The sequence below is a fragment of the Panicum virgatum genome, chromosome 9N (assembly GCF_016808335.1).
Source record: "Panicum virgatum strain AP13 chromosome 9N, P.virgatum_v5, whole genome shotgun sequence".
Taxonomy (NCBI): domain Eukaryota; kingdom Viridiplantae; phylum Streptophyta; class Magnoliopsida; order Poales; family Poaceae; genus Panicum; species Panicum virgatum.
Genome location: NC_053153.1, coordinates 54,548,762 through 54,670,657, shown reverse-complemented (window position 1 = coordinate 54,670,657; position 121,896 = coordinate 54,548,762). Strand labels below are relative to the sequence as shown.

Genomic DNA, 121,896 nt, shown 5'->3' with positions numbered 1-121,896 from the left:
CGGTCTCTCCCAAACCCCTCCTCCTCTCACAAACCCTTCCTCCCATTCTACCTTCTCTGCCACACCATTATCGTCCGACCTAAAGCATTGGCCAAGGCGGGGCCTTGAGCATGTCCAAACTGAACCATGGTTGACGTAGCCGCTGACATCTGCACCAGCCATGACACAAAGGGTGCCTCGTCGAGCGGATTTCACGATGCTTCGGTGCGCAAGGTGGACGCGCGGCCACGCCTGCTTTCTACCTCGCCGCGACCCGCTCCGACAATCACCGGTCTACAATGGCACGACTCTAGCACCATCCACGACCTTGGAGCCTTCATCGTCATTCGCTGCACCAGGCCTAGGCTGACGCGCAAGAGCCGGCAACCTCGGCACAACATCCACCTCACCAAGACGTCGGAGTCGGAGCTGCCACCTACACCGGCGTCGTTTCCCGACCGGATCCATGAGGAGGAGCCATCGCCCTAGGCACAGGCGTGGTGGTGTCGCGACGGCACACGACGCACCTTGACGGCATCACCCCGATTTGCATCAGGTGCTCTGCTTTCTGCTGCGTGCGCACAGGTAAGCCACCACACTGCCCAATGCTCTACATGTATCGCCCAATCTCACCTCCACGGACATGAGCACGACATCACGCACGCATGCACGCACGGATGAGCTCCAAGGCTCCCTCAGGCTGAAAGCCCTGGCCTTTGGTGGCAGGCAGGCACATTCGAAGGCGCCTCCATGACCGTCTATCTGCTAAAGCCACCAAGGGCACGCCTTACCTTCACAGTACCTAGCCTCGCCACCACGACGCACTGTGCACATGCCCTGCTGCCATTCTGGAATCCGCCCATGGCCACAACCCCGCACACGCGCGGCTAATGCCACCCTATACACTTAGGTGTTCCTGCACGGGCACCTGAACCCTTCATGTTGAATCACATCAATAGGACATCCGTTGATTGGGTTTTATTGCTTTTGATTGCAAGATGTCATAGACACATCCCAGTGGCACTACAGTTCAAGGCTAAGAAGGCAAGGGAGTGCGTTCTTCACATTCTTGTGGAAGAAGTAACCATAAGGAATCTATTGTCTTGACTGCGGCTCATGTCATAGAGCATACCAAGGGAGACCCACAGAGCAAGATCTACGTTCGACAGATGAAGCCTAGGGGTAGAGTCCAGCAGTTCGAGGCTACTGTGTTTCATGCCAACTACAAGGTAGCTGTAGTTGTAGCGGTTCTTAGAGCATAGGCACTCGGATCCCACGCGTTGAAGTTCTCATTGTCAAATTTCATGATAAATCAACTTGCAATTGTCATCGACTGCTATAAGCCTCACAATCTTTTCAAGATGATAGCACTAACAAGGCTCATTGTCATGTCACCTGGGCACCTTCTACGAGTTATCCTATTCTTTCTAAACATCATAACAAATTTCATAGCTACCATTGAAACAATAACATAAAAGAGCAGTTGTTGCAGCTGCAGCAAGCGCATAAACCATATTGGCTTTGTTGAAAAATCGGTGCACCTAACCTTGACATTGACTTTCGAGAAGTGGTACCAAAATAGGGTGATACCACTTCTTCTGCGGACCTTATACCCACACTACACCAAAGAGACCTTCACCTAGACACCAGTACGGAAGACCAAGTCTATATGGGGACTCAACTCTTTATTCACCCTAACTTAGTACAACACAACAACTCTTCCATTTTTTATGTGACTACCCTACAACACTCTACTCATGCCATCCAATGGTATGTCACTCAACTCTCCATAGTGTCTACCTATGCCATCTCCAAATGGGTTCTACTTAAGCATGGGTTGAGGGAGGAGAGTCCACCTATATATATGACTCTATGGCTCATATGGTGTTGCCATATGTCTACCTTCTACACTCTTCTACATACTCTAAAATATATATTTATCATTATTTAGTTATAATAGATTTTATTTTGCATCACACCTCCATATGTATTCGATATATATTTTTGTTGAACTTTTGTTTGTGAATTGGTATTCTTATCTCTTCCATCATACATAAATATATGGTGACATATATCATGGATGGTATTTTTATATAAATAGTAATATAAAATATATTAATAATAATAGAAATAGTAATTTATAATTTTATATTGGTGCACTTTAATATTTTATTATAATTATATAATTTAGGTTCAGATTTAGGTGTAATTTAACTTGTAATAATAATAATATAATTGGATAATTTATATACAAATTTAGGGGGCTATTTGTACTATTTTTATAATGGCATAGGTGAGTAATCTACACAAAGATAGGGGTTACTTTAGATTTTTTTTATAGTGGCAAGGATGAGTAATTTAGATACATGTTTAGGGAGTTCCTTTAGTCTATTTTTATAATGGCATAGATGGATAATTTATTAGGAAATATAACAAATCCGATGATTATTATAACTAGCGGAGATGTACATGCCACATGCACGTATTTAATTTTCCTTCCATCAAGCAACGATGTCATTTATTTTGTTTCTAAAAATAATACACATCTTTCTTTTCCTTCCATAAAATAATGATGTCAATTATTATCCTTACTGACGCGAATTACGGGTAAATGCATGTGCAAAGGAAAGTATAGTGATCAAGCAAGATGCCATTTTTTTCCAAAAATAATACACGTATTTCTTCCATAAAATAATGATGCCAATTATTATCCTTCCAAAACAAATAATGACACGAATTATGGGTGAATGCATATGCAAAGCAAAGCAAAGTGTGTGCTAAAGGAAAGTAATATGTGAGTACAAGAGGTGGGTATGTAAAAGGCTTTAGTAAAAAAATTTAGCTTTTGGTGGTTTCTGGTAGACAAAACCAATCCCCCTCCCTTTCGTCAAACCTTTTGGCCTGACAAGTGGGGCCTTCGTGAGGGGTACAGTTGGCCTAATTTTGGTGAGAAAGAGTTTCAATTGTTTCAATTTTTTATAGAAAGATTAGAGTCGCTGGATTGATGGCTTGATGTTTCTTACTTTTGTGAGGATTTATAGGATTTCTCTGTTTTTTAGAATGTCCACCTAGAATTCTAGGTGGCTCCATGTGGAGACTCTAAATGAGCCTCCAATTAGTAATAGCAAGATTTTATCAGTTGGATTGATCTCTTTACAAAAGGGAACTTGTTTCAATATGGTTCAAGATTTCAATCGGCTGTTCAAAGATTTCAATCGGCTACTTTTAGAGACTTTAAAATATGCCTCAAAATTAACTACCCTCAAGATTTGGAAATTTAATAGATGATTAGCTTTGCATAGAACCTAATGGTCGACATCACTTTAGAACTCTTCGGAATCTCAGCCGATGTGTTCGTTTTAATTATTAATATAATTTTCCTTATCAATTACAGATTAGATTTACTAGCACGCCGTGAATCTTGAGATCATGAGCTGCACTGGACCTAAGCAGATCTCTTAGGCCTTAGCATGTCTCGTTCCGTGAAGACCACCGTCCGATTTTCACGGCAACAAGCCAACAAGTACAAACTGAAATTATGTAACACAAAGAACTAAAATACATAAAGTTATAAAAGAACACGGATAAAGTTAGGCAATTGTAAAAGAACTAGACAATTGTCTCATGCGTTGCTACGGATAAAGTTAGTATAAGTATTGGATACGTATTGGCACGTTAATTTGTAGGGATCTACGTGGTCGACTCGTGGAGGAAAGGTTTAGTTTAACTCGTATACATGATGGACTAAGGCCCACCTGTCAACAATAAAAGATGACCAAACCAAACGGATCTAACCGAAAATTTAGGTAAAAACCGTTGAAACGGATTTAACTATTTTTCGTTAAAATTGTATAAGAACAACAGTTGAAATATATAATAGAAATAATTAAATTAATCTATTAGAATTAAATAAGCAAGTAAAAAATAATAGCACACGAAAATTTTATAAAATGTAAATTGTATAAATTGAAATCATGTAAGAAGAAAATCATTAAACTACACAATAGGAATAATTTTTAAATGTTGGAGGAACAGTTAAATCATGTTATTGGACCAATGAATTTTCACGACAAGAACAATCCATGATATACCATGGAACCCTTAAGCACTAGCATGTGAAAAATCTAGTTGCTTTATATCAATAAAAATTGATATTAAAAAATTAACTAAATAATAAAAACACCACAAAAGACCTTGAAACATAAAAAAATCGAAAATACATCAGATAGGAGATAGTAAAAGAAAAAATAACAACAAAGGACCAAAACACTGAAGTGGTCGATCGAATAACATTACATGCATGATGAAATAATGAAAGAGACAAATTTTAGTTCAGTCCAAAACAATGGTGAATACATGGCTGAAAAAAAGAAGAGAAATTACAGATAAATCCTCCAAGACGTGGGAAGACAAATGTCTTCTTTTGTGATCAGCGTCTCCCTAAATGTTGTTTCAGTTACTGTTACCTGTTGATCTAAAAAAAGCTATTGTTACCTATTGAGTTTGTCGTTGTGTGATTGTACATGAACATTGCAAAATGCTAACTTTTCACAAAGACCTTCAAAATGTCTTGAGACTTATGTAAAAAAATGTAATAACTTTATCATAGTGTGGTGTTTAAATTTAAAATTTTGATCCAGATGGAGACAATTTAATTGATAGCAGTACATACACCGACAACATATACCCAGAAGAGCCCTGTAAACATTAAGTACAACAATCTGTGCATCACTTGTTCAGATATGCACTTGATCAGGAAGACACTGTCTGCAAGCTGAACTGCCATAGCTTCTTGGCCAACTCAGGATCAGAAGCTTGCGAGCTTGGGCTGCCTATATTGCAGTTGGCAAAGTATTTCCCACTTAAGCCCTTGATTTGAGGATGCATTGCCACATAGCATGTCGTTGCAGCACCCTTTAACAAATATAAGACGAAGTTGGTTAGGTTCAATGCATATTCCACCACTGAGATGTTAATATAAACTCCATGTAAATGTTCCACAAGAGGTGAGTATACCTGTTCTACACTTCTGCAGATGATTTTTCCAATGGAGTTCAATAGAACTGCAAAAGCAGAGGGAACACTTATAAATGCCAGCAAAAATAGGGCTCCATATAAATTTTTTCAAGGTAGAAGCCAGAAACTATTTGACATAATTGGATGGATCAGAAGCCCTTTCCTTTTTAAATAACATGTAAAATCAAAGGTAAGATTTGAGAAAATACCAGAGACAATAGTCCTGTCCCTAAAAAGGTTCGTCGTGATGACACCAGGATGAACTGCATTAGCAGAAGTATTCATTCCTTCCTCCTGTTTATAATGAATATATAGCTTATTCGGTTACTGGCCAGTTCATACATTCGCTTTTAGTGACCTTACTCCGTGGCAAAGAGCTAAGATACCTTGAGGATTCGGGACAGTTCATTACAATGAAGAATGTTGGCAAGCTTTGATTGACCATAAGCAATAAAGTCGTTCAAACTGCGTAAGGTTAAGATAAAACAAACTTGTTGGCATTATTTCTACAGGCAGCAACATGCCCCAATTTTCCAAGAGAATTCCAATTGACCTCTGCATGGATTGCCCTGAAGGATCATGAATTTTATCGAAACATATCCCTTCAGGATAGGTCATGAAATGACCCGAAGATGTCAGATTGACGATCCTCCCCTCAACACCACTGTCCCTGCAGCTGTTCTTCATGTTCTCGAGTAAGAGGTTTGTTAGAAGAAAATGGCCTGCCATCCAAGTCAAACGCTACTGCATTCTCAGAATCAGTATGCTGATAACTTATAAAACAAGCCTAAATAGACATACAGAACATTCAGATATCCAAGCCACACTATTCTATTTTGCAGTTAAACTAGAGAAGCACTAGAACAATTCACGCAATTGGGGATGTAGTGCTAATATAGAAGACGCACCAATGTGATTAGTGGCGAAATGCAATTCCAGGCCGTCACAGGAAAGCTTGCAGTACCTCGTCATCACTCCAGCGTTGTTGCTGCCGAAATGTACATCAAGTCAACCAAACAGATCCAAAGCAACGGCCAAATTCAGGCCGCCTTCATTTCAACTTCTTTGTGATCTCTTGTGGTACTGTATGAAGTAGGAGGAATTGTTCGTTCGTACATGAGAATGTTGAGGGGAAGGTTCAGAGACTCGAACTCGGAGGCGAATCTCCTCACTGAAGCCATGGAGCTGAGGTCCAGCTCCAGCACGTCCATTCTCGCGCCGGGGATCTTCGCCGCGATGGCCTCCTGGGCCGCGAGGCCGGCGGAGACGTTGCGCACGGCCATGACAACGTGCACGCCGCGCATCGCCAGGACGCGCGCAGTCTCCAGCCCGATGCCGCTGGACGCACCTGCGCCGAACAACGGGTTCAGAATCAGCTCAAGTCATGAGTTCCCTCCGATGCGAACGGGCGAAACAATTTCGAACTCCGGCCAGTCCGGTCGGTCGCCATTATGAATGTCGGCATCCAAGGCAGCACCTCGACTTCGGAGTTTTGATCGGCACGGATCCAGCGACAGAGATTGAGGTCGGAGGGGACGCGCGAGCTAGCTGAATGGAACAGCTTAAGAGTAACTGGAGCAGAGCGGAAGTACTTACCGGTGATGACGGCGACCAGGCCGCGGCCGTCGACGCCGGCGGTGACCTCCTCGGCCGTGGAGGCGCCGGAGAAGCCCGAGGGCCCTTTGCGGTAGAACCACCACATCAGGCAGCAGATTCGGACGGCACACTGCACTATGGGACTAGCCGCTACTACATGCCTATGTAAATGTAAGCGCATCATAAACAATGCAGCAAGTGACAGAACCAGTCCAGATTAGCTTCTCAGTACTCGGCATTCAACAAGGGCGATTAGTTTTGTCAGCAACGCAATTTTTAAGAGAGAGAGAGAGAGAGAGAGAGAGAGAGAGAGAGAGAGAGAGAGAGAGAGAGAGAGAGAGCAACATGAGCGAATGCATTTGTTCGAGTGATTGCTACCATTCAGAAGTCACAAGCCCATAACTGGTACAGGCCCTCTATCGATGGTAGTAGAAGCTGATCTGCAACTGCAAGCGTTGCTGGTAGCATCAAGCAAAAAGAAAACAAGGAACCTTTTTTGTTGGGCATGATTGAAATAAAATAACTAGTGTCGATTGATGAAGGCGCATACACACACACAGGTGACATGCACTAGTCGGAAACATCTCCAGCTAGCTAATCCGGACCTACGAATCTTTCTTCTCTTCACCCTCCTGCAGCTGCTTCTGCTGCTGCTCCTTGGCGCGCGAGCGATGGTCACCATCATCCTCATGGTCGGTGCCGAGGTAGTACCTCCGGAGCGCCTTGGGCAGGTAGAACGGCAGCAGGAAGGCGAACAGGTTGAACCCCCAGAAGGCCAGGTTGGCGGCCGCGAGCGCCCTGCCGGCCGCCACCCGCCGCGGCGCCGCGGGCGGGCCACGCCCGAGCTCGTCGCGCTCCTGCAGCTCCTCCCGCAGCCACTCGGACGCCGCGAACATCCTGCGCGCGCTGTACATCACGGGCACCGCGGCCCTGACGGGGAGCGAGAACGTGCCCGGCCACGCCGCCGCGATGCCCTCGGTGAAGACCTGCGCGGAGAGGAGGAACGCGTGCGGCGCCGCGGCGGCGACGCCGGCCGTGTCCCCGGCCCGGAGCCCGTCGAGGATGTAGAGCGCCGGGAGCGCGGCGCCGACGACGAACCCCGCCGCGGTGTGCACGGCGAGGCGGAGCCGCCCGCCGAGGCCCGGGAAGACGGGCGCGGCCGGGTCGGGCTTGCCGGGGCGCTGCGGGAAGGCGACCCAGGCGAGGACGAGGAGGTAGGGGAGGAGGAGCACCGCGAAGGCGATCTCCGCGAGCGGGACCGTGGTGGAGAAGGCGAGCACGGCGGCCGCGCCCAGCGTGTTGAGCTGCTTGATGGAGAAGAGGTAGTAGTGGTGGTGCGGGCGCGCCGTCGGGGAGGTGGGCGTCGGGTGCAGCGGCGGCGGGGGCGCGCCCATGGACGGCAGCGTGATGCCGCCCCCCGCCGTCGGGCCGACGCCGCCTGACATGGCGTGGCGTGCGCGCGAGCGAGCGAGCGAGGCGGCCGGGGAGAGCGCGCGGGCGGCCGGAGAGAGCGCGCGGGTGATACTTCCCCTGCGTCGCGAGGGGCGCGCGCGTCGGCTTCGGCTGATGCTTGAAGCGGGACAAGCGGTGGCGAGCGACGGAGGCGTTCGGGGGCTCGACGAGAGCGGCGGCGAAGTTAAGACGACGCAGCCTGGCGCGGGAGCGGAGGACGCGTGGCGCGCCTCGGTGCCCCGGCAAGCGGCGGCGTGACGCGTGGGCCGAAGGGGGATTTGGATAGGGTTATTTTACTGGGCCTGGGAGAACAGCGCAGCGAGGGTCGAGCTGCTGCGGCGTGACGTGGGCACGTCCTTTGGATTTGGTTACACTTGTTGACGGACTTGGGACCTGCTCAAGCTCAGCTCAGCTCTACACTGCCGGACCGACAGGAACAATGGATGAGGGCTACGTGTACTCGGAGTGTTTTGCTGTGGTTGGGCTTGGAACTTCAGCAGGTTCTTGCTTCTAGACAAAGTGCTTAAAGCTGAAGAAAAAGGCAGACGAGTTAAATATATCTCCATGGTAGAATCTCGGGCTCGTATGTCTGCATGCATGTCAAAAGATGTAAATAGACTGACTGTCGTAGCTAGTTCTAGTTTTCCTGCCACAAACAAAATCAAAATGCTATTGAGCTGAGTTCACTTTTTGAGATACCTTTCTGTTGGCTCTGTATTTCTGCAAACTAATGCTAGCAGTATCATTTCGAAAAAATGCTCCCGCAAACTGTAGGTTACAGCACGGGGAACAAAAACAACGGTCCGATCCTACAAGCTGCAGTACTAGTATCCAAGCATCCCAAAGCAACATGCACGTGCACATTGGTCGTCATCAATCCAAGCCAATCTATGGGCTACATGATTACATCTTACAACAACAACAAGAAGCCGGCGGCACGATTGTGCAAGGGCCAAAACACTTTCAGAGACAAAAGGTTACGCGTCCATAAGCTGCAGCAGAGCCTTCCAATACCGGCAGCATGACGGGTTCAGGTGAATCGCCCGAAGCAGCCAGCTCTCCGGGCTCTGCATCGTCTCCACCAGCTGGTTCTGCTGGGAAGCCGCCGCGGCCGACTGCCTCGCCAGTAGGTGCATTTGGAAGTACACTTCCGCAGGCCGCAGTTCTGCGCAAAAAAAAAAACCTTTAAGCAACTGGGATCACATGCCAGAAACCAAACAGATGACTGGAAACCCAGGAGTGTTCTGTCTGAAGCTTTGCTTCAGTTTCCTACCTGGGGGCCATGAGAACCATTCCAGGCGAAGGTTCTTCTCCCACTTTGTTTTGGAGCCAAGGCTGCCCTCGGCTTGTGCCAGTAGAAGTGACACCAGAGGTAAAGATGCATGTGATTTCTGCTGGGCCTTTCTGAGGCTGGGAGCTGCACGGTATATAAACTGAGGAGCCGCAAACCTCCGGGCAATTTCCATACAGGTTGCACCTATCATGGTGATGTTTCATTCAGTACATAATAAAAAACATAAAACAGAACTAACAAGCAATTACTCAGGCCATATTCTGGACTAGCATCGACCATACAGGAAAAAATAAGAACAAATTTAGAACAATGAACTTCACATCCCTACAGATTGGGTCCACTCGATTCCAGAATTAATTGCCAAGAAATGTAACAACTAAGCACATTTTTTTCATTAATCATTATCAGCATAACCTAACAGTTTGTACCAGTCAATGGGCAGTGCATAAATCGCCAGGTAAAGGGCATACTTATCAACACAGTATAAGATTAGCAGAGAGTTTGTTGACTAAATAGAAAGCTAGACAACATAACCAAGTTCACAGTGCAACTGCACATGATAAACAACAAGAGATCTTGGAGAACCAGTTACAATTCAAATGAGCTACATGAGAAGAAAGTAGATTACCATTGAGGAATAGGATGCAGCTATCCGGATCTCCTTCAGCGCATGCCTGAGCAAGAGCTTCTTCAGCGCTTGCAAAGTTTTCATCCACTATAGAGCACTGAGCACAGACTAGATTGTAAAGAGACATCCATTTCGTCAGGTCACTGCCATTCCTTTTAATGCACTCACGAAGATTTTTATATATTTCATCAGAAGAGGCCTCCAATGAACATGCAGATTCAAGGTGCTTCAGCATTACCCAACCCATCTCAGTATTCGTATGTTTTTTCAAGCAGTTCATGTACTCATTCCTGGAGTTCAAAAGATCCCCTTGCACTGCATAGGCCCGACACAGTTGCAAGTGTGCAAAGAACGTATCAACACAGCTAGAGGCAGTCATTCTTAGAGCTTCTTTAGCTTGAGCAATGCAATTTTCATAGTCTAAATATTGCAAACAGATCTCTGAAGATAAAAGAAGCAGCAGGAACACCTCATACTGCACAACTTTGTTCTCATGTAAATTGCTAATGTTGGATAGCACTTGCATAATAAGCCTTTTCAAAATGATACAAATATGTCTGGGGTACTTCTCTTCACGTGCTTTTTGGAAAATAGCAAGGACAAGCAGGTAGCGTGCATCTTGATTCCATGGTTCACGATGAACCCACCTTCAGAGAAAAAAAAAACACACAATTAGCTTGCCTACCAAAGACATACCTTGTTATCAATGTAGCAAGGAGAGGATATACCTTTGCAAGTGGTGTATTTCATCACGTCCACTTAAGTACTGGTGTTCACATGTTGGGAAAGAGAACTTTGGATAAGAGGTGCAAGTAGCATAGCAACAAGCCATTGCAGATGCTTGAATTTGATGTGCAGATCTTAGGCCCATACTGGATGTGTGACCATGTGTCACAGAAATAACCCTTATTGCTTTATGAGAAGCCATCCAATCTCCACTCCACAGGAGCAGAGATCCAAGTTGGTTTCTGCAGCATGTAGCAAAAAAGAACATCAAGTTTAGTACATTTTTGAACACCTGATATGACCAGTCCTAGAAAGAACATTACCTCACTAAACTGCAATCAGGATACATGTGCAGAACCTTTTTCAGGTAAGACAAGCTAGCATCAACCCTCAATGGCTTGTCCATTTCCCCCTCAATCTGCAAGGACATTTTTTATTTATATTAATATGCCTTGCATAGATCCAAAATAAACTAATTTTTCCATAGAAATATATAATGACAGAATTTAGGATACGTACTGCCTTCCCAAGAGCAATATTCGAGTGGACTTCAGTCATCACTTCATTGGATGTAAGCCTAGGAGGCATACTCAACTGAGGCAACTGGAAACGCTTGTTTGGATGCAAAGCATCCAATGCAGAAATAATAAATTTCAACTGGGAGCTGTAATTGAGTTGACCAGGAAGCTTGTGAATGACTGCAGCTGCAGAGTCCTTCCCAGAAATTGCATACGTCAATGTGCATATGAATCCCAAAGCCACAGCTGCACTCTCTGGTTTCATGCCAGATAAATTTTCAGCCAAGTTTCTAGATACAGAAAGAGCTTCCTCACTCCGTCCAGTTTTCCACAATGCAAGAGCATATATCTGCAATCCATCCATGCTCAGCAGTCCTAGAAAGTTTGGGACTACTTGTTAGTTTATACATTGTGTACCATGAAAATATCTTACAAGGATATATTGTTCATGCTACAAGGCCAACTCAGAGAAATTAGGGATGGCATCCTTCCATCGCTGGAAGGAAAATAAAAGCAATACCTAGGGATCTCAACTCTTCACACTCCCGCACTGCATCAGTTGCAAGACCAGCCTGTAGTTAGTGCTATGGTTAGAGTACATATGAACAATAAAAAGGCATACCCAATCAATCAGCATCCAGAAGTACTATACAAAACACCATGGTTTTAGCTCCTTGGTATGTTTAACTTCATCAGACCAGGTGCGACAGTATTAGCGTAGCACAGTTACCTTGTATAGTGACCGGGCAAGGTTCACTGAAACATCAGCAAAAGCATCTTTATTGTCTGACTTGGAATTGTTCATCATGCCTAAAGCAGATCTCGCTTGTTGATAAAATCTGATTGCAGACTGAAAATCTGATCGCACTTCAGAAACCAAGCCATTTATATTGTGAGACTCTGGGTAATGAGGTGCTCGATGAACAGCCTGCCTTACAGCCATCAACACCTACATAATGGCACCAGGCATAAAGAGTTTAATTTAATATGTTAACCACATTGTTGTTCGATAAGTACCCAAACACCACTAATGTATCACATAACTCAGTGAATCAACATGTAGCTCTAGTGTCAAGAGGCTAAATAATGTAGAATTTACGAATGAAGATCAAGTAGGAACTGCCATTGGGATGAATCAATTGTTGCCATAAACAGAATTAGCTTCAAGCATAGCATGCTCAGTATTTAGTTTGGAAGCTTCAAAGCACAAACAAATTTGGATGCATACCTGAGGTGAAAGAAGATTACCAGTATGGGCAGCAATTGTTCCAAGGCCAATCTGGAACTCTGGCAGCTGGTGCAATAACATAAAAGAATGAAATCAAATACTAGCTTGAAGGGAAGAAAATAGAAAATCGTTTTGCTGTGAAGTGAAGACATTCGTGATGGTAAACTTTACTTACAGGTAGGATCTGTGCAGCCCTCAAGCAGCTTTCAAAGGATTCATTTACTGTACTGCCCCTTTAAAATCACACAAAATAGAAAATTCATCTTTGAGATAATAATTATGGAGAGCAAAGTATAAAATCTTTTCATAAATGAGAGGGGAAGGGTACCCAGATTGGTGATAATTTTCTGCCGACATTCCAGCCCACGGCAAGGCCAACGAAGGATCAATGCTTCGAGCTCGATCAAATGCTTCTTTAGCCAATTGTTTATCACCTGATTGCCTGTAAATCTGAATGTCAAACTATTAGTCATCACCTGCTAGTAGCAGAATCAATCAGCTGTTGCTTTAACAGCAATACCTTTCCAAGGTATGCCCAAGCTTCAGAAAAAGACATATCAAGATGAAGTGCCCTAATGAAAGAATGCTGCTTCAAAGCCAGATCACTTGACATGGAACCCAATGTAACCCAGAAATCCTTATTGACTGGTTCCAGTATCAAGGCACCAAGTGACATTTTCTCTGACAGCTCCCTGTTGCATCAGACAGCTCTTATAAGACCATCTGTAAAGTAACATGGTATTAGCATGAGCAACAAAGAAGTTTACCAAACATTGGGGTTGTGTCTGTTATTGTCATCCATGGAATATATCAGATCAAGACAAATAGAAGTATCATTGTGAACATTAGCTTCCCAGGGTGTAAGATGCAAAGCCCGTTGATATGAGAGTTTTGCACCATTTGCTGCTGACAGAATTGCATTTCTCCACTCCTGAACAGAATCTTTGAACATCTGCGCATCTACACCCCTCTTGATCTTCCCATCCACCCATGGAAAGCATCTCGCAAGTGCAAGCTGACAAAAGTAGGCAAGGTATACAGTAGAATAAATTAATTAGAATATGAGATGCCAAGCAAACTTAACCGATGAGTTAATGATGAGAAGTCAAGTACCTGAACATCTCCATGCAATTTCCAAACACATGAAAGGGTTCCAGTCAATGAAGCACAAATTTTGGCAGCTTCAGATGCTTCCTATAAAAAATAATTAAAAACCAATATGATTAAACTATACAGCTGTGGTCTACTTAATACTATTTAAAAAACTAGTATCACATCGACATACCTTCAACAGGGTAGCAGCCCAGCCAAAGGCCCCAGTAGTTGCACAAATCCTTGACCATGCAAGCAATGCAGAAGCAAGTCCAAAGTATGCTGAATGGTTATGTGGAGCCATTTCCAAAGCAGAACGAAACTGTTCAACTCCCTGGTGTTGTGTATTTTGCATGAAATTAAATTTAAGGATGCATAGATTTTGAATGGATACATTGCTATAGCATTTGCGAATAAATCACGTATAGCAGCTGAACAATAGCCATTTAAAAAAACAGACACAAAACTTCCTACCTTTCTGAAATAGCCTAGCATTAGCTGGATGTTTCCACTTTCTATCAACGCAAAGACCCTGGAACTATCAAGTTCAATAGCTCGTCCGTATGACTGCCGGCAAAAACTGAATTAAGCACATTCAGAAGGCTCAATACAGCACACTGCAACATTTATTAATGATGATCAAAACTGAAAACAGCAAACCTTTACTGCTGCAGTGAACATGCCCAAACGGTGGTATGCCAGACCAAGCGCCTGTTGCCATAATATGGAATGTTTTAATTTGACAAGTAATAACTTGAAAACACACGACACAACAATTGGAGCTAAGAATTTTGACAAGAGCGAACTGAAAGAGGAAAACAACACCCACCTCCCATAAATCTGCAGATGTTGGGTAACCTCGTATTGCATGCTGAAGATTTTGTATGGCATCTGACCATTTCCTCTGATGAACCTAACCTTTCACCAAGTCATGTCAATACATCTTACATGTAAATTTTCTGATGCTACAAGCAAATCCCACGTCTAAAAATCAATCAAAATAACAATATTACCAAAAAAAATATTCACACTAGTAGTATTATGGAAAACCTTTATCGCATTTTAAAGAAATTCAAAGGTGGATAGTGTTAGGTTTCATGCACCAACCAGATGAACCCAAAAGCTTAAGCTCTTGGAAAGAGGTGGGCAATCCACTAATACTTCACAACACTCCCACTCACATGCAGCCGGAACAAGGCGCAAATGTGGAAATAAAGAAGAGAGCGGAGGACTTAAAAGATGCCTCTACCAAGACTCGAACTCGAGACCTCTGGCTTTGATACCATGTTAGGTTTCATGCACCAACCAGATGAACCTAAAAGCTTAAGCTCTTGGAAAGAGGTGGGCAATCCACTAATACTTCACAACAGATAGAACAAATTGAATATCCTAAGAGATATTACTGCCAGCACTTTTTCAAAAAAGAATATTACTGCCAGTCTAGAGTCTAGACCAATACAGCATGATCAAAACTCAATAAAGATATACTGATGGCAATTGATCAACTGACTCCTTTTATCCTGCATTGGCACAGAATTTAGCGATTAATGCCCACTAGCATTAGAGTAAAGGTGTTGTGGTGTGATCATATCAATGCATAGTAGATAGGATATGAACACACTGTCTCTGTATGAATTGCAGGAAACATCACTGAGGAATCGATGAAATTGCTATGGGTAAGTACTGAAGGGGCTGGATTCAGATGAATTTCAACTATTTTCATCAGTTTCTTCCTAAGAACCATCAATCTAACTGATTACTGCAAGCCATAGTTCACCTTAACCATCAATCTTTAGTTTAGCTTGGACGGATTTGGAATGGCAGGATTCCAACTCAATCCAGAATGAAACCTTAATATTTGTAAACATACCCCCTAGCTGGGACCTCTTTAATTATACATTCTATTGGCATGCTTACTTCAATCGATAGTCGTTCAAGTAAATTGTCATCCAAGTTACCTGCAAGTAGCCAAGCCTCCGAAAGGCCCAGAATGCGCGAGGTGACTTGTCAGCTGCCTCCTTGCACACAGCAAGCTCCAAGCTCTCCTTCCCCTCGACATCTAGCAAGTCACAGAGAGCCTCCTGCACCATACCCCAGAAATAAAGGGGGAAAACCCATGAGAACCCCATCACAAGCAAGGATGAACACCCCCATTCAGAGGTATACGACAATACGAGTACTAAGCATTCCCACACACACCCCAGCCTCTGCATCGTCAGCGTTGAGTGCCACCGCGCGCTGGTAGCACTTAACCGCCCGCTGCGTGTCGCCGCCACGCGCATAGTGGTGGCCGAGGAAGCGGAAGGGGATGCCATCGTTGGGGTTCAGCTTGGCTGCGGCGACGAAATGCTCCGCCGCAGCGGCGCGGAGCCGCCGCGCTTCGTCCCCATCGGCCTCCTGCTCCGCCTCCGCGCGGCCCCATAGGAAGACGCCCTGCACGGACGGACGCAACCAACGGGTGATTAGGCGCCACGAAGAGCGTGCACAACCACGGCAAGATTTATACAATGGAGGACGAAGCGCACGAGGTTGTAGTGGTGGAGCGGGATGGAGGGGTCGGCGGCGAGGGTTTGCTCTAGTTGCCTGCGGAGGTTGGCCTCCGCCGCCTGCGAGGGGGTGAAGATAGGGTCAGTAAGAGGCGAGTTGAGGGCTGATGGAAGAGGGAGAGTACGAGAGCGAAAGAGTAGAGTACAGTTTCGGGCATATCGCCGATGAGATGGCACGGCCGGAGACGGCGGCGGTGAGCCGGAGCGCGGAGGAAGAGGGGGAGTAGCGAAATTTTTGCACTTTAGCCCTTGGGAGAAGAAGAAATTAGCTCAGCGCCACGCGGGCAAAGGCTTGCAAATTAGGATCTGAGATAATAGAATACTAGTAAAATAGGATGACACAGGAACAAGAATTAGGAGGTGATTGGATGCCTGCAGCTTCGTGCCAGGCCCGTTTCTAAGAACCAGGCTCTCGATAGCCAGCTAAAGACATGCAAGAGCTCTATGGGCGCGTTTAGTTCCCAAAAATTTTCATCTCGAAATTTGTGTCTCTCCTTTTGGACACGTGTATAGAGTATTAAATGTAGTTAAACAACAAAACTAATTGCACAGTTTGGATGTACACGGCGAAATGAATCTTTTGAGCCTAATTAGTGTATGATTAACCATAAGTGCTATAGTAACCCACTTGTGTTAATGATGCGGTCAAAGGCCTCAAAAAATTCTTCTCGCGGTTTCCAGATAAGTTCTGAAATTAGTTTTTTAATTAGTGTTCGAAAAATCCTCCCGATATCTGGTCAAACTGTTGATTTGACAACCAAAATTTTTTGGTTTGGCAACTAAACACGCCCTATGTTTGGTTGAATATGCATGGATGCTTGCATCTCCCATCTCTATTGCGTGCAGCCAAAGTGCCCCGGATACACTGTGCTAGCCAGGCTAGGAATAACCCAGGCCAGATGTAACCAGGCTAACCCAATGCAAATTGTTCATGTTTGGTTTGAGTGGTTTAAGGTAGCCTGCATTGCGAAGTTTCTGTATGGTTGGGTGCATAGCATGATGTGGTGACCTTGTATTAGTTGGAGGTGAAGTTACCAGTTGCCATCGATCTCTCTCCTCCGCGCCTGCTCTGCAACTCCTGCTTCAGCGACCATGGCGGTTGGCCTGCCCGATGCCTCCGTGACCTTGCACCAACGCTCCAGTACTTGAGCCGCGACAGCTATGGGTCCACCGCGCCGCCCTTGTCGCCACCGGCAGTAGTTGAGAGTTCATCAAAGAGCACGACAGGGGGGGGGGGGGGGGGGGCACACCACCGTCATGCTCCTCAAGACGTTGTAGAAATCAGGAGCTTCTGAATCGAGTACTTCCATGACCGAGTCGAGCTCGAGCACGGCCAAATCGAGCTTCGAAGAGGTTGAATCCAGCTCAAGCATGACCAAACTGAGCTCCGGTGGGACACAACGGCCCAATCTTTCCGTGGAGGGATGCTGTAGCTTGTCGTGGGGAAAGGCAAAATTTCCTTGCTTTGCTTGAGCTCCGCATCCACAAAATCAAAAGCTCCGTCGAATCCGTCCATTTGATCTAGAAGTAGCATCTTCAACCGCAAGCGCAGCTTCGCAGTAGAACATGTTGGAAATATTTCAGTTAGATATTTTGTGATCTTCACTATTAAGGAAGCGTTTAAACCATCTAAACACGATTAAGGAAACCTAATAATAAAACCCTAATGGGCTGTGATCAGCAGGCCCATTAGGCCCGTTTCCAGAGGCTGGCCCCCAGCCCCACAGTGCCTATAAATATAAGGTCGTGGTTAGCACCTTAATAACACATTCACGTCATTCTAAAACCCTAGCCACCGCTAGTCTGATCGCTAAAGGCACTGGAGGGGTTTGGAAGACCAAGCACTCCTGTTTGGCGCCCGAAGGACGCCGATTCGCTGCTGCATCCCCTACACCGACAAGAACGTCTACTTCCTCTACGGATCAGGCGTAAATGGCTGCTGCAACTGCTAACGCTGGTATAATATTTACCAATTTATTCCGTATTAGATTGATTTGTCATGAACTAGGTTATGTTAAGATCGTGAAGTAATGTGCCACTGATTTAAGTTTTGGCAATTCTAACAATCGATATCATGAGCCATCTTAACCTAGTCATGCACGGTCAATTTTGAGCCATGTTCATGCCTCTGTTTTCGTCGGTTTTAAGATGCAAAACGTGCTGTGCATATTAGATCTTATTGCACAATTAAGTTTGATTCACAGTTTAGATGCAATTAGATCCTGCAGAATGGCTTTTATGTGTTAATCATGCGTGATTAGATCTAAATTATGGTTAATTAAGTTTCTGATCACGAGATTAGATCTAATCTATTTCGGTTTAAGTCAAGTTTTAATTAAATTTTGATCTGTTTATGAGTTAAATACCGGATTAGATGCAATCATACTTAAGTAATGCATCAGATTAAGTTAATGTCATGATTAAGTTATGTGATTAGGGTCTAGGGTTTCGGCTACTGTTATTTCCCCATTTTTTAGCCCACTGTAAATGTTTATTCCGCAAATTAAAGCACTAATCCATGTGATTAGATGCATCAGTCAGCAATTAGAAGAAGGGGAATTACAAATTTTAGATCGCATAAGAAAAATCCCAAATTTCATGAACCCTAACCCTAGGTGAGTATCAGTGGCTTACCTGTTACTCACAATGAGCTGCGCGTGGTCGCCGAAAGAGGCACCCAGTGGAGCCCCTCGACGGCATGTCGCGCGACTAGCTCGCACGACACACCAGCGAGAGGGCCCACAGAGTGTCATGGCGGCCGAGCTCTCCAGGTGGCGCATGAGGTCGCGGCTCGCAGCAAGGCACCGCGCTTGCGTGTGCCATGAGGAGGCGATGCCGGGCACACGCCGCCCACCGCGCAAGGCGCGGGCCCTCACATGGCGCATCAGGCGTCGGTCTGCTGGCCCTGCCCCAGCGGCACGCGGCCGACGGTGGCCGAGCGCTGCCTGTCCAGCGCCCTTGCGGTGCGTGGACGGGCAGGCCCGTTGCAGCGCGCGGCACGCGGCTGCTCCCGCCGGCACCCACCGCCCGGTGCGCGGCAGCCGGGAGCACGCGAGCACGCGATGCAGAGGCTCCCGCGCGCATCAGGCGGGGCCGCGGTGCACAGCTGGCGCGCTAGCTGCCGGACCCTGGGCGGCGGCGCTGGCCTCTGAGCGGCGGCGGCTGGGCATGAGCTGCCCGTGGAGAAAAGAAAGGAGTGAGGCTGCTGGATTAGGTTTTCAGACAGCAGCTCATCCATTTATACGGCACCAAATTAGTTCCTGGCCGCCGGATCTTGATGAACGGTCCAGATTTCTCCGCATTAGGGTTTCGCGGGATGGGCCGGACTGGGCCGCGCAGCAGCTTAACGGGCCGCGCAAAGAGGGGAATTTTTGGGCCGTTTTTTGTTTTTGGTTCTGGTTTATAAGCTTTTAACCCAGTTTAATGTTAAAGCCTTTTCTATTACTATTTCTTATGATTTAAGCACAATTTAATTGATGTTATGTTTAAAGGCTTTAATTATTTCTGTTGCACTTATTATTACCAGCATTATGTTAATTAATTTCCATGAGTTATGTAAATGCTTTTAATCATGTTTTAATTGCATTTATTCACTGAAAATTATGTTCATCCACCATAAGCAATTAAGATGCACTATATTTAAATGGAACCATCGGGAAATTTATTTAGAGCACTTGTAATTAATTCTGACCATCGTTGATTTAATTATGAGTTTTAATGATAAATTTCGTTTGTTTTCCCCATCGGTGATGCAAATTGAAATTTATGTATGATTTTAATCAGACCATCGTAGGGTTAATTTCATACTTCTTATGCGCATCTTAATTGTGAGTTTAATTAAGTTATTGTTCTCATGATTTTCAGTGAACACTATGACGGGCTACCTGAAGTCCATTGAGCCCCTAAATGGCACCAACTACCCCAGCTGGTATAAAGATGTTCAGGTGGCTATTGCTGTGTGCGAGTATGATCTCGCCTTACGTCAAGATAAGCCAGCAGAGCCCGCTGATCCCAATGGTGATCGTACTGCCATTGAGAAGTGGGAGTGATCAGACAGGATGGCCAACATGATCATTAAGAACACGATCACTCCGGCCATCTGTGGTGCTATTCCTGATAAGGATAAGGATGGTAATGATCTGAGCGCCAAGGCATACCTTGCCAAGGTGGAGGAGAACTTTAAGAGTTCTTCCAAGACTTATGCTAGCACCCTGATCATGAAGATGCTGACTTCACAGTATGATGGGCAAAGTGGAATCAGGGAGCACATTATGAGCATGTGTGACATAGCAAATAAGCTGAAGACACTGGATATGGCTATCTCTGATGGTTTTCTGGTGCACTTCATCATGACTTCTCTGCCAGTACAGTACAGTCCCTTCAAAATAAGCTACAACACTCAGAAGTCGACTTGAAGCATGGCTGAGCTCATTAGCTACTGTGTTGAGGAAGAAGAAAGGCAGAAAGCTGAGAGGATGAAGGATGCTGTCAACATGGTCAGCGAGCGCTTTGGGCGTGTTAGCATGAGCAACACTCCTAAGCATCAGGCTGAGTCTGGCAGCAGCAGTCAGCATAAGAGAAAGTTTAAGGGCCATAAGAGCAAGGCCGTGTCACATTAGAAGACCTCTAATGAGAGGCTGTGCAAGTTCTGCAAGTCACCTAAACATGAGCAGAAGGATTGCCATGGATTTTAAGGAGTGGCTGAAGAACAAAGGTACAATTACTGATTATGTATCTTTTATTGATGAATCATTCTTAGTGAATTTTTCTCCTAATACTTGGTGGATTGACTCAGGTGCCACTGTGCACATTTCCAATTCACTACAGGTATTCAGTTCGATCCGAACTATAAGAGAGGGGGAGCGAAATCTAAGAGTGGCTGATGGCAATGAAGTGAAGGTTGAAGGCATTGGGAGCTTCAATTTGGAGTTACCAGGCGGCTTCAACCTTAGTTTGCATGATGTTCTTTATGTTCCCAGTTTGAAGAGAAACCTTATTTCTGTTTCGCGTTTAGATAAGTCGGGACATATTTGTGAGTTTGGCAACTCTGTGTGCAACATTAAATTTCATAATTTAAGTGTGGGCCTTGGTCATTTGCAAGGCGATCTTTATTTGCTCTCTCTTGATAAAGTTTATTCTGCAATGAATGTGGATGATGTATCGCATAAGCGTAAGCGTGATGATGAGACTTTTTCGAAATTGTGGCATTGTCGTTTGGGCCACATTTCGAGGGGGAGAATTGAGCGTCTCATAAGAGAAGAGATACTCCATTCATTAGATCTCTCAGACTTAGATCAACAATGCGTTGATTGTATTAAGGGGAAATTCGCTAAGACAATTAAGAAAGGAGCTACTCGGAGTTCGGGCCTGTTAGAAATAATTCATACTGATATTTGTGGCCCGTTCCCAGTAAAGTCTGTTGATGGTTTTGACTCGTTCATTACTTTCACAGATGACTTCTCTCGTTATGGTTATATTTACCCCATTCGTGATCGATTCGAGTCATTAGATAAATTCAAAATATTCAAGGCTGAAGTGGAAAATCAGCATAATGTCTCTATTAAATTGGTGAGATCGGATCGAGGTGGTGAATATTATGGGAGACATGCTCCATTCGGCCAAGTATCTGGACCATTCGCTAAGTATCTTGAAGAGAATGGTATAAAGACCCAGTACAGTATGCCGGGCGAACCACAGCAAAACGGAGTTGCTGAGCGTCGTAATCGTACACTGATGGACATGGTACGTAGCATGCTTAGTTATTCTACTTTGTCTATGGAGCTGTGGATGGAAGCATTAAAAACAGTTGCACACATACTTAATCGTGTTCCTTCCAAATCCGTGTCAAAAACACCTTATGAGTTGTGGTTTGGGAAGAAACCATCGCTTAATTATTTGCGTGTGTGGGGCTGTCCAGCCGAAGCTAAGTTATTTAATCCACAGCAAAAAAAATTAGATGATAAAACGGTGAGCTGCTATTTCATCGGATACCCTGATAAGTCTAAGGGATACCGATTCTACTGTCCTGATCGTTTCACTAAGTTCGTTGAGACCAGGCAGGCTGTATTCCTAGAGGATGCAGGAATCAGTGGGAGCTTTCCGAGGAGGGAAATTAATCTTGAAGAAATACGGGCTGAGCTTCCCATCCCGATGATTCAAGAAATAGTAACACCTCAGTTAGTGCCGCTATTTGTTCCTTCCGTTCAGAGTACACCATCTGTTCAGATTACGCCTCCTGTTCAGAGTACTAGCGCTGCTCCACCTGTTGAAGTAGCTCCTGAGGCTGCGAGCGAACAACAAGCTGAGCAAATGGCGCCTAATGCTGAAGTTGAGAACCCTGTCGAGGTGCCTCAGACTGCACCTCAACCAGCACCTCAGCCTGTTGAACCATTAAGAAGATCACAGCGGGCTAGGAAACAGACAATTTTCCCTGATTATGAGACATACTTAAGTGAATACATGTATGATATTGGGAAAGCTGATGATCCTAACTCGTTTAGAGAGGCAGTATCATGTGAGAACTCTACCAAATGGGTTGAGGCCATGGAAGAAGAGCTTAAGTCCATGAGTTCCAATGATGTTTGGGATCTGGTAGATATTCCTAATGGAGTCAAACCAATAGGCTGTAAATGGGTCTACAAGACTAAACGTGATTCTAAAGGGAATGTCGAACGATTCAAAGCAAGGCTTGTAGCCAAAGGTTTTACACAAAAGGAAGGGGTTGATTATAATGAAACTTTCTCCCCTGTGTCTAAGAAAGATTCATTCAGAATCGTTATGGCGCTAGTGGCTCATTATGACTTAGAGCTACATCAGATGGATGTCAAAACTGCGTTCCTTAATGGTGACTTGGATGAGACCATCTTCATGGCACAACCGGAAGGTTTTGTTGTGAAGGGCAAGTAACATTTAGGATGCAGACTTAAGAAATCCATTTACGGGCTTAAGCAAGCGTCAAGACAGTGGAACCTTAAATTCGATCAAGTGATTAAGAAATTCGGATTTAAGGAGAATGATGTGGATAATTATATCTACACTAAGATAAAGGGTGGTAAATTTATAATTCTAGTGCTTTATGTGGATGATATCCTATTAGCGAGCAGCGATAAGCGTATGCTGCATGAAACAAAGGGATTTCTTTTATCCAATTTTGATATGAAAGATCTTGGTGAAGCCTCTTATGTTCTGGGCATTGAGATATACCGAGATAGGACCAAAGGAGTACTAGGATTGTCTCAAAAAGCATATATTGAGAAAATGCTTAAGAGATTTAATATGGATAAGAGTAAGGCCACACCTGTTCCATTAGCGAAGGGCGATAAGTTTAGTGAAGCCCAATGTCCTAAGAACCAATTGGAATCAGATGAGATGAAGGATATACCTTATGCTTCAGCTGTCGGAAGCCTGATGTATGCACAAGTCTGTACGCGTCCTGACTTGGCATTTGCTACCGGAATGTTTGGAAGATATCAGAAAAATCCCGGAAAGGTCCACTGGGTTGGTGTCAAGAAGCCATTACGTTACTGCCAAGGCACTAAATACTTCATGCTCACATACAGAAGATCAGATAACCTTTAAGTTGTGGGTTATACTGATGCTGACTTTGCTGGATGTGTGGATAGTAGGAAATCTACATCAGGATATATCTACACGTTAGCTGGTGGAGCTATATCATGGAAAAGCTCTAAGCAAAGTTTAGTTGCAGCGTCGACGATGCAAGCTGAATTTGTGGCATGCTATGAAGCAACTGGACAGGCTGTTTGGCTTAAGAATTTTATTCCGAGGCTCAAGGTAATTGACAGCATTACGGAACCTATAACGTTATACTGCGATAATCAGTCTGCAGTATTCTTTTCGAGTAACAACAAGTCAAGTGGTGCTTCCAAACACATTGACCTTAAGTATCGTGTTGTGAAAGAAAGATGCCAGGATCGAACCATTAAGATTGAGCACATAAGAACTAATTCTATGTTAGCGGATACGCTCACTAAAGGCTTACCACCGAACGTGTTTAAGCAGCACGTTACTAATATGGGTTTGGTGGATAGTCTTTAGGTCCCGGTTTAGGGCCATTATGACTCCTAACTAACGAATAAGCGTTCTACCGAGGTGTTTCAGTGAGACTGTGGGTAATGGGGTCCTAGTAGTGCATCAAACTACTGACGACGCATTGGTCCGGTACTTTCTGTTACTACTAAGGGTGAACATTAGTATGATACGAACATTAGCCTTAACCGTTCGATCAAGTGGGAGAATGTTGGAAATATTTCAGTTAAGATATTTTGTGATCTTCACTATTAAGGAAGCGTTTAAACCATCTAAACGCGATTAAGGAAACCTAATGATAAAACCCTAATGGGCTGTGATCAGCAGGCTCATTAGACCCGTTTCCAGAGGCTGGCCCCCAGCCCCACAGTGCCTATAAATATAAGGTCGTGGTTAGCACTTTAATAACCCATTCACGTCATTCTAAAACTCTAGCCACCGCTAGTCTGATCGCTAAAGGCACTGGAGGGGTTTGGAAAACCAAACACTCTCGTTTGGCGCCCGAAGGACGCCGATTCGCTGCTGCATCCCCTACACTGACAAGAACGCCTACTTCCTCTACGGATCAGGCGTAAATGGCTGCTGCAACTGTTAACGCTGGTATAATATTTACCAATTTATTCCGCATTAGATTGATTTGTCATGAATTAAGTTATGTTAAGATGCTAAAATAATGTGCCACTTATTTAAGTTTTGGCAATTCTAACAGAACATGGTTGGCGCCCGATCGAGGCGGAGGCATCTCCGGACGACCGCGCCGTCATCATGGCGTCCACTTCATCACCGATAAACACAACACATCAAGGCGCACGGCGGGTGTCCAACAGTTGAAGTGGAACTTGGTCTCCAGCAAGAAGAAGAGCTTGCCTGCTGTGGTCGTCCTTTCCCTGCAGCACTGACGCCGGTGGACGCGGTGGGAGGTGAGCCGAATCGGTCCTCCGAGCCGCCAATGTCTTATGCAGCCTGCATAGCGCGGAAACGGATCTCATTTTCGTTTCCAGGAAGCCACCCAAGCTAGCTACTTTTGCATTGCTGGAGCGGTGGAGCCTGGCTGGTGGGCTGTTCAGGTATCCAAACAAAACTAAGTTGCATTGCATAGCTCGAAGCCACCCAAGCTAGCTACTTTTGCGTTGCGAAGCCTGGATAGAGGTTATCCAGCCTACCAATCACCTCTGACTCTGACGCAGGTATCCAATCAGCTTGGCTAGTGGGCTGTTCACGCTCATTTTCTCCGCAGCACGGGAGCCTGGCCGGGAGGTCACTTTTGCATCCGGAGAGCTTGGCTCTGACTCTGACGCAGGTATCCAAACAAGCGTGTCTTGCATCTCCGGAGCCAGGACGGAGGGCATCCGGGCAACCAATCAGCTCCTTAAGGGTGGTGGAGAGCCGGCTAAAAATCTACGTGAATAAAAAGAGCAGGCGTTTGTCGATGTACCCGCTTAAGCCGGTGTAGAGGTTGTGCGTCCGCTGCTATTGGTTGAGCTAGTGGGATCCACAACCATCACGACATGCATCCCAGCCAGCAGCAGATGCTGCTATTAACCATGCTCTAAGCGTATCGTGATTTTTTGTAACTAAAACTAATATTTTACTTATGTCTGAACTCCAACGTCTTCTTGGAGATCGGTCCCCTGCGTCTTGTATACATGGTGGAGAGAGCCCGTCTCCATCCACTGCCTTCAACCTAATTGCATCCTCAGAGAGGAACACGACTACTCTCGACGACTCCTACCATCCTACGACAACAATATCACCGCCTCCACGCACTACAAGTATATGATGATGGAGGGTACAACTATTTAGCTCCACTATTAACTGTTTAAAGTCCAGCGAAACCTTTCAACTGGAGCAACAAAGGGTATCCGATTGCTTAGATGACTGGCACACGAATAGCGGGCCAGTGCTAACGAAAAACATCAACTTCAACAAGCAGATGGGAATACGGGATGTTAAGATGGGGTTTTTTTGGCGACCAGAAATGAGTAATTTTGAATCGACAACGGTTACTGACAGGGATTTGTGCTGCCACGTTGAAGTATGGATTTGCCATCGTTAGTAACCCCACAGACAGCAAAGAAAAGTTATCTTTCACTAATCTCAGAATAGCTCGAGGTCTGGCTTAACGGCTTTGTTGTTACTTCTGCTCTTCTTTGTGTTCCTTTCCCTTTTGCTTGTCAACTTTTCCAAAAACACCACGATTAAATTCCTTTGATCAAAAAAATGATTTCAGTCGCTTGGTATGTTGAGACATAATCAGACCAGTGTACCGCTCTTACCTTCCATAGCGACAGGGCAAGGTTCTGAAGCATCAACAAAAGTACATCTATTGATTGGCTTGAAGAAATAATATTTCAGACAAAACGTAGCACAGCAGGCCAATATGGAAAACGTATTTGTCAGAGAATACAAAAGTTAGGTTGTTAATTATACAACACAGAACATTCACTAGCCATCCGGAGCCTCCAATAGTCGGGTCCGGACCAGGTTACTCCTGAGTCCTGAGTGGTCGATCTGGACACGATGACACCCAAGGGACACTTCTCTTCGAAGGCATCGTAATGGGGCCTTGGCAACATTCTCCGTTCAGGATCTACTCCCTCCGTTCGAAATTACAAGGCGCGATTCTTTCCGTTAGGCAAAAAGATGTCAACAAGGATTCTAACTTCAGCAAGGCACTCAGCCTTTTCCCTGCAGAAAGTAATGCAAGATCTGTGCAGCCAAGATGTCGACCCATGTGTCTGTCACGCCAGCCAGGCACCAATGCATGCAGTCCTGTCCGTAGACAGCCACAGCATCCTTCTTGCCGAGCCAGATAGCTGGATGGGCGTCAGCACGGAACTCACTCATGTAAGTCAGGTTGAGCAATTGAATATCAGTGCCAGCTAGGGCTTCCTGGATTGCTGAATTCACCATTCTCGCATCTTTGTTCACTCCCCCAAACCGGGGATCAAACCAAGAATCGAGCTGCACAAAATTTTGTATGAAGGAATAAACAATTCGCAAGTTTGAAATGTGTAACCTGAATCAGAACAGTTTGACTGTCAGAATCGCACCTCATGCTCTTCAAGGAGTCTATCAGATACACAGCTGCCATTGTGATCCCACTCACCTCCATAGAAGTGCCTAGGTGATTGTGTGCGCCACAGCTTCAGTGTTTTCCTGGGAACCTCCCTTTCAATATAAGAGGCCATAGTTTTCAGAACTACTTTCAGTCCGTCATGCATGCCAAGTGGAGGCTCAATCGGCTTGCCTCCTTCGTAGAAAACCAGGGGAGTCTCTTTTGGGAATTTATATGTATTCCACCTGATAGGAAGTAATGTGTAAAGCATTACAACAGGAATAGTAATGATGAAGTTATGCCTAGAGGACATAGACCTTCATGGGTGAAATCTGGGAAATGCACAGAATGTTGACTTCCAGAGACGTTGTCAGCAAGAGAAAAATAAAATGCTCTGCGAACAAACTGACACTAAAACTGAAAGTTTCCATAGTAGCCATTTCAGAACAAACTTCAAACTGGGGTTGCCTTGAGAAAGAACAATGGAAAGAATGTAAGAATTGTATTACAATGGAAAGAATGTAAGAATTGTATTCTTTGTGGGGTTCCTGAAAATGTGGATTGTGTCTTTTGTTTCCAGTGTGCCATGGCCAGATTTATTTGGGCTAGCTTCAAGGAAGCACTAGGTGGGGCAGAGTGTCATCTAACATGCAAGACTTCTATGAACATTGGCTCGCATCGGGGGCAACGTATTAGCTTCTGAAACGTTTCTTATTCGCCCCATTAGTTTGGTCCCTCTGGACACCACAAGGAAAAAATGGCCATAGAAAAAGCTTTTCTGCACTTACCGAATGAAGTGTTGTACAAAATCCTATCTTGTTTGCAGAAGTAGGGTGTGCTGTCGAGAGCTGCTGAGCAGGGAAAAATCGAGGAAAAGAGCTACCCAAGTGGGAAGATGGCTAGAAAATACAAAAAGGGAAGGTCTGCAAGAAGACAATATGTAGTTCAGCTAGCCTGGCTAGTGTGTGGTGTGGCTGTGTTAGGCCAGTAGCAGTTCGTGTGCTTGCACAGCTTTTGTTCAGCTTGATCGCTGCTTGATCTCTTTTGTAAGCTGGAAACCCCAACAAAGTCAGTTGTAAGAGAACTTATATGCTTCCTATAAACTTTCTCTAAAATAATAGTAATGATGAGATAGTATTGTTCACTGTAGGAGAGAATAATGTGATGTATTCCTCCAAATCATAGAAGGATGGGTAATATAGTTCCTATACAATGGCCACTAGATGGGCCCCTATACATATGGGCTCACATATACACCAACACCCCCCCGCAGTCTGAGCTACCGGCGCAGCGGTGTTCAAGACTGGACATCAAGAAAGTACATGCAGGGCAAATACCCCTCCCCCCCGCAGCCACAACTAGCCACCCGCTATGTTGAGACTGGAGCGAAACTCCGAGAAGGTCGAGGAGGGTAGTCCCTTGATGAAGATGTCGGTAAACTGGGAGGTGGTCGGGACATGGAGTACCCGAACATCGCCGATGGCGACCCTGTCGCGCACGAAGTGCAAGTCGATCTCCACATGCTTCGTCCGCTGATGCTGAACGGGGTTGGTGGAGAGATACACGGCGCTGATGTTGACGCCTCCGCCACGCCGTTAGCGACAGCCCAGTACTCCGCCTCGGCACTGGAGCGGGAGACAACCGGCTGCCGCTTGGACGACCAGGAGACCAGGTTGCCGCCTAAGAAGATGGCGTAGCCGGAAGTGGAGCGACGAGTGTCCGGACAGCCAGCCCAGTCAGTGTCAGTGTAGACAATCAGCTCAGCAGAGGACGAGCGATGAAGGACCAGGCCGAGGTCCACAGTGCCACGGACGTAGCGGAGGAGACGCTTCAGCGCAGTAAGGTGTGACTCCCGGGGATCATGCATATGGAGACAGACCTGCTGAACAGCGTAGGTGAGATCCGGCCGGGTGCAGGTGAGGTACTGTAAGGCACCGGCCAGACTCCGGTAGGCAGTAGGATCAGCCACAGGATCACCCAAATCAGCAGACAGCTTCGTCTTAGTGTCGACAGGAGTGGAGCAGGGCTTGCAATCAGTCATCCCAGCCCGCTCCAGAATATCAAGTGCGTACTGCCGCTGATGAAAGAGGAGACCAGACGGGCGAGGCTCAACAGTGACGCCCAAGAAGTGGTGGAGCTGACCAAAATCCTTCATAGCAAACTCCTGCTGCAGAGAGGAGATGATGCGCTGAAGCAACTGTTGAATGGAGGCTGTGAGCACAATGTCATCGACATAGAGCAGCAGGTAGGCAGTCTCATCCCCACGGCGGTAGATGAAGAGAGACGTATCAGACTTGGCCTCGGTGAACCCCAATGTCAGCAAGACCGTGGCGAACCGAGAATACCAAGCCCGAGGAGTCTGCTTCAGACCATAGAGAGACTTGTTGAGCCGGCAGACCATGTCCGGACGACTGGAGTCCACAAATCCCGCTGGCTGAGAGCAGTAGACAGTCTCTGACAGAGTGCCATGAAGAAACGCATTCTTCACGTACAGCTGGTGCACAGGCCAAGAGCGAGAGAGCGCAACCGAGAGGACCGTGCGCACCGTAGCGGGCTTCACCATTGGACTGAAGGTCTCATCATAGTCCACACCAGGCCGCTGGGTGAAACCCCGGAGAACCCAGCGAGCCTTGTAGCGCTCCAGTGTGCCATCAGCCCGATGCTTGTGCGTCCAGATCCACTTGCCGGTGACCACATTGCAACCAGACGGACGCGGCACGAGGTCCCACGTCTGGTTGGCAAGAAGAGCCGCGTACTCCTCTTCCATCACGCGACGCCAGTGAGGATGCGCCAAGGCATCGCAGATAGAGGAGGGTACCGGAGAGACCTGCGGCTCCCCCTCGGTTGCGGAGAGAGTCGCGGCCTGAGACGCCATCCGCCGAGTCACCATGGGATGGATATGTCGAGGATCCCGATGGACGACTGGCGGGTGGTACACCGCCGGCACCGGCTCCGGTGTAGGCGTCGCAGGAGCCTCCGGAGCCGGAGGCGGCGCCGGTGTCGGCGCCGACCGACGCCGGTACACCTGCACCGGCTGAGCGTACCGCGGCGGCGCCGGTGCCGGCGCCGAACGACGCAGGTACACCTGCACAGGCTGAGCGTACCGCGCAGGTGCAGGAGGAGACACCGGAGCCGCGCACGGCACGACAGGAGGTCCTGGGGCCGCGCGTGGCGCGACAGCGGGCACCGGGGCCGCACGTGGCGTAGCAGGGATCACCGGAAGCGGTGCCCGTGTGTCGGGAAAACCTGCAGGGAAAGGGCAGACAGGTAAAGGTGGCTGAACCACCGGGTTAGTCGGAAACAGGGACTCCAACTTGGGGTCAGGAGAAGGTGTGGAGGAGGTGGAGTAGGGGAAATCCTACTCGTCAAACACGACGTGTCAGGAGATCAGGACGCGGCGAGAGGCGAGGTCAAAGCATCGGTACCCCTTATGGTTAGGGGAGTAACCAAGAAACACACAACGAGTCGAGCGGGGCGCCAGCTTGTGAGGAGCAGTGGCGGAGATGTTAGGGTAACATGCACACCCGACGACCCGAAGGTGGTCGTAGTGAGGAGGGGTACCGAAGAGAGCGTGGTGTGGAGTGAGAGCAGGAGAAGCAGTGAACGGAAGGCGGTTAAGCAAGTAGGTGGCGGTGAGGAGACTCTCGACCCAGAAGCGCGGGGGCAGAGAGGCCTGGATCAGAAGGGTGCGCATGACGTCGTTCGTCGTGCGAATCATCCGCTCAGCCTTGCCGTTCTGGGGAGAGGTATACGGACAAGACATACGTAGCTGAATACCCCGAGAGAGGAAGAAGGAACGGAAGGTGGAGTTATCGAACTCACGCCCGTTGTCACACTGGACGGCCTTAATGGTGAGACCGAACTGAGTGGATACCAAGGCAAAGAAGTGGAGGAGGGTGGGGAAGGTCTCAGACTTGGCGCGCAAGGGAAAAGTCCAAGAGTAGTGTGAGAAATCATAGGCCACCACCAGATGGTATTTGTAGCCAGAAAGGCTGAGAACAGGAGAGGTCCACAGGTCACAGTGAACAAGATTAAAGACATTTGTCGCATGCGAAGAAGAAGAGGAAAAAGGAAGCCGAACATGGCGACCAAGCTGGCACGCATGGCAGAGGTGCTCAGCAGGAGCCCTAGTACAAGGAACATTGGTACTATGACCGAGCTGAGCCAGAACGTCGCGGCCAGGGTGACCAACACGGCGGTGTCAGGTGGTGGAAGACGGCGTCGCGGCAAAAGCGGCAGACGAAGGAGGCGAGAGCGGTGCAGCGGAAGACGGAAGGTGAAGGGTGTAAAAGGGCCCCGTGCTGTCACACAGGAGGAGTGGACGCCGGGAGGCCGAATCCTTTACAGTGAGGCCAGAAGAGTCAAATTCGATGGAACAAGAGTTGTCAGTTGTAAACTGACGAATAGAAAGAAGGTTATGAACCATCTGAGGAGCAACAAGGACATTGGGAAGATGAAAAGAACAAGGAGCAGAACCCACGACGGTGACAAGAAGGCAAGATCCATCACCAACCATAATGGAAGAAGGACAAGAGGGGTGTGGGGGTTGGACAGAAGAGAGGATACCGGCATCGGGGGTGGTGTGGAAGGAGGCACCCGAGTCGGCGATCCACTCGGTGCTGACCGGCGGCGTCCGCCCCATGGCGCTGAGGGACTGCGCCAGTGCGGCCTGATTCCATCCCCAGACCAGGTCGGCTGCTGGCTGGGCTGAGCGGGCGGGGTCCAGAACTGCGCGAACAGGGGAGCAGCACCGGTGAACATGGCCGCCGGCTAGGGCTGAGGAGGACCCTAAAACGGCCACAGCGGGATGCGCCCTGACCATGGGGCGATGAAGGATGGCCAGGGCGAACCTCCAGGGGCAGGAGCAGGTGTGCGAGCCGGAGTCGGGTCCAGAGTGCCCCGACGGCCTCCACCAACACAACCCGGAGCCGGAGTAGTGCAGTCAGCACCACTACCGCGACGCCCCCCCCCCCCCCCCCCCCCCGCCGACGCCCGCGGCCTCCCCCACCCCCGGTCTGGCCGGTGAGAGGAGCACCAAGGAGGGGGTCGGACGGGTTGATCCGGGGTCCTGAGCCAGAGGGCGGAGACTGGTAGGAGGGCAGAGCCCTGTGCTCGGTGAAAGGGACGACGGGCTGAAGACGCCCCCAAGCGAAGGCAGTCGCACGGATGCGCTCCTGAGCCGCCGAAGCCTCGGACTTGGCGGCGAGGATGGCCGCGACGAGAGCAGCTTCGGCCGTAGCAGCATCGGCGGCGATCTGTTGCCCGCGGAAGGCAGCGGCGGCGAACGGCGCGTCCGCGGGGGGCATGCCGAAGGCAGGCCATGGAGGAGGAGCAGCGGCGGCATCGGCGCGCGTGGCACCCTTGGGGGCTGCGGCGGCGTTCGCAGCCCCCGCGGCGACGGCGTCCGCGAGGACGGCCGAAGTGGGCTCGGCCAGGGCGTCGACGGCGGTGCCCACAGTGCGCGTGGCGCCCGCGGCGTCCGCGGCCTGGCCAGGCGGCGCGCCGGGCGGTGGGGTCGTGGCCCCTGCGGCCCACGCGGTGGCACCCGCGATGCCCGCGGCGGCCCACGCGACGGCAGCGCCCACGACGGCGGCTGCGGCGCCCGCGACCCCCGTGCCCCCCACGGGGTCAGGCAGGGCCGGCAGCGGCGGGGGCTGGGCGCGGAGGAGGAGGAGCGCCGGGAGGGGGTCCGCCCGCGGCGTCGGCCAGCGCGACGGCGGCGTGGGGCTGGGCGTCAGGAGGGCCGTGCACGGATGCAGCAAACGCGGCGGCGGCCGGCGCGGGCGGCAGCTGCAGCCCTTCCTGCAGGGGAGAGTGCAGGGGGTCCTGCTGCAGGGGCGACTGCAAGGGCCCCGCGGCTACAGCACCCGCGGGCTGCAAGGGGTGCGGCTGCAGCACCTGCAAGGGACCCGTGGCGGCGGCGCCCGCGGGCTGCAGGGTGCACAGCTACAGAGCCTGCAGGGGACCCGCGGCGGCAGCGCTCGTGGGCTGCAGGGGGCACGGCGACGGCGCCCGCGGCAGCGGCGCCCATGGCCAGGGCGGCGGCCGGGCCGCGCCAGGCCGGTGGAGCGCCAGGGGCGGATCCAGCGCCAGCAGCAGAGGAGAGGAGAGGGAAGGAGGAGAGGGCCGGTGGCCGGCCGGCCATGGCGGCAGCGGCAGCGACAGCGGCTGGAGAGGGAAGAGGAAGCCTAAGCAAATGATACCATGTATGAGAGAATAATGTGATGTATTCCTCCAAACCATAGAAGGGTGGGTAATATAGTTCCTAAACAAGGGCCACTAGATGGGCCTCTATACAAATGGGCTCACATATACACTAACATTCACGACCAAATTTATTCTTCAAGAAAACTGACAATAGCAAGTGGAAAATAACTGAAGGCTGTTCTTGTTAAAGAAAGAGCCTTTTATGACTAACATGACATCATGTGAAGCTGTGGGCCAGTACCGCACTACTGTAAGTAACATTTGAACAATCCCATTACTCCGGCTAATAAGAAATGGTATTTTCACTTTAATAGTACGCAAAAAAGAAAACTTTCAAGTTTGGGAATGACAAACTCACCAGTGTCCGGTGTTGAAAATTAGCACATCATAGAACTATGTAACATTCACCCAATCATCAGCGGGGATGTCAACATCCACTCTGTAAGTTCCATTTATTCCATCCTTCTGAAGTGAGTTGGACTTCTCCACAGGCTGCCACCTTTGTATCATTAGTTAACACCAAGTGAGATTAGTTAACACCAAGTGAGATTAGTTAACACCAAGTGAGCTTCATGATTTATTATATTTAATTTACAAAATTATAATCCTATTTTTCTCAGAAAGAAAAAAAACGCAGGCGCAAAAAATAGAAATATCCGGGTCACAGAGGTTTAACAAATACAAACATGACATCCTAATTTAGTCATCCAACCATGAGATGGATAAAAATTCTTTATGCAACAAAGTTCACTTCATGTCAATTTGCATATGTTGCAATATCAAATGTACAGCACAGAAATAGAATAGTTAATCACAATTACTACAGAGATGACATCACTGTAGACACTAACTATTCGGCATAGAACAATAGTTGCAACATATCATCCTAGTTTCTTCAAAGGAAGAAAACCACCATAGGAGCTCAGTCCCTTACACATCATATCATATAGAAATATATATGGAAACCAAGAAAAAAAAGTTCCTCCAGACTAACGACAAATGCAACTTATCTGCATTTCTATTTATCATGATCAGAACTCTCTCTGGAATACTACCAACTCCTATCATCACAACCTCGAGTAATGGCACTACACTGCAGTCTTGACCTTTTACTTGTTCAATGATTCTTCAAGATTTCTCAGATCTCTCCTCAGTTGCATGTTTGTATCCTAAAAAGCCAAGCTAACAGAAATGTCTCATCTCAAATATAAACTACCACATCAATGTAGATAAATAATACCAGTATTGCAAAAGTAGATAAATAACCTCAAATTCTCAATGTGTCCTCTTATTCACAAATTCGTGATCGCATTCTCTGTATCCTAGGCAATGCATTAATGTAAGTATGTATGCTACCACCTCTTATCTACATGGCGATCTCATTAAAAAGATTGATCGTTTGCCTATGTTGAAAACTATCAACCGCTATCAGCAGCAGAGAGCAGGACTCTGACGTGTACTTGGAGAGCAGGACTGCACGGTGGTAGGCGACGACGACGTCCTCCCTGGGAAAGTACCCTCCGCGCCAAGCGCCTCGCCGCTTCCACTTGCGCGCGCCGTCGTCCGCCGAGCGGAGCGCGCAGAGCAGCGCGACAACGAGGTTCTCAGACAGCGAGTCCCCCACGAGGCAGACACGTCGGCCCCTGGCCGCGGCCAGGAACCCCGCGGCGTCGATCCTCGGGACGACGGCGCCGCCGCAGCGGGTGGGTGTCCAGGAGAGCGCCGCGAGCTGGGGGCGGCCGTTGCGGAGGCAGTTCCAAGCGTTGCAGTGGAAGGGGCAAGATGGGGAGTAGAGCGGTGGTGGCGCGGGGAACGGGGTCGGCACCCACCGGCCGTCAGCCGCGTCGGAGAGCGCGGCGCCGCAGGGGAGCGGCTGCGGCGTGGGCGGGCGTGGGCGGGCGTGGGCGTGGGGAAGACGTGAAGAGGAAGAGGAGGAGGATGGTGAGGGTTATGGGTAGGAGGAGGACCAGAGGGAGGCGGAGGCGCGGCATTGTGCCCGCCTCCGGCGACAACGCGCAGACGTCGCCCTCTTCCTCTTGGATCTAACAGTTTTCTTGCCGTTGCCCCTGTTTCTCGGCTGCGTTGCAAATGATGGTGCGATGGGCGTAAAGCACTGATGCTGAGTTCATAGATCACCAATTCACCATGTACGCCGAAAAAGACTCAGGACACAGACTCCGACGAATTCAAGGATGGACACAAATGCAGCTTTGAGCAATCCACTGGCATCAAACTACACGAATTCAGCAATGGCCAATCTTGAAGCTGCAGCTTCAGAAGTACAGTACTTGTATCGATTAAAAACTTACAAGAGAGTGAGAGACCGATAGTTGTTCATTGTAATTAAGGTCAGAAGAATAACTTGCAAGCATGAATTAGCAGTTTCAGGATTTCAGCTTAAGCTCATTGTAGCTATCCACTCATCGTTGTCATGACATCGTAGATTACTACTGCAAGATAAGGAGACAGAATAGTACACTTCTTTCCTTCTTATTGTGACAAACAGGCTAAAGAAGTAGGGTTGGACATTTCCTTCATTATTGTAGACCATCATGTGTGCCCAAAAGATAAAACAATCTTACCTGTTGAAGTTAGGATTCACGAGACTTATCTGGATTATGCGATGAGCACAAACATACCACTAAGTAATCTTGAAGTAGTTTAGTGACAGTAGTAATATCTGTTCATGTGTCACTAGGAAGTCTGCTGCAAAAGCGGCTTGCAAGTACGTGCATCCACAGATTCAGATTTAACCCACTGCACTGCAGTCCAATCACCAATTGTATTTTGTCAATAACATTGACCAGTGAAAACTACACGAGGGACTTAACACCACAGAAACGTAATTGCTTGACCCCTTTCTTGTACTACAAAGATTATACTCCAGATGATAATTCATCTGAAAACAAGGTTTACACAAAAGAGCAATTACACAGAAGTGTGTGTATTTTTGTTCCTGTTCTACTCTGTCTGTGAGATGACAACAACACTCGGAGAGTCAACAAGAATGGACATCTCCAGTTTCAGACAAGCGTGCGAGCAGCCTCCTGTCCAGTTTCAAACCGACCGACTCGGCCTCCCTGATCAGCTGCCAGCACTTGGCCAACCTCCCCTCAGCCACATAACCTTCTATCAGATCATTGTACATGTCGCCCATTGGGACAAACCCAGCCTCCTTCATCCTTGATAAATACCGGAGGCCTCTCTCTGGGTCATGCAACGCCACACACAACTTGATAATGACCCGGTAGGCTGGCAGGTCAAGCAGACAACCAATCTGCTCCATTTCCCACACCAGGGACAGAGCCTCGCGGTGCATACCGTCACGGTAGCGGCTGTGGATCACTGTTGTGTACATAACCAAGGTGGGGCTCCCACCAGATCCCCTGAACCAACTGAACAGGCTCTCCACGGCTGCGTACCGTCGAAGCTTTATGCAGACTTTCATGACAGCCGTACAGTCCTGCGGGCGAAGCTCCAAGTCCGACCTATCACCAAGATCATCAACCAATGCTGAGGCAAGCCCATAACCTTCAGGTGTCCGGATGGCTTCCAGCATCAGCTTCACATAGATGCTGGGGTGCAGTGTCCTGTTATTGATCCTTGCAAGTTCCAGGAGTTTGCGCGCAAGGTCTACTTTCCCTGCCCTGATGAACCCGCTAACCATGGCTTCAAGAACAGCACGGCTCGCCGTGGGGGCGCATTGCTCCAATGCAGACTCCACTTTAAGCTGGTCAAAACGAGCCAAAACTTCAATGGTGGAAGCAAGAACCCGGTCGTCGGGGAACAATGGCACAACTTTCTGCCTCTGAGCCCAGCACAATGTTTGCAGTGCGCGCTCGGGGAATCCCATGTGCCCCAGCTCACGGATGGTCAGTGACAAGGAACCTTTTCGGAGAAACCTCGCCCACCGGTTGAGCACCATGGAGACACCATGCTCTGGAGGAAGCCCAGCGATCTCCCGAGCAATCCCAAGTAGGAATTCCGGGTTTTTGCACACCTGATAGCTGAAGGAAGCGCGAGATGACAGCGCAGCTCTTGCAGCAAGCCGGACATGCTGCTTGGGCGCCGGACCGATAGGCAGCCTCGTCTTGTGCGGTAGTGGCAATGGGAGCGCCCGCTGCCTCATGGGGTTTGGCGGCTTCAGGGGCTTCTGACGCATTGGCCGGTCGAAGAGTGCAGAAATGGCATCAATTTCTTCTTTGCTCCATCCTAAACACTCCCCTTCTTCATCCCTGTCAGCAGCATTCTCAGCATATGTATCGTCAGTGTACTCAGATGCTTCCAACTCCTTGGCAGAACATCTATCTGAGAACTCTGATGAGCAGGAAATACGAGATGTTGAGGGGAAATGGCTATGACTGTAGAGTCTACGGGCTCTGAGCTCCAACAATGAAGGTGCGGGCACCGGCCGGTTCACCAGCGCAGAGGCGGCCTTCACTTGGGGCATCGAGTCAGATGAATACCCAGTTATCTTGAGGGAAAAAACTGTGCCTTGGATACCGTATCCTGCGTGTCAAAGAAGAATAACCTAATCAAGAATTGGTTGGTGATCCTATCTATGATTAAAATCCACCTATGGTGAACCTACTACTACTATGTATAATGCAATAAAAAAGTGCACACGATTTTTTTCCATTGTGGACTATGCCTGAATTTTTTTCTGAATAAATAAATAACAATACATAATAAAATTCAGGACAATGAGAAATAGAATTCAACATAGTAGTGGGGAATCTGGGATTTGAGGTTAGGGTGGTCCATCAAGACAAATTTTTGAATATCATAAATAATTAATAAAGCATCTTACAAACATCTTCAAATCCACAATTAAGTACAAAATTTGCATGAAATGAAGCTTACACACTCATGTTTTGACAATGCTACAATACAATGATGCAAAAAGTTACAAATTGCAATATGAAATCCTACCATTGTTAGAACTAGAAACCTACAATATGCAGTACAACATCCCTTACTCCTACCAGGGCTAATTGGCTCCCAATCCAGAATAAGAAGCTTCTAATTGCAAATTCGTAGTCATGTAGTGCGAGGCTGCAAGCTAATTACCTTGCTGGTTTGTTCTAGCTTGTCGTTTGGTGTCTTGATTCTTGCAATTTGCAAATGGCAGCGGGAATGGTGCCTTCCGGTTCTTCTAGGTGGCCTTCACGCTACGAAGGGTCAACTGCGCCGCAGCTCACAGGCCCGCAGCGCCGGCCAAGCCACCGAGAGCGCGAGCGTGCCGCGCCGCCGCACCGCTGGCCGAGCCCACGCCGCAGCGTCAGAACCAATCCGCCGCCGTCGAAGCTCGCGGCAGCGCCTCCGGTTTCCCTCCCTAGCTAGCTCGCCGTTTTTGCCTCTTTGATTTCATCCTTCCCAATCGGACACCGGACGGCTGCCAGCGGCGCTCGTGCTGCTGCGTGCAGAGTGTCCACGCTCGTCCTGTCCGGCGGCTCGTCGCGGACAGTGGCGCTCCGCGCAGCGCGGCGACCGACGCCGGCACGCCCTCGCCCTCCCCGCACGACGGGTTCAAGTCCGCGCAAGCCTCGGCGGAGCTGCTCAAGCACCCGATGGAACTGCGCTAACGTCTAAGGTAGAGGATTAGGTTGGGACCTTCCTTCCTTAGGCTATCTCCAACGGTGGAGGAGACCCAAAAGCCAAATTGAGTCCTAGTGGGGCTGAAAGGGCACCACCCAAAAACGTTGGTCTCCGACGGGAGATCCAAAATGCGTCCAGGCGGGGAGCTCAAGGCAGCGGTGCGCGGTGGCGGGACGGAGCTGCGGGGGAGCAGGGGAGGGGAGGGGCCGATGCGGCGGCGGCGGGGCAGAGCTGCGAAGGAGCAGGGGGGCGCGCGGCAGGCAGAAGAAGGGGCGATGCGGCGGCAGAGCGCCGACGAGGGTGGATCTCGGGCGGGGGCGGGGGCGGGGGCGCGCGGCAGCGGGGCGGGGCGGCGGATTATAACACTCGGATACTCCGGCAATTGGCGCGGATACTTCGGGCGTGGAGTTTCTCCTTCTATAATTTGGTTTTCTGGACCCCATAATTATTTAAATAAAAAATATTACTATCTCTCCCTCACTCTCACTCCCTCCCGTTAGCTCTCTCTCTCCCTCACTTCCCTCACTTCCCTCACCCTCTCCCTCGTGAGCCCTCTCTCTCCATGATGTCCTAGACGTGATTTCAAAGCCAAGGAAGCTTCAAATCGGGTGGGGAACCTTCCTCCCCACGAGCTCCTCCCAAGGGTGACTTGGATTTCAAGTTCTTCGCGCACGAAAAGCTCATCCTAGGTATTCAAACTTGTGTCGCCCCGATCTACGTTTCTAGGAGGTTCTAAGTGATTTCTTTTGGTCAATCAACTCTATATGCATCCCTCAACTAGGATCTAAAAGGGTTTTGATTTTGGTGGGTTGGTTTTTGTCAAAATCAAGATTCCAGTTTTTGGGGCGAAAATGCTGTCGGGTCCGGAGACTCCGGGTATAAGCCCGGATACTCCGGGTTTTGAACACTCCGGGCGAAACTCCGGGTATAAGCCCGGATACTCCGGGTTTGGGACTCTCCGGGGGAAACTCCGGGTATAGGCCCGGAAACTCCGAACTTCGGAGTCTAGATACTCCGGATATGAATCCGGATATTCCAGGTTTTATTAGAACTGTTAGGTGTAGAATTAGGTAAATTTATAATGTTTCTATTTAGGCATTTCAAAGATTGTTGTTGCATATCGTAATTGCATACATTCTCATGTCATATGCATACGTGTAGCAGCCGCGGCGGAGGAGGTCGTATACGAGGTGGTTGCGGAGCCACAGGAGCCGCGGGGCAGCCCCGCAGGAGGAGATTCGCGGGGAGTCGGCCCAAGGCCCAACTCACCCTAGTGCTGAGCAGCAGACGCAAGGCAAGCCCCGGAGCACAACCTATTAATTTAAATTATGACATCTATATATATATATATATTACTCGTGCATTACGTATAGATATTGGTTGAAACCCTAGTTGCATGATCTATAGGTTTCCTTGAGTTTATACTAGTATGATAGGACGATAGTAATGCTATGTTTAAGAGTTCGCGGTAGAAGTCGAGTGACTTCTTGTCACTCGCGAGAGATAGAATATATAGAAGCCGAGTAATTTCCAGTTACTCACGAGACATAGGTTATGTCTACTTATGTTACAGTACTTGAGTATTGAAATGGATATGGAGATGTGAGACCGGGCGGGGATGATGAATAGGTATGGCCACAGGACAGGGTTCCTGGGTGCCTTAGCCCCGTCTGAGACGATTAAGGACCGGTCGTTGTCGACAGTGCTGATCGGAGATTGAATTGTACTAACCGCATGCCAGGAGTAGGAGGTAGTCGAAACTAGTAAGCCGAGTACTGCTTTGCTTCGAAAGTACAAAACTTCTACCCACCCCTTAGGGCGAGTCGAGTGGCCGTGGGGAATCGGGATGCATATGTTTACTTTTGGTGGTCTCTCGTAGGGCTCGGCTGACTATATGCAGGTGGGGCGTGTGGCGGAACCACCCAAAACTACTGGGCCCGGGTGCACTGATCTTTGTTGCTAAGCAACTCTGACCCAAATTGACACTCACCGGTAGTTCCTCGAGTGAAGCCTCGATAAAAGCCACGCTCTTCCAGGATCAGCAGACAACACTCACACGAAGGTGAGCCCAGAGATACAACTCAGAACATTTCATACATCTCAGAGTTTGCAGCGGAAAGGAAAATTATTACAACCATGTTCAGAGTAGCGAAGTACTACAGAGTTCCATCTACTCAAATTATTCAAGTGTCATAGTTCAGCGGAAGCAATAAAACATCTAACGGAAGGAATTGACGTATCGATAAAGCCCGTACGAAAGCGTCACTCAGTAGGAGGGAGGTCAGCACCAGCTGAAGGGCCATCCCACTCAACCGACCAACCCGGAGGCAAAGTACACAGCCAAGTAAGGCTTGCAAACAGATCTTCAAAGTTAGTACCTAAAAAACAGTGCCACAAACAAGGCTGAGTATACTAATACTCAGCAAGACTGACCCGTCACCGGATATAACATAGTCCGATAACTAGACATGCAAGGCCTTTTGGTTGGTGGGGTTTATTTTGCCAAAAATGCCACTAAGAGTTGATCCTTATTTTCAGATTTTATTTAGCCATCTTCCAGTTGGATTAACCATTCTAAGTTTGCATCTAACTCTACACAAACATGGTAGAGCGACCATTTAATCAACCAGCAGTATTATCATCATCATGTTCCACTTGTTACTCTGTGTGACCGAAAACATTAAGCAATCTCATGCCGTGAGAGGCGGACGATTCTGAATCGGATTTCAACCTGGCCAGGGGAACCTAGACCACACGTATGGGAATCAAGTCACCCACACAACATTTCCCCTTTCTTTCCATTCTGTGGATCCGGGGCACCCTCCCCGACTACAGAGCCCGACGTCTCTGCACCCGTACGTCCGGACAAAAATAAACCTACTTCTACCAAGAGGGTGCAAGGTCGTTCCACTCGCCGGTCCAATCAGGTACTTCAGCTTACCGATTACCATATTTCTCGGCATGTGGCTAGTACTTTCAAACGCTTAACGAAATGAGCCACACACCACGACCTTAACCATTTTTGACTACACCAGCGGGGTATCATAACTACACAACCCCGCCCGTTGTCCTGATATTTCAGCAGGAATTAAAGTCAGTCAACTCCTATAATCTCGCGAAAGGCAGGAAACCTCTCGACTTTTACCGTACCTAGTTAGCGGGGCAACTAGTCGAGAAAAAGATCCGGATAACAAGCATAGGTACCTAGGGATCATGCATCTAAAGTTTTCGATCAACTCCTAGAAAACGTAAATGCGCAATAAAATTATTACAACATATACACATAGTAAGATGAATATAAGGCGTAAAATAATGGGATTATGCACCGGGGCTTGCCTTCTTGGGTACTGTTCAAAAGTAGCCTTGGGCTCTTCCGAACATTGGTTCGGGTCTTGATTCAAGTCAATACAAATAAGAGAGACACTCTCCGGAGTGGTAGTATTCGCGGGCACCAACTCGTAATCACCGTCGAGTAGATTTACCGTTTCTATATGCATGCAGAAATGATATTGTTACAACATGATATAAACATATTTCTTTCCTTCACTATAAAGTTGTAGACCAGTATAGCATGTGTTTATTGTAGTGGTCTTAGTTAACTTTATTTTCTGGGCAATCGTTTATAGAGTAGTTCTTAATTTCACTTTACTTCATAAAAGAGGTGTGTGGTTTGGTTTTCATTTTTATCATTAAAACATAGCATGCTTTCACTATTTCATAGCAACCAATTTACTCATGAGCTAGTGATGAAAAACTAAAGTAACTCAAATCATATAATCTAGGATCTATGGTATAGTTTTCAGCATCTAATCATAAAGCAATTATCCATAACAAAGCATGTAAGTAGATTACTCTAGTTGCTTCACCTTTTTGCACAGAAAGTTTGACATGAGTTCTGGTGCTACAAATTTTATAGGAGCATCTACCAAGCATCTACTCAGTATTGTAATTTTTCCAGATTTTATTCACTTATGTAGCTGAGGTAATAAAAAGAACAAAAACAACAAACCATTAACTAAGATTAATTCTCCAGAGAGTTGTACTAGGTATATGGTTCTAAAATTTTTACCAGAGCCTATTCATGAGCTAAACATACTCCAGAAAAGTTTTCAAGATTTATCTCAATATGATAAATTAGTTTTGCAGTTAACTTATCATGAGTTAGCATAAATTTCTCAAGGTGCATTTAACCAGTACTGCATATGAACTTTTTATTACAAATAGAACATACTCTAAACAAGATCATACCCAAAAATCATGATCAGAAACGTTGTAGATTACTCAGAACAAAAATAGTAAATATAGCCCTAAGATGCTAAGCATGATTATTCATCAAAGCAAAACTCAGTAACTGCAGCTCAAAATTTTTAGACAGGAACATAGAGCTAAAAAGAGACTTCAGAAATAAATATAGATTTTTCTGAGCATAAGAACTATATATGAAGAATTAAGTTGATTAAACAAGCATAAATCATGGTATATAGCAAATGAACTCTAATAAATCTAAAATTTAGGGATTAACAGGGTTTCAGTTGCACATGCATGCATTAAAAATTCCAGAGCAAGTTCATGTGCATATTTTCCAGTATTAATTCGAGAAAGTCAATAACAGATTAGAGAATCTTGATTGTTCCAACATGATAACTGTTTTGGTTGGGTGTCATATTTTTATTGTGATCTTAATATTCCATTATTGATAACATATCCAAAAATCAAGGTCATTTGCTGAGTAGAACTTCATGAACATATATAAGGTGATTTTCTTATTCTTTTTCTCAGATTAAAATAAAAGCAAAATATGAACATGTGAATGTAACAAAAGTTGTAGTTCTTGTTCTAAGGATTCCATAACATTTTAGTTTGCTTTTTTCTGATTTTTATACGATTTTCTAGGCATTTTTGAAGTTTGCTGTTTTGAGTTTAGGCACATTTTGCAGTTTGACCCCTGGAAGTTTTGTTTCTTCTCAAACAAGGTCCCTGGCGAAAGTACAGAACAGGGGAGGGGTAAGGGCGACCGGATTCCGGCGATGTCCGGCCCTGGCGACGTGGGCTAGGGTGGGGAAACGGTAGAGGAGCTCGAGAGCTACCTGAGGGTACCTTGGGTTGGGGCTGGGGCGACTCGAGGCGGCGGCTCCACAGGAGCAGGCGGCCGACGGTGGTTGGTGGCGGCGGTGGCGCCACTCCGGCGAGGGAAAGGCGGCGGGGCTAGGCCGGTGAGGTGCAGGGCGGTGAGAGGAACCCGTTCAGGGGCTCTATTGGAGCCGAGGAGGGGCGGAGGGTGTGGTTCCACGGTGAGCCGAGCTTGCCGGTGGCAATGGCATGGGCGGCCTTCCTGCGCGCGAGCAGGGAGGGCGATGGCCCTTTTTATAGGCGCGCGATGGAGGGGAGGCGGGTCTGGGCGAGCTGGAAAGCGGTCTACTGGGGTAGGCGCGGCCGGGGAGGGCGCAGCCAGGCGCGGCGTGTGGCTCGGCCATGGCAACATCGTGGCGAGCAGGAGAGGAACGGGGGCGCGTGTCGAGCTCGGGGGAACGCCAGGAGAGCTGGTTTGGGGCAAACCCAGGGGCGCAGGAGCGGTTTTGGGCGGAGGCGCGACGCGTGGGGCGGCCAGGTGGCTTCGCCGGCGTACGGCGCCGCCGTGGGCGTGGTGCAGGGAGACGGAGGTGGAAGAAACTGTCAGTGGCAATTTCGTAATTAGACCAAAGTTCCAAAACTCAGTTCTGAAATTTCAATTTTTCTCCCTCATCTTGGCCTCAAATGAAAAAATGTTGAATACCACTTTTGCTCAGTTTTTCGAGATCTACAACTTTCGTGTTATGCACTTTTTCATTAGAGTAATGGTTTGAGAGTTATTTAATTATTTCAAAAACTGCCATTTAAAGTACTTATCATTTCATGTGAATTTTGGCACTTTTACTCCTAGGCTTCAACTAGGTTTTTGTTTAACATGACATGGTGAATATGCTTATTCATTTTCATAGGCTTCCTTGCATTGGTTTGAAGTTATTTTAACTTCCTTAACACTAGAAATAGAAATCCTATTTATTTGATTTGTTTAAATTAGTAGCTCTTCACGAATCAAAGAATGGTTCCGTTAATCATTTCATGTGATGGTTTTCCAGTTTGAATTTGATTTGCATAGAAAGTCTATCGATCATTATGAAAGGTGTATTTTATTGCCTTATTACCACACATGTCAAGTCAAGTTTAAAAGGGTACCAATTATTGTTTTTCAAACACATTGCACTCAAACACATGCACACATACATTTACACACAAGTTTGCAAGAACTAGACATATGATTCTTATCTAAGTTTTCCTAGCTCATTTGTGTGTGAAGTTATGTTAATTGACTGGCTTTGGTTAAACTGACACCAGAGGTGTCACAGCCTACCCCCCTTAAAAAGAATCTCGTCCCGAGATTCAGGTGAATAAACTAAGGGTGGCAAGTGTGTGTACCTTTGGTTGGTGAAACCAGAAGGTAGACATTATTACTGACTTCGAGTTTCAAAGATTTTCTTCTTTTTATCCATATAACTCCTTTGATTAAAGTGTGTGGCTCGAAGATTTGCTTGTATTATCCATATTGCTTACTCTGCCTTGATTACCAAGTCTGGTCCAATATGTTATGGTCTTTGGTTTGTGACCAACTCAAAGGAGTTGATGCCTTTGATCATACAAGGCCTTGATTAGTGCTATTTTTAGACTTGCTTAATAGCTGGGCGAGAACTCTGCTAAAAACAGGCATTTGTCTTCATGGTTGTCATAATGAATGATGTAAGATATTAGCATGTCTTTTAAGATTCGGTCCACTTTTCAGTTTGGCCGTCGGTTCGAGGATGATAAGCTGAACTTCTGATCAGTTTGGTGACAGGAGAAGATTGCAAGGAATTTCCCAAAAAGTGTGCTAGGAGTTGAGCATTATTATTGAATTTAATTGTATGTGGTATGATATGTAGACCACAATATGATCAAGAGGAATACCGGTACACTTCTTGGTAGTATGAATAGTGTGTAATTGAAGAAAAGGTCGGTTGTCGATAATGATCCATATGGAATCAGGCCTTGGAGAGGTGCTTGGCAAAGCAATCATGAAATCCATAATCGGCAAAAGTTGGAGTGTAACGGGTATTTATAAGTGGTCTCGGTATAGCATTATGAGATATACTTAACGAGAAATTTGCCTAGGGTCTTGATATACTTCGTTAATACCCATGTGATTGGAAAGCTTTGGAAAGAGGTGACCTATCAAGAATTGGTTTTCAGAGATCACGATTCATTTGATCCACTATGGAGATTCAAACCATACAACTCTATCCTTGTCGCAGTAAGCTTCTCCACTCTTTAAGAGAGCTTGTACTTGATGATTTTCGCAGGACAGATTCTGGGTAGCTGATAACATTTAGCATAACTGATGAATCCAAGGTCGAAAAATTCTCAAATTTTTACTGGGGGTTCCTAAGATAATTGTGATCATTTACTCTAGTCAACTCCAACTCAGAAACAGAGCTTAAGATAGTCAAATACTTATGTGTTTGCAGGAAGGTTGACCCAGATTTCAGACTGAACAGAGGGCTAGTATTTTGACTGTAAGTACCAAACCACTTGAAACAAAATTCTAAAAAATTTTCAGTAGCTTCTAGACTCAGTTATCTACAACATTCATGTTGAACGTTTTCTCATAAAAAGCTTTTAAGTGTGTAGAAAAATTCATGTGGCCAGACTGCTACAAGTTGATAGAATTATAGGGGTTTACCAAAAGACTGAATTTTGTGGGTTACACTTCTCCAAAATTTCTCAAAATTTTACAGCAGTAAGGAGATTTGTTTTACTATATTTGGTTCCACAGGCTCAACTTATTTTGAGGTAGTTGATCAGGTCTAAAAATTTGGGTTTCTCTTCTGTACCTGCTGGTCCGCTTATATCTGACAGCTTTCTAGTATGGAGATCTTATTCTTCGGCAGAAGCAAACTTTTCTCAAGACATTCTTGTGCAAGGTGGATTTTATTCGATTGAGTTGGTACTTGATTTGAGAGAGGTGTAATGTGGCAATGCAGATATGTGGTTAAATGAGTTAAAGCACCCATGGGAGATAAGTTTGTGTCGATGTAATATACGGATACAACGACCCATACTCCTAAGAAATATGCACATGGATTGGTGCATTTGTCCTAAGGTAAGCTAGTGGATGTGCGGTTCATGGTGTGATGGTACACATGGTTTATGCACTTAATGTGGTACACACAAGTGTGCTGAGTATGTGCGTGGGCATGCGTTGCACATGTTGCAATGCAGTGTATTGACCAAGAAAGTTATGCAAGTTCTTTATATTTCTATTGACCTGAATTTAGAAATCAAATCAACACATTGCTCATCCTTGATATGCTAACTAGAGAGCCAGGTGAGTTGGAAATAGGGAAGGTATGACGGGTACCATCATGAATTTCTTCAAGAGTGGTGAAATTGATCCTTCCTTGTTCGACTTGATCAGCCTGTTTCTTGCGCCAATCCCGCATTCTTTTGCGCATGCTTTTAGTTGTTTGGCTAGAACCTTGGTCCTGATTTTTGCTGTGTGGCTTGAGGGCATCTTCGAGCGAAGTGGGTAGGACTTCTACAGATGAAACAACGGTTCGTCTCACTCGGACCACTGTGCTGTTTGCATCGTAAGGATGTCATCACTGGCATATCTACTGAACCATTCTCGGGTATAGTGCACCTAGCTGGGTCACAGGGCGGTTCTGTAGTTCGAGGCAGGGAGGGGAATGATTGGCATGTATAGTCCGACGGGGCAAATGCGTGCCGTGTTGGTTAGGTCCACCTTGCAAGGTTAAATCGGATCGATTCGCCATGTCTCGCGGTTATGAGGGCCTTGATCTCTTTGGTGCATGGTAGCAAAATGTTAGAATGTGAGTTATGTATATTTATATAAAATATTGAGTACATTGAATTATTTTTGCTTGCACCACCATGATTGTTATAGTGGGTCTATGCAAATATTAGATGAGAGTTCATTTATATAGAATCTGGAGCTAAAATAATGAAAGTAAGGAAACTACTTTAGTCGCTCTTTCTGCAAAAATAACCACCAGCCAAAAGCCTTGCATGTCTAGTTATGTGGGCTAAGTTATACCCACTGGTCAGGTAAGCCTTGCTGAGTATTAGAATACTCAGGGTTTGTTGCCATATTTATTATTACAGGACACCCAGACGTCGACTTCTGCCCCTGTTGTGTCAAGTTCATCCGCCGGGATGCAGAGGGGTGGCAGGTCGAGGAGCGGGACCCTTAGGTTAGGGCGCTGTCGAGTTGTACACTTGTGGGCTGAGTGTGCAGCCCTTCTGTTTTGCGTAGACCGGTCTGACCGGTGGAGTTGGCAGCGTGGTGCTGACCGGTTCGGGCGGTTGGGTGGACCGGTCCGACCGGTCGGGGTGGATCAGAACTGATGTAAACTAGAGTAGTTGTAGAATCTTTGTTTTCGACTTCAGTCATGTCTATGTAAGTGTTAATCTTGTAAATTATTTATGTATTTGAACTCGGTTTGTAACACTAAATATTTCGTGTCGTGATCACTTTTGTATTTTCAAGTAATGAGTCGTGCTTGTACCATCTGCGCCCATCTTCGCGCGGGATTACCGGTGTTGTTTCGATCGGGCCGTGGGTTGAGAAAGGATCGCCAAATTAAGCCGTTAAGCTAATGTGCCCGATGTGTTCAAATGACGGCCATTACGCTTAATTAGAGTTTTAATTTGGCGGTTCTGTCACAGCTGGTATCAGAGGCGAAACGCACTGGGGGTGGTATGAGCATGACTAATTTGGAGGTTTTTACGATTTAAAAACAAATTTCAGCTTAAGACAAAGGTTATTTAGTAGCGTGGGCGGGGGTTAATTGAAATTGCCATGTATAGTTAATGTTAGAGTCGCAGCTAGATTATTGGGATGGAGATGAGAGGTCACCGTAGGACGGTCATGCATTGTGCATCATGTCATTCATTGATTTAAAAAGATTCTTGCATTTTGAGGGTGGGGACGAACTGAAACACTACGAGTGTATCCAGAGACTCTTGACATAGGTCCGGATAGTCCGGGTGGGGATATCCGGATATTCCGGGTGAGAATCCGGATAGTCCGGATTTAGTTGCAAAAAGAATTCCGGCTTTTGATTTAATTTACGTTTTCTGCATTCTTCCAGGGTTGATTGTTTTGTAAAAAAAATTTTTGGGACTGACTCAACCATGGCTGAATGCAGAATGGGCGAACCACCGAACCCTCCTGATTTGGCCCAAGCCATTGCGGCCATGCTCACCAGACGCGATGAGCAGACGGCATTCCTCCGGGAGATTGTGGCGCAGGGCAGGGCACAGCGGCACGAACATCATCCCCAGCCCCAGCTCCTGGATATCCGGAGTTTCTGGCTACTCAGCCACCACTCTTCCATAAGGCGGATGAACCATTGGAGGCGGACAGCTGGCTTCGGACTAGTGAGTCCAAGTTCACCCTGCACCCCTACAATGACAACGACAAGGCAGGGTTTGCAGCTCAGCAGCTCCGGGGTCCCTCACGCACATGGTGGGACAATCATGTGGCAATGTTCCCCGCGGACACCCGGTTCACTTGGGCATAGTTCAAGGAAGCCTTCAGGGCACATCACATTCCAGCGGGGGTGATTAGAATGAAGCTCACAGAGTTCTTGGCCCTGAAGCAGGGCAATAACAGTGTGCTACAATATTCCAGGCCTTCAACACTCTATCACAGTATGCCGGGTACCATGTGGACACTGATGAGAAGAAGCAGGCCTGTTTCAGGTAGGGGCTCAGTAGCAAGCTCCAGTATCGCTTGGCAATGGTCAGATTCGATAGTTTCAGTGAGCTAGTCAACGGGGCATTCAGGAGGACGCCCATCTAGCTCACAAGGCGGAGAAAAAGAGAAAGGCACCAGCTGTGGGATCTTCTGGCAGCGCTCCTCAGAGGTTCCGCCTAGTACAGTCGGGCCCACAGAGAGCCCCTTTTCAGCACCAGCCATAGCAGCAGTGGGGATACAAGCCCCCTCAGTACACATCGTCACAGGGGATAGCCAGACCTCCTGTTCCTCAGCAGGGTGAGCAGAAAGTATGGGTGCAGCAGTCGGGGATGCGCCCCAATTTATTCCCGTGCTACAACTGTGGCCAGCCTGGACATTTCGCACGCAACTGTCCGATGCCACCGAAGCAGGGCCAGCAGTCCGGCCAGCAGAGTCAGAAGCAGCAAGTGGCTCATTTCAAACCAGGACAAGTGCACTATACCACCTTCGAGGCCATCCCTGAGGGAGCACCAGTGATGTCGGGTACGTTCTCTATTAACCGACACCCCGTTACTGTGCTATTTGATTCTGGGGCATCTCACACATTTATTAGCAAAGAATGTATAAGCAGGCTAGGGTTAGAAGTGGAGAGCATATCCAGGCCATATAATATTCACTCACCAGGGGGGCACTTGATTACTAATCAATTCGTTAGACAAGTTCCCTTGCAGTTACAGGGGAAATTTTTTGCCACCCAGCTTATAGTGTTGCCAACCCAGAAGATGGATATTATTCTCGGCATGAATTGGATGGGAGTTCACGGAGCTATTCTTGACACTGTTTCTTCATCTGTGCACATTAATTCTCCTGTCCATGGTTTGATGACTTTGTCTCTCGCGAGCTCCACCCCGTTGGTCCATACGGTGAACCACGCCGAGGACAAGAAGCTATCAGATATACCCGTGGTATGAGAATATCCGGACGTCTTCCCAGAGGATTTGCCTGGAATGCCACCTAATCGTGATGTGGAGTTTGCCATTGAGTTGCAACCGGGAATGGCACCAATTTCCCGAAGACCTTATCGGATGCCACCCAATGAGTTGGCGGAGTTAAACAAACAATTACAAGAACTGCTTGAAAAAGGCTATATCCATCCTAGCACGTCACCTTGGGGCTGTCCTACACTCTTTGTGAAAAAGAAAGATGAAAGCCTCAGGTTGTGTGTGGATTATAGACTTTTGAATGCCATCACAATCAAGAATAAATACCCACTTCCCCGGATTGACATCCTGTTTGATTAGCTATTCGGGGCCCGGGTATTCTCAAAAATTGATCTCCGCTCGGGTTATTATCAGATAAAGATCAGAGTTGAAGATTTTTCCAAGACAGCTTTCTCCACCAGATACGGGCTTTATGAATATCTGGTCATGTCTTTCGGGCTAACCAATGCCCCTGCTCATTTTATGTATCTCATGAACTCGGTATTCATGCCTGAGCTAGATAAGTTCGTCGTGATTTTCATTGACGACATTCTGATATTTTCCAAGAATGAGGAAGAGCATACAGAGCATCTCCGCATTGTGCTTCAGCGCCTGCGGGAGCACAAGCTGTATGCCAAATTTAGGAAATGTGATTTCTGGCTCAAGGAAGTCCAGTTCTTGGGCCACATCATCTCCGACAAGGGGATTTCTGTTGATCCTAGCAAGATTCAGGATGTCCTGAATTGGAAGACTCCAGAGTCTGTTTTAGAGATCCGGAGTTTCCTTGGGCTAGCAGGCTATTATCGCCGGTTTGTACCGGAGTTCTCAAAAATTGCTAGGCGCATGACTGAGTTACTCAAGAAAGGGGTGAGATTTAGTTGGGATGACAAATGTGAGCAGGCCTTTCAGACTTTGAGAGAGCTTCTGACGTCTGCCCCTGTCCTCGCTCAGCCAGATATTACTCGGCCTTTTGATGTGTATTGTGATGCATCAGGTACGGATCTTGGCTACATTCTCATCCCTGTTTGTCTTCGCTGGATATTATTCGGCCGTTAATACTTGTTGTGATGCATCAGGTATAGGCCTAGGCTGCGTCCTTATGCAGGATCAGCGGGTGATTGCCCATGCCTCCCGAGCCCTCAGACGGCATGAAGAAAATTATGCTACTCATGATCTGGAGCTGGCAGCAGTCGTGCATGCATTAAAAATCTGGCGCCATTATCTTCTGGGCAATCCTGTTCATATATACTCAAACCACAAGAGTCTCAAGTATATTTTTACCCAGAGCGAGTTGAATCTGCGCCAGAGAAGGTGGTTGGAGCTAATTAAGGATTATGATCTGGAAATTCATTATCACCCGGGCAAGGCTAACGTTGTAGCCGATGCATTGAGCCACAAGGCCAGTTGCAGTTGCATTTCCGCCACAGTGGTGCATACGACTTTATGTCAGGAGATGGAAAAATTAAATCTGGTCATTGTGTCTGAAGGCACCCTAGCCAACGTCACTCTCACACCTACACTTCGGGATCAAATTGTGGATGCTCAGAAAAATAATGCTGGCATGGAGAAGATTAGGCAGAGGCTTATGGAAAATGATCCTAAGGCTGCATGTTTTCACCAGAATGGTGAGGGTGTGTTATGGTTTAATAGTCGCCTGGTGGTACCTAAGGACTTGGGGTTACGGAAGCAGATTCTTGATGAAGCCCATCTCTCTAGGTATTCCATCCACCCAGGCAGTAACAAGATGTATCAAGATTTGAAGCAACGATTTTGGTGGACACGGATGAAGTAGGAAATTGCTAAATATGTATCCGAGTGTGACACCTGCCAGAGGGTTAAAGTGAGCCATTTGAGATCAGCCGGCCCTTTACAGCCCTTAAGTATTCCATCCTAGAAGTAGGAAGACATCAGTATGGATTTCATTGTGGGCTTACCCAAAACTTCCAAGGGACATGATTCCATATGGGTTATTGTGGATCGCCTTACCAAGTCAGCTCATTTTTTGCCGGTAAAGACAACACATACGGCAAAACAATATGCACAATTATATATGGACCTTATTTTGAGTCTCCATGGAATTCCAAAGACAATCATTTCGGACTGGGGTACTCAATTTATAGCCTGGTTTTGGGATCATTTTCATGCCGCTCTTGGTACACAACTGATCCGCAGTTCAGCCTATCATCCTCAGACAGATGGCCTGTTGACGCGCCTTAGCGCCCCCGATTTATATACTGCAAGCGCACGGTTTCGTGTAGCTTTTCCCTTAGAATATTCCCCCAAGGTTTATCAATCCACGGAACCAAAGAGACAAGAAACAATCTACTAGCATAGAAATTCCTTTGTGTGAGATGGTGAAAACGAATCTAATCTACTAAAAACGCGACAAATACCGAAGGTAGCAAGAGAAAGTTAGAGATAACCAATCTAGATCACCTAGATCATGCATATGTTGTAATTCTAGCTAGATGAAGTGAAGTAAGGTAGATGTGAATCTCAATGAAAAGCCTCTTTAAACCCAAAATCTCCAATCCGATCCCTCGATACTCCGCCTACTCTGTGGAGACGGCCTATCACGACGCCCCCCCTTTTGAACGAAATACCTTGAAGCAAGTCGAACCCCCTTTGGTAGTTCCGTCATGAACCTCTAGCCACCATGACTACAAGATCATGCTAAGCAATCTATCTCGATAATAGATCTAGGATGAAGCAAACCCAAAGAAAAGAACAAAATCGAAAGAGAGAACATGGTCGCTAAACATTCGGAATCACAAATAACTTCACCATGAATGATTGTACATCACAAGATCACAACCGGGGCCCTACCTTGATCTTGATGATCCTAGCTCCAGAACTCCGACTTGGTCTTCCTTGCAAGGTTCCCACGTCGACTAGGGCGAACCCTAGACAACTAGCACGACCCTCGGCTCTCCGAGAGGTATCCCTATATCTTCTCTGCTCCTTGGCGTCGTCTCCCGAATTGATCTCTGCGTGAACCTTGGGGAGGGGTCTTTAAATAGCCTCAGGGAACCCTCGGTCAAAGGGGAGGTCGAACCGACCTAAAAAAGGGCTGGGCCAGCCAGCCCAATGAGCCTAGGTCGGCCGGCCTGGCACTTTCCTTCGCCGGCTCGTGTTCATCTTTTTCCCCAAGTCTCCTGGAATCTTCTAGAGTTTTTGTCTTTCACGATTGCACCCCATTAGACGTCGTTATCTTCGAGATTTCTTCGAGGAGAAGGATATGATGGAAAATCCTTCCTTAAATATCTCTTTACTTTGCTTAGCCCCGAAGTATCTTGATCTTATCTTATGGGCTTTGTCTTTTGGGCTTCATTGGAGGGTGGATGTGCATGAACGGGCCTCTAATCATCATGGCCTTCGATCCTTTGTTCGGGCTTTGGCCTTCGTCTTTCTTCATGTCATCGCGTGATCGTGGGCCTCGCCATTTCATGCTCCAAAATTGGTCAAAAACCTGCAAAAATGAAGTACCTCCAAAATATATGTGCAAACGCGAAAATGACCAATAATTGGGCCGAGGTTAAGATGGTTAGTGATTCTGATATTAAATTCATGCCATTATCAAAGTTAAACAGGGGATAAAATGGATACTTAAGGAGCGCCAACATTCCCCTATGCTTAAACCTTGCTCGTCCTCGAGTAAGTCTTTGATAAAAATCAGCGCTGTCTTTCAGTGTCCAACCCCTGCACTTGATCATACACGAGAAAACACAATGCTCCCAAAAAATATTTTGCAATTAATAGTTCAAGTTATAACCAGCTTTTCCAATGTGGAAGGTAGATACAAGTTAAATGCTTCCCTACAATTATCAAGCACATGCTCTCAAAATTAAACAAGTCTCAGAATTAAGAAAGTAAGTTCCATAAGTAATGCTAAACCAAGATCAATAATTCAAACATCATTGCAATTTGCTCATGGAAACTCTCAGCTCATCTTGTCTCTCAATCTTGCTAGAACTCTCTCCTTTCTTTCTCTCATATGTATGTGTGAGGCTTTATCTGGAGCTCTGGAAAGATTAGTCCTAACAAAAGATATTATAATCAAGATATTATCAAAACAAGAAATACTTCTTATGGATTTACCGAGACTCGTCAAAAAGACCATTGGAAAATAATTTCTTTGTGGAGAGGGAGAGAATGGAACACGCACTTTAGATGGTGGACATGTGCAAATGGCAACGGTTGATCCCAAGGCACGACTGAAGTCCTTGTTATCGGATTGCACATGGTTGGAATAATTGAGTATAGAATAATCTTCAAAGTACCTGGAGTTTAATGAAGCTAAAGGAACCGAGGAGCTTTTCATCATCATTCATTTTTTTTCTTTTCTCTCTTCCTCTTTTTTTTCTTTCTTTCTTTTTGCTCCTCAGAACCATTGGCAACACTTACTCCACCTCCCCCCATGCTTGAACGTTTGCTTGTCCTCAAGCAATGAAGTGATGATAACTTGATGGAGTGAGTGCACAAAACCTTTATCAATTCTCTGGACTCAACTTTGGAATTCAATGGAGCATCTCCTCGTGAAAGATTGAAGCCAACAGAGGAGGAAAAGGGGCAGGCCGGCCAGCCTAGGGGTGTTCAGCCGGCCGGCCTACTGCCTATAGGCCTCCACTTCTTCGGATTTTTCGTCTGCGAACTCTTTGATGCTTCCCAAGCTTATGTTTTACTGAATTTTGCTCTTGATTCCACTGTTTTGCCATCGAAATAAATATATACTCAATATATAGGTTGTGGTCAAGGAGGTGTTTCACAAAAAGATGTTTTTGGTTAGGGGTGGATATCCAGCGAGGTTTGCGATGTTCCCGGTATAGAAACTCACAATGCATGGATAGAATGGCTAGCAAAAGAGAGGTACGCAAAAATACGGAATGGTCAGCTTCTTAGTCTCGTACCAAAGAAGATAAATCCTGAATTAATTCACCTGAAAATAATTCTTGCTCTATGGTTTGTTATGATATATCATTTAGGCTTGTAGAAGGGTAGAGCAATTGCAAAAGGTATCATTGACAAGGTTAGCTCAGAATTAAATCCAAATTAAATTTTCCTTGACAAGCTTAAGTAAGAGAGCAAGAATAAAAGATATGGGTCTTAATTTATCATAACCTCCACAATTGAATTAGGCTGTATTTAATTAATTTTTAGATCATGTTAGAGAGAGCATTAGTTTAATCATACATAAACCAAGCACAAGAAATTAGACAAAGCGGCAATGATCATCATATTTTATCATGGCACAAACTTTCTATCATAATTACTAACCATAACATTAAAGCGTGGGTGATGCATTTATTTTATCATGGTGATGAAAACAAAATAAAACAATTTGCACACATGCTGAAAAATAAAAACAGAAAATTGCTACGCACACACAAGCTTGCACACATGATGAAAATAAATGAAAAGAAATAGAAAAATCCAAACCACACGTGCGAGCATTTTATTCATGATCTTGCCGTCGATCAATCTCCTTGATTGGCTCTTGCGTTGTATCCTTGGTCATAATACTGCTGAAATGCTCCTCCATTAAATTGTTCCGGTGGCGCCAGGACTAGAAGTCCCATTTGATATGCAATTCCCGCGGTTCCATCTTCTAGTTGGGTTGTGTGCCTCCGGATGGCGTCTATATCTTCCATGTTTCTTCTTGCTTAGGCACCCATGATTCTCATTCCTTGTTCCGGTTGAGGGAGGTCAAAATATTGTGCTCCAAATGACGGGTCGGGCATCTCTCCTTGATATGACGAGGGTGGGTAGCCGTAGTTGCTAAATGGTGGGGGTGCCGCCGCAGCGTGCCCCCATGCTTGTTCTTGGCTTTCTTCCCATTGACTCGTCCATCCTTGCGGGTATCCTTGTCCACTTGATGCACCTTGAAATTTATTCCTCCAATAAGCGGAACTTGGCGGTGGAAGGTTTACTTCCAAGTCTTCTTGTTGTGCCGATGCCGATGTCCCTTCAATTAACCTTCCTCTTTTTGATTTCTTCACCTTTTTTCCAATATTTTCAACTCGCCAATCAGTCCTCCCTCTTGCAAATAATTTCAGCCTTTGATCGGGGAGGGAAATATCCATCTCAGAAATAGTGAATCCTTTCTTTTCATCCCCTCCGATATAATGACCTTGCCTCAAATGATCAATCCCAATATCTCTTCCCGGGACATAAAATTTTTGGATCACTCATAACCTTGGATTCATGGCTCGGGCTATCATTGTGAGATAACATCCCGAACCAACTTCTCCCGTGCCGGATGATGCTTCACAAAGCCACCTTTCAACCATGATGTAGGTGGGATTAATTACTTGCTTATTCACCAATGCAGCATACATCCAATTTAATTCTTGGTCGGTGACCTTCGATTCTCTCATCCTCCCGTGAATTCTCTTGCTCAACCAAGAGTGGAATATTTGGAGGGTCACATTACTTATATTTTTCCTTTGGCGGTTGACATCTTTTGCTATCTTTCTCCAAAATTCATCAAGCTCTCCATCTTCAACTTGCACCATTTCATATGCATTACTTTTGAATCCGAGCAAGCTTCCTATTTCTCCATAGGTGATTACTTTCTCTTCATTCTTGAGCCTAAATTTCAGACATGGAACTTCTTCATCATCCACCACTTCTGTTGATTTTTCTATTGTCATGAACATCTCAAGAGCCACTTATTCTTGCATATCAACCGTGACACCGTCGGAAAATAACTTACAACCGATGTTCTCCAAAAGCTCATAGATGTCATGATGAAATCCTAGCTTCACCAATGCTTCATCATCAAAATCATAATTTGCTCGTAGTCTTCCCTTCATGAACTTGAGCCTTTCTTCTTCTTCCTTCGACAAGATAATAAACCCATATTCTGAATTCTTGGGCTTGTATGATGGTGGTGCGGATGACCTTGTAGAACGCCGTGGAGGAGGTGGCATCCCTTCGGTGAATCTCATGGAGGAGCTTCTCGGGTCTCTCATCCCACCAAGGAGCAGCATGTCGCTCCTCGGTGCGGGGTTGTCTTCCTCCAAGCTCCACGGAGACTCGGAGACCGAGTGCCTCCGCGAAGAACTTGCCGATGCGTCGGATGTTGATGAACGCGTCCTTCTCCTCCCGGCGATGAACTTCATGAGGCCACTCATGGTGACTCCTTGCTGCACACACTCAAAAACAAACACACCGGGGGTTTCTTGCCGGCAAGAGAACAATATATCGAAGAGTGGAACAAACTAGGAATTGTGGTGAATTTTCTGAGATTTTTGGAGTAGATTTTGGTGGACGAATTTTTCAGGGCTCTAACTGATGTTTCTGGGCGAAAAACTTGAAGAACATAAGCAAAGAACTGAGTGAGGAGTATACCTGCCAAAGGGGAGCACCAGAGGGGTTAAATAGGGGCCAGGCTGGCCGGGCTAGGGCCTTGGGGCCGGCCGGCCTAGGGGATTCCTGGCTCCTCTCCACTTCAATTTTCTCTGGTGGCTTCCTGGTGCAATTATTCCCTTCTGTCCAGTACATCTTGCATGCTTTGCACCGTCCAAATCCTGTGAACCACTCCTTCTTTGCTTTTGATGTCCACTTGCAACATTATTTCTCCACTTTGTGTCATTCACCTTGTCCCATGCTTAATCATGCATCACATGGTGCCATCTTTGCTAAAAATCATATGTCCTTCCATGCATGGCTGCTCCCTCCTTTGAATTATTTGCATGTGGTGGTAGGTAGAGAGCACTACTCTTTCCCGTGAACTCACTTTGATCAATGGATGTTAATCAAGCACATAAACCCTTTCCAAATCATGCTTAGATGTTTAATCCTCCTCTAACTTCGAAATTTCAGAATTAACTCAAAGCATGCAATGAGTTTAAATGAATAATTAGAGGGGAATTGAAACATCTTTACATTTATAAGTCGAAAAATATTTCCCGACTACATTAATTTTGGTTGCACCGGAACCGTTCACTTTCATGAATTGATAGCGAACAATCTCGAATTCAACCGTGGGTCTTGGGTTTAGGTTCTAATTTTTGCCAAAATGAGGGAGAAAATTTTGAAAAAGAGAATAATTAAGGTTAGGAAAATTCTAATCCTATGGTGATGAAACTGAAAATTCTCTTATATGCTTGTGCGAACCTACGCATCAAGAATTCAAATGATATAAACATAGCGCGGCTCTATTCGTGTGTTTTATCTCAACTTGGTCTGGCCGTCATGGAGAGGACGGTCGCCAAAAATAGTATGGAATTTTGTATGTGGCTTTCTCAAGAAGAGGCGAATAAATCATAGGATGGCTCATGTCATTGGTTTAGAATAAGAGATAACATCGGAATGACCGAGCGAATAAAATCCAAATCGAATTGTTCGACCGAACGACCAATTGTTCAAAAGTGTATCATGTTCTTGCGTAGCAAAATTCTCGACTCACTTACCTAAACCTTTCGCGGGTTGTCCTCCCGGTAGCTTATTCTTGAATCGACGAACGGGTTGAACTCCCGGCCGCTTTATTCTTGACTCGACGAACGGGTTGCCTCCCGCAAAGCGCTTCGTTTATAGTCTATAGCTAGACTTTCTTCTTCTTCACTTCGGACCAATGCTCGGTGATGGCGCTGCAGTCTTGGGTACCCACTTCCGAACAATCCTTGGTGCGGGTTTGTCTTCTACGTTAGTCGTCTTTTTGGTCTTCACAGGCGGGCTTTTAGCTTTCTTCTTGACGAGTGCAACGATCTTCTTTGTCGCGATGGACGCGACGACTTCTATCTCCTTCTTCGCTTCCTTCTTGTTCGGCTCCTCTTCTTTCTTTGGCTTCTCCTTTGTGACACGGCGGTGAGGCGGAACATATTTGACATTGATCATATTGCATACCTCGAGACGTGGACGAAACTTGAATTCGCTTGTGGTGCCATTGATGTCGAACTTTATCTCCCCCTTGCCAACGTCGATGTTTGCCCTTGCGGTCTTGAGGAAATGCCTCCCAAGTATGAGAGGCGCCTTGCTCCCTTCTCCCATATCGAGAATCACAAAGTCAACGGGGACTAAGTGTTCTCCAATCTTCACGGGCACGTCTTCGGCGATTCCCAAAGGATAACGAACGGAATTATCCGCTAACTCTAGGCACATGGCGGTGGGTTCTGGCTCCGGTAAGCGTAGCTTCTCGAACACATTCTTGGGCATGACGCTCACACTTGCACCGAGATCACAAAGTGCTCTTTCGAACATAAGAGATCCAATGGAACATGGGATGGTAGGACATCCGGGGTCCCTCTTCTTTTCAGGAGCTTCATTAGCGATTGCCGCGCTACATTCCTCGGTTAGCATGACAGTGCTTGGCGGTATCTCGCGCTTGTTTCCCATGATGTCTTTGAAGTAGCGAGAATACGTCGGAACTTGTAGAGCGTCCAAGAGCGGCATATTGATGCTCAACCTGCGTACCATGTCAACAAATTTATTGAATTGCTCATCTTCATGTTTACCTTTGCGGTATCGTGGCCTTGGCGGTAGAATCTTGGTGGCTATATGTAAGGATCGATGGACCAAGAGGGGGGGGTGAATTGGGCCTTTTTCAAAATTCTAAGATAGATAAAACAACCTTAACCTATGCAATGCTAGTAAGGCTCAATTCACCAACCGGCTAAAGAAAGCAAACTACACAAGCTAACAAAGATATGAAACTAAGCAAGGTAGAGCTAAGCTATGATCTCTAAGGTCAAGCACATGAAAGAATGCATGAAAGTAAGTGCTTGAAATTAAAGAGAGTGCAAGAGACAACTGGATTTTTTCCCGTGGTGTCGATGTGTTGGCACACACCCCTAATCCATGTTGTGACACTCACTAAGAGTCTTGTCACCTCCTATGTCACCGAGACTTGGGCGCTCACTAAGAGTCTCCGTTCACCATCCCGGCGTGGTGGAGCTCAAGCCACGTACAATCTTCTTCTCCGGGCTCCCACAATCCTTGGCAAGCTCCGTGAGAAGCACTTCTATCACCAAGATCGTCTAGGTGCTGCCAAACACCAAGAGTAACAAGCTCCTAAGCCTTCACTTGACCTACACTCAGTTGGCCCTAGCTCAAGCACACTTGCTACACTTGCAAAGGATGAAATCTTCAAGGTTGAAGCACAAACAAAGCACTAGATCTTCTCTCTTTTGCTCAAAGCTCTTTCTCTTCTTCTCAAGGGTGGCCTCAGGTTTTCAAGGTGTCAAAGGCAATTGAAATGAGCCAGGGGGTACCCTTATATAGAGTGGAGGAGGTCACATAGCCGTTGGAAGTTTTCTGCAGAAAAACCGTGACCACCGGAAGAACCGACGGGATAGAAAGTATAAGCATCGGTTCAACCGGTCTCTCTGTGTCCAATAAGTAGCCGTTGGAGTTCTGACACAGTATCCACGCTTGTGTCATTGCACCGGTGCATGCTCCGTAGGGGCATCGGTTCAACCGGTGCTGAAGAGGTTCACTGATCAACTCAAACAAGCGTTCTGGAACAAAGTACATCCAATGCACCGGTGCTTTGATTCTGAAGCGTTGGTTCAACCGGTGCTGAAGAGAAGTTGAAATCCACCAAAACATGCTCTCTGGAACAAAGTACATCTAATGCATCGGTGCTTTTCTTGGGACTATCGGTTCAACCGGTGCTATAGAGTTTTTGACTTGATCCCTGCCTGCTTCCAGAGAAGATAGACCGACAGGGCATCGGTCCTTCCGCCATTCATCGGATGCTCCGATGCTGGGGCACCAGTTCAACCGGTGCTGCTGTTTTTCTTTGTTTTCAGCTGAATTGACTTGGATTCAAATGTGACTTTGATTGTTTCTTCTTCCAAGAGTTGTGTTAACTTCTATTGACCATATTTTGCTGTTTTTGAGTGAGTGTGCAAGATTTCTAAGGCCAACTCAATTTTGATCAAGCTACTAACTCATGAACCCCTCTTAATAGTATGATCAAGAACTAGAAACTATAAAACCTAACTAAATCAAGTGTCCTTCATCTCCTTGTGACACTTGAGACTAGAAAGGTCCTTAATCTTTGAAATTGAGTCCTTGGTACGCATGATTGTTTCGAATTGAGGGGTCACCTTTCTTATTTCATATGAGACTAATCCAGTCAAAGAGATTTCCTTTAAAACACACGTTAGTCGCATACGGTTGTCATTAATCACCGAAACTTACCATTAGCATCTATCGGCCTAGATGCGCTACACTATATCATCTAGCTCAAACTCCGGTTCTTCGGTGACTATCTCTAGCATAGGAGTAGGTGCCTTCTCCTTGATGATGGTCTCCACTTCAACTCTTGGCTTAGGCTTCCTTGCTCCCGCTGCATGTTTGGGTTCTTCGGTCTCCTTTCCCGAGCGAGTTTGAATTGCCTTAGCCGTCTCCGGACTTTAAGGTTGCCCGGGCAATTTTCCTTTGTTGCTAGATAGGCGTCCGGTGTAACACCCCTGTGTTAATCAAGGTGTTAATTGCGGGTTAACTCGCTAATTACGGACTTAAGTTCATCATTAGCGTTCCTCGAGATCGCGCGGTAAGAATTGATTTAGCCGTGTTCGACGATGTTTTTCTCGTTGATCCGAGCTCCAAATCAATTTTCACCCAAAAGTAAAGTTGTAGACCTTCTATCCCTCTACAACTTTTATTTTGGCCAAATTTCATGTTCCCATATGAAGTTTGGAGTTTTGGGTGGTCAAACTTTGCTCAAAATCATTCAAACGAATTCAACTCGTTTACTGTGCTCTCGACGCCGTATGCGCGCGCCGACGGCAACAGCACCGGCGACGCCACGCGTCGGACGTCGGCGAACCTCGCCTGTCGTGCTCGCGCGTCGTCCTTATCTCCCCAGGAGCCGTGTCCGTTTTTCCTCTCCTTCTCCTTCCTCACGCGCGTGGGTTGAGACGAGCTCGAACAGAGCTATCGCCGGCCGCCGTGCCGACCATCCTCGCTGCTCCGCTTCGATTGCTCACACCCCAAGCCGATTTACCTCGCCCCGAAGCTCCACCACCCCTTCTCGAGCTCGATTGAGCCGCTCCCCGGCCGGAATTGGCGTCCAGACCACCGCGGCCGCCATTGTTGCCGCCCGAAGCTTCGCCCCTCCCGTCGAACTCCCTCTCCCGGCCCTCCTCAGCTCGATTCGAGTGCGCGGTGAGAATCCTCGTGAACTCCTCCTCCTCACTGACCTTTTCCCCCGCGGAAATCGCCGCCACCGTCGCCGGCTCACCGCCGCGCCGCCGCGGGCGCTCTGCGCCGCCGTGCGCGCCGCCGTGGAGCTGCCCTGCGCGGGGCCGCAAGGCGCTGCCGCGCGCCCCTAGGCCGCCGGGCTCCCCTGGCCATGGCGCTGCTCCGCCCGCCGCCGACCGGCCTCGCCGCCTGCGAGGAACGCCGCGCGCGCCCCTGCGCAGCCGCCGCCGTCGCCCTGCCTTGCCGTCGCCGCCCGCGTGCGTCCTGGGCCGCCCCCGCGTTTGCCTCTGCTCGGCCGCGCCCGCACTGTCCCCTGGGCGTGGGCCCGCTCGCGCCGCCCCGCTGGCCGGCCGGCCCAAGCCGCCGCCGCGCGCGCTCGGCGCACCGCCGGCGGGCGTGGCCGGGCAAGCGGCAGAGCAGAGCAGGGGAGAGCGCCCCCCTCCCCTCTCTCTCTCTGTTTCTATGGCGAGTGGGACCCGCGGGTCAGAAAATTTTAGGGTAGATTTATTTCTTTTGTTGATTTTGGCTGAAATCTTCCAATATTTGTAGGAATTCGTAGAAAAATGCTTTAAAGGCAAAACTAGTTGCTTTAGCTTTGTAATTTCATGCTCTATTTGATAGAACCATGAAATGGGTAGTTTCATCACTTTTGATAGATGGTTTTGATTGCACTTGTTTAATGGTAATTGAGACCGAGAGCACCTCCTTCCGGACCTAAAGTTGAACTGGATCTGATCAATGCACCCTCTCGTCTTCTTTGATGGAGACACTTCAGGCTAAAAAGAAACTTAGAACCAAACCCTGTCGCCGCTTTCCACCATCCCGTTAAACCCTAGTTGTAGCGGCTGTTGGTAAATTTTTGTCCATGCAGCCTTTTGTGAGTTTTGCATTGTATTGCGTTGCATCATTTCATGAGTTTCGTGCATGGCATATTTTATTCGTGTAGACGCAGAAACCGAAGTCGTCTACGAGCTGATTGCCGAGCCGGTCCAGAAGCCTTTCGCAGGAGAACCGCAGCCAGGAGAAGTCGTTAATCAAGCTCCTGGAGAAACCACTAACCCTGTTGACCTGCAAGGCAAGCCCCGGTGCATAACCCTTAATTTCAGTATTCAATAATTGTTATATAATTATTGTGCAATTAAGTTCTAGGAGTTGATTGGAACCTTAGATGCATGATCCCTAGGTTTCCTCAGTCGCTCTACTAGTATACAGGTCGTTAGTACTGCAATGCTTAATTAGGATTCGGTAGAAGACGAGTGATTCCTGTCACTCGCGAGATATAGGTCTTGTTACTTATGAGAAAGTTGCTGGAGAATGAATCTTTGAGAAAAAGAAAGGAAAAATGGAGACCGGGCGGAGATGGATTGGTTATGGATATGGAAGTTATGGAAAGTAAGCCTCCGCCTGTGTCGATTGAGGACCGTACCGTTGTTGGCACTACTGATCGAGGATTGAACAGTACTAACCGCATGCCGGGAGTAGGAGGTAGTCGAAACCGGTAAGCTCAGTACCATATGTGCACTGGTAGGCGGACTTGATACTGTCTTCACCAGTGGAGCTAGTATCCAAACTCATGGCTGACCCTTCGTTGGTATCGGTGGGGCTAGCAGTCCCGGGTCGCAGGGCAGTTCACCTATTCGGTGTGCATATGTGAAGGATTGGTGTGTATAGCCCGACGGGGCATATACGTGCCGTGTTGGTTAGGTCCACCTTGCAAGGTTAAATCGAATCGATTCGCCGTGACTCGCGGATATGAGAACCTTGATCTCTCTGTCACATCGTAGTAAAGAAGTGGAATGAGTTGAACTGAGAATGTTGGCTGTGGTGCTCTGAAAAGATAATGTGATCAACCATGTATGCTCTAGAGTACTAGGCAAACCTAAGTTATAGCGGTCAACTCAATTGGCGCTAAAATATTGAAAGTAAGGGTTCAGTGCTAGCTGCTTTTCAGCAAAATAACTCCAGAGCCAAAAAGCCTTTCATGTCTAGTTAATGGGCTAAGTATATCCATGGACGGGTAAGTATTGCTGAGTATTAGAATACTCAGGCTTGTTGTTGCCATATCTTTTAGCAGGTTACGTTCCGGAGGACTCCGAGGAGTTCTGCGCCTCGTGGATCGGTCAACCACTTCCTCCGGGTTGGACGGTCGAGTGGGTCCCGTCTTCTCCGTGAAGTGAAGGCAGGTGAGCCTCACATCAGTGGGCAAGATGTGAAGTTCGTCTTCTGTCGTCGACGTTATCTATCGTATTGTTTTAAAGCTTGTTTTTAACTCTAAATTGCTTTCCGCTGCTTTTGAACTCTGAGATTTGAATTGTAAAACTGACTTGTAAACACTTGTTGTAGTTTAAGTTGGTGCTTCTGTTAAACTCAGGTTGTAAATGACTTTAAACATTTTTGTTGCCGGTAATCATCTGTGCTCGTCTTTTGGCGAGAGATCCTGTGTAATCGATCCTGGTTATAGCAGGCGGTCCGAGTGTACTGATTGAGTGCAGTAATTCTAGTTTGAGTTTAAGCGTTAATTATTGCACTTGATTGGTATTATTTGGACCGTCCTGTGATATCCGGCGAGCTGGGCTACTTGTGTTTCTAGCATCTTCATCATGTTGAGTACTTGGAGGTTAGAGCTCCCGACCTCCATCACCTTGCCATCAATGTTCTCCAAGATCTTGTCCATAGCCTTGAACTTGGTGACGGTGTCCTTGTTGATCTTGCCTTGCTCCTCCATGAACTCCTTCAATTGTATACGAAGAGGCACCGAGTTTTGAATGGAAGAGCTTGCATTAAATTGGGGTCTACCTTGCCCGTAGCGGAAGTTGTTTGGCGGAATCCATTATCCCTTCATGTAGTCGAGCATCTTGGCTTCCTCCGGACAATTCTTTTGGACATGGCCGTACTCTCCACATTCTTCACATATAGACCTTGCTTCGGCCGCCTTTAAATCAATAGCTTGGGCTTCACTCTTTTCCACTTCCATCTTCTCCAACCTTCTCATGAGCGAGTCGATCTTCCCTTCTAGCACTTCTTCGCATTCCACTTGTAATACACTCTTCGCGGCGCCCACGACTTGGAGTGGTTGTAGGCGCCCTGATGATGCCCATGCGTCATTGTCCGCCACCTTCTTGAATAGCTTGAAAACTTGAGTAGGCGTGAGCTCAATGATAGAACCTCCGGCCGATGCGTCAATGATCCCCCTTGATGCAGTAGTGAGGCCTTGATAGAACTTCTGGACCACATCCTCCCTTGAAAACTTGTGATGAGGTACGGTGCGGATGTAGTCGTTGAAGCGCTCATAGGCTTCCGCAATAGTCTCTGTCGGGGCTTGCGCGAATGTTGCAATCTTGTTGCGCAGAATCTGGGTCTTGCCCGGCGAGTAGAACTCCGTCATGAATTCTTTCATCAAGGACTCCCAATTTTGCACCGTGCGCGGTGGTAGAGAATGAAACCATTGCAGCACTCTCCAAGTAGAGAGAACGAAAAGAGCCTCGCTCTTATTTGAACTTGAGTCATCCCTTGCATGTCGAAGGTGCGGCATAGTTGGAGGAACGCTTGAAGATGTAGATTAGCGTCTTCTTTTCCAGTGAAGGGCGAGCTTTGCACCATCCTTATGATTGAAGTCTTGATCTCGAACGGAACTCCGATGTTGTCGAGATTTTGGATCGGCAAGTCCCGAACGCCCGGAGTGCATAGCTCTCCGATCGTACGCTCCGGCTCCGGTAGCGCCATCCCTTGGTGAAGTGGCGCCTCCTTTGGACTTGTCGGTGGAGTTGCTTGAGGTGAAGACGATGAATCGTTGGCTTCAACTTTTGGATCTACTAGTTCCGGCTTCCTTGATCGTGCTTCTCGTCTCCTTTGCCTGTAAATTTTTTCTGGATCATCCACAAAATTTTCGGGTTTGTTGGAGAGGCTCCCGTCCATCTCCTGTTAGGGGTTACTAAAAAAGAAAAAAAATACGAGATCTAAAATATGAATATACAAGATCTAAAAGAAAAATAAAGCAAAATAAAGAAAACTCTAGATTAGATTGATTTTCGTGGAATAGATCCATTTTTTTAGTTAGCTCAGAAAAATAAGAGATCTAAAAAGGTCAAAAAGAAAAATCAAGAAATATTTATGAATGCAAGTAAGATTGGATCTTAAATCGATGGTTCTCCGGCAATGGTGCCAGAAAAGCTTGTTGACGCTCCTTAGCGCCCTCGATTTATATACCGCAAGCGCACGGTTTCGTGTAGCTTTTCCCTTAGAGTATTCCCCCAGGGTTTATCAATCCACGGAACCAAAGAGACAAGAAACAATCTACTAGCATAGAAATTCCTTTGTGTGAGATGGTGAAAACGAATCTAATCAACTAAAAACACGACAAACACCGAAGGTAGCAAGAGAAAGTTAGAGATAACCAATCTAGATCACCTAGATCATGCATATGTTGTAATTCCAGCTAGATGAAGTGAAGTAAGGTAGATGTGAATCTCAATGAAAAGCCTCTTTAAACCCAAAATCTCCAATCCGATCCCTCGATACTCCGCCTACTCTGTGGAGACGGCCTGTCACGACGCCCCCCTTTTGAACGAAATACCCTGAAGCAAGTCGAACCCCCTTTGGTAGTTCCGTCATGAACCTCTAGCCACCATGACTACAAAATCATGCTAAGCGATCTATCTCGATAATAGATCTAGGATGAAGCAAACCCAAAGAAAAGAACGAAATCGAAAGAGAGAACATGGTCGCTAAACATTCGGAATCACAAATAACTTCACCATGAATGATTGTACATCACAAGATCACAACCGGAGCCCTACCTTGATCTTGATGATCCTAGCTCCAGAACTCCGACGTGGTCTTCCTTGCAAGGTTCCCACGTCGGCTAGGGCGAACCCTAGACAACTAGCACGACCCTCGGCTCTCCGAGAGGTGTCCCTCTATCTTCTCTGCTCCTTGGCGTCGTCTCCCGAATTGATCTCTGCGTGAACCTTGGGGAGGGGTCTTTAAATTGCCTCAGGGAACCCTCGGTCAAAGGGGAGGTCGAACCGACCCAAAAAAGGGCCGGGCCGGCCGGCCCAATGAGCCTAGGCCGGCCGGCCTGGCACTTTCCTTCGCCGGCTCGTGTTCATCTTTTTCCCCAAGTCTCCTGGAATCTTCTAGAGTTTATGTCTTTCACGATTGCACCCCATTAGACGTCGTTATCTTCGAGATTTCTTCGAGGAGAAGGATAGGATGGAAAATCCTTCCTTAAATATCTTTTTGCTTTGCTTAGCCCTGAAGTATCTTGATCTTATCTTGTGGGCTTTGTCTTTTAGGCTTCATTGGAGGGTGGATGTGCATGAATGGGCCTCTAATCATCATGGCCTTCGATCCTTTGTTCGGGCTTTGGCCTTCGTCTTTCTTCGTGTCATCGCGTGATCGTGGGACTCGCCATTTCATGCTCCAAAATTGGTCAAAAACCTGCAAAAACGAAGTACCTCCAAAATATATGTGCAAACGCGAAAACGACCAATAATTGGGCCGAGGTTAAGATGGTTAGTGATTCTGATATTAAATTCATGCCATTATCAAAGTTAAACAGGGGATAAAATGGATACTTAAGGAGCGCCAACATGGCCACACAGAGAGAGTCAATCAGATTCTGGAGGATATGCTCAGGGCGTGTGCACTCACTTACAGTCAAAAATGGGATGAATGCCTACCTTTAGCCGAGTTCTCCTATAACAATAGCTATCAAGAGAGCATCAGAATGGCTCCATTTGAGGCATTGTATGGACGAAGGTGTAGGACCCCACTGAATTGGTCGGAAGCCGGAGAAAGGAACTTTTTCGGACCCGATATTGTCTGTGAGGCTGAAGAACAAGTTCGGGTTATTCAGGAAAATCTAAAGATTGCAAGATCCCGACAAAAGAGTTACGCGGATAAGAAACGGCGATCCATTCTGTTTCAGGTGGGAGATCATGTCTACCTGCGGGTCTCGCCAATGGAAGGGATTCAGCGATTCGGCGTAAAAGGAAAACTTGCACTCGCTATGTTGGGCCTTTTCCTATTATTGAGCAATGTGGGCCGGTAGCGTATCTCTTTCATGTTCCAGAAAAGGGTCTCCGTGTTCCAGAAAAGGTGATTGACATTGAAAAACTACAAGTGGAGCCCGATCTTGTCTATTCCGAGTATCCAATCAAAATTGTGGATCACAAGACCAGAGTCACTCGGAATCAAACTAGCAAATTCTATAAGGTGCAATGGAGTAATCACTCCGAGCGAGAAGCTACTTGGGAGACGGAGGACTTTGTTCGGTCTAAATATCCGGAATTACTAGAAATATATCAAGGTACTCACCAATTTCCATTTTTCTTAATTTAGCACATCCATTAAATCTTGGGACGAGATTTCTTTTAGGGAGGAGGATTGTAACACCCGGATACTCCGGCCATTGGCCCGGATACTCCGGGCGTGGAGTTTCTCTTTCCATAATTTGGTCATCTGGACCCCACAATCATTTAAATAGAAAATATCACTCTCTCTCTCTCTCTCCCTCACTTCCCTCACGAGCTCACCCTCTCCCTCGTGAGCCCTCCCTCTCCATGATGCCCTAGACGTGATTTCAAAGCCAAGGAAGCTTCAAATCGGGTGGGGAACCTTCCTCCCCACGAGCTCCTCCCAAGGGTGCCTTGGATTTCAAGTTCTTCGCGCACGAAAAGCTCATCCTAGGTATTCAAACTTGTGCCGCCCCGATCTACGTTTCTAGAAGGTTCTAAGTGATTTCTTTTGGTCAATCAACTCTATATGCATCCCTCAACTAGGATCTAAAAGGGTTTTGATTTTGGTGGGTTGGTTTTGTCAAAATCAAGATTTCAGTTTTTGGGGCGAAAATGCTGTCGGGTCCGGAGACTCCGGGTGTAAGCCCGGATACTCCGGGTTTTGAACACTCCGGGCGAAACTCCGGGTATAAGCCCAGATACTCCGGGTTTGGGACCCTCCAGGGGAAACTCCGGGTATAGGCCCGGAAACTCTGGACTTCGGAGTCTAGATACTCCGGATATGAATCCGGATATTCCGGGTTTTATTAGAACTGTTGGGTGTAGAATTGGGTAAATTTATAGTGTTTCTATTTAGGCATTTCAAAGATTGTTGTTGCATATCGTAATTGTATACATTCTCATGTCTTATGCATATGTGTAGCAGCCGCGGCGGAGGAGGTCGTATACGAGGTGGTTGCGGAGCCGCGGGGGCAAGCCCCGCAGGAGGAGATTCGCGGGGAGTCGGCCCAAGGCCCAACACACCCTAGTGCTGAGCAGCAGACGCAAGGCAAGCCCCGGAGCACAACCTATTAATTTAAATTATGACATATATATATATATTACTTGTGCATTACATATAGATATTGGTTGAAACCCTAGTTGCATGATCTCTAGGTTTCCTTGAGTTTATACTAGTATGATAGGACGATAGTAATGCTATGCTTAAGAGTTCGCGGTAGAAGTCGAGTGACTTCTTGTCACTCGCGAGAGATAGAATATATAGAAGTCGAGTAATTTCCAGTTACTCGCGAGACATAGGTTATGTCTACTTATGTTACAGTACTTGAGTATTGAAATGGATATGGAGATGTGAGACCGGGCGGGGATGATGTATAGGTATGGCCGCAGGACAGGGTTTCTGGGTGCCTTAGCCCCGTCTGAGTCGATTAAGGACCGGTCGTTGTCGGCAGTGCTGATCGGGGATTGAATTGTACTAACCGCATGCCGGGAATAGGAGGTAGTCGAAACCGGTAAGCCGAGTAATGCCTTGCTTCGAAAGTACAGAACTTCTACCCACCCCTTAGGGCGAGTCGAGTGGCCGCGGAGAATCGGGATGCATATGTTTACTTTAAGTGATCTCTCGTAGGGCTCGGCTGACTATATGCAGGTGGGGCGGTTCTATAGTTCGAGGCAGGGAGGGGAATGGTTGGCATGTATAGTCCGACGGGGCAAATGCGTGCCGTGTTGGTTAGGTCCACCTTGCAAGGTTAAATCGGATCGATTCGCCATGTCTCACGGTTATGAGGGCCTTGATCTCTTTGGTGCATCGTAGCAAAATGTTAGAATGTGAGTTATGTATATTTATATAAAATATTGAGTACATTGAATTATTTTTGCTTGCACCACCATGATGCCGACCGGTTCGGCCGGTTGGGTGGACCGGTCCGACCGGTCGGGGTGGATCAGAACTGATGTAAGCTAGAGTAGTTGTAGAATCTTTGTTTTCGACTTCAGTCATGTCTATGTAAGTGTTAATCTTGTAAATTATTTATGTATTTGAACTCGGTTTGTAACACTAAATGTTTCGTGTCGTGATCATTTTTGTATTTTCAAGTAATAAGTCGTGCTTGTACCATCTGTGCCCACCTTCGCGTGGGACTACCAGTGTTTTCGATCGGGCCGTGGGTTGAGAAAGGATCGCCAAATTAAGCCGTTAAGCTAATGTGCCCGATGTGTTCAAATGACGGTCATTACGCTTAATTAGAGTTTTAATTTGGCGGTTCTGTCACACGGATGCGAAGGAAGGCGCGGGCCGGCGGGCGGAACGTGGGGGCGAGAGGCGATGCGCAGAGGTTGCGAGGTTTGGGTCGCGGGATGGAGGTGATCCATTTGTGGGTCTCGGGTGGGATGCCTTTATTTTCTCAATTATCGACGTCTTTCTTTTCTGGGAGCTAGCAGTGCTCGACGTCTGATGTGAAACTTTTAACGGCTATTCCATTTTAATATTGGAAATTAATTACTGAACCATTCAAAAACACTATATGCAACACTAAAAATATATGAAAAAATAACTCTATCATCCGATTCTGTGATAGAAAATTCCCACACAGCATAACATTATTTGCAACATTCCATAAGAAAGATAATGTGTAGGAAATAGTGTTGTATAACATGAATACTTATCTTTTGCATCCCCTCCCTCTGAGCACCTCTTGAATATTGATTCTGTGGTCTAAATTAGAAGTTTGCATGATTGTACGAAGATGTTGATTTGTATATGATACATTGCCTCCGAAAAAAAACTCACATACTCATCAACTCATCGTCATCCTCTCGAGGTTTGGGTGGGAGCTACGAAAAGAAATCTTCAATCGACGCGAGCGACCTCCCTCCCACCCAGTACGAGGAAGGAGAAGGCGATCGATAGCATGGATTTAGGCCGGAGCGTGGCACCATGCCATTTTTATTTTTGTTGTTTTTTATTTTTGAAACGGGCACCTTGCCAAATTGACACGGACACTCTTACACGCAAGCACGCTCTAGCAAGATTACCTGGAAAAACATGTAAAATGATTTCGCAATAGCAAGATTCTAAACTTTCTTTATCTGATGCATCGTTACCATGAATGTGCATAAGCATTATATTGCTGCAATTGCATTTGCACTGCATGGCGCCTAATATCATTCAGCCACCAAACATGCATGAACAGTGAGACTTAAAGCATGCGCACCATCATTATTCAGCAACAGTTATGCAAATCATGACTAGTAGTTGTTCTTAGTTGCTATAGGATCAATACATTTTTTTGCCTTTAGAAATCTTTTCCATGCTTTACATGTCTTCTTAATGCAAATTTTCTATTTTTTCAGGCCAAAAGCAAATCCACCCGGTGAGGTCATTTGTCGTTAGGAAAAAACCAAAAAAAAAATTACACTAGCGGTTAGCAAAGGTCTAGCTAAAAGAAATTAAAGAAGAAACGATAAAAGGGGGGAAAACACATGCATAAGAGCAACTTTAAGAAACTCTATATATTTCCTATTGTTAAGAATAGAGATTTTGATGAAAAAATATACCCACCAATAGCTTCTCTAAGTGATTATATATCCAAATATAGTCATCATCTATTCCATATTTCTCGCTAGCCAAAGATAGATAACGAAAATAATTTTTTTAGAGTGTACATAAGATATAGAAAAATTATTGGAGTATAAAAACATATAGAAAACGATTTTACGGAGAAGGCTCTCCAAATAAAAATTCAATCATCAAGAATAGGGTAGAGGGATGAATCTCCCTCATTTAGGTGAGACGGAGGTATGTTTTGCTATTACCAAAAAATTTTAGCTAATAGATTGGATTAATTAATAATCTGTTGAAGCACTCTAATTACTAAAATATTAATTTTTTAATATTGATGAGGGAGATGAATATGTTGGAGTAGAGATGCTCTGAGACCGAACAGCGAAGCCTGTACCGTGCACGCGCGCGCACAGCCTAAAGCCGGGCTCCGCACACGGCGCGTGAGGAAACCGCCGAGGCGCCGAGGATCCAACAGCCCAAACCACGTACCGGCCTACTACGTCATGAAACCCGCGCGGCGCTCGCGCAGTCGCAGGTCATCCGTCCGACGCTAGCGGCCGCCCGGCCTGCGCGCGCGACGCCGCCGGCGCTGCGCTGCTCCACCCGTCCTCTCCATAAGTAGCCCACCCGGCCCGGCACGCCGTGGCGCCCCTGTCACAACCACACCCCCCGCACATTCGAATAACAGTAAGATGGGATCCCTCGCCAATAACGTCGTGGCCGTGGCGGCCGTCCTGGCGGCGCTCGTCGCCGGCGGCTCGTGCGGCCCCCCCAAGTTCCCGCCCGGCCCCAACATCACGACCAACTACAACGGCCAGTGGCTCACCGCCAGGGCCACCTGGTACGGCCAGCCCAACGGCGCCGGCCCCGCCGACAACGGCGGCGCGTGCGGGATCAAGGACGTCAACCTGCCGCCCTACAACGGCATGACGGCCTGCGGCAACGTCCCCATCTTCAAGGACGGCAAGGGCTGCGGCTCCTGCTACGAAGTGCGTATATATTAATTGCTTGCCGTCGTCCATGAATCAATCTATCGTCCATGAATCTCGAGATAGATATAAACTTGCATTGTCGTGGCGTCGTTGCTGCACGCAGATCAGATGCAAGGCGCCAGCCGAGTGCTCGAACAACCCGGTGACGGTGTTCATCACCGACATGAACTACGAGCCCATCGCCCCCTACCATTTCGACCTCAGCGGCAAGGCCTTCGGCGCCCTGGCCAAGCCCGGCCTCAACGACAAGCTCCGCCACTGCGGCATCATGGACCTGGAGTTCAGGAGGTCACAATCATTCATAGACATTGCTCGATCGATCGATCGATCTTCTTCCAGGGTCTGTGCGTGCGAATCAGAAATGGCAATGCGTCAACTACTAACTGCTCTGCCTGCAGGGTGCGGTGCAAGTACGCCGGCGGGCAGAAGATCGTGTTCCACGTGGAGAAGGGGTCCAACCCCAACTACCTGGCGGTGCTGGTGAAGTTCGTCGCGGACGACGGCGACATCGTGCAGATGGAGCTCAAGGAGAAGGCGTCGCCGGAGTGGAAGCCGATGAAGCTCTCGTGGGGCGCCATCTGGAGGATGGACACGCCCAAGGCGCTCAAGGGCCCCTTCTCCATCCGCCTCACCAGCGAGTCCGGCAAGAAGCTCGTCGCCACCGACGTCATCCCGGCCAACTGGATCCCCAACACATTCTACAAGTCCAACATCCAGTTCTAGATTTTCTAACACTTGAACCGCGTGCTGCAGTAAGTGGTGGTCGCTGATTTACTTATTTTTTTCGGCATGAGCAGTGAAGCATCATGCATGCGCGGTTAACCATGTTGAGGTTTCTGAATTCTAATTTGTAAGCTGGGCTTACCTTTTGTCTCCGGGTTCATGAATCCGAAACAGTGGAAATATAATGACAAGATTCTGTATATCATCGATTGATATATAGTTAAAACGTGCTACTGATGACTGATCTAAGCATCAGACTGTTCCAACTTAATTAACTTGCAACAAAATGTGAGAGGTGCAGTCCTTCCATACCCATATAACCAAAACTTATGACATGGCATGGAACAAAGGCAAGATACTTTGTGAGCATATAGTGCCAATTAGCTAGTTTGCCATGAAATGGTTCATCTCCAAGAATTGACATGCTAAGATTAGAAACATTCGTTCTGTTGCATACTTGCAGTTCCTCCTGAGTTTGTAACAAGCACAATCCTCAATGCCGACTGAACCTGGAACACTTTTGTTCCAAGAACAGCACTCATATGTACAAATGCACAATTCATTGCAAGTTGCGACACTCTACATTCCAGAGAGAACATTTCTGAACAAACGATAGACTATTGAATCATAATGCTAACGAGAAGTTCAAGTTGAATGGGCCCAATCGTGTTCTTTTATATGCTTCATCTTTGCAATGATGCGACGATCTCCTGCAAGTTATCGAAAAAAAAAAGAACCAATTAAGATGGTGGCTGCTTCAATTCCGCTTAAAGTGCTCCTTTATGGCAGAATGAAGAGCATGATTTGGTATGAGATGATGGTGTGCCAGAGGTAATTTTGTCATTGGGGACGTGCTGTGTCCACTGTGGAGCCATCCCTTTATGACCTCAGCTTCGTAAGTGTACCCGTCTGCGGCAATATGTGGATTCCTCATGACCTCCTAAAATTAGAAAATAAGAATCAGTTGTCAGTAAGTAAAGGCTACTTTAAGACTTTTCACATCAGTAATTCAGTATATGAATTTGTTTTCTACTTCAGCAAGCACAACAATCCCCTAATTAGCAAGCACACAATATTCTATAGCCTGGAAGATCGCAGTACAAAGTTCAGCCCTATGGCCAACAAAAGCTACTATTAAATTGGAAATGATTTTATTTTATTTGCAAACTTCAGCATGATAGCATTTTGAAACATGAAGGTAGGTGATTGTTTAATATTCTATTATGGAAAAAATATCCTTCCACCGTATCTTAATTTTGCTGTACCGAAGACTAAGAACACCAGAGGTCTATTGAATAAGTTAGCAAATCTAGTCCAACACTCAGCTCCAAGAAGATCTGCCACAAAATGACATTCAGATGGTTTCAGCGGGATGGAGGATGGCATTCCCAGAAACTATTGAGAGTTTTGGCCCAAGACAGCCAAAGTAAATAAACTACGCGATACCTTGATTTTCTGATTCTCGTGAAATGCAGAACTAATGTTAGAAGCTCAATAAATGGACATAAAACATACCTTAGAAATAGGACATAAGAAGCATGAAGGTGTGTGACTCTCAACGGACCGATATCCAAAGGACTGTTGTGGTGTGGTTGATAGCGAAGCTGACTTCACCAGGGGCTCAATCACACACCACACATCACTCATACGATAAGGTCGCCTTCTTCTGCTAAGCTCTGCACACTGAAGACCAAGAAGCATCAGCTTCTTGGCTTGCACAAATGGCCACTCCCCAGCAGACTGATCAAGAAGGAGCTCCAACTCATCTTTCTCAAGTGCATCCTCCACTGCCCTTCCGATGCCTAAAGCTGGTTTCCCAGTTACCAGCTGAAGTATGATAATACCCAAAGAGTATATGTCAGACCGTGCTGTTAGCTCCCCGGTGGTAAGAAATTCAGGGTCCATGTAGGCAAAAGTGCCTCTTGGGTTCGTCGTTTGGTAGAGGCTTGTGGACATTGTGCTAGATTTAACTAGGAGGCAAGAGATGCCAAAATCACTAAGTTTGCTGACCAAATTGGCATCAAGGAGGATGTTTGAAGGCTTGAGATCACCATGGATTACTGGATGAGGCTTGGTAGAATGAAGGAAGACGAGTGCAGAGCATATCTCACCAATTATCCTTGTACGGACTTGCCACGTTAGTGGAGGTGTGCTGTTTTCACAGGCTAGACGGTCTTCAAGGCTTCCATTGGGTAGGAACTCGTACACAAGACCTGAAGCTTTTGAGCAAGAACCCATAAGCATTACAAGCTTTGGATGCCTGACCCTACTAAGAACAACGACCTGCACAGTAAACTTACTTTAGTAAAACTAAACAGTAACATACATTGCATAGTTCAATTTTTTGGCCTTTATTACCTCTTGCCGAAATTGCGATTGCCCTTGTAAGTTATGAGAACGCAGCATCTTAATTGCCACTGTTGTGTTGCGCAGGGAACCTCTGTATACACGCCCTAATCCACCTTCACCGATCTTCATTGTGTCACTGAAATTCTGTGTTGCCAGCTGCAGCTCTGACAGAGAATTCAGTGTTCCATGTCAAACTTGGGCACAATACTGTTTTTCCTATCTCTTTATGCAGTTCATCTACATCCTTAAGCGCATTATCCCTTTCATGCTTCAGCTTCTCATACTCCAACTGCTGTGAATGAATGAGGGATTTACTCGCTGCCAACTTATCCTCAAAATTCTTGACAATGCCATCATATTCATCGACTCGCTGCTCTAATGATGCCTTCTGTTCACTCATCTTAACAAGCTTATCAATGATGTCATCTCTGTCCTGTTTAAGTGCATCCATTTCTTGCTTCATCGATTCTATGACACTATTTGCCTTCGCTAGAGCTTCCTTGACGTCTTCCTCTGCTTAGTCTCGTTTAAAGATGCATCCTCAAAATTGTTTGCCTGCAATCATAAGAAGTTTGTGTCAAATTCTACATGGTTTTAGTGCTAATGTGGTGAAGGTACCTTTCGGTGAAACAAAATGGGTTCTTCCTCTGTTATTTGCCTCCTCACGGACTCGCCAAATGCTTGCTTCTGATGCTTCTCAGCCTGAGTGAAATCTTCTTCAAGTTTATCAAATATATCAATATTTGAATTCATGGCATCCTGTTATGCACCAGCAACTGATCAGATTAAGTCCAAAGTAAATCCTCTACTGTTCAACTTGGGCCAGAAAAAGCAAACCTGTTCACGGTATAAAGCTGGATTTTGAAGATCACACCCCGCATGTACAGTGGGTAGGATTTCAGTTGCATCATGCCTAGGTGTTGAAAATGAGCTGGAGTCACTGAACCCCTCGTCAGTCACGGTAGAGGATGCTTGATGCGAACTTGGAAAACTTCCTCTTGGAACACTATCCCAGGAATTGGCAGCTTTATCCTCTATGCTTCGCCTGCTAAAAGTTGTCCGCACAGAGAACCGAGAAGGTAGTCGCAATGATGTTCTAACAGATGCAGGCACAACCTTTTCTGACATTGACCTCTGTACGTGGCCATCAACTGCATTGCTAACATACCCGTTTGGTTGTCCACCCCGCTCAGATAAAGTGGACATTGAACTTCTGGTAGCTGGGGGTGTTGCTGCATTGCGAGATGAAGGAACACAAGCCTCCCTGTATAAAATTGAGTTTAGAGTAAATAATTAAATAATTAAGTGCTTATAGGAAAAGAATGAACAGCAACAAAATGGTAGCATATAAAATGTGATGTGTAGACAGGAAATTAGAATAATCTAAAATCGATATGCAAATAGGAGGTCGAAGTTAGATTCAGTGAAGTGGCATGGTTTGCACGCTGCTCATAGATAAATTCATCTTATCTAACAATATAAGATGGAGAATATGATGCATTAATCAAAATTCTTACTCATAGACAAATTCACCTTAGCTAACAATATAAGATGGATAATATGATGCATTAATCAAAAATTCAAAACTCTTACCTAGTGCATATCAGATGTTCCTTGCAAACAAACCAAATCTTGCATGAAGTATCAGCTTTCTGAAGGACAGCAAGTGCCGTCTTGGACTTAGGCATTTTCATTTTCCTGGAATTAGGAAATAGGACATTCTAGAACACTGTAACCAGTGGATATGAGTGCTGAAGCGTGAACCATCACCGCATACCTAGAGTAGTGTTTGTCAGCAGCTGCTCCCATGATGAGTTTGCTCACCCCGTGCAGCGAAACAAGCTCCATGATCCCTTTAGCCACATCGTTATTTTCAATCACAAGTTTCTCACATTTCACCTGAAAAGGGCGTGCTGCTTCAATAATTGCCCTGGCCTTGCTCATTTAATTCTGAAATGCTTCTCACAATAGAAAGATTGAAATGTTATTGGTTGCACCTTCATTTTGGAGCACTGGTGAATGTATTCATCCAAGTGTTTCTCAAGCTTTTCCCTCTCATACTGTCTGTAAGCACTGACCTGCTCTGGTCTCAGTTTACTTGCATGGAACTTGCTCCCCACTGATAAGTAATGATATGATATTGTAGGAATAAAACTATACTAAGTATCTAATTTGTAATATATCATCACATATTCACATTCACACTGCATCTCACACCCAGGACTTAACAAAGTATAACAATAGGGTATCCTAAACAACCGAAATTTATGCGATAGGACTAGGTATCTTCAATTAACCAGAGGAAGATAAGATACTAGCACCCCAGCATTGGGATCGAATTCCAGCTGTTACTGTTGAACTATGATTCTATGAATTAATCTCGCTCCATGACCGCAAAACATGTCAGAGTTCAGTTCTCCAGGTCAGAGAGAGCATTTCCAGATTCAATCTGTTGGAAATACTACTATTCTTAAATCCTAAGAATATGGAAACGAGAATCTACTTACCAACCAATTGGCCTTGGCCAAGCAGACAAGCGAATACAAATCCCAACCGCGCGGCCTTTGAGTAACAACAGTAACCGCGTTACTCGACCTCAGTACAAACCTATCGGATAGGTGGAACCCCCAGCACCGGCACTTGGAAATCCCAAATGTGCTCGCCGGCGTGAGCCTGCCCCCGCCGGCGACGGATCCGGTGAATTTGGGGTTCCGGCAGGTAAACAAACCAGAATGCCAGACGAGCAATACAGGGAAATGCAAGGGTGAGGGTACCGCGTTCTTCAGCTCGCCAGCCCGATCCGACGGTGAGGGTACGGTGCGTCGCGAGCAGCGAGGAAGCGGAGCGAGAGCACGTACTCATCGGGATCATCTGCGCCGGCGCGAGGACGTGGGCCACAACCACGGCGGCGCCGCCCACGGCCGCGACGTGCCGGAGCGCCCACGCGAGGAGGGACCTGCCGCTCTTGTGCTGCTCCGGCACCGCCACGAACACCTTCTCCTCCCCCTCCCCCTCCTCATCCTCCTCCCCGGCCGCCTGCTCCTCGAATATCTCCGCCGTCGGCGCGCCGCCAGTGCTGGAGGAGGAAGAGCCGGCGCCGCCGTTCCGCGCGCTCGCCGCCTCCCACGCGTCCATGGGAAATCGCGCTCGCGTCGCCGGGCAAGTCGAGGTTGGATTGGATTAGCCCCGCGAGTTGATTACGATCGCTAGCGCGGGAATAAATATCGCGGGATGCTGTTAGGATCGTAATAACTAACTAACGAACTGAGCTTAGTTAGTTCGCTCGGGCGGGTGGACTGGTCGCACTGCCATGTGGCACCCGCGGGACCCATGAAGTGACGCTGGCAGGTGGGGCCTATGTGGTATGTGGTGCCGAGAAGACTTGACGGGAGCCTAGTCAACAGGCGTGGGGAGCATTGACTGACTTGGCATGCATTTTTTTTCCCTTCGCAGGATCAGGCATGCAAATGGACCAAATCACAAACAGGCAACACTATGCACATGTTACATAATACAATCGTAAAGATCAATAATTTATACACTATGAACTTAAAAAGAAAAAAAAGGGTCTAGCTTTCTTTTACTGCACCCCCTTCAGGATCCAAGCAGATATGGATCAAGAATCATATAGATGCAGGCATAAATGAGGGACCTGCAGCAGTCACGACGGCCCACGCTGAAGATGTTCTTGGATGGCTGAGCGAAGTGCGGAATTTGGAATTGTTGCACGGTGGGGGAGTGCCAGATTGGTCATGGGTGATGTGTCATGGGCTTCAAGCCAGTCCTTGATTGCCTCAGCTTCATAGGTGAAACCATCGGCGGCGATGTGCGGATTCTTCATGATCTTCTGAGCTCATCAGCAGCACCAATGCGAACAGGTCAGCACAATTTCGATCATGACTGCAAGCAACTAGCATGGCATGACAATCAGAATTCAGCGTGAAGCAGCATGCGTACCTGCAGAATCGGGCACAAAAAGTAATGTGGCACGCTGTTTTCATCCTGAAGAGATGAAGATGTTGAAGGGCACGATGATAGAGTGGCACTCTTCATCATCGGCTCCACCACAGGCCACACATCAGTGGCAAGATCCGCGCGGCGCCTCCTTCTCTCCACGGCGCATCTCATACCGATGCGCGCAAGCTGCTGCGCTTGCACAAAGGGCCACTCACCGGCGGATCCGTCGATGATCGTGTGCAGTTCATCGTTGATCATAGCATCTTCCACTCTTTTCACTATCTCCCTTGGGTGTCTCCCGGTCAAGAGGCGTAGGATGATGATACCGAATGAGTAGGTGTCTGATCCTGCGGTCAGCTCACCGTTGGCCATGTATTCTGGGTCAGAGTAGAACATTGTCCCAATCGGATGGTCAGTAAGATGTACCATGGTGCTGGTGTCTGTCGGGACAAGAAATCGAGCGATGCCAAAGTCTCCAAGCTTGCTGCCTAGATCAGCATCAAGGAGAATGTTGGAAGGCTTAAGGTCACCGTGGACGACCGGCTTGGGCTTATGACTGTGGAGGAAGATTAGTGCAGAAGAGATCTCCCCAATGATCCTTGTTCGGACTTGCCATGTCAGTGCAGGGGTGTTACCCTTGCAGGAAAGACGGTCTTCAAGGCTTCCGTTTGGTAAATATTCATACACAAGAGCAGACTCTTCATCGCAGGCTCCTAAGAGATTGACAAGATGTGGATGTCTCACTTTGGTCAGGATCGAAACCTGGAAATATCAGCGCAAATGCCGAATCACTTTGCATAATCTCTTTATAAACATTAATTAGTTTCATGAGAATGCAACGTACTACTTTAATTACCTCACGCTGAAACTGCAGTATGCCCTGGAGGTTCTCATTATGGTGTAAAATCTTAACAGCCACCGCGGTGTCACCGATAGTGCCCTTGTAGACACGCCCATACCCACCTTCTCCAATCTTCAGTGACTCGCTGAAATTTTCTGTTGCCAGCTTCAACTCAGCCAAGGAAAACTGAGTCTGTTTTTCAAGATATCTGACCGCACCGTCCCTGTCGGGACGCAACCGGTCGTCAAGGGTGCATCTGTATGCTTCCAACTCATTTTCTAGAACATTAGTATCAAAATTGGTATCAGTGACACACTCCACCAGTGCCAACTTCTGCTCATTTTTTGCCTGAAGCTTTGCAAGGTATTCATCTCGGTGGATTTTACACTGAATAATTTCCTCTCTCAAAATTTCCATCTCATGTTTATCCTTTTCATAAGCATCCTTAGCCACTTCTGACTGTTGGAGCGGTATCTGTTCACCTGCTTGGCAAAGTTTTTCAATGTATTCATCACGCTGGATCTTTAGCAATTCAATCTCCTTCTTCAGTTTTTTTATCAAGTACTGATCTGTGGCACGAGCTTCCTCAATTTCTTTTGAACGGCGTATCTCTTTTAAGAGGTACTCCTGCAATTTCTTAGCCTGAAATGGTAGTTCCATTAACTACATATTATGCATACCAAATGGAAGAAACATGTGCTTAGCAAGTGATTTAGCAATAGAGAAATACTTCATTGCATTATGTGGTTTCCGACTCCATATGTGATTTGATACATATAATGAAAAGTGAAAAGTGATAAAGAAAATTACTTTCTTGCGGACAACCAGGAACTCCTTTTCGACTTGTTGGCGATGGCAAGATTCTTCAAAGTTTTCCTTCTTCAATCTGACAATCTCATCAAATGATTTTTGAAGTCTATCTTGCAAATCAGCATCGAAATCCATCTCTGCCTATGAATAAGTTGCAGATGTATCACTAGATTTGCTCGGATTGATGGACACCCACCAAAAGGATCAGTCCAGGCTACAGTGTAACAAAGAGTCAGCGAGTATGCATGTCAAAAACGTTTGTGCAAACCAGATCTGTGTGGGGTGCTGAACTCTGAACATGTTCTGTTCGGAGCATCTTCATATCATCTGAGAGAGATGACACAAGTTCAGACTTAAAGCCACTATGCTCGGCGCTGCTATCCCCATGCAAAGACAATAAGTCTGAGTAGTCCACTTCATCGGACGCGAATGATGATATGCTGAAAGATCTTGAGCTAGCACCTGAAGAAAGAAAAATCACATCAGTAGCAGTTACGAGCAAGGATTACTCCTTATCCAATAATCCGAAAAATATTCTACATGGAAAGGTCCTAAAATGTACATATCTGACGATTTTAATTGATATCTAGTTCCACCCTAAGCTCTACGGCATGGATATGGTCATGGAGGATTGGTCTCTAATCCACGCCAATAACGAAAATCCAAAACGGAAGCAAGCAAAATCAGGAAGCGATGTTCTGCTGGTGAAAAGAGAGGCTGATTTCAGGAAGAACAGTTAGCAAGACCATCGCACCACACAATCTGGCCTCAGCCCTCACGTAACAAGCATCCAGCTCAACGCTGCTCAGTCATGCAGTGAGTGAGCCAGTATAAGAAGTTCAGAACTCAGAAGCAGCAATCTTTCGAAGGAGCTGAAGAACCGCGAAGAGCTCTTGTATGAATTTCGAAAAAGCACACTAGATTCCGGGTAGCTTGGAAAGAGCAAAGAATCTCTGAACAGGAGCATGGATGATGGATGATCAGGTGGATAAATAAAACCTTGCAGGTTACCTTGGCGACGACTCATCCGTGGCAAGTCCCAACGCGGAAGAAACGGAGAGGAAATTTCTGGCCCCTCGAAACGGGGAATGTTTGTCAGGCAGAGCTGTCCCTTTTCGGCTCGTTGGCTCGTTGCTGCTCTCCGCCACCTACGCACGGCAGAGCGCTGACCCCGTCTAGTCCAAGGAATCCAGCTACGCCCCGCCCACCCTCCATGTCAGCGTCACACTCCCAGACGGGCTATGGCCCTGTTTAGTTGGTGCAAATTTTTGGATTTTGGAATTGTAGCACTTTCTTTGTTATTTAACAATTAATATCTAATTATGGGCTAATTAGACTTAAAAGATTCATCTCATCATTTACAGCTAAACTGTGCAATTAGTTATTTTTTAAACTATATTTAATATTTTATGTATGTGTCCAAAAATTCGATATAACAGGAAATCTCGAGAAGAATAAAAGCTCCGAAATCTGTTTCAAAAAGAAAAAAAGCTCTGAAATAGTCCATCAGACGCGACGGCATCAGCAGTTATTGGTTAGATTACATGACGTGCAGTGCGGAATGCGGAGGATGTAGACCATGGCTTTGTGAGACTCATCATCAATTTCTATAAAATATATATATATATATATATATATAAACTCTCTGCAAAAACGTGCGTGCAGTTAAAACATAACCCTCCGTTCCAAAACTTAGGTAAGCTAAGTTAAACTTCTCTACAAAACGTAGTATTTCTTATTTTAGGCTAAATCAAACTTCTCTGATTTAATCAAGTTTATATAAAAAAAATTATACTAACATCTACAGTATCAAAATTAGTTTCATTAAATTCACTGTCTTATTATTTTCATAGTGTATATATCTGGTATTATGGATTTAATATATTTTCTATAAATTTGAAAGATGAGTTAAATTTTATGACAAAACCGTAATAGCCTACATACAGTGTACCAGGGAGTAACAATTTGATTTAGTTAGCTACTCGTTACGTTAGCGCTCCAATTAATAACGTTGCGTCGCTGGAAATTTACTGTTACTGAAACTTTTAAAGACTAATCGAGGAAGGGAGGCAAATGAACGCGGGTATCTGGCTGGTCAGAAACTAGAACAGCAACCAGCAACTAGGATTCAGATGTTAGGCAACAGTAATATGCAATGAAAACAGGCAAAGTCAGAGAATGAATTGTGCAAATCCTGCTTCATCAGAAAGAGCTCAGGGTTCCACTGATGTGCTCTGCTCCAACTTCACCAAAAAGGAGCTCATAAGAAAGCATAGTTACAAAGTTGCCAATGAAAGAACAAAATAAATAGGTAGTTCTAATTTATGCTAGAATTGACCAATGACGCTCTCACAGTCTTTTCAGGCCTATGCAAAAAAAGACTAGGTAGATTCAGAGAAGTTCTGTAACAGCTTTCTGATGTTCTGGAATATAGGCACCAGGGCAATAAGCGCAAGCTCAAGATGCTCCAAGCTGTTCAGGCGAATGCCGACTTGGCCAGTCCCCTTGTTGCTTATATTTGCATGCCCAACCAAGTTGCTAGCTCTTCCAGCAGGGATCTGAGACTGGACGTTGCAGCCGATCGCCAGATCCCCATGCCAATCCACAACAGATAATGCAAGAGTGGAAAGCATCCGCCCGATTGGGTAATCTTTGTCCCTCAGTGTTGCTTCGAGGCGGCCTCCATAGGCCACATCACCCCTCCCACTCATGGCACCACCACTGATCAGTACCCTGAGCTGCTTGTTCACTATAAGCTTGTCTTCAATCTTCACACCGGTCGATACGGAATCCCCAAGGAGCGTAGCAGATATGCCAGCAGCTGTGCTGTTGCGCCTGAAGTTCTTAAATCTCGACTCACCACGAATTGTGTATGCCATATCCTTGCCAACAGACTGCAAATCAAGCCCAAGTGAAGTAGATTTTCCCTCAGCATGCTTAACTGAACTTGCAACCTCCATTTGCATAGAGCAATCCTTCTTGTCCTTTGTTAGTTGCCCAGATATGGACACAGGAACTTTACCTTTGACAGCAAACAATCTTTCAACATTAAGTCCCTCATAACCAACATCATGGTCCCAACCCTGGGTTTCCAATACAGGTCTGACAAGCCATTCACTTGGTGTATCCAGAAAACGATAGCGATGACTAGGATAGTCTGAATCAAAAGATGAGGGCAGTACCATATCAGGCATAGGAACTGCAACATTGGTTGGAGTATTAGAATCATCTTCAGGGTTGCTGTTGTAGAAATCATTTGTTCGAGTACTGGCTTCTACTGCCATTTTCTTCATCAACTTACGCCGCATCCTTTCCTCTTTCAGCTGCTTTCTGTAGAACAACTTCTCTCTGTAATCTAGCTCCTCAAGATATGCCTTCCGCTGTGCATTATTCAGCTTGGAAAGCTGAGCTTTTGTCAGGCGCTTAAAAGGAGGCAAATCATCATAATCTGAACCATCATCTGAATCAGAATCATCTGTTGAATCATCCTCAAGATCATCATCATCACCAAACTGCTCCTCTGGTAACTTCAGTGGGGCCCTAGACTGAAGAAGGGAAGAGACGAGGAAAGGCAGTGGAGGAATCCTCGTACGAGAAAGTTTACCAATGGGACTATCCTGCAACTTGAGGAGTACATTAGCCTCTGCTAATACCTTCGAAGCAAAACAAAGCAGCAACAGCTGTGGCTTCCAGACTTGTCCATTTGGCAAAACCCTCTGTCCAGCCCTGTTTGTCCTGCATGCTGCGTGATTTTCCACCAAGGATACTGGATTCATAAGACGGATATCACCAGCAGCTTGCCTTATAGCTTGCTGCACTACATGAGACCTCTGGGTGACAAACATCTCATAGCTCAGAGGAATTCCATTAAGCCCATCTGGTGGTGCAGATGCAGCATGAGTTAATACAACAATGGCATTGAACCAGACTGATGCTCCAAAAACTTTCGTGATGGTTTGCAGCAGAGGTACATCACCATTGTCCCTGCTCTGCATATCCAATCTATCAAAATAAAGAACAATATCGGGAGGGTTTTTGCTAATAAGCCTCTTCACGGAGTTGAGAACCTTCTGGTTGTGGTGCTGTTCTAAAGATGAGCATGAAAGTCCAGGTGTATCAACCACTTTTACTCTGATTCCCTCAACTGTACCAACCACTTCTTGAACCTTTTTAGTACTGGAATCGAAAGCATTTGTATCCAACCTGGTATCATCAAAAATTGAATTAATAGTAGCACTCTTACCAACCCCAGTTTTACCGAGAACCAAGATGGTGCATGAAAAATCAAGGGGCTCATTTCCAGCAGCTTCAAGATGCTCTGCCATCTCTCTTGCCCGGTCAAAGCTTAATGACCCATTAGCAGTAGTTCTCCTAAGTTGTTCTGCCAGCCCAAGGCGGTACATAACCTGTGAAACAACCATATTATGAGGTGTTTGCCCAAACCTGTGAGCAAGACGTAAAAACTTGACCCGAATCATCTGAAGCTTCTCATGAACTTCATCATTCTCGTCTCCATCATCCTCAGCAGACTCAGTAGACGGCTGGCTTCCCCTATCCGAAGAAATTGGTCCATTGGCACGGGCCTGTTGAACATGACGAGCAGGAGGCTGCGACAGGGAAGGTGATGATCCAAGGCCAGCAGGACGAGATGGCAAAGAGGGACTATTGGAATGACCAGAAGCAGCACTAGATTGTGCAGGCGGTGCAGAGGTAGCTGTATTCTCATCATCTGAGGATCCCAGATCATCCAATTCCTCGATGATAATAGCAGGCTCAGCTGCAGATCGTGTGATCGACTCAGGCCTCTCCCGCTTTGTATGACAATACCCCTTGGTGGTTTGCCCCATGGCATTCTCCTCCACACTCCCCTCGACATTGATCTCGGCACGAGGACTATCCTCTCCCCACTTCTCCGCTGCATGCCGCCCGGTCTCCAGCACCACTCTGGTGTTCGGCGTCACCACAGGCTGGTGATCACCGGCCACCGGCGTCCCCGACTCCACTGCATGGCCTCCCGCACCCTGATTTTCTTCCCCGACCTCATCCCCGTCAACCTCCTCCGCCGCCACCGCATCGTCTCCGTCCTCCACCACCACATCAACACTGCCCTCCTCCTCCGCCGCCACTCGCTTCACGGCGGATTGACCCGCTTCGGCGACTCCGCCGTTCTCGCCCGCCCGATCCTCCGGGCGCCCCTCGCCGACGACGCCGCCGTTCTCCATGGAGCACACCCGACGGCGCGAGAACGAAACCCTAGTCCGACACCAAGAGAAAACGGAACGGATCAAACGACAGCAACAGCAGGGGGGAAAAACAAACGAACAGACGTACGATTACAAGCGAACATAGACTGGAACAACAAAAAAACAGGCGACGATAAGGTGCACGGATCCGGAGGGAGATGGTGGTTACCAACCTGTGTGGAGGCGCCGGCGGTGATGGCGGCGGTGAGGTGGATGAGATCGCCTCGCGCGGCGCGGTCGCGGCCAGAAAAAGGAGGGAGAGGAGTATGGTCAGGTCAGGTCAGGTCTCGAGGGTGCTGCGCCTGCCTGCAGCTAGAGAGAGAAGGTCGCGAAGGCCGCAGATGCCTCCGCCGCTTTTTGCTGGGCTAGGCTAAAGCAAAATTTGGGCCCGTTTATGCCATAGGCTCTCCGCTCTCTAAATTCACTCTAAAAAAAAATATTTCTATCTGGTCATCGAGATTCTCCTCTCTATATTCAGTTTCGCTGCGCTCGTTCATTCTCTGTATCTCCACTCTATCCCAACTATCACATATTTTATTCAACCATCTCCACCTAACATCTCATTTTCTTTTTCTTTTCTTTTTTCTCTCTCTTTTCTTCTCCCCTTCTTTTCTTTCCCCTCCTCCGTCTCGCCCCCCTCCCCTGCTCTCTGTCTCTCTCTGTCGACCCGCCGCCGCTAGCCTCTCTCCCTCCCTCGCGGCGCGGAGGCGGATCCATGGCGGCGGCGCCGCCCATGGCAAGCCCGGTCACGCCTCCTCGCTGGTGAGCCGCGGGCTCGGCCCTCCGCCCCCTCCCATGGCCGCACGGCAAGCGGGTGGCTCCAGGCGGCCAACGCGCCAAGCGCCCGAGGCCGGGGGCGGCGAGGTCCAGGAGCGGACGGCGTGGGGGCCAGGACATGCCCCGGCGTGTCCGTGCAGGGGCCCCGCGCGGCTCGAGCTCCGGCATCCCACCGTCGTCCTCGCGCCGGAGCAGGCGGGGCGGCCACGGCCCCTCCCCTGCAGCAGCGGCCAAATCCGGCCCCGGCGCGACCCATGGCTGTGGCTGCCGGCCCGCGGCACCTGCGCGAGCTCGATCTCGACTGCCTCGGCGGCGAGCCCAGGCTCGGGGTGGCGGCGGTGGCTGTCCTCGCGGCCCCTGCTCCCCTGCCGTGCGGCGTCCCTCCTCTCCACGGCGCCTCCCTCCCTTCCTCGCGGGGCCATGGCGACCACCTCGCCGCGCCAGCTCGCGGCCGAGCTGCAGCGGCCCGCGGTGTGTGGCGGCGCGGCCGGGGCGCCCCGCGGCATGGGGTGTCGTGGCGGGGCGGGGGACGACCGGCGCGGATCCAGGCGGCGCCAGCGTCCCTGCTCCCCTGCTCCTCCGTGCGCGGGCGGCGGCGAGCTCGAGTAGGGGCGGCGGCGGGCGGCGGCCATGGCGGACGCGCGGCGAGGCGGGCAGCGCTGGGCGAGAGGAGGTGCGGAGCACACGCCGGGAGGCGGGCCCGCGCCACGTCGGCGGATGGAGAGCGCGCGCTACTGCGCTCGGAATAGAGAGCCCGGAAGGCAATGCCAAGATAGCGCGCACTTTACAGTGTGCCGCTGCAGCAGGAAAATGGGCAAATCGAAATGCATGCAGCCTCCGTGGCGCATACCGTGCGGGATGCAGAGCCCCAGTGCGGGCAGCCTTAGGCCACTTCCAAGAATTCGAGTTTGGCTGCAGTAGCAACGGTGGCACGGGACAGTAGAGGCCTCTTCCTCGGAGCATCAACAGTGACCTTCTCAGGGATTTTGGACCCAGAAACTCTGGAAGCAATAGCATGTAGAGAGGGTTTGGCACTTGCAGGTGACCTCCTACTCCAAGAGATTTGAGTGGCAAGTGATTGCGCCAACGCAATTCACAGCATCCAGGAGGAGTCAATGGGGCAGTATGGCCAAATTACCAAAGAGATCAGGGCGACTTCAGAACAGTTCCTAAAGGCTAAGTTTGTCCATGAACGTCGGGAGTCCAATCAGGAACGCACATAGTCTAGCAAGAAGTGCTATCTATAATTCACTTGGCCGGTGTGTCTGGCTCATTGATCCGCCTGCGGGCGTTTGTAATCAGTACTCTTCTATTAATTAGTGTGGAGTTTCCTCCTCAAAAAAATTGGAAGTATTAAATATAGATTAATTATAAAACTAATTATACGGATGGACGGGAAATTGCGAGATGAACCTATTAAGTCTAACTAATCCATCACCAGTGGTTGTTTACTATAGCACAACATTATCTAATCATTGCATAATTAGGTTCATTGGATTCGTCTCGCGATTTCACTCGGGGTTATGAAATGGGTTTTGTCAGTTATTCACACTTAATACTTCTAATTATGGATCAAACGTTCGAAGTTATTGTAACGTATGAAAAAATTTTGGAAACTAAACAGGGCAAGAGAGATTGAACCAAACAAAATTCGAATGAGAATGCTAAAATGATTTAGCTGCAGACGGGCTTCGAAGTTGGCACTGATTATTTTTCGAAAGGGATTTGTAGACAGTTGTAGTAAAAAAAACTCGGTAGCATTTTAGGTTCTTGATTCGACTCCTCGTAGAAATAAATTTTCTATAATTTAATACCATTATACTTTCAGTGGGGGCGCCTATTTCGAGAATTTGCTAACTCAACTTCGAATATGCTCATAAGATTAGATTTTGCATTCATGTGTTTATAAGAGTGAGTGTGCGTGTGTGGTGTGTCTAAATTGTACCGTGTAATCTTAAAAGAAAAAAACTAAAATCTGGCGATACAAATAGATGCAACACTACCGGAAGTCGACCGAAATGCTTTTCGGCACTTCTAATTGTCGTGCAAGACCTAAAACCAGACGATTTCTGCCTTCCAAAACAGTCTGGTTATGCTGGCTTACTCCATTATTTGGTTGGTAATGACGGATTAAAGGAATGGAAAGGGAGAGGAGAAAAAAGAGTGGCAACTAGCAAATGGAAAAGGAGGATAAAACTATGAAAAGGAAGGAGGGAGATGGAAACCAAGTAACGGAAAAATTTAGAGCTCATCGGTTTGTTCGTTTTGTGCTACTAAGGCCAGTCTCAATGGGAGTTTCATGCAGGGTTTTATGACATTAAATACATTTACTTTTACTGACATGGCAATGAGAGAATGATGGAGTTTCATGAGATGTGAGGAGAGTTTCATCACCATGTCGTGGGATTTCTAGGGTACCCACAGCCGGGTGGCGGAACGCACCCGCCTATTCCCAGAGAGGGAGTGCTCGGGGAGGTACTAGGCGATTGGGCTGATCTAGCTCTGAGATAAGCACACAAGAACACACGATCTAGAATGGTTCGGGCCGCCGGAGCGTAATACCCTACGTCCACTGGGAGAAGTTTTGATCTCTGTTGTGTATGAGTCTATCATCTGCCGGGCCTTGGCTTTTACCCAGCTTGGGTTTCCTTCTAGCGGGCGCCCCCTTTTATAGACCAAGGGGGCGGATACATAGGACGTTGGGGCCCCGACAAGTGGGCCCAACGTGACTGCGCAGCATACTACGCAGAGTATTTAGATGGGTACAGTGGTTACGAATCTTCCCCCGATACGCTCCCACGCCCTGCTATCGCTACAGTGGTCTTCTCTTGTCCTGTCACCAAGGTGTCCGTTGGGGGAGCGTAGCTTGCGGCGTAGCCTGTGGAGGCTATTATGTAGACGTCATAATGGGTGAAGCCAAGCCGTCGTGTCCATCTGTTATGGCAGACTGGCAGGCGCGGCGTGGGCGGCGCCAGCAGCTCCACTATCTTGGTAATACGCGATCAATAGTGTCCCCTGGTCAAGGTATCACATCGGCTTCTGCTATATTAATGCGGACGTTCCCCTGCTGTAATGAATGCAGTGGTGGGTGAGGCTTAGTATGGAGACCAAGCGGCCTTGCACATGTGTCCGTGCCTGTAGACACGTGTCGGCTCCGGACCACCCCGAGGCATGGCGTCGACTTCTTCCCTTAGCGAGGAGTCCGGTTACCATACTGGGGGTCCGGGACCCCATGAGGGGTCCGGGACTTCTGCGGGGGTCCGGACCCTTCGGGAGGTCCGGACCCCCGGCTGTTCGGGCTGCCCGCCTCTTCCGGGACACGTGTCGTTCCCGGATCTTTCCCAGTCGTGAGGCAGGTCCGGAACCATTGCCGAGATATCAGGACTCCGGACTGTGGCAGAACCGCCTAAATTATCCCGGCTCAAGTGCGTAAATCGTCACCATAAATGCAACATTAGCTTAAACGCACTTCAAACGGAACAATTTTTGGTCTGTCGGGTAACGTCCCGATACAACCACCGATTCTCGGATCGAACAAGCATACCCCGCACGAAGGCGAGTTCAGAGATATTACAACCACAATTTTACAACACAGGCATATTAAAGATTACAAACCAGTTCAAAAGATTATTACAAAACTAACTTAAGTAATACAGTTATACAAAACATAAGAGTAAGTTCAGAGTTTAAACAGCGGAAGGTAAAACACGACGGCTACAACTCGTCGCAAAATGGTACCAAGCCAGCCCAAGCAAGGTATCACTCGTCATAGTTATTGCCGGCCGAAGACGTATCCCACTCTACGGACCATCCAGGAGGCAACGAGCAAGGATAGGTCAAGCTAGCGATCTGATCCTCAAAACTCATACCTGAAAAAGGGTTTCAACAGCAAGGCTGAGTATTCTAATACTCAGCAAGACTTAACCGACAACGGGTATAAGTAGCCCACCTTAGCTAGACTATGCAAGGCTTTGTAAGGCTCTGGTTTTCCTTTGCTGAAAAGCAATAAAGAGTAGGTCCTTACTTTCAAGTTTTAGCTTCAAGATTCTAGTGATTAACCATTCTATGTAAGCATCTACTAACCAAACATGGTGGAACTTCTAGGCAAACATCAAGATTAATAAGAATATTGTTGCTCTTATTACTCTGTGTGGCAAAGAGATCAAGCAGTCTCATTTCATCGTGAGAGGCGGACGATTCTGAATCGAAATTCAACCTTGCAAGGGTAACCTAGCACACACGTCTGGAATACCGTCGGGTCATTCCCAAACAACCGTTAACCTTTCTTTCCGGCTTGTGGATAGTGCCACTCTCCCCGACTACAGGGCTCCAAGGCCGAACCTTGTCCCTAGAAGTCGTAGTGTTGCGCAACATATAAGAAAACCTATCCCTACTGAGAGAGTGGGAGGTATATCCACTCCCCGGTCCAATCGGCTACTAGGCTTGCCGCGTACCATATTTATGGCATGTGACTAGTACTTTCAAAAACTTAACCAGCACTACCACACACCGCGACCTTAGCAAGTTCATCAACACAGACGGGGTCTCACATAGGACATGATATCGAACACAACCCCGTCCGTCGTCCTTATATTGATAACAGAAAGTAAACAAGCAATTCCTATAAAGCTCGTGAGTGACAGGCATTCACTCGACTTTTACCGTTCCTATAAGCTTAGCAGATAGTCGAACTCAGGTCTAGTGTTCAGTACATAGGTTCCTAGGATCATGCATCTAGGGTTTCAATTCAAATCCTAAGAACTGTAAATGCACAAGTAAGTAATAACAGTAAATGATAATAATTTGAAATATAGGTTATGTCCGGGGTTTGCCTTCTCGGTAATTGCTAACTATTTCAGCGCTAGGCTCTTCCGAACTTTGGTTCGGGGCTTCAGTTAGTTCCGCAGTGTTTACTTGAGCGTCGAGATCACCTCCGTCAGACTCCGGAATCAACTCGTACGTCCCGTCCGACAAAGTAGTCGTATCTATATGTAATGCAAGGACAATATTAAAAACACACATGGGCAAACGTTTATAGAGTAGTTAAATAACACACTTAACTACACAAGGCATCATGATCAACAGCACAAAAGAAGTTAACTAACTTCATAAAATGAGTGGTGGTGATTTACTATACCACTAAGTCATGGTTTGTAAATAAATCAACAAATCAGAGTACAAATAGTAATAAATTCTACCAAAATTACCCTAAACAGAACATTAACAGACTAAGCTACCCTGCAAAAATCATATGAAGACATGTAACCATTTAATCGCAATAAATCATTTATTCAGATAACATCTAGAACAAGCAAGAATTACACCGTTCAAACTAGAGCAGATCAGAAGCTCAAAATTTAACATGAGATCTACACAGGGATGATCTAGCTACTGTGAATTTTTCATGAGTTTATCTACACAGAATTTATTCTGAGAAAATAAACAAAACAGACATCAGTTTAGAAAGATTCAATTTTAACTCCTGTTCTAGACATGAACTAAAGCTCAAACTTCCTGATCAAACTAATATACTCCATATGAACACTCAGGAATATTTTCAGGATTTAACAAGAACAGAAACTATTTATCATAAATAAAGTATACTAAACAAGGATTAAATCAAATAAAAAGCTACAACAAAGAACTGATCATGAAATTTTTATAGCAAAGCTAGTGTAACAAGAGTAAACTACCACAAAAATTTCAGAGCAATACAAGCTTTCAAGCATCAGATAAGAAAAAGATTAAAGAACAAGTATTTATATACCTAGTAACACAAAACAAAATCTACAGCAAAAACTTAAGCAGTCCTTAGTGGTTCACTGCATAGAGCTCTTCAAGAGGATTCCAAAACATTAAGATTTGCTATTTTACGAATTTTGTACGAATTGATATTGAATTTCAAAGTTCACTGAAAAACATTACAAAGCAGTCCTTAGTGGCACTATTCAAATGAGTCATAGTCTATTCACATAACCCCCTGGCCTTTCTCTAATTCTAACAAACAAGTCCCCGGCCGAGTCAGAGCAGGGGGCGGTGGTTTGACCGGCCAAAACCGGCGACGGCGATTGCCGGCGGCGAGGGTGGGGTTGGGGGAAACGGAGAGCAGGCCAGGGCGGACCTCCTGGTGTACTTGGCGCGTCGGGAGAGGGTTGGAGGAGGGCGGTCGGCGATGGACGGCGGCTAGCGGGCTCGGAGCACGGCGGCGGGATGGCTCCGGTGAGGTTCGGGCGAGGGGAAAAGGCCTGGGAGCTGCGCGAGGTCGAGGCGGTGCTAAAAGTGGGGGCTGTAGGGGTGGAGCGGGTCTGGGTTGGCGGCTCCGCGGCGAGGTGGAGCTCGCCGGGGTTCAAGCAGGGCGGCGGCGGCGTTCTGCGGCGTGGAAGCGAGGGGAGAGGAAATGGACGAGCGAAATCGACCTCTGGGGTTTAAGTAGTGCTTAAGCGCTCGCTAGAAGAGGGCGGCGGGCTCTGCAGTGGGCGCTCCACGGCGGCGTCGCGGTGGCGGCCGTCGGGGAGGTTCTGGGCTCGGCGGGGGTGCGTGGCGAGGGGTGGAGGCTCCAGCGCGAGGCAACAGGAGGGGGAGGAGCTCGCCCGCGACGCGTGGGAGCCAGCGCACGGCGAAGTAATGGCCCGGAAGGCGTCGGCGGCGGCGCTGTCGGTGGCGTCGGCGGCGAGAAGCAGAGCAGGGAGGGGGAGATGGTCATAAGGGCGATTATGCAATTTCCAAAAATTCCAGGGACCTTTCTGTAAACAAGCAATAACTTTTAAACTAAAGCTCAAATGAAAAAGTGCCCAACATGAAAGTTGTTCAATTTTTCAAGATCTACAACTTTGATGTTGTGCAAAAATTTATTTGATCAAAGATTCAAGATCTAAAATTAAAATCATTGAAGGGATTTTGAATTCCAGGAAATTTGTCTTTTTCAAAGCAATTTCACTTCAAATGTAGACCTTCAAGCAAAATTGGATGCCAAGCAATAAATGCACTGAAATTTTGCACAAACACCCTCCACTAAAGCTATAATTACACAACCTATTCAACACAACTGCAGAAAGGACTTTGCATAAAATCATAATTACACATATAACCTTTCATAATTACAAAAAGATCCTTTTTCAAGCAATTCAAGCATATGATGCATGATTTGGTTCTAATTATCCTAAATTGGCTATTTAAAAACCTGGGCCGTTACAGCCGGACCACAGGGGTCCGGCTGTTTGGTCGTAGTCATGGATAACTATAAGGCCCTTGCCTAGATACAGCAAGAAGGGGTACCCCAGTCCTGGGGTACCGACTGTGGCCCCCGGGCCCACCTCGGGAGAGGTACGAACCCGCGGGTGGGGCCACTATCGTGATGTGTTTCTACGCAACTTGATTACGCTGGTGCGCTCATACAAAGAGCGGGTGCTCCGGACCCCTGAGGCCGGTACACCGGTTGCCGGGTTCAGGCTCTAGAGTGCTCTTCACAGGGCGACGAAGGTGTAGGCTTAGGGTGCGGAACCAAGCTAAGCGGCTACACAGACCTCGGATCGCGCAGGGAGCACGCACCACCTCCCGGACCTGTTTCTAGGCGACCGTGGCGAGCGGTCTCCGTCGGAGCGGGCCACCGGAGTGGACTTGAGGCGACCGTGGCGAGCGGTCTCCGCCGGAGCGGGCCACCGGAGTGGACTTGAGGCGACCGTGGCGAGCGGTCTCCGCCGGAGCGGGCCACCGGAGTGGACTTGGATTATTGCTGACGAACCAAAGGAAAATGTCACCGGACTTCACAGTAAGGTGCAAGAAACCTAGTCTTATACTAGAAGGGAGCCCGGAACCTCTAAAGACAGCAGTCTCGGATACTAGAGTACTTGTAACAAGGTAGTGAAGTACGTAAGCTTAGGGTACATTACCAGGCTAAGCTACGCGGAGCTCCTCTACCCCAGGATACGAGTACCACTTCTCCAGAGCAGGTCCTTAGGGGTCCGGACTGCCTTCCAGCTAGAAGGGGCGTCCTCACCTGACTTCAAGCCGGCAACTTAACTTGGATTGCCAACAAAAGAAAAGACTCTGTTTGGGGGGAAGAGACGGTTAACCAAGAAATAGCCAATCAGAACGAATGAATATAATTAGAGTGGTGGCGAGACAAGACTAAGAAAATAACTCTCCTTTATTAGTGTGGTTATCACGGTATACATCAGAGGTCGGGATTACGAGGTCGGACCTCCACCGCTCTGGACCGCTTTTTGCCTGTTTGTGTGATAGGGCCAGAGGACGGGTTTACAAGGTCAGACCTTGACGGCTCTGGGCACACACACATAGGCGCCACGTTATTACAAAGGAGGACTCTCTTAATCTTTTCTTAGGAGTAACCTACGGCTGCATGCTATGCAACGTGTTCTTCTCCGGTTGGAAGTGGCACGGCCACCCCTAAATTCTTCATAGTCGTCGGAGGCGAAGGCGCTCTAGATGTGCCTAAACTGCATCATCCAGCATCACCTCGAGAGCCCGGGGGGCCACTCCTTGCCTAAGAGCTGTCACATGCTTAGGTAGCATGAGACAAATTCTTTGGCTTTGAGTGGGAGAGGCCCCCCTACCGCCGTTGTCGTCTGCCGATGGAAACCAGACGCCCTTGCGCAGCAGAAGGACCGGACGTGGAGCGCGGAGAGGTGCGGTCGTTCACTGGCTTGTCCTTGGTGCTAGCGCCAGGGGCCCCCGCGCCTGGCGGCGGGGCCTTGTCTGTAGCAGCACCGAGCTATGCTGAGGCGGATCTCCGGTGCTGGCGACGGCAGGACGACACGGCCAACTTCCTCCGGGATGGCCGTCGGCTCCGGGCTCCATGTTGAGAGAAAGCCTTGAGCCGACGTCATGCCGTCGGAGAGGAAGGATGGCCGTTGCTTGAGAGAAAACCTTGAGCCGACACCGGGATGGCGCGGGGCGGCACGCGACAGGCGTCGCCCCCGCGCACCACCGTGCCGGCTTCGAGGCGTCGCAGTGGCGACGCACAGCAGGCGCAGCTGCCGTGCACCGTCGCACCGAGGGCGCTGGCGCTGGCGCCCCAGTGCCACAGCATGCGAAGTGGGTGACGCCCTGCCTTCCTTCATCTTCTCGTTCTTCGTTGCAGAGGATGAACACGGCCCCAGAAGCCTGAAGATCCAGCCAGCGCCTGATTCCTCCCCACGGACGGCGCCAAATGTCGTGGGATTTCTAGGGTACCCACAGCCGGGTGGCGGAACACACCCGCCTATTCCCAGAGAGGGAGTGCTCGGGGAGGTACTAGGCGATTGGGCTGATCTAGCTCTGAGATAAGCACACAAGAACACACGATCTAGAGTGGTTCGGGCCGCCGGAGCGTAATACCCTACGTCCACTGGGAGAAGTTTTGATCTCTGTTGTGTATGAGTCTATCATCTGCCGGGCCTTGGCTTTTACCCAGCTTGGGTTTCCTTCTAGCGAGCGCCCCCTTTTATAGACCAAGGGGGCGGATACATAGGACTTTGGGGCCCCGACAAGTGGGCCCAACGTGACTGCGCAGCATACTACGCAGAGTATTTAGATGGGTACAATGGTTACGAATCTTCCCCCGATACGCTCCCACGCCCTGCTATCGCTACAGTGGTCTTCTCTTGTCCTGTCACCAAGGTGTCCGTTGGGGGAGCGTAGCTTGCGGCGTAGCCTGTGGAGGCTATTATGTAGACGTCATAATGGGTGAAGCCGAGCCGTCGTGTCCATCTGTTATGGCAGACTGGCAGGCGCGGCGTGGGCGGCGCCAGCAGCTCCACTATCTTGGTAATACGCGATCAATAGTGTCCCCTGGTCAAGGTATCACCTCGGCTTCTGCTATATTAATGCGGACGTTCCCCTGCTGTAATGAATGCAGTGGTGGGTGAGGCTTAGTATGGAGACCAAGCGGCCTTGCACATGTGTCCGTGCCTGTAGACACGTGTCGGCTCCGGACCACCCCGAGGCATGGCGTCGACTTCTTCCCTTAGCGAGGAGTCCGGTTACCATACTGGGGGTTCGGACCCTTCGGGAGGTCCGGACCCCCGGCTGTTCGGGCTGCCCGCCTCTTCCGGGACACGCGTCGTTCCCGGATCTTTTCCAGTCGTGAGGCAGGTCCGGAACCGTTGCCGAGAGATCAGGACTCCGGACCACAGGGGTCCGGCTGTTTGGTCGTAGTCATGGATAACTACAAGGCCCTTGCCTAGATACAGCAAGAAGGGGTACCCCAGTCCTGGGGTACCGACACACCATAAAATCCATCTGACACAGTTATCTAGTTCTCAGTCTAGATAATTGTGTGTATGAAACTCCCACCGAGACCGTCCTAAATCGCGCGCCAGACACAACGTGTATGTGAAGAGATCGATGTGGTATACTAGGGCCCATGCCACGCGAATTTGCCTCTCCACGTGTCTCTTCTGGGTCTCTATTCGGATGCCTTCCAGAATTGATCAAAAGAGGTTTTGGGTCTGAGGTGTCGCCGACCTTGTACGCATCACATAGGAATTAGCTAGCGTTTCCTAACCCAAGCCAGAGCTATTTATAGCGCAAAGATTGTAATTCTACTGATGATTAATCCTAACCCAAGCTCTTGTGATTTGTTTACCCAAAAGAAAAGAGCTATTTATGGCGTCGCATCTGTTGCCCCTGTTATTCAGTTATATTCCATATCCATTGTGATACTAACAGCTCACCTCGTACACACACAACAATGTCAGGTACACAAAGCCCGCGAAAGGGCTGCGCCACGAAAACTGAAGCTGGCAAGTGCAGTTCACTGGAGAGGAAAACAGAAACTGAAGCGCAAGCAGGGCATCAGGAGAACCGGTGCGGCCGCCGCCTCATCGTGTAGTCTTGGATCACGGCGCCAAGCGCGAAGTTCGGCGCGAGCTCGCGGTGCGCGAGCGGCTGCCCGGTCACGGGGGACGCGTCGCTCCCGCCGTCGAGCCAGCCTCTGATGGCGTCGGCCTCGTACGTGAACCCGTCCGCCGCGACGTGAGGGTCCCTCATGGGCTCCTGCGAAATCAATGGGGACGAGCTCAGAAACTCCCTTGCAGAGTGCCACAGATTATTCCAGATTATTACAAGTGTCTTATTGTGTTTATGAGGATGCAAACCTGAAGGATGGGGCAGAGGAAGTAGGAAGGGATGCAGTCTTCGTCGTACGGTGACTGAATGACAGACGACGGTGACGAGAACGCGGTCGGCTTGCATTGGCTAAGCAGCGCCTGCAGTTCTTTGCCGCCAGCGTCAAGATCAGTCTGTATGTGGACATGCTCCTGCGGTTCAGTCACTTGACCGGCTGTTGCGAGGACGGCATCCATGTCGACAATGTGCCGTTCAAAGGTCAATTCCTCTGAAATTGCCTCTTGGAGTTCGTCGCGGGATGTGTCTTGCTCATCCGTGGGCTGGTGATTTGCTTGTCTTAACTGAGCGATTTCCCGGTTTGCTCTTGCGAGAGCTTCTTCAAGCTCTTGGCGCTTTCGCACTTCCTCCAAGTACAACTCCTGGTATTCATTTGCCTGGAAGGTTCAAAGTTCTGGTCAAAATCTAAAAAATATATGCAACAAGAATATTTTTTAATTCTCAAGAAAAAGAAGTGGTATAGGGCAAGGTATTATACTTTCTGAATTGCTAAAACCACTTCCTCGTCTGCCTTTTGGCGCCTAGAAGATTCGTTTAGAGCTCTCTTCATCAAGTTCTCAGCTGCTATACATGCCTCTTTGAGCTCATCATATAATCCCAATTCTGACTGAACGTCGTCCTACACAAAAGTAGTAATAGAAATTAAAACTGTAAGCTCGCTGTTATCTTCGGAATCAGGAGATGCTGTTGCATACGAGTCACGCACCTCTTTCTGGTAAGGTACTAACTGCAGATTTTGGTGATCAAAATCAGGGAGCAAAGGTGTAACTGATGGTGCAGTGTCCACTTCCTTACCCCTACATAGAAAACTTGATCAGAATTTGGAACCCCGTTAACCCAATAGCTACAAGATATCCAAAAGTTACACCTCAGACTGTACCTGGTACATATTAGACGTCCCTTGCAAATAAACCAAATCTTGCATGCTGGATCAGCTCTCTGCATGATTTCTGTTGCCTTCGTGGACTTAGGTTTGTCCATTTTTCTGAAACCAAAGCTGATAGATATACTTTCAATACATGATGGACTTATGACCTCCTAAATTTACCAGAAACAGAATTTGAATTTGAAAAAACAGGATTTACTTCTTTCAGATTTACCTTGAGTATTGTATGTCTGCGGCTGCTGAAATAACTAGCCTAGTGACTCTATGCAGGACAGTGAGTTCAACCAGACCGGCTACTACATCCTCCTTCTCAAAAACTAGTTTCTCACATTTCACCTGAAATTTACAAACATTAGGGACCTATCATCCATCCTGTTTCATTTGAAACCTAATGCTAACTTTGAAGCTGTTAGCTGCAAGCCAAAACCACGTGGGGAAGGATAAATGTGCAAGAATATGACATATCGACATGAGGAAGAACCGAACTAGCACCTTCATTCTCGAGCATTGATGAACATAGCCGTCTAGCTGTTTGTTCACCTTTTCACGCTCAATCCTTCTAAATAGTTTCACTTGCTCCGGGCTCAATTTACTAGAATGAAATTTGACTCCCACTGACATAAAAAGACAGAATCAATAAAATTATCTAATCATACCAGGCACATGCAGAATTAAAATCTCTGCAGCAGGTACATGTACAATTTGCAATATTCCGGAAAAGAAATCATAGATTAGTTTTACCCCTAAAGGCAAGGTGCCGTTATTGTTCCTAGCCTACAGGAAGAGTTTGACTGGTTGTTAGCCTACACTTGAATAGCGATCCAATATTTCACTAGTATGTATCCTATTTAATCTGATATAATACTAGTATAATTTTTGCATTGGACATGTTTCACCTTATTGGAATAGGAGAAGTGAGCAATGCAAACTGCAGGAAACTTGGCCCATAATACATCATGATCAACATGGTGGCCGATGGCCTTGAATTCTCGTGGCCAGAATGATCGAATAAGTATTTGCGAATTCCTTCAGCGAAAGACGAACTAAAAGCATATATAGGATCAAGAAACACGTACTCACTGGAATCATCTGCGGCGGAACATGCACGTGTGTGATCACGATAGTGGCTCCGCAGCCGCCGAAATGGCTGAGAACCCACGATAGCGTGGACTGCCCTGCCTTGAACTCTGCCGGCAGGGCGACGAACACCTTCTCCGGCGATGCCGCCATCCTCTTCGCAGAGTTCGCCGTGAAGCCTCGGGTTAAAAGACCTTGTTGCCGTGAAGCCTCGGGTTAAAAGACCTTGTTGCCGTGTCGTCGTGGTAAAAAAAAAACACGCAGACGTTGGACTTTTATAAGATACAAGAGACTTTGGACGCGGGACAGTGACACCAAGCAAGGAGGAAGCCAATGACACGCGACAGTGACATACAGATACAAGGTGGAAGTTCCCAGGCTACCTGCAGGTCTGTACCCAGTGTGATCACTTGTCACATCAGACAAAAAAATATCGTTTCATCATACCCTGTGCAGTTGACTGACTCATCCAGTCATCTGAACAATATTTTGCATTTTTGCTGGTTCAAGTTTGAACTGATTGAGAGCAAAGCACACGGCATTGTTAGCGTGAGCTATATTAGGCGTGATCCTTGGGATCCTTGGTTTTAGGGTGGTACGGCTGCACAGACATGTTGCCTTGTGCGCCTCCCCTGTTTTGGTTAGTTGGTTATAATAGGCAAGATCTTTTGTGATAGGGTTGTTTACTATTCCCGTGAACACCTCTGCCTATATGTACTTGAGCCTTTGCTCCCATCAATCTAATCACAATTATTCCCAATCCATTGTCTTTCATGGTATCAAGAGTCCGGGTTCCACCTCGGATTTCTTCGCTTCCGCTCACCTAGCGCGCTGGCCCCTTGCCATGCAGTGCGCACGCGTCGGCCCTCCTGCAGTGCAGCGCCATGCCTGGTCAGGATGGCAAGGACAAGGCGGCTGCTGCCACTAGCGATCTCGTCGACCCGTCTACCTCGACCAACATCCAGCAGGCCGAGATTGCCGCCCTCCTTGCCAAGGAAAAGGCCAGCGCCGCTGCCTTGGAGCGCCAGAAGACCTACGATGCCGCCCTTGCCCGTCTCGCCAAGGCAGAGGAGGAGGCCGCCAAGGCTGCTAGCGCCCGCGACGCCGCCCTGGCGCGCGCAGATCGGGAGAGGGCGGCTGCCAAGGCTGCAGCCGCCGCCCTCGCTCCCTCGCCCCATGAGGGCGAGACCCCTGCATCCGTGCCTCTGGATCTCCATGGCGCCATGCTGCTGCAGGAGGCCGCCGCCCTCAATCTCCATGCCCAGGCTGTCGCCGTCAACAACATCCGGAGTCTCATCCACATCGTCCTGGACGTCGACTCCGGCAACTACAACCGATGGCGCGATTAGTTCCTACTGACCCTCGGCAAGTTCTCCCTCCAGGATCATGTCCACCTCGATGCCCCGGTTCCCTCCCCGGATTGGGATCGGATGGATTGCGTCATCAAGTCCTGGATCCTCGGCTCCCTCACCGACGACCTCACCGAGATCGTCTCCTCCCAAGGCGGCACTGCCCGGGACACGTGGCTCGCCGTCGAGTCCCAGTTCCTCGGGAACCGGGAGATGCACGCCATCCAGCTTGAAATGAGGTTCCGCAACTTCGTCCAGGGCGACCTCTCCATCGCCGAGTACTGCCGCCGTCTCAAGAAGATGGCCTACGACCTCGGCGCTCTCGGCGAAGTCGTCACCGACCGCACCCTCGTCCTCAACGTGATTCGCGGCCTCAACGAGCGCTTCGCTCACGTCGGCGCCCTGCTTCACCGTGCTCGACCCTTCCCCTCCTTCCTCGACGTCCGCGAGGATCTTGTTCTGGAGGAACTCACCCTGGCGAACCAGCAGCCCTCTCCGGCCGCCGCTCTTGCCCCCGCCACCAAGTCCTCGCAGCAGTCCCCGCAGCCCTCGAGCTCCAACTCCGGGGGGGCTGGCGACGGGAACAACTCCAGGAACAACGGCCGTCACAGCAAACGTGGCGGTGGCAACGGCAGCAGCAGCGCCTTAGCGGCGGGCACCACCAGCAGCAGGGCGGTGCGCAGCAGCAGCCGCCGCCTGGCGCCAAGCCTGCTGCACCACCGGCTGGTCCCTGGCCATCGGTCTACAACCCTTGGACGGGCACCATCCACATGTGGCCTAGCGCACGTCCTCCACTGGCGCCGATCCCTCAGCCTCGTCCTCCGCAGCAGGCCTTCGTCGCTCAGCAGCAGCCACCTGCGGCACCTGCTCCTCCTACATAGGGGTGGTAATGGGCCATGGCCCTAATGGCCTCTTCACAGCCCAATAAAGCCCTTAAAATTTTTAGTTTAAAAATACATATGTTTAGAGCCCGGTCCTTTTAGGGCCCGATCCTTAGATTTTCTAGTTCAAAATGTTGGGCCCTTTACCACCCCTGCTCCTACACCGACTGAGGGGGCCGGCCAGTGGGCCTCACCGGGGTTCTACCATCCCATGGCCGGCCTGCCCTCCTGGGACACTCAGTCGTTGGCTTCTGCATTCAGCACGGCGACGCTGCAGCAGCCTCCGTCCACCGAGTGGTACTTCGATTCAGGTGCGACTTCCCACATGACATCTTCATCCAGTAGTCTATCACACACCTTTTCCCTGCGGTATCCTAACCCCTCATCCATTGTCGTTGGTAATGGTTCCCTGCTTCCTGTGGTTGGCACCGGCTCTACTGAACTACCTCATTCTTTATTTCTTAATAATATCCTTGTGTCTCCACAAATTATTTAGAATCTTATTTTAGTACGCCAATTTACTATCGATAACAATTGCTCCGTTGAGTTTGACCCTGCTGGTTGTTCTGTGAAGGATCTGCAAACTTGGAGCGTGATCATCCGGTGCAATAGCTCCGGGGCTCTGTATCCTTTTGCGCCTTCCTCCAACTCAGTCTCTTGTCGCCAAGGCCGCCTCCCCTTGTGGCACCGTCGTCTCAGTCATCCTGGCCATGAAAAACTGTCGAAGCTCGCTTCTAGTGTCTCCATTCATTTAGAGGATTGCTCAGATTTATGTCATGCTTGTCAGCTAGGGCACCATGTTCGCTTGCCCTTTCATGAGTCTGCCTCTCGTGCGTCCAACAAGTTTGATCTTATACATTGTGATCTCTGGACATCTCCAGTCTTCAGTGTCTAGTTATAAATATTATTTGGTCATTCTTGACTATTGCACGCATTATCTGTGGACTTTTCCTCTTCGTGTTAAATCTGACACTTTCAGCACGCTCGCGAACTTCATCGCCTATGCCTCTACTCAGTTCGGTGCCCATGTGAAGGCCATCCAGTGCACAACAGGCGCGAGTTTGATAACTCCAGCGCCTGCACCTTCCTTCTCAGCCAGGGCATCCATCTCCGCATGTCTTGCCCCTACACCTCGCCTCAGAACGGTAAAGTTGAACCCATCATTAGGTCGATTAATAATGTTGTTTGCTCCCTGCTGTTCCAGGCATCCATGCCTCCCTCATATTAGGTCGAGGCACTCTCCACCGCGACAGGGCTGCTTAACATCTTGCCAACCAAGACCCTTGTTTTCTCTACACCGCATCTAGCTTTGTATGGCACTCTACCGGTGTATGATCATCTACGGTGTATGATCATCTACGGGTCTTCGGCTGCAAATGTTATCCCAACCTATTTGCCACAACTCCCCACAAACTCGCCCCACCTTGACCTCTCTTCCAACTGCATCATCATCTCGAGGCATGTCATCTTTGATGAAACTGCCTTTCCCTTTGCTGATTGCGATGGACCACGGCACCACGCTCTCCCGCTACCTTCCAGTTTCTTGATGCTCCTGACACTGTTTCTGATCCTATTGGACCATAGCACAAGCTTTTGCCAGCAGGAACTCTTCCAGGCGACTCCGGATCGTCGACAGACACCACAGGCGCCTCCACACTTGCGCCCGAGGACCCTGTGGTGCTGCCCCTTGTGCCAGTGCCCGCACTGTACGTCCCACCAGGACGGCGCGCGCTGGCTTCCCCCGTGCCATGCGCGGCCCCGGCACCACCCACCCCCGCGCCACGCGCGGCACCGTCGTCATCGCTAGCTGCGTCTCCGCGTCCTGACTGCATCTCGCCAGCACTTCCTGCGGCGCAGATGTCCCCGGGCGCCGCCGCGCACGGCCCACCACCGGGCTTCCCGCCTCTCCAGGCTCCGGCGCGCGTCATCACCAATGTCTACACGCGTCGGGGACGCGCGGATCCTGTTCCGGCGCCGCCCGCACCTTCCTCATCGCCGCTTCCCAAGGGCGCTGTTGCTGTCTTTCAGGCATGAAGGTAGGAAATTGGAAGTATCAACAAAGAAATTGAAAGGAAATACTGCAATAAGAACAAGAAAGTCAGATGGACATGTTGGAAATTTGGAATATCTGGCGTTAAAATATTTAACTACATGGTATTGTACATGTAGAATGGCAGAATAGTATTGTATAATCTTAAAAGTGGGAAGATTTGCTACATATGCCTGAATAAAATCAGAGGCCCAGTGCACTTAGACAAGTAGCAATCGTGCAATAAACAAGCATTGTCATATAGCTGAAAAATCAAAACGAAACATTTACCATACTAAAAAGGTCAGCTGTTACTTTACTTGGATCAAAATAGTCCAGAACTCCAGATAGTATGTGGAGGTGATTTTTTGAGACATAGCAGGCATAGTTTTATTATAACCAGAATAAGCAACATTGTGATAGAGTGCAACAGGACACAATGGCTGGTGCATACTGAAAATTCAGGCACTACGAACTATTCATGAGCTTATATTAAGCATGCAGCTGACCTAATAATTCAGGCACAACGAACTATTCATGAGCTTATATTAAGCATGAAGTTGACCTAATAATGTATCATAAAGTAGGCACAGGCACTAGACCATTCACGAGCATATGCTTTAAGACTCAAATCTATCATGTAGCACAAAAGAGTAAGCACAGAATAAAATCTATCAGGAATTCAGGAGCTGAAACTCTATCTGAATAATTTGTTAGATACAGTAAAGAGAGTGCTAGTTATTAGCTATGAATAATTTAGATGAATTGTAAGATAAAAATGAAACTATCTAGATGAATTGTCAACTGAAAAGACATTCTGTGAGGCTCAATATAGATAGCATGATAACAGAAAAGTTAACTTCCAATTCCAAAAGATCTTATATTCACTGCCATGGGACATGCTGTTTTTGAAATTGTAATGCCAGAAAGCCCTTACATTCTTTTTTTGACACCAGGAAGCTTCACCAATCCATTATCAAAGCAACCACAATTTACTGGACGGGAAGTTCCATGGACCATCTGGCAGTACAACAGAATAACTGATAGGCTAATTTTTTTGTTAGTCGTTAGCACTTTGGTTAGAAAACTCAGCACTCGCAGGACGAATTTCTTGCAGGCTAGGACAGCCTATCCCTGAAAAGCTCGTACTAGTAGAACTGGGAATCTGACATTTGTTCCTTGAGTAGATAAACTCAACTATCTTGACTAAACCAAAATCAGTGGCTTTCTGGTAACCTGTGACAACAAAAAGAGAAAAATAATAGATTGGTGATTTTCATGTGAGATGAAAATTTCATACAAATCAGTATAGGTGAAGCTCTAGAATCTGCATGTGAAATCAATAATTGCAAGGTAATTATAAGGAATTAATGTTTTGAAATTAACAGGTTATGATTTCTGTGCATTGTGGACTTTTCTGTCATACTTGGGAAAAATGTTTGAAAGAGCTCAATCACTTGGCAATAAGTCCAAACTCACAAGAATGAGACATAGTAACCAGTGATTTAGAAGAAACATACCGCCAAGGGAACTCTGAGGTGTCAATTCCAGCTCGATGCAACTGATCAACATATTGTAATGCTTCTCGGCACTCTTCCCTGTCATCAAAAAACTCACTTTTATCACCTTCAATCTGATAAGTGTCGTTCCCTTTGCCAGTGATAACCTGAAGGGAGAAGCAAAACTGTCAGGATCATGATGAACCAAAAAAGGGATCAAGGTGAACACTACTTCATTATAACTGGCATGGTTTAAAGAAATAAGATTACTTTGTCATCACAACATTAATGTATCAATTACCACTTTCTAGATAGTGATACAATAACAGTAACATCTTTTAATTGTCCTTCCAGTACTTGTCACATAGACAACAGAAGAACTAATCGAAGTCGAAGACGCGGAATGGTAGTGAAGAGAGAAAAAGATTCTTCTGGTTTTCTTGTTCCTGAAAATATTATATCTCCTAGACGCCGTAGAGAATTGAGAATTTTCATGTCTTTCAACTCTCGTACTCGTAATTGGAAAGTTACGGAAGGAGATCCATCATTTTGCAATGAAAACAACATAAAGAACTCGGTAATTTTGAAATCAGACCAAGCATCTTAATACATATGCAAAAATATTCGTTATTGGCCCACTATTAATTACAAGATTTAGCTTTTATGAATCGCTATAGGTTTGATACGAGAAATGGCAGTCGTTTCAGTATGTTAAGGATACAGATATATCCACAATTCATTTAGAGTTACTTGATAGCCTATTTCTTATATTATATCTCTATCCTGTGAAATTCTCAAGCCGAAAGATGGATGCCTATGCAGTGTTCCATTTTGCTAAATGATAGCAATTAAATGCTATATCAATTCTATAAATTGGATACAGCAATAAATCAGCAAAATTCTTTTATTTTAGATAGAAGAAACTAGTGACTAATGAGACAGAGACTATATTATTTAACTCCTTTATACAGAACATATTAGGGTTAATGCCATCTTATGTAAGCATTTCTGTAAAAGATGTATGCATGGAGAACTAGGCCTACCAGTTTTAAAATTTCTTCACAACACAGTTATATGGACAGAGGCTTAGCTAAAGAGAATTCTTCCTGATAACAGGAAGCTTTGGAGAAAACATACCACCACGTCGCCTTGTTCGCCCATTGCAACAGCAGCTCGCACTGCAACTCTTCTAATGTCATGTAAGAAGAGCCTATGTCCATTTTGAAGGGGTGGATAATAATCGTTAGCACCATGTTTCAAGTATTCTTCCATGGTCCAGCCTACACCCGCCAACATATCATCAAGGATATCCACTGTTCAGAACAGAGCAACAAATTTGTGTGAAATTCAGCACAGTATGGATTTATCTGACATATGATCTAAAATTAGATATTAATTATGAAGCATACATGGATCTTCATTTGCAGGATTGTCTGATGTCAACATGACAACATCACTTTTATCAGCTGCAATCTTTGTCATCACCGGCCTCTTCCCTCTTTCTTTCTCACCACAACATCCAACAACTAAATAGAACAGCATGGCAGGAGGTTCAGTTCATATGCTATAACCAGGATAATAATGAGAATATAGCACCACGTACAACTAATCAACAATTCAAGACTGATACAACTCTGTGTAGGCAGTGTGCAATTGCTAACAAAAACTACAGAAGAAATTATCATACCAGTGACGATCCGGCGTGGGCCCAGCTCCCTTACACCATCCAGAAGCCTCGACAAAGCTTCTGGTGTCCTCGCATGATCAACAATTACCCCGAACGCTTGCTCCTCATCAATTAGCTCACACCGGCCTGGGATAGCATCCACCTCTTCTATGCCCCTGACTATGTCCTCCAGTGGTGCAACCACTGCAATACCAACTGCCACAGTTGCAAGGATGTTGTAGATGTTATCCCTTCCAAGCAGCCCTGAGGAGATCTCGAGGATCCCATGCGGTGTCTGTACCAAAACCTCTGTCTCAAACAGGGAAAGCTGGTATTTGAGAGTGTGCACATCAGCCTTCTTGTTCTCAAACGAATATGTCACCACAGGGACATCATGCCCCCCATGTGCAGCGAAGAATGGGGCACTTGGATCATCGATGTTTACCACTTTACGATGGCGCTCAGGGTCCACCATTCTGGAGAACAAGGAAGCCATGCTGCTCATATACTCCTCATATGTCATGCTATCCTCCCCATCAGTGTGCCTAACATTAGTCAGCACGGCAATATCATAATCTATATCACTGTCCACACCAGATGGAGGCATCCCATCAGTGGCTGTCTCCAACACAACTGCCTCGGCGCCATTGTGCAACATTGTTGCCATCAGCTTCTGCACGGCAATGGGATCACCAGATGCATCAGGTCGTGCTTCAAGCTTGTTGCTGCCGAAAGCATAGGCCCCAAGAACGCCCACCATGCCAGTCCTCACCCCCATGGACTCGTACACTGCTTTGATCAGGTGAGTTGTGGTGGTGACCCCATCCGTGCCAGTGACACCTATGACCGCCATGTCCACGGACGGCCGCCTGTAGAGGCAGGCAGGGAGCACGCGGAGCGCGGTCACAATGTCATCCACAATGACCAGCGCGCGGCAGGCCAGGGTGCCCTCGATGTTGACGTCCTGGTCAGCTACGACGGCAACGGCCCCTCGCTTGTCGGCCTCGGTGAGGCCGGCGAGCCCCTCCTCTCCCACGCACACAAAGAGGTCACCCGCTGCCACGAGGCTGGCGTCGCTCTGCACCCCCGCAAGCGCGACATCCTGGTCTCCCGTCACGGCCACCGGGACGAGCTTGCTCTCGTCGAGGAGCTCGGCAAGCGTCATGCGGAAGGCCGGCTGCCGCATCCTGGCCCCTTCGAGCCCGAGCTCCTCGGCCACATCGAAGCCTTCCTCATCCTCGTCGAGCGGCAAGCCATCGTGTCCATCCTCGTCCTCGCCCCCCTCGGCCTCCTCGTCCTCCTCGTCCGCCACGGACACAACACTGAGTCCCTGCAGCTTCCGAATCTCGTCGAGGTCGATCACCTCCTCGGGGGAGAGCTCGTCGGCGAGGACCTCGTCCTCGGGCTGCGTCTGCGACGACGGCGGCGAAGCAGGGGACGGCTTGATGAGCCCACGCCGCGTGAACTCCTCCCTCTTCTCGGCAATGGCGCGGTCGATCTCGTCGAAGAACTCGTCGTCGGGGTCGTAGCTCCCGCCGCCTGCGCCGCCGGCCGAGGAGGGGGACGAGAAGAGCGGGTGGTCGGGGGTGATCTCGGGCTGCCGGCTCCGGGCGCGCTCGACGCTGCGCGCAAGCTGGTCGTAGCGGTTGAGGCCGTGGGACGAATCCTCCGCGGCCTCTGGGGGCTCGTCATCCGCGGTGGGCGGACGGAACCGTCGCGTGGCCGCGGCGGCGAGGCGCGGAGGGAGGCGGCGCGGGGCCGGCGGGGCCAGGGTCCTGGGAGGAGGCGGGCGTGACGCGGAAGGGAAGGGGAAGGGGAAGCGGAAGGCAAGGGGCGCCGTAGCCATGGGAGGCTGGCTGGGGGTTAGTGCTTGCTGTCACTGTGTTGGTGGGGTTTTGGATTGGGGAGGCCGGAGGGGACGGGGAAGAAGGAAGATGGGGATGAGGTAGAGTGGGGATTTTTTATTTTAATTCTTTTTAATCTAATATTTTATAAATAACTCGTACCAATCTAAATTTTTGAAAACTAGTCCTTTTGGTCGCGCAAAATTACGTGGCGTGACTTCCTGAAGAGTCACGCTACATGCTTTGGCGTGATCAAACTGCCACGCTGGCACACGCGCGATGCGGCGGATGACGTGGCAAGGCGGAGTCGCGCCACATATTTTGGCGCGACTGAGTTGCGCCATGCGCCGTGGCGCGACTCAACCGAATATAGGCCCAATCGCCAGCCGTCATCTTCCTCATGCCCCCTTTCTTATTTCCTCCACTCCTGCACAGGACCCGACCTCCATGGCGCCGCCCCTCCCCCTCGTCCTCTAGATCCACTCCATCCTCCACCCGATTTGAAGAGGAAACGAAGGGAAATCGATCCTTGAAGGTAACTCCTCCATTCTAACCGATTGGTTTTCCTCCATTTCGATGATTTCTTAGGGTTTGAGTTGGCCAGGGTTTAGATAGAGTTTGAGTTGAAATAGGTAATTTAGTACGAATCGGGTAGGATTAGTTGTGTTGTGCTGTGCAATTGAGCAATGGTGTCACTTTTGTACCGTGCAAAAATTGCTGCATGTATCAATTTGAATGTGTTATTGGTCTCTTGTATTTGAATGTGTAGATGGATCGATTAGTTCGTTTATTCTCTGGTGGGACGGTCAATGAAAATGGAGAGTTTGCAAGAATGAGGCAACAAGTAGTCAGATTCGATATGGCACCATCATTTGATGATATAATAGGTCGAGTGAATTCCTTATTCAAAGTAGAAAATGTGCGAATGGAGTTAAGACTACGTGGTAGGTTTGATGCCGGAAAGGGAAGGTGTCACTATGTGTTGATGCCAATTGGTTGCGAGAATGATTGGTTGTTTTATAAAAGTTGGTAAGTGGTTCGCAAGTTGGTTGTGCGGAGGTAGTGGTTGACGTGGATACTCGTAGTATGGATGTGCCCAGTCAAGGTGGTGATGAGTACCCCCATTGAACACCTAACTCAAGAAGCCATATTACCGGATAACGATTTCGATGCCTCGGAGGAAGATGAAAATAGTGGTAATGATCTTTCTCATGACTCAGATGATGATGAAAGTGATGACGAAGTTGGATATGACACATGTCATGTAAACAATGATTTCGATGAAGGCGGCTTTGAGAATGAGGAGGTCGATGAAGATGACATTTCCTAAAGCTCGGAAGAAAATGAGGATGGTGAAGACGACAATGATATGTTATTTCCAGGAAATCAAGGGGCACATCTTGGGCAAACAACACCTCAAGCAACTCTGTTCGTGGGACCAACACCGATGGCAGATGAAATGTTGAAAGAGGTAGTTAGAGAAGATAGATCGACCCTTTTTGGCATGCGCATACCCCAATTTACTTCAGTTGAGTTGAGGCAGTTGAAGGCTGTGCATGTGGATGTTCCAACGGTCCCTATTTTCCATTCTGTTCCGAGGGAGGGCTATTGTGATTCAGGTCTATGTTTTGCTTCTGTTGAGCCCGATAGTGGGGAGCAGTTGATAGAAAAGGGAATGATATTTGATAGCCTTGAAGAACTTAAATTTTTCTTGAGGGACTACTCTGTGAGGCACCATAGACCGTATGACGTGGTGCATTCCTCGGTTAAATTAAGGTACACGGTTCGGTGCCAGCAGGGGTGTCCTTGGAAGGTTTGGTCACGTCCTGTCGCTGATGATAGGGTGAAATGGAGGATCACTAATGTTAAACAACCTCACACATGTGGGACATCTGAGGTTTCTCAAGAGCACTCTCAATCTACCGCACGCTACATCGGGAGACGGATTGCCGCAATGGTTCATGCGGACCCTGATGTATCTGTAGCGGCTATTATTGAAGCTATTCATGGTTTTACAAATTATCGGGTAAAATATGGAAAGGCTTGGAGGGCTAAGCAGCATGCTATAGCAATGTTGTGGGGCGACTGGAAAGAGGCGTATGGAAGGGTACCAAAAATATTAAATGCAATTGCACACTTCAACTCGGGGACAAAGTGGTGCATTCATAGCACAGGCAGGCAAGAGATGCACAAGGGTTCCATGAGGCTTGTAATGAAACGTGCATATTGGTGCTTCCCACAATGTGTAGAGGCATTCAAGCATTGCAAACCTGTTATAAGTGTGGATAGCACGTTTCTTACCGGGAAGTACCGCGGGGCATTGTTGATTGCAACAGGCATGGATGGTGAGGATCGTTTGATCCCGCTAGCATTTTCTTTGGTTGAGGGTGAAAACAACGACAGCTGGTCATGGTTCTTGCATTTGATCCATAGAGATGTTGTTGGACAGGATCGTAAGGTGTGCATTATCTCGGACCGGCATCAAGGAATTCTTAATGCAGTTGAGGACCACATGGAAGGCTACCATCCAATTGTGCATAGGTGGTGTATGAGACACTTCGCAGGTAATATATGGCAAAGGCAAAAGAGCAAGAAAGTTATAAAGCATCTAAAGTTGTTATGCGCATCAAAGACGGAGAAGACATTTGCTATTAGGCTTACAAAACTAAAAGGTATGATGAACGTAGAAGCAATCGAGTGGTTAGAGGACCAAATGGAAAACAAGAGTAAGTGGGCTCTTGCCTTTGATGATGGTTGTAGATATGGTATATGTAACACAAATATATCAGAAGTGTTGAACAAAGTTCTTAAAGGGGTATGTGCTATGCCCGTTTCAGCCATTGTGGAGTACACGTTCTACAAGGTGAATTCATACTTTGTGCATAGATGGGAGAAAGCAAACCAGCAAATAGCTTCTAGGCCAAACCAAGATCTATAGGGAAAAGGTGCCATGAAGCTGCTAACCAAAGCAGGCAAGGCAGCAGCAGGCATGTCAGCTGAGTTGTTTGATCCGACCATGTATGTGTATTCAGTTAGGACAGTAATCGCATTGACCGTTGGAGGAGAGATGACCGGTGGCCGCATCTACAAAGTGGACCTCACGAGCGCCACTTGCACATGTTGTGTTCCGCAGTTGTTGCACGTACCATGCTCCCATATGATTGCTGCATGCCGCGTTAGAGGCATGTCCCACCTTTCATCGGCATACATGTCACCATTATATTCTAAGAGTATTGTATTGAAGACATGGGAATCTAGGTTTGAACCGATTCTTGATCCCTCACATTGGCCCGAGTACAATGGCCCTGAGTATATTCCAGATCGTAGCAAGCTGAAAGATAAGGTTGGAAGGAGGAAGAAAAAATGGCTCCGTAATGAGATGGATCAAATTAGTGGTTACGGTGATGATATTTATGGTTATGGTGACTTTAACCAAGATAGTTCGAAGGTTCGATGTAGCATTTGCCATAAAGAGGGTCACCGAATGGAAAAGCACAAGCAGGGCCCGAAAAATTTGCCCAAAAACAAGAGAAAAAGAGTGTAGAAATAACATGTCATTGGTAAGGAAATCTCCATAAAAAAATTGATGTTGTGATTTGAGTCGTACCATATTATTTTATTGTTCATTGCATGCTATTCCTATATTTTCATCTAATGGGTGCATACTAATAATGGTGTATGCAGGATGTTGCAGTCACGCAAACGTAAAATTTGGTACCGTGGGGAGGCTAAAGAGGATGGGCCCGTGCCTCCCCCAATTCCAATCCCAAATTGTGAATGTGGAATTCCAGCTGAGGTGAAGCAGTCAAGGCACCCGAAAACAGCTGCTAGAGCTTTCTACATGTGCTCTAAGAATTTAAGTTTTAAGTGGATAACACCTCATATTTATGAAAGTTCAAGCCCTTGCTTTTTCTTCCAATGGATTGACGGCCCTGACAAGTTTGACCCCAGAATCTGTCTATTTGCGTATGAAGATGAAACTATGCCGTACCATAAGTTCAAGCGATGGGTCCCTCCTCCACCGAATCCTCCTTTAATGACGGCAGAAGAGAAGGCAGAGGCTGCAAGTATCCGTGTTACGAGCCGGCCATTGTGCCATTGTGGAGTCCCTTGCAAGCTTCAAAGACCTAACCTCGAACTACCGGTGAAGTTCACACCCTTCTTCTGTTGCAAATTAACAACGCATGTAAGACTTGTTCACTTGCCTCGTCATTACCATGTCGTACTATTGGTGCATCCTTTCACTTCACTACTTATTCTTCTATACAGGATGGATGGCCATTATGTGATTTCCAGGAATATATTTACAGCCCAAAAAGTTATTATGCCATATTAGAGGAATATATTCTTCTATACATTGCATTTCAGCACAGAATTCGTTAGACACTAATCATTGAGAACTGAAAACTAAATTCATTAGACATATTAGAGGGAATTGTACATATTCTACCTGTAAGAATCCCCTCAGCATGGTGGCCTCATCCGGAGATCCTATTGGCACCCTCAATGCTTGTCCCGCCTCGTTATCAAAACGACTAAGTTGCTGCCCCTGCAAATGCATAGGTCGCACAAGTTATTATTCCATAAAAATTCTACAAACTACTTAACAAGTTAGGTCATAAAGATGTAGGACGTTGCAATATTTTCAGGTGTTGTGCACTACAACTTACAATGTAGTCTTCAAAGGGTCCTCGCTCGGGCTGCGTACCCATTCTCGTGTGAGCATCATATTCGGCAAAGACATCTTCGGGGTCCAAAGGTAGATCCTCGATCTGGGTAGCGTCCAATGCAGCCTTGAGCTTTAGCCGTGTGTTTTGCTTCAACCAGTCCAAATATATATTGAACTGGGCCTCATGGTGAACAGGGCCACTATAAACAATGTTGTTGCCTCGACCATTCCAAGCATTCACATATGCAAGGTGCTTCTCCTCCCGGTTTTTGGCACCCCACTGCTTCCGTCGATCAGTTCTACATATAATGTATGCAAGAATTAATGTACTTACAAAACATGCAAATATTTTCCATAGAATGAGATTGCAGAAAATAAATAACCATACCTGTGCAACTCATGGCTAGTATTAATATACTCAGGCGGACAAGACTGAAGTATTCCAAATTAGCGCATCACTCGATTTGGAAGGTGGTATTCAACAATGTAATAGCAAATAAGAGGGCAAACTGAGCGCCAGTATTCATTATCCCTCATGTATTGCAGACTAAGATTCATGTTTTCCACCTCCATGCGATTGTATGGTTGCCATTCAACCTAATACGACATGTTCAATATGATTACAACAAATTGAGGGCTATATATTACATGAATTTCGGTAGAGGAGGTGGTTATAGACTTACATGTGCAACATTTAGGCAATCAAGGGTATTGCTGTAGTCTATGTACCGCCTTCCTGGATTACCGTGCACGGTACCAATATTGTTCCATAACCCAGCCACTGTAGCCACAGCCTCTCCCTCGTATAATGGCGTAACCTTAGATATAACAATAAATAATGACATTAGCTAATTTTGAAGATTACCAAAACCTAACAACAACAATGCAAAAGTAAATGAACAAATAAAATACTTACTCCATGAGCATAACGCTCCGGCCGGCCAACAAGAAGGCGCTCCCACATCCACAGTTGCAATAGGTAAGCACAACCACCAAGATTTGCACTATCTTTGCTCCGCCTACAAGCATCACACAGCTCACGGTACAACCACCCAAGTGTTGCGTTCCCCTAGCTGAAAGTGGCAATGTTGTCCCAGTCTTGACCAATTAGTTCTAGCCACATCCATGAGATTGTGTCCCCGCTCGAATCAGAAAATAGAAACCCGGCGAGCAATTGCCATAGCCATGCCCAAGCGAACCTAGCAACCGTCCCACCATTAGCATCCGCACCAGGTGGTGTACCAAAATGTTGTGTCAACCAAGTTGAGGTCACTCCCGTAGGCCTCTTATCCTTCGTGTCTTCCGGTGGTTCGGGTGGGTGCACCCCAAACAACAGCTCCACTCTTTCTCTCCATCCATTCGGACAGATGCTACCAGTTACGGCTCTACCATCTATACGAAGCCCAAATAGCATTGCCACATCTTGAAGTGTAATTGACATCTCACCGCCGGGAAGGTGGAATGTGTGTGTCTCAGGCCTCCACCGGTCCACCAGAGCTGTTAAAGCTGCATTGTCCATATCGGGAAGGCCCTCCTTGACTAGCCACGCCAACGGGAGGAATCCAGCCCGTTTTAGGTACGGTGCGTACCTATCGTCCCACCACATATGCTTGTGAAGGAGGGGGCGTAGAGGCTTCAAAACCTACAAAAATATCAATGAACTTTATAATCAACTAAAATCAAATTAATGACTTGACAAAAATAAAAACGAACACAAGTTCACCTGCGTACGCTTTTCTTGTATTTTGCCACGGTGTCGCCCAACGTAATGCATCTCCAGGTCATGAATGTAGCTGCATGTTGTGGTCATGGTTCATGAATGTTTCAAAGGTTCACACTCACTCATCCCTGGCCCTTTCAAAGTTCCAATGCATAGCAATGGCCCTGGGAAAAAATAGGTTTAGGCATAGTAGGCTAGACTCATTGAGGGGAAAATGAGCACTGGAAAATTGAGATGAAAAATTGAGAAAAATAAGGTTTAGCTATAGTAGCAACTACCAACATTCTGATAATTTATTAGGAAGTAGTAGGTATAAGCAAAGCATGAGCACTGGAAATTTGAGATGGAATAACTAGAATCCTCTTACTCACCTCTATAATCGAGGGGACCAGGGGCGGATCTGGATCCGGCGGCACGAATGGCCCTGGCGGAGGTGGCAATGGCGGCGGCCCGTGGCGGCTGGTGCTCCGCAATGGTAGCGGTAGGGGGCAGGCCGTGCAGGGCCCCGGCGGCCGGTCCGCAAGGGGCGTGCGGGTGCAGGGCGCCGGGGCCGGTCGCCGGGCCGCGGGTGGGGGGCGGCTGCAGGGCGGGCGGCAACGCCGGCCGCGGGCAGGGGAGCTTGCTGCAGTGCTGTGGCGGCCGCAGGTGGCGAGCGACTGGGTGGGTCGCGGTCGGCGGTCGGCCGGGTCCCCGGGTGAGGCTCCTGGACACAAGATACAAGATAGGGAAGGAGGAATTGGACTAGGGTTTCTCGATGGGCCGAGTCAAAATCGGCTGAGTCGCGCCACGGCGCATGGCGCGACTGAGTCGCGCCAAAGCATGTGGCGTGACTCCGCCTTGCCACATCATCCGCCGCATCGCGCGTGTGCCAGCGTGGCAGCTTGGTCACGCCAAAGCATGTGGCGTGACCCTTCAGGGAGTCACGCCACGTAACTTGGCGCGACCAAAAGGGCTAGTTTTCGAAAATTTAGATCGGTACGGGTTATTTATAAAATATTAGATTAAAAAGGGTTAAAATAAAAAAAATTATAGAGTGGGTGGGTTGTGGTGGCCACGCTGCTGCTAGGCTGAGTTTTGAAATTTGTGGCCCGGGCCTAGCTGTTGGTGGACCGTGGACCTGAGCTTTGAGCTGGGGCGCTGGGCTGCCTGTGTGTTGCTAATTATGCTTTATTTTTCTGTTTGGGCCCTGTTTGGAAGTATTGTATCATTCCGCCGGTAATTTGCTGTGCACAAGGATGCAGGGGTATCTATGCTTTGTTGTTAATCTAAAAAAAATGCTTTGTTTTTTGGGCGAGGGGGAAATCAGCCATACCAATATGCTGTGAACTTTCCAATTGGTCCAAGTTTTGCAATTGCTCTGAATTCTTACCTTGCATATCATATTCAAGAATGAAAACCAGTGACCATGGCCACAATAGTGGGTCAGTGAGAATGAGCGGAAATGTCTGACTGCTAATCCTACTCGTTAGCGTGTATCGTGCACTATGATCAAAAGGTCATCTAGCATACAGATAGTCGGACAATAGGCTTGTACTGAGCTCCGACTGATGAGCATCGCCTTACACGTGGCCTCCTCCCCGACTGAGAGATGGAGGTCACGGACAGGCTTGACGCATTGACATACAATGGGCACAATGGATAAGGTCGGATGCTCAGATCAAACTGCAGTACAAGCTAACCACTCCTCCCATAGGGAGAATAGTGCTTCCCATCCATGCAGCAGGGGACATTATTCTACTTGCCCGTCCTCGCGTGTAGACGAGGCAGAGAGTCATCATCTCAATGCCACCAACACAGCGTCATCATGACCAATACCGTAGACATGCCATCACCAAGTTGGGGTGACAAACCACCACATCGTACCTGCCCCACGGGTCAGCAGCTCCAGCCGACAAAGCATGACGAATAGGGATGAACGACCCATAACGAAGGATGAGGACGGTGGTTGCCCGTACGACCGACATATTTGACAACCTCATCTGCTGGAGTAGGAAATCCCGAATGGCGGAGCATTAAATCACTTTCCTCCCACGAGTTCTTACTGGTTTCATGGTAAGAAGAAACCCCCTTGGTCTATAAAAGGGAGGGCCCTCCGCGTAGGAAGACATCAAAACAGACTCTAGAAATCCGATTTGAGACCAAGAACTCTCATTCACAGTTCCACACTCATTCATGAGCTTGTAACTCCCTAACTTTTCCTGAGCACCTGGACTCGAGCAATACAAATAGAGCAACCTCCAACAATCATTGTATGCTAGACCACCTCCGATCATAGTGCACGACACACGCTAACGAGTAGGGTTAGCAGTCGGCCATTTCTGGAACCGACAGCATCACAACAAATTTCACAAGAGAGCAATGGATTGGAAAATTCGTATCAGAGCACAAATGGAGGCTTAGAAAATTCCGATCTAGACCATGGGATAAACTCGCCATCTAGTTTTGAAACTATCTAGTGCATCAAAAAAGGTTAAATAGCAGCAGATGCCTTTACACCAGAGGCTCCTATCTTTTTTATCTCATCTGATACATCATTCATGTCCTTCCAAAACCATCAAGCACCTTGCTACTGAAGACTCTTGTCCTTGTTAACCATTTCTTTTGCTACAGCTTGCTCTTTTACGAAGTTCACAAGTTCAGACAGAGATTCTTCATATAACCGAACAATGTCTATAATATAAATAGTATTGCTCCAGTGGTCCTCTCCTAAAAATTTGCACGAATCCTAAAGCAAATGAGTTACTAATTAAATGTTTTTCTTAAATATTTTTGTTCTGGGTCTCCTGGGGCCTGGCCCTGCCCGTGACCAATCCGGGCCTAGACGTCATCCTCATCCCAGTCCCACCATATTCTCGAATCCACATACATCACGGATCCATGTGAGACAGGAGCGACGGTGGCGGATACCTCTCGACCACGGCGTTCACGGCGGCACTACATTGAGGGATAGGAAGCTGGGGTTCCATGGAGTGTGGAGGATCGCACGATGTTCGGCTAGAGAAGCTTGGTACCCACGCAGGTCGCATATGCCATGCGCAGAAGTTTTTTCTTTCCCTCAGGCAGAACAGTGCAAGGAAGAAGAACAGCACCCATGGCGGGTCCAAGTTCAACCTCTTTGACATGTTTAGTTGCAGAAGCACTACACACGGTTCTGAATCTTTCCGTTTATTTTTTGGAGGAGCTAAATGATCTGAACGAATGCATAATTGTACATGCCGATGACAGGTTCATAATTGTGAGTGTGGACTTGCCTGTGAACTTCACCCTCGATCCAGTGCTGCCATGAGCGCATCATCATCATCGAGAGGTGGCTGCCGCCGCCGCCGCCATCGCTCGATTTGGTCTTGTGTGGAAATAAGGCGCGGCGAATGTGGATTGGGAAAACAAGAATCCAGATTAGAACGACGCCTCACATGGGTACGGGGCACGGACTGGGGGCATGCAGGGCCGGGATACGGGCCAAAACACAAAAGAAGCAGAACAAAAATAATTAAGAAGATAATTAATTAATAATTTATTTGCTTTACAATTCGTGCAAATTTTTAGGAGAGGACCACCGCAGCAAAACTCTAATATAAATCATCTTCCGTATTGCTCACGAAAGGAAGCAAAACATCTCATATGTGCTGTGTACAAACATTGAGTCAAATTCGTTCAGGTAGACTAACAGCATGCATCAGATACTAATCTCACCCAAAAAATCTATCCTGGATCTAATGAAATTCAGCGGATCAAGCGCCCATAAAAAAAAAGACGTACCCAGTGTCGTAGGCTCCCGCACTGTGCGGGGTCTAGGGGAGGTTATTAGCGGGAGGTCTTTCCCACACATCGTGCAATGTGTAGAGGCCACCGCTCGAACCCGTGACCTCTCGGTTCACAGGCGGCAAGCACTACCACTTGCACCAGGCCGCCCTTTTAAAGTTCAGAATAGATCACTCTTGGCCACACCTTAGCTTATTAAAGTTGAGAAGCCCTAGCTAGAGAGCACGAATTAAATCAATCTGAACAATGCAAGGTTGGAGATTTCCTTACCACCGATCTGAAGGGTAAGGCGAAATCATGTTTGTGTCCAAGTAAAATGTGATTGTCTCAACTTTTTCTCTAAATCTCGTTTAGAATTTAGATGACAATCAAAGATAGCATCTAAGTTAACAAAAGCTACTTGTGACAAGTGACGAACGAGCTTAAAACGTTGAATGTCTATTCAATTTATAGTTTTCGTGAAATTGTGTAAGAATTATAAAAAAACTAAAAGACCTTAAGTGCACTTTACTCTTTCGATTTAATTTTGTTTAAGATATTATAAGATAAAAAGATTACATAATATATACATTTATCACCGTTCAATCGAACTTTTCGATCTATGATCTTGTACTTGTGAATGTTGATAAGATCGTTCTATATATAATATAATAGTAATATCTTTTTTTTGCGGTTAAAAGAGAGCTTTATTGATTAGATCAAAGGATTACAGTAGTTTTTGAGGAGACCATGAACGCACGCAGGCGCTTGATCTCTCCAAACTGCATAATGAGTGTTCCTTCGAGCTAAGTGAGCTAATTCATGTGCTACTAAATTACTCTCTCTTCTAACCTTGGCTATGCGCCAACTGACAAGCAACTGAGCGTATTCCTTTGCTTCCGAAATGATGAAACTATGCTGCGATTGATCTTCACCTTCTAGCATGGCTTTCACCATTTGAGCACAGTCAGTTTCTATGATCACCGAACCCGGGCACCACTGACTTGCTAGACGGAAGCCCTCAAGACAGGCT

General features: G+C 47.3%; 10 protein-coding genes and 2 pseudogenes across 14 annotated transcripts; 2 read left to right on the top strand and 10 right to left on the bottom strand.

The window, feature by feature from the left end:
- Nucleotides 1-4,556: 4,556 nt before the first annotated feature.
- On the bottom strand, nt 4,557-6,932 carry LOC120687184 (short-chain dehydrogenase TIC 32, chloroplastic-like). Of its 2 annotated transcripts, none has more exons than XM_039969174.1 (8): nt 6,592-6,932; nt 6,112-6,343; nt 5,904-5,983; nt 5,549-5,717; nt 5,382-5,460; nt 5,205-5,289; nt 4,996-5,042; nt 4,557-4,893 (listed from the first exon to the last, which is right to left on the bottom strand). In XM_039969174.1, the coding sequence occupies exons 1-8, from the start codon at nt 6,773-6,775 to the stop codon at nt 4,732-4,734; spliced, it is 1,038 nt and encodes a 345-aa protein (XP_039825108.1). In that variant the 5' UTR covers nt 6,776-6,932; the 3' UTR covers nt 4,557-4,731. The 2 variants fall into 2 exon arrangements, with proteins under 2 accessions (XP_039825108.1, XP_039825109.1); XM_039969175.1 differs by having other exon boundaries at nt 5,564-5,717.
- A 139-nt stretch (nt 6,933-7,071) lies between these two features.
- LOC120687185 lies at nt 7,072-8,312 on the bottom strand. Its single transcript, XM_039969176.1, has one exon. It carries the CDS (start codon nt 8,034-8,036, stop codon nt 7,197-7,199), a length of 840 nt encoding a protein of 279 aa, XP_039825110.1. The 5' UTR covers nt 8,037-8,312; the 3' UTR covers nt 7,072-7,196.
- Nucleotides 8,313-8,715: 403 nt separating this feature from the next.
- On the bottom strand, nt 8,716-16,372 carry LOC120687183 (tetratricopeptide repeat protein SKI3-like). 3 transcript variants are annotated; one of them, XM_039969171.1, is made up of 22 exons: nt 16,222-16,372; nt 16,055-16,135; nt 15,729-15,962; nt 15,488-15,610; nt 14,359-14,442; nt 14,190-14,240; nt 14,004-14,096; nt 13,723-13,863; nt 13,551-13,631; nt 13,205-13,452; nt 12,958-13,129; nt 12,766-12,887; nt 12,613-12,670; nt 12,438-12,503; nt 11,940-12,158; nt 11,730-11,781; nt 11,211-11,584; nt 11,015-11,109; nt 10,694-10,933; nt 9,966-10,612; nt 9,317-9,520; nt 8,716-9,208 (listed from the first exon to the last, which is right to left on the bottom strand). In XM_039969171.1, the coding sequence occupies exons 1-22, from the start codon at nt 16,231-16,233 to the stop codon at nt 9,021-9,023; spliced, it is 3,585 nt and encodes a 1,194-aa protein (XP_039825105.1). In that variant the 5' UTR covers nt 16,234-16,372; the 3' UTR covers nt 8,716-9,020. The 3 variants fall into 3 exon arrangements, with proteins under 3 accessions (XP_039825105.1, XP_039825106.1, XP_039825107.1); XM_039969172.1 differs by having other exon boundaries at nt 12,613-12,664; XM_039969173.1 differs by lacking the exons at nt 14,359-14,442; nt 15,488-15,610; nt 15,729-15,962; nt 16,055-16,135; nt 16,222-16,372 and having other exon boundaries at nt 14,004-14,109; nt 14,190-14,242.
- A 10,050-nt stretch (nt 16,373-26,422) lies between these two features.
- LOC120693479 lies at nt 26,423-35,953 on the bottom strand (annotated as a pseudogene).
- Nucleotides 35,954-36,149: 196 nt separating this feature from the next.
- On the bottom strand, nt 36,150-39,318 carry LOC120693477 (pentatricopeptide repeat-containing protein At2g01860-like). Its single transcript, XM_039976923.1, has 2 exons — nt 38,457-39,318; nt 36,150-37,895 (listed from the first exon to the last, which is right to left on the bottom strand). Exon 2 carries the CDS (start codon nt 37,834-37,836, stop codon nt 36,385-36,387), a length of 1,452 nt encoding a protein of 483 aa, XP_039832857.1. The 5' UTR covers nt 37,837-37,895; nt 38,457-39,318; the 3' UTR covers nt 36,150-36,384.
- Nucleotides 39,319-73,345: 34,027 nt separating this feature from the next.
- On the top strand, nt 73,346-74,608 carry LOC120693480 (expansin-B9). The gene is made up of 3 exons (XM_039976926.1): nt 73,346-73,675; nt 73,782-73,966; nt 74,077-74,608. The coding sequence occupies exons 1-3, from the start codon at nt 73,379-73,381 to the stop codon at nt 74,399-74,401; spliced, it is 807 nt and encodes a 268-aa protein (XP_039832860.1). The 5' UTR covers nt 73,346-73,378; the 3' UTR covers nt 74,402-74,608.
- A 196-nt stretch (nt 74,609-74,804) lies between these two features.
- Nucleotides 74,805-79,971, bottom strand: LOC120693475 (annotated as a pseudogene).
- A 247-nt stretch (nt 79,972-80,218) lies between these two features.
- Nucleotides 80,219-83,531, bottom strand: LOC120693476 (U-box domain-containing protein 70-like). The gene is made up of 6 exons (XM_039976922.1): nt 83,370-83,531; nt 82,627-82,820; nt 82,359-82,499; nt 81,564-82,190; nt 80,708-81,469; nt 80,219-80,597 (listed from the first exon to the last, which is right to left on the bottom strand). Exons 1-6 carry the CDS (start codon nt 83,383-83,385, stop codon nt 80,412-80,414), a joined length of 1,926 nt encoding a protein of 641 aa, XP_039832856.1. The 5' UTR covers nt 83,386-83,531; the 3' UTR covers nt 80,219-80,411.
- A 1,001-nt stretch (nt 83,532-84,532) lies between these two features.
- LOC120693473 (translocase of chloroplast 120, chloroplastic-like) lies at nt 84,533-87,941 on the bottom strand. Its single transcript, XM_039976921.1, has 2 exons — nt 87,775-87,941; nt 84,533-87,611 (listed from the first exon to the last, which is right to left on the bottom strand). The coding sequence occupies exon 2, from the start codon at nt 87,578-87,580 to the stop codon at nt 84,740-84,742; it is 2,841 nt and encodes a 946-aa protein (XP_039832855.1). The 5' UTR covers nt 87,581-87,611; nt 87,775-87,941; the 3' UTR covers nt 84,533-84,739.
- Nucleotides 87,942-98,968: 11,027 nt separating this feature from the next.
- On the bottom strand, nt 98,969-101,712 carry LOC120693478 (U-box domain-containing protein 36-like). Of its 2 annotated transcripts, XR_005682995.1 has the most exons (9): nt 101,465-101,712; nt 100,881-101,002; nt 100,603-100,724; nt 100,383-100,499; nt 100,209-100,299; nt 99,981-100,121; nt 99,475-99,879; nt 99,119-99,373; nt 98,985-99,086 (listed from the first exon to the last, which is right to left on the bottom strand). XR_005682995.1 is itself a non-coding variant. In XM_039976925.1 (8 exons), exons 1-8 carry the CDS (start codon nt 101,616-101,618, stop codon nt 99,173-99,175), a joined length of 1,353 nt encoding a protein of 450 aa, XP_039832859.1. In that variant the 5' UTR covers nt 101,619-101,712; the 3' UTR covers nt 98,969-99,172. The 2 variants fall into 2 exon arrangements, 1 of the variants encoding a protein (XP_039832859.1); XM_039976925.1 differs by having other exon boundaries at nt 98,969-99,373.
- Nucleotides 101,713-106,568: 4,856 nt separating this feature from the next.
- LOC120689779 (UDP-N-acetylmuramoyl-L-alanyl-D-glutamate--2,6-diaminopimelate ligase MurE homolog, chloroplastic) lies at nt 106,569-110,826 on the bottom strand. The gene is made up of 5 exons (XM_039972178.1): nt 108,911-110,826; nt 108,633-108,749; nt 108,361-108,536; nt 107,245-107,390; nt 106,569-106,960 (listed from the first exon to the last, which is right to left on the bottom strand). The coding sequence occupies exons 1-5, from the start codon at nt 110,733-110,735 to the stop codon at nt 106,942-106,944; spliced, it is 2,283 nt and encodes a 760-aa protein (XP_039828112.1). The 5' UTR covers nt 110,736-110,826; the 3' UTR covers nt 106,569-106,941.
- A 1,861-nt stretch (nt 110,827-112,687) lies between these two features.
- Nucleotides 112,688-113,671, top strand: LOC120689123. Its single transcript, XM_039971458.1, has 2 exons — nt 112,688-113,297; nt 113,571-113,671. The coding sequence occupies exons 1-2, from the start codon at nt 112,688-112,690 to the stop codon at nt 113,669-113,671; spliced, it is 711 nt and encodes a 236-aa protein (XP_039827392.1).
- Nucleotides 113,672-121,896: the final 8,225 nt, after the last annotated feature.

What these genes read in the sequence shown, in the direction of transcription:
- LOC120687184 (XM_039969174.1), bottom strand. Translation starts at nt 6,775, where the DNA reads ATGATGCGCTTACATTTACATAGGCATGTAGTAGCGGCTAGTCCCATA. An exon ending in CTTCCCCTCAACATTCTCAT is followed by an intron (nt 5,984 to 6,111) that starts GTACGAACGAAC and finishes ACATTTCGGCAG; the next exon opens with CAACAACGCTGGAGTGATGA. An exon ending in GGACAGGACTATTGTCTCTG is followed by an intron (nt 5,043 to 5,204) that starts GTATTTTCTCAA and finishes CTGCTTTTGCAG; the next exon opens with TTCTATTGAACTCCATTGGA.
- LOC120687185 (XM_039969176.1), bottom strand. Translation starts at nt 8,036, where the DNA reads ATGTCAGGCGGCGTCGGCCCGACGGCGGGGGGCGGCATCACGCTGCCG.
- LOC120687183 (XM_039969171.1), bottom strand. An exon ending in GGAGGCTTGGCTACTTGCAG is followed by an intron (nt 14,443 to 15,487) that starts GTAACTTGGATG and finishes GTGAAAGGTTAG; the next exon opens with GTTCATCAGAGGAAATGGTC. An exon ending in CATCTGCAGATTTATGGGAG is followed by an intron (nt 14,241 to 14,358) that starts GTGGGTGTTGTT and finishes TTATGGCAACAG; the next exon opens with GCGCTTGGTCTGGCATACCA.
- LOC120693477 (XM_039976923.1), bottom strand. Translation starts at nt 37,836, where the DNA reads ATGCCCCAAGTGAAGGCCGCCTCTGCGCTGGTGAACCGGCCGGTGCCC.
- LOC120693480 (XM_039976926.1), top strand. Translation starts at nt 73,379, where the DNA reads ATGGGATCCCTCGCCAATAACGTCGTGGCCGTGGCGGCCGTCCTGGCG. An exon ending in GCTGCGGCTCCTGCTACGAA is followed by an intron (nt 73,676 to 73,781) that starts GTGCGTATATAT and finishes TGCTGCACGCAG; the next exon opens with ATCAGATGCAAGGCGCCAGC. An exon ending in ATGGACCTGGAGTTCAGGAG is followed by an intron (nt 73,967 to 74,076) that starts GTCACAATCATT and finishes CTCTGCCTGCAG; the next exon opens with GGTGCGGTGCAAGTACGCCG.
- LOC120693476 (XM_039976922.1), bottom strand. An exon ending in CAGCACCCCACACAGATCTG is followed by an intron (nt 82,500 to 82,626) that starts GTTTGCACAAAC and finishes ACTTATTCATAG; the next exon opens with GCAGAGATGGATTTCGATGC. An exon ending in TTTTGTGCCCGATTCTGCAG is followed by an intron (nt 80,598 to 80,707) that starts GTACGCATGCTG and finishes TGATGAGCTCAG; the next exon opens with AAGATCATGAAGAATCCGCA.
- LOC120693473 (XM_039976921.1), bottom strand. Translation starts at nt 87,580, where the DNA reads ATGGAGAACGGCGGCGTCGTCGGCGAGGGGCGCCCGGAGGATCGGGCG.
- LOC120693478 (XM_039976925.1), bottom strand. Translation starts at nt 101,618, where the DNA reads ATGGCGGCATCGCCGGAGAAGGTGTTCGTCGCCCTGCCGGCAGAGTTC. An exon ending in GCCGCAGATGATTCCAGTGA is followed by an intron (nt 101,003 to 101,464) that starts GTACGTGTTTCT and finishes TTTTTATGTCAG; the next exon opens with TGGGAGTCAAATTTCATTCT. An exon ending in TGGTTTTAGCAATTCAGAAA is followed by an intron (nt 99,880 to 99,980) that starts GTATAATACCTT and finishes TGAACCTTCCAG; the next exon opens with GCAAATGAATACCAGGAGTT.
- LOC120689779 (XM_039972178.1), bottom strand. Translation starts at nt 110,735, where the DNA reads ATGGCTACGGCGCCCCTTGCCTTCCGCTTCCCCTTCCCCTTCCCTTCC. An exon ending in TCCTGCAAATGAAGATCCAT is followed by an intron (nt 108,537 to 108,632) that starts GTATGCTTCATA and finishes TGTTCTGAACAG; the next exon opens with TGGATATCCTTGATGATATG. An exon ending in GCGAACAAGGCGACGTGGTG is followed by an intron (nt 107,391 to 108,360) that starts GTATGTTTTCTC and finishes TTCTCCCTTCAG; the next exon opens with GTTATCACTGGCAAAGGGAA.
- LOC120689123 (XM_039971458.1), top strand. Translation starts at nt 112,688, where the DNA reads ATGGTTCATGCGGACCCTGATGTATCTGTAGCGGCTATTATTGAAGCT. An exon ending in GTGTATGAGACACTTCGCAG is followed by an intron (nt 113,298 to 113,570) that starts GTAATATATGGC and finishes TGCCCGTTTCAG; the next exon opens with CCATTGTGGAGTACACGTTC.